The sequence below is a fragment of the Schistocerca cancellata genome, chromosome 8 (assembly GCF_023864275.1).
Source record: "Schistocerca cancellata isolate TAMUIC-IGC-003103 chromosome 8, iqSchCanc2.1, whole genome shotgun sequence".
In the NCBI taxonomy this organism is placed as follows: Eukaryota; Metazoa; Arthropoda; class Insecta; order Orthoptera; family Acrididae; genus Schistocerca; species Schistocerca cancellata.
In genome coordinates this window covers 447,033,942-447,178,120 of record NC_064633.1, presented here as the reverse complement: position 1 = coordinate 447,178,120, position 144,179 = coordinate 447,033,942, and positions in this window count along the sequence as shown.

Genomic DNA, 144,179 nt, shown 5'->3' with positions numbered 1-144,179 from the left:
TTGACAGGTACATCACTGACAGACTGGCAATACCGAGAAAATCGCTTGAGAAGTTTTACTAGAGTAGTGCACCTTACTAATTGCACTTTATATTGTTTTCATGGACCACTAAAGGAGTACAAAGTGTGAGCCCAAGGTTTTGGCTTCACCTCGTTAGTTGTACTTACTTATTTTTTTAGTATGGTCTTTACATTACATTCCAAGCATCCTCAGGCCATAAAAGACGCATTCACCTCTGCATTCAATAACTGAAATAACTAAACACTCTTGAAATATTCCATTTAAAATGTATCTTGTGATATAAAAAACACAGACACTAGGTTGACAGAGTACATGTTTGTCATATAACATGGTCTATCTAAAATGTAACATTTCAAGAATGATTATTTATTGCAGTTTTTGATCGAATGTGTGGCTACGTCTTTGATGACATCAGAATGGTCAGAATGTAACCAACATCGACAATCAAACAAAAAACTTAGTACAGCTGTGTACTGTGCTGCTCCGCAGAAAAATATACTGGCCGAATTCAAAAATTTTTAAAGTTTTTCCCTAGCCAACTGCGAGCTAACATCCCAAAGATGTTCGGGCTCACATGCGATTCCACTTCATCGAAATGTCTTGGCTCAAACTCGTCTAAGGGTTGAACCGCACGTGTCGCATTACACGCTCTAAATTAGACTCTTGTTACCCTTTGGTTAAATTGTCTGGCTGATGGCAAGTTTGCGAAGTTGTACGAAACATACAATGTTAATATAACGTATAACAACAGTAATAATAATATCGGGAGCTAAATTAACGACCCATAAATGATGTACGCCACACAGTTGCGATTTGGTTAGAATAATGTTTATTCAGAAAGCAAAATAATAGCGAAAGTGGTCATATTTAGAATTACTATTACACTCGAGAGCATATCCATTTGACACAGTTCTATCATTCACAATCTCATTGAGAATTACAAGACCAGTACTCCACCTCGTTAACTATGCGTAAAGTTCACACCAGCGCGTGGCTGATCACCGCTCAGAGGCTAAGTCCCACAATACCACACAACACGAAATTTCCTAAGTCGTTCCACTTCATAGCTACCTAAAGACCGACCGTCCGCTTTCGCGTCTCCACCAACACTGTTCCTCTGCCTGTCCCCGGCCGGGTTTCCCGTGCACCGAATATCCTCGCTCAACTGACTAGGGCAGTGTCTTTCCTGAAGCCGTCCATCTGATTGGCTACAGCTTATTCTACATTCTAGTTGTTTCAAAGAAAATGCCTCTTTTGCATGCTGCACATCGAAATTTTTATTTTTATTTATGCACCCAGACGCGTTACGCTTTTTTTTACAAGGCATCTTCAGTGGGTGTCCTGAAATATTACATGATTTATACATTATTACACATAGTTTATGGTTGCTCATCTAGGTTATAGATTTAAAAACAGTTCCTTAACGTTTTTTTTATGAAATGGAAAGGTACTTACAGGTAACTTCTAATTCCTTGCATCTAAGCAAGCTGCTTTTTCTCATCTGGCAACTAGGTGGACATCTTACAGTTCACTTTCAGTTCACTGTTTACGTTACACATCACTGTAATTGCCATCTTTTTAATACCACAGTGATGTGTAACGTTAAGGAACTGTTTTTAAATCTATAACCTAGAGGTGCAACCATAACCTATGTGTAATAATGGACAAATCATGTAATATTTCAGGACACCCACTGAAGATGCCTTGTAAAAAAGGCGAAACGCGTCTGGGTGCATAAATAAAAATAAAAATTTCGATGTGAATCATGCAAAAGAGGCAGTTTCTTTGAAACGAATGCAATTTATATACAGCTGCTGCGAAAATGGCCACTACAAGAAACGTGTTATGCTACTTTTTTCGTTTTAACATATTTAAATAATAAAAGCTTGACCACTTTCACATTCTAAATAAAGTAACAATAATATTCATTCCATAATAAAGGTTAAATTCTTTTACATAAACCAATACAATTTTCTTCTTGACTTCGAATGTCACGGCCAGTAGCCTTGCACCAATGTGCTTTCTGATAAATAAATAAAGAACAAAAGTAACCATTACGCACTAAACTTTACAACAAATATTATAATACCTAATGATTCAATAAGGTGCCATGCTGTCATCGTTCATTGTGCTTTGTGTGGAGGAAATGAGAATCTGATGCTTAACTGAAAATACTGATAATTTAAATTCACTATATATTTTAAACAAATAAAGTTACAGAGTTGATATTTGCAACATCTGTCATTTTAATGATGCGCTTTTCTATGAAATGTCGATCGTTAAGATCGACCAAAGCGTTCATATTTTAGCATTCAGATTTTGTTACAAAATTTGTTAATTTCACTTTAACAGTGAATGCTAAACTATTTGGATATGATCAATATTCAGTTACTATTGGGATCACGATAAAAATTTATGAAGAATGGTACATTAAAGTTACTGTGGCTTCATTCCCTGAATTACTACAGAATTAAATAGTTTTCATAAATGTTTCCCTTTATGGCCGATCTTAGGTCCGCCATATTTAGCACTGCTATGCCTCTTGGTCACAACCAGCTTCTACGGGGTTTCCCCATGACGTAGGTTCTCATCTGTCTCACTCGCACACTACAGCGCTTAGGCCTCATTCAGCACAATAGACGTCTGTGAATTTCCCCGTCTTGTGGCGAATCTGCGCTCTTTGTGGCACACGGTCCACGACGACAGTGTTCGTTTCACAATTCCTGAGGGCTGACTCTTTTGGCCATATACTTAAATAAGAGAGAAATGGTCGTTAACTTACAAAGCGCAGAAGCAAGCTAAGAAAGAGTCAAGTGCAGTGTTGCACTCGCAATGTCAGACAAGCAGGATAGCTGATACTGCAGATATCGCGTCACACAACTGAGGTCATTGCCACATATCGCTCGAGCAAAATGTCTTGGTCGCCATGTCAGCAATGTGACCTCACTGTGAAGGGAACATAACGTCATTTTGACAGCACTGGAAGCTGTCATAACAAATTGTAAATCTTACACAAGAACGCCTTTCAACGCACTGATGTGGGCGAAAGGCACAACCTGCATAGCTGAAAGCCACAGCTGAGATACTGAGGAGCAGTGAAGAACGCTGATGGCCAGAAAACCAGGCCGCATACCATCATCCTCGCCGTAGGAAATGTCATTGCCTCCAACTGATAGCTGCAAATACTTGGGCTCCCTAGCCCTTATCTACTCCGCCGGCCGGAGTGGCCAAGCGGTTCTAGGCGCTGCAGTCTGGAACCGCGCGACCGCTACGGTCGCAGGTTCGAATCCTGCCTCGGGCATGGATGTGTGTGATGTCCTTAGGTTAGTTAGGTTTAAGTAGTTCTAAGTTCTAGGGGACTGATGACCTCAGTAGTTAAGTCCCATAGTGCTCAGAGCCATTTGAACCATTTGAACCTTATCTACTCCAGTTCGAGGCAGGACCTGACTGCTTTGTTCGGCACTGCAGCCAGCCTGGTCTCTGTGACTTGGGCATTGTGAGCTGCTGACCTTTCCTCTGATGACGTGGAGTCTTGTACCACCAGCTTACTGGGGGCCAAGCGAATGGTGTTTGACACACTGTCAAACTGTTGCTATACTGAAGAGGCACTATAGCTGCTGGTGCTGCCCACCCCCAACCCTCCCCTCTCCCCCCGACTTGCATCCATGAGAGGCACTGGTGTCCATGGCCTACCTCTGGTGGAGAGGCCATGATGTAACTCTGCACCACCATCACCCTGAGAAGAGCTGCTTGAAGCTTACTCGGAAGCTGCTTAGATTTCCACGAGTGCTACCTAGTAATGCAGATATTCATACGTCCATGTAGATGTCTACAGAGACCTGGCAGTGAACAAAAGCAAAGGCATTGGATGAGGCGTCTGTTGTCATCGCAATAAGGTCAAACAAACCTGTCCAATCTTCCACGTGCTAGTCAGCCGCAAGCAGCTGTGACTCCTGCAATACTTGGATGTTTGGACAGTCTCATTTGAGGTGATCGACGGATGTAAACGAAGTTCTCCTTCCCCCTGACAACATCAAGGCCTCAGATAAGTCTGCGTGGCCAAGAGGGTCTCATAAAACTCCATTGGACTATTCTTCCTCGTCCAACATACAGCCCAGCCCTTGTACCTTCTGACAAGCCCAATGAAGGATGCACTCTGTAGGAAGCAATACATGGTGATGAGGAGGTTATTGATGCAGCAAGACGTTGGCCCCGGCGTCGAAAAGTAGAACAGATACCTCGTGGTCATACAATCCTTCCCAGTACTGTGGTGTAAGGCCGTCACACTAAACGGGGATTATGTTGAAAAACAGGGTTTTGTAATCAAAAGAGTGGGGGTAATATAGTGTATTGGAATCCTGCATAAAATCAGCCTGCTTTCAGAAAGAAATGTGTTGCATTACTTATTGAATGCTTCTTGTAAAACCGAACCTAAATCCAGAATTACAGCTGTCCGTTATTACTACACTCCTGGAAATTGAAATAAGAACACCGTGAATTCATTGTCCCAGGAAGGGGAAACTTTATTGACACATTCCTGGGGTCAGATACATCACACGATCACACTGACAGAACCACAGGCACATAGACACAGGCAACAGAGCATGCACAATGTCGGCACTAGTACAGTGTATATCCACCTTTCGCAGCAATGCAGGCTGCTATTCTCCCATGGAGACGATCGTAGAGATGCTGGATGTAGTCCTGTGGAACGGCTTGCCATGCCATTTCCACCTGGCGTTGGACCAGCGTTCGTGCTGGACGTGCAGACCGCGTGAGACGACGCTTCATCCAGTCCCAAACATGCTCAATGGGGGACAGATCCGGAGATCTTGCTGGCCAGGGTAGTTGACTTACACCTTCTAGAGCACGTTGGGTGGCACGGGATACATGCGGACGTGCATTGTCCTGTTGGAACAGCAAGTTCCCTTGCCGGTCTAGGAATGGTAGAACGATGGGTTCGATGACGGTTTGGATGTACCGTGCACTATTCAGTGTCCCCTCGACGATCACCAGTGGTGTACGGCCAGTGTAGGAGATCGCTCCCCACACCATGATGCCGGGTGTTGGCCCTGTGTGCCTCGGTCGTATGCAGTCCTGATTGTGGCGCTCACCTGCACGGCGCCAAACACGCATACGACCATCATTGGCACCAAGGCAGAAGCGACTCTCATCGCTGAAGACGACACGTCTCCATTCGTCCCTCCATTCACGCCTGTCGCGACACCACTGGAGGCGGGCTGCACGATGTTGGGGCGTGAGCGGAAGACGGCCTAACGGTGTGCGGGACCGTAGCCCAGCTTCATGGAGACGGTTGCGAATGGTCCTCGCCGATACCCCAGGAGCAACAGTGTCCCTAATTTGCTGGGAAGTGGCGGTGCGGTCCCCTACGGCACTGCGTAGGATCCTACGGTCTTGGCGTGCATCCGTGCGTCGCTGCGGTCCGGTCCCAGGTCGACGAGCACGTGCACCTTCCGCCGACCACTGGCGACAACATCGATGTACTGTGGAGACCTCACGCCCCACGTGTTGAGCAATTCGGCGGTACGTCCACCCGGCCTCCCGCATGCCCACTATACGCCCTCGCTCAAAGTCCGTCAACTGCACATACGGTTCACGTCCACGCTGTCGCGGCATGCTACCAGTGTTAAAGACTGCGATGGAGCTCCGTATGCCACGGCAAACTGGCTGACACTGACGGCGGCGGTGCACAAATGCTGCGCAGCTAGCGCCATTCGACGGCCAACACCGCGGTTCCTGGTGTGTCCGCTGTGCCGTGCGTGTGATCATTGCTTGTACAGCCCTCTCGCAGTGTCCGGAGCAAGTATGGTGGGTCTGACACACCGGTGTCAATGTGTTCTTTTTTTCCATTTCCAGGAGTGTATTTTATGCTTTTGAAATTTTGTAAAAACTATTTTTTCTTTTGTGGAAACCGATCAGTGGATCATGCTGTACACAAAATACGCAAGGCTGGCGTAGATTTATATAATCCAGCACAGTCTTGTAACATTGTTTAAACATTTAAGTTTGCTTTGCATAGTTGTGCAATCCTGTGTCCGAGCTGTGCGGACACACGTTAGGTGCTCCCTGCTTGACCTTGGCTCAGTGACAGATGCAGGTACAGCGCTTGCTTCTCCACACCCTGGACATTGTAAAAAGTGGGACACAGTTCTTAACAACGTGCGTGATCTCCCCAACGAATTTCACACGTGCTCGATGGGATTTAAGTCTGAGGGACGGGCAGGAAAGTCCGAATATCCTCTCGCTACTAGAGTTCCTCCTTCATCTGCTCTGTTTGATGCGGTCGCACACTGTCATCCATGAAAATAAAGGAAGAGCTGAATGCATCCCTGAAAAGACGCACACAGGGAGGGAGTACAGAGTCACAGTGACGTTGCAAGTGAGTAGGCTGTGTTGCGGCTCGCGTTGGTGCCGTTGGTAGACTGGCATCGTGTAACAGGGATAGTGGCGTCTCGTTTTCTTCTTGTGTTTACTGGCGCCCCTACGATTGCTAGCACTGTTTGTCCACAAGTGGTGCCAGCAACGGTTATCGATATCTAGTACTTTGGTACTATCTTGGGAAGGACGTCAAGTGTTTTCCAGGTCAGAGTGTGTCGCAGTTCAGTTGGGATGGAGCACCAGTGAGGTCCGGCAACACGAGGACATGCCAGGACCGCTGGGGGCACTCAGGCATTGCCGGATCGAGGGTCTGTCGTTGCGAGGGCGACAACATCGTTCTCCACCGGACCCAGGACGTTCGAGTTGAATAAACATTAACCCAGTAGTGAAACATCCACTATTTTGAGATCACACCGTTTGTTCACGCATTGCTGCTCGCAGGACCACTGAAACAAAGAGCAACGAGTGGAGTGTTTGGAGTTGGCGAAATTACTTAGTTGTCCTCCACTTCTTATTATTAATCATTGAATTCCTTGAGTTTATTGATGAAGTTGAACCAACGGTATTTTTCTGACTAGTGGCCGCTAACGCCCCAGTTACCTGACCTGGAGGTTAGCGTATTTTCGATGCAGTGTTCCTCACCTTGCCACTGCTGTCCGGTAAGGCATGTAGTTCGACAGCCTTCTTGACTGTGGTTCGGGTATTTTCTTTCTTTTGGACTACTTTCGTCGTAGTGGTTCCTTCTGCTTCTGGATGTTCTAAACACCCGATTCTGAAGACGCAGTGCTGTCTGCCGGTTCAACCTAGCCTGGGTTATTCCATCGCTGTATTGGTCATCAGACTTGGGTAGATTTTGCAAGTGTGTTGGTCTGCATTTAAACTGTCACTAGTTTGAGTTGCCATCCGGTTAAGCGAATACAACTCTTGGCTGCCTGTCTCATCGCTTACGAAGTTGAACGGCTTTCCCAGGTTTACTTCCTTTTTTTAAAAAAAATTAATTTTGAATTATTACTATTGGCGCCTTTAGCCGACAAATAATTTGAATTTCTTGTTAATAAGGCCTTCAGCTGTGAGTATAACTTTGCGAGGTGCTGGGGCTAGCAGTGTATTTAACACTAAATTCTTCTCGAATCTTCATATGGAAATGTTGCTCTAAGCCCCCCCTTTTCTAACTCCTACTTTTGCTGTTGCACATGGATTAAGAAGAAACGCGAACTGACTGTAATCGACCCCGCACGTGGAGTAGAAAAGAGTTTGGCACCTGCAATAATTTAATTTGTTAGACATTAATTAAATAAAGGAAAGTTTCAGTAACGTAGTGAGAAATGAAAGGGTTGCTCTACCGATTAACAGAATGAAAGTTCTGTCCAAAATAACAATTTGATTTATTATGACTAAACTCAAAATCATAAACAAAACATATGAAACATTTACAATACATCAAATTGGATCAAATTGGATACTCACATAAATGCTGTGAAGGTGAAGTTGTCCATAAACTAGATTGTGACATTTATGACGAAGTGGTATGTGGAGCCAATTCCTTGCAACTCAAATCTTAAGAGAAACACCCAGCCAACTCAACATTAATTGCTGCTACGGTAGTGATAACTCAGACAATGAACACCCAAGACAGAACAAAGTTAGAAAAGACGAACAGGCGCGCTCTGCTCAGCTCTGATTATCACAGTGCAACTTCCCTAGTCTGCTGGTGCTGCGGACATACATTACCAAGCTGTCTTCTTAACTGCAAGCACACGATCTGGCGTACCGGAAGCGATGGCTGGTTGCTTCGACGTCCCGTCGTGGTGATGATAATGTCGCGAGTATAGCCCGAAACAAATTGTCCTGGTCTGGTTGTTCCAGACTAAAGATGGCTCTGAGCACTATCCGACTTAACTTCTGAGGTCATCAGTCCCCTAGAACTTAGAACTAATTAAACCTAACTAACCTAAGGACATCACACACATCCATGTCCGAGGCAGGATTCGAACCTGCGACCGTAGCGGTCGCTCGGCTCCAGACTGTAGCGCCTAGAACCGCACGGCCACTCTGGCCGGCCCAGACTAAAGACTTCCTATCAATACAAATGCGCCTCTGAGGGAGACGAAGAAGGCTCGCCACACAATCACTGACGGTACAGTGATTGATTTTAACAAGCGAAGTCACACAGTAACTCCGATACAGTCAACTTTAGCCTAAACTGCCCAAGACAAACAAAATAAGAGTGTACTTCTTCTGTTTCAATGTACGAAGAAATATGTGACGACAAATCACATCGTCTTAAAATACCAGGCCGTAATTTCGTTCTTCCTGGCAGATTTAAAACTATCAGTCAGATGGCAAGTCGATTCAAACATTGCCTTCCGTGGGCAGTGCACTTTCGGACCGAATAATTCAGGCACAAGCAGCATGGATTTCTCAGTAAGCAAAAGCATTGTTCGCGAAAGGCGAGGTGGCGTACTGTAGACCCTGCCCCGCACACAGTTTTAATCTGCCAGCTATTTTCATCCTAAAATAGTTGGCAAATACAGCGGCTCAATCAGAAAGCTAATTTTGTTCATCGCTAGATATATAAAAAAAAAAACAGATTTCTTTTAAAACAATTCTACATCAATAATGAAGGAATACGGTCCAAGTAAGAGTGATATCCGCTTTCGCAATCCATTTCCTGCCGTATACTTTTAATGGAGCCATTTGGGCCATGACTTTCGCCTGACCTTAGCTCGCATTTCAGAAGCTTGAGAGGCACAGTTCATCATTAGATAAGATAGCAATAGAGATCAAGAGATCAGATCTTATGAAAAGAAATCAAGGTTCTGGTAATTATTTCCAATAGGAGCGTACAAAGCGCTCAGAAAGCCGATTGACGCCAGTCTTTACGATGCCATCTCCATTCTTAACTCTTCACCTTTTTTGAACAACTTCATGGTTACGTAGGCGCTTTATCTCAGTAATATGTGAGATTCGCATTCATTCCACGATGGGAAGATTGTCGATTTAGAGCATCTTGCTGTGAACATCTGATAAGAGAGAAAGTAATAGGACTGTCCGTTATCACTTGTGTAGTCCCCTTAGAGACCAAGAAACAGTAATCAAAAAAGTAACCAGAAACACACTACTCTGTCGCGAACGATAGAAGTAACTATTGTGCTTTCCAAAACGGTGACGAAACATTGGCTGTGTTATACAGCAGTAGGTAGTAGGAACGGGGACCGATTCCTATAAAACCCCCGCATCCATCCCTCTTCCTTCTATTCTTCAAATAATACTATTCCCATAGAGGAAATAGTTTAAAACGTCTGATTACTTTACAAATATGTTTACGTGTTAAGTATTTGACATAAAGCATTTAAAAACTTTATTGTTGATCTCGCAAGGCCCTAATTATGTTGGTTTTGTTAGTTTCGCATTATCACAATGTTCATTAAATGTCTGAAATTATACTTAGAGTTTGTTGGAAGTCACTAAGTACTGTGATTATCAAACAGTGGATGAGGATGTTGTTGTTGTTGTTGTGGTCTTCAGTCCTGAGACTGGTTTGATGCAGCTTTCCATGCTACTCTATCCTGTGCAAGCTTCTTCATCTCCCAGTACTTACTGCAACCTACATCCTTCTGAATCTGCTTAATGTATTCATCTCTTGGTCTCCCTCTATGATTTTTACCCTCCACGCTGCCCTCCAATGCTAAATTTGTCATCCCTTGATGCCTCAGAACATGTCCTACCAACCAGTCCCTTCTTCTTGTCAAGTTGTGCCACAAACTCCTCTTCACCCCAATTCTGTTCAATACCTCCTCATTAGTTACGTGATCTACCCATCTAATCTTCAGCATTCTTCTGTAGCACCACATTTCGAAAGCTTCTATTCTCTTCTTGTCCAAACTATTTGTCGTCCATGTTTCACTTCCATACATGGCTACACTCCATACAAATACTTTCAGAAACGACTTCCTGATACTTAAATCTATACTCGATGTTAACAAATTTCTCTTCTTCAGAAACGCTTTCCTTGCCATTGCCAGTCGACATTTTATATCCTCTCTACTTCGACCATCATCAGTTATTTTGCTCCCCAAATAACAAAACTCCTTTATTACTTTAAGTGTCTCATTTCCTAATCTAATTCCCTCAGAATCACTCGTCTTAATTCGACCACATTCCATTATCCTCGTTTTGCTTTTGTTGATGTTCATCTTATACCCTCCTTTCAAGACACTGTCCATTCCGTTCAAGCGCTCTTCCAAGTCCTTTGCTGTCTCTGATAGAATTACAATGTCATCGGCGAACCTCAAAGTTTTTATTTCTTCTCCATGGATTTTAATACCTACTCCGAATTTTTCTTTTGTTTCCTTTACTGTTTGCTGAATATACAGATTGAATAACATCGGGGAGAGGCTACAACCCTTTCTCACTCCCTTCCCAACCGCTGCTTCCCTTTCATGTCCCTCGACTCTTATAACTGCCATCTGGTTTCTGTACAAATTGTAAATAGCCTTTCGCTCCCTGTATTTTACCCCTGCCACCTTTAGAATTTGAAAGAGAGTATTCCAGTCAACATGACTGGATGAGGATATACCGTGTAATTTGCGCTCCATTTTAAGTAAAAGCTGGTTTCATGCGTCTCAGTGTGTATTACATTCTATCTCGTATGTACCGATAGTGTCTTCAAAATTTATTGCAAACAGAGTTAGATGTACACAAGTGATAAATTAAAACGTCATGCTTGATGCTGAAGTTTTGCTGCATGAGCAGCAAAAATTAGTAAGCTATAAAGTTTCCTTCCTTCGTTTTACATTTTTAAATTCGTTTAGAATGAAAGTTATTAGATTTAAAAGAGAGGAGACTACGGGGCGAAGCAAGTACCCCCGCAGCGCGAGTTAAATAGTAGCGTCTATTAGTTTATGACACAAGTCAACAAATTTAAACTTTTTTCTGTGTCTGTTTTTTAAATGAGAGAATTTACTTTATTTTGGGTTGTTGAATTCACTGATAAAATCAGTTTTTCTGTATCACGTCATATTTCCCAGATACACAGCAGAATCAAAAACATTACTGGTGAACGTTGACAGAATTAAAACAAACAATATGTTATGTGTCGACAGAAGTGCCGACACAGTGTTATTTAGAAGGGCCGAATAGGCACGCTATCAGCTCACCCAGAATATCGTGAAGTCTGAAACAGGATGGTCAATGAATGCTAATAAGAAAAGTACGTTGCTTTGGGAATACTTAACTTTAATCCATCCTTTTGGTATACATCGTTTATGGTGAATACAAGTAAGACTCTCTCCAGATATGGTTAACTGCGCCTTGCTAGGTCGTAGCTATGGACTTAGCTGAAGGCTATTCTAACTGTCTCTCGGCAAATGAGAGGAAGGCTTCGTACGTCTAGTCGCTAGCAATGTCGTCCGTACAACTGGGGCGAGTGCTAGTCCGCCTTTCTAGACCTGCCATGTGGTGGCGCTAGGTCTGCAAGTACTGACAGTGGCGACACGCGGGTCCGACATGTACTAATGGACCGCGGCCGATTTAAAGCTACCACCTAGCAAGTGTGGTGTCTGGCGGTGACACCACACAATAAATACATATTCAGGACTTTAAAATTCAGTAGTATTTAAAATGTACAGATGGACATGAAGCCAACGGAAGGCATAAATATGTTCACAACATACCCGTATTTTCAGCTGAACTCTTCTTTGGTAATCGAAAAACGTGACAACAATTCTCTTCTTTTGTTTTCCATTCTTTATCACACATGTCAAGTACTGAAGATTTGTAGGTCTTCTAGCATGGCTCTACAAAACAAATTATACATTCAAACAAAAGAACAATAAATATCGAAATACGGAAAATAAACAATAAAATCCCTGAAAACTTAAAAATCTCACGTGCCAGAACATTTTGGAAGGTAGATTCGGATTCTCCACACCGAGATACGTAGTAACTGATATATTTCATCCCAGATGCAAAATGGCTGTTGAGTAGTATTATTAACGAAAATGTGAAGAGGAACTAAACGAAGTTTAGCTTCCAATATTGATTCTACTAACACTTTAATAAAAGATGCCTGAGTATCACTGGCTAATACAAGAGTGAGGAAATATATAGCCTGTAGCCCGAAGGCAAATCGCGAGCTATCTGATTTAAAAAGAAGATTTACACCACGCAGCGGTCATGAGGAACAATGTCCCTCACATATATAAGTAAGGCTGATGACCTTGGTTAATCTGTATTCAAGTTTCATGGCGTTAACTAGTTCCTGAAATTATATCCCGAGAGAGTAGATTACTGTACATTTATTTTACCAAGAGATACACACATGACAATAACAACTAAACGTGATGAAAGTCTTCGTTCAAAAATAATAAGAAATACGTTAAGTACTGAACTGTCTCTGTTACAGTTATGCTTGCATGGTGGTCCGCAAGGTACTGGGAAACACAGTGTAAAAATGTCTTTGCTTCCAGAGATCGCTAGTGGCTCGAATATAAATGGTGCGACAGAAATACACTGAGCGCCAAAGACACTTGCATAGTCATGCGAATTTGAATACAGAGATATGTAAACAGCCAGAATACGGTGCTGCTGTCGGCAACGCCTACATAAGACTACTGTCTGATGCAGCTGTTAGATTGGTTACTGCTGCTACAGTGGCAAGTTATCAAGATTTAAGTGAGTTTGAACGTGGTAGTACAGTCGGCAAACGAAGGATGGGACACAGCACCTGCATATAGTATCTCCGAGGTAGCACTGAAGTGTGGGTTTTCCCGTACGACTATTTCACGAGTGACCGTGAATATCAAGAATTCGTCAAAACATCAAATCTCCGACATCGCTGTGGCCGGCGTCGATATGGGCTTTTGGAGACGGGAGCCCACTCGTGTACCCTTGATAACTGCACGACACAAAGCTTTATGCCTCGCCAAGGCCAGTCAACAATGACTTTGGACTGTTGATGACTGTAAACATGTTGCCTGGTCGGACGAGTCTCGTTTCAAATTGTATCGAGTGGATGGACGTATACGGGTATGGAGGCAAGCTCATGAATCCATGGACCCTGCATGTCAGCAGGGGACTCTTCAAGCTGGTGGAGTCTCTGTAATTGTGTAGGGCGTGTGCAGTGGGAGTGATATTGGACCCCTGATACGTCTAGATAAGACTCTGACAGGTGACACGTACGTAAGCATCCATTCAGGTCCATTGTACATTCCGACGGACTTGGGAAATTCCATCAGGAAAATGCGACACCCCACGTTTCCAGAAATGCTACAGAGTGGCTTCAGGAACACTCTTCTGAGTTTAAACACGTCCGCTGGTCACGAAACACCCCAAAAATGAACATTATTGAGCATATCTGGGATGCTTTGCAACGTGCTGCCAGAAAAGATCTCCACCCCTTCGTACTCTTACGGATTTATGGAGAGACCTTCGGGGTTCATTGTGACAATTTCCTCCATCACTACTTCAGACATTAGTCGAGTCCATGCCACGTCGTGTTGCAGCACTTCCGCGTGTTCCCGTCGATCCTACACCATGTTAGGCAGGTGTACCAGTTTCTTTGGCTCTTCAGTGTAATTTCGTTAGGCATGATGTTAAGAACAGGTTAGACATTCGACAGAATTAACACTTGCACCAACCGAGTCTACAAGAAAGTCGTGATAAGCCGCACTGTAAATAACTCTGAGTCCTGAATCGCTAAGGAATTGAAAGGAAAAATTAGGAAAGGTGACTACAGCTATGACACTACTCTAACTTATCGCAAGGTTCCTAAACTTTACACGACGCTAACCTCAATTAAATCCTAGCACTGCAACGAGAATACACATCCTGGCTGCCGCCTCAGAACTCGAACGAAGACCAGTTGCCCTCTATCGATCCCAGAGACAGGAAACCGCTGTTCTGCGTCACTCTCCGAATCAGGATCCACTGCCCTCCAGAAAAGAAAGTTTTCTGCGCTGCTGTCCAAAATCGAATGTTCTATGTACTTTTTCGTCTCTCTAACTCTGACGTCTCAACACCAATAATTCCGCCAAAACTACGCGTCAGCCAACCAGAGCTTGTGCTTATTGATATCACCTATCAGATGAGGGAAAATTTACCGCATGACTGCTCTCCTCTCGTCTTACGAGTTTCAGAAAGGTCCAGGACAAGCCTTAGCGGCCAATGATAGTTCTAATCTTGGCGTTGGCCTATGTGACATTAGAACATACCCGTTCCTACCCCTACCATTCTGCTTATTTTTCGAAAGTATCTTAACTCCTCCCATAGTTTTCGTAAACACCTTTAATGTCGGTGTGACTGACGGGGCATAACTTCCGACTTAATCGACGGGCTGTCAACTTTCGACTGGCACCAGTGTCACCTTGGGGGGTAAAGGGGCATTAGTTTCTGAAAGGTCGTTTCTGGACTGGAGCCACCGAATGTGCAACGGGTGTGTCTCCACCATTAATCAAAGAAGTGTCCAGTCCGGTGCATACCGGCGAGAACCTACCACGACGAAATCCTTCCGGGCCCGTAAAGTGACCGTTCTGGGCAGTGCCTCTTTTGAATGCCTTACGTGAAAGTGTTGCACTGTTAGAGCAAGCGAAAGAGGGTTACCTAGCCATAAAGGGTGAGTGAACGTGTATGGAAACTCTGTTGTCCGAACAGTACCTCAAACGAACGAAAAAATGCATTTCAGTAAGATCTGATTGCTTATTCCTCGACCAGTTAAGAAGAGTATCAAATTGTGTATCTTGATTTTGTCAAAATGCGCTAATTACGAACGTGGCTACAATTTTTTCTGCTCTGTTCACACTGAAATTGCTGGCGGAAACCACACTTACACACTACTGGCCATTAAAATTGCTACACCACGAAGATGACGTGCTACAGACGCGAAATTTAACCGACAGGAAGCAGATGCTGTGATATGCAAATGAGTAGTTTTTCAGAGCATTCACACAAAGTTGGCGCCGGTGGCGACACCTAGTACGTGCTGACATGAGGAAAGTTTCCAACCGACTTCTCATACACAAACAGCACTTGACCAGCGTTGCCTGGTGAAACGTTGTTGTCATGCCTCGTGTTAAGGACGAGAAATACGTACCATCACGTTTCCGATTTTGATAAAGTTCGGATTGTAGCCTATCGCGATTGCGGTTTATCGTATCGCGACATTGCTGCTCGCGTTGGTCGTGACCCAATGATTGTTAGCAGAATATGGATGGTTTAAATGGTTCAAATGGCTCTGAGCACTACGGGACTTAACATCTGAGGTCATCAGTCCCCTAGAACTTAGAACTACTTAAACCTAACTAACCTAAGGACATCACACACATCCATGCCCGAGGCAGGATTCGAACCTGCGACCGTAGCAGTCGCGCGGTTCCGGACTACAGCGCCTAGAACCGCATGGCCACCACGGCCGGCCATAATATGGAATCGGCGGGTTCAGGAGGGTAATACGGAACGCCGTGCTGGATCCCAACGGCCTCGTATCACTATCAGTCGAGATGACAGCCATCTTATTCGCATGGCTGTAACGGATCGTGCAGCCACGTCTCGACCCCTGAGTCAACAGATGGGGACGTGCAAGACAACAACCATCTGCACGAACAGTGTGACGACGTTTGCCGCAGCATGGACTATCAGCTCGGAGACCACGGCTGCCGTTACCCTTGACACTGCATCAGAGACAGGAGCGCCTGTGATGACGTACTCAACGACGATCCTGGGTGCGCGAATGGCAAAAAGTCATTTTTTTAGATGAATCCAGGTTCTGTTTACAGCATCATGATGGTCGCATCCGTGTTTGGCGACATCGCGGTGAACGCACATTGGAAGTGTGTTTTCGACATCGCCATACTGGCGTATTACCCGGCGTGATGGTAGGGGGTGCCATTGGTTGCACGTCTCGGTCACCTCTTGTTCGCATTGACGGTACTTTGAACAGTAGACGCTACATTTCAGATGTGTTACGACCCGTGGCTCTACCCTTCATTCGATCCCTGCGAAACCCTACATTTCAGCAGGATAATGCAGGACCGCATGTTGCAGGTCCGGTACGGGCCTTTCTGGATACAGAAAATGTCCTGGCCAGCACATTCTCCAGATATCTCACCTATTGCAAACGTCTGGTCAATGATGGCCGAGCAACTGGCTCGTCGCAATACGCCATCACTGCTCTTGACGAACTGTGGTATCGTGTTGAAGCTGCATTGGCAGCTGTACCTCTAAACGCCATCCAAGCTCTGTTTGACTCAATGCCCAGGCGTACCAAGGCTGTTATTACGGCCAGAGGTGGTTGTCCTGGGTACTGATTTCTCAGGATCTATGCACCAAAATTGCGAGAAAATGTAATCACATGTCAGTTCTAGTATAATATATTTGCCCAATGAATACCCGTTTATCATCTGCATTTCTTTTTGTTGTAGCAATTTTAATGGCCAGTTGTGTAAGATCATAAAGAGGGCTGCAGGCGCTTCATTTTCTTACAGAAGTGAACGGCCATAGTCCCCAAGACATCCAGTCAGAAGGATGGACATACAAAAACGTAACTCATTTTTAATTGCAGTAGACGGATGTATTGGTGAAAGTGCAAGTAGTGAGACACACATCAGCATCTTCCCATCTTCAATTCATTAATCTATCTCTTTATCGTCCGTTGTCAGATCACGTCATTAAAGAAATGAGGAGTGTGGCTCCATATAATAATTTAACAACATGTAAACGTAAAGAAAACTATGGCATGCACTATACCGAGTGGTTGGTTGTATTAGCAAACATTTAGCAAGTGGAAAAAGCCAATGAACAATTTAGAAAAGCAAAAAGATGTCAGAGGGATCTGACAGACCTCTCTCAAATAACTATATGAAATAATGATAATCAAAGTTTTGTTGCCGAATGAATCCGTTAAATACGCAACCAGCAGCTAGAATGGTAACCGGTTCAGCTGTTTTGTAGTATTTAGGGGACACTGCTATTATAGAATCATGGTAACGCAAGTATCTTTGATTCTTCTTGGCAGAGTAAAACTGTGTGCCGGACCAAGATTGGAACTCGGGACCTTTGCCTTTCGCGGGCAAGTGCTCTACCAACTGAGCTTCCCAAACACGACTCACGGCCTGTCCTCACAACTGTACTTCTGCCAGTACCTCGTCTCCTACCTTCCAAACTTTACAGAAGCTCACCTGCGAACCATTCAGAACTTGCACTTCTGAAGGAAAGGATATTGCTGAGACATGGCTTAACAACAGCCTCGATGATGTTTCCAGAATGAGATTTTCGGTCTGGCACACAGTTTTAATCTGCCAGGAAGTTTCATATCAGCGCACACTCCGCTGCAGAGTGAAAATCTCATTCCGCAAGTATCTTTATTTACCGCAGTACATGTTTTAAATTCCGACAGAAACATGAGTGAAGACATGAAAAGTAGCTGTAGCATTAATAATATCTCAGTTTTATATACTGAAGCAATCTGTGATTTTATTCTTCTTCTGTGTTCTAAAGATTAAGCTTGGGGCTGTTCCGTATTCGTGAATTACCTTTCCATTCCTTTTACTGGGCTTCCCACGTCTGGTTTACAATTCAGCGCCAACCTCGGAAACCTTGCGTTGTTCATCCTTTACTGGTGTTCGTGCCACTTATTGCTGCACAGTTTTAACCTATTTCCAGTTGCTTTCACTTTCAGATCTTAATGCGTAGTTTCGTTTCTCATACTGGGTAATTCAGAACCATTTAAGATATCATAATTCTGCTTTCACCGAAATGAATTGCAAAATAATAGTAGATATGTAGTCTCCTCTCGAAGTTAGACAAATATGACATCGGTATTAGCTTTGCTTTTTCGAACTGAACCAAACTCTCAAAGAGACGAATTCAATCGCTTTTTCACTCTCCGAAATCAGGTAAGTTGTTTCACAGAAATTACAGTATATAGAAATTATAGAAATTATGGTTTATCTGTTTCGAACAGCAAACCGATTACTGTCGTTCGTGGGACTTAGTTGTCCTAACAAAATAGGAAATGTGCCACCTCAGATACTGAGGAAATGGTGCTATACCCCCGCGGTACCGACGTAAAAGGGTGCAGAGTAAATGCAACACCTGATGTGTGAGGGTAGTTCACATGTATCGGCAGCTGCTTGTTAAGAAAATGGTTCAAATGGCTCTGAGCACTATGCGACTTAACTTCTGAGGTCATCAGTCGCCTAGAACTTAGAACTACTTAAACCTAACTAACCTAAGGACATCACACACATCCATGCCCGAGGCAGGATTCGAACCTGCGACCGTAGGAGTCGCGCGGTTCCGGACTGCGCGCCTAGAACCGCGAGACCACCGCTGCCGGCTACGGCAATTCAGCGAACATGCAAGGTGACACGTAAAAGTAATGAGAAACGTCCGATATTACTTGGTTTCCTACCCATTGTTTAATTCCCTTGATAATTGCCCCCTAGCCATTTTCTCGGTATGGGTTGTGGAAATGGGAAGGGGATGAGGCAAAAATGCCGGCCGGTGTGGCCGAGCGGTTACAGGCGCTTCAGTCCGGACCTGCGCTGCTGCTACGGTCCCAGGTTCGAATCCTGCCTCGGGCGTGTATGTGTGTGATGTCCTTAGGTTAGTTATGTTTAAGTAGTTCTAAGTCTAGGGAACTGATGACCTCAGATGTTAAGTCCCATAGCGCTCAGAGCCATTTGAACCATTTGAGGCAAAAATAGTCAAAAACGATGGATTTGAAGGTGAAAGTCGAATCCAAAATATTCGAAGTTGCTAGGTTGAATGGTAACAGTCCTGATGCAACTGATCCACATGAGTGGATCTGGAGGGTTTGTGAGGGAGGTGAGATGTAAAGCGTACGTACGTGTACAATGTGTGAAGGAATTATAGCCAAACACGGTTCACATTTACCTACTGTATACAAAAACTAGAGATACAACATTCCTAGTGCAGCTGAATGTGAATGAGAGAGTGAGCAAGAAGGTGTTAACTTAGGAAACAATCGAGAATGACTGATTTAATGTCATATCTACAGCCCTTAGGTATCATTGGCATGTTGGTGACAGTCCTCATGACATTTCAGACTTATTGTCGAGGTTGGGGTAGGAATAGGTTTACATAAAAGAAAGTAACACTGCAGTGCAGAGCAATCAGCGAATAAGTAAATAAAAACAGAAAAGTGAAATTTTTATGTTCATCCTTTATATAGTAGTGTAGGACTAAACTCTGAGAAAAATGAAGTTATGCAGATTAAGAGGCACATCCTTCTACTATTTAGGCATTAATACTGAAATCAAAATAGGAAGCAACCAATTTAAAATTTGCAGAAAAGGTACATACATAAACTCTAATACACACACCAGTTTCCTCAGTGCACTAACATGCTGCTATTCGACTTACGATCGAACGTTTTGCTGCCAGTTCCAGTGTCCACAACTAATTCTGAACAAGAAAAGCACGCAGTCAAAAAAATGTTTGTAATCAGTGCTTACCTGGCCATTCTCCAAACTAAAACACTAATATATCGTCAGAGCGCCTAATGATTCCCAGAAAAACGTGTGTATTAGAATTGTGGGGACATGAGGTCTACTTGGCCGTTAGTACGGAATATCCGGACTCCGGTGTCGAGCAGTGAACGTTACTCGCCAGGCATACAGGGGTGACTCAGCGACGTCTGTCTATGGGTTTTATGCAAACCGCAACACCTTCAAAAACGATGTGCGGATTTTCAGATTCTCTTGCTCCCTGCACACAAACTATCTCCAGAAAAAAATTATCAGGACTATTTTGCAGGAAATTTAATGTGGTTGAATTTTGTATTGGGGTATGTTTTTGCTGGAGGCCACAGTTTTAGAGTTATTCAAGAAGAACGCTTTTGAAGGTCACTTTTGTACGTTTTTCTGGAATAATTCGAAAACTACAGCCTCTAGGAAAACGTATCCTGGTACGAAATTTAACTACATTAAATTTCCTAGAAAAGATCGTGCTCATTTTTTCTGTAGGACTAGCGGTTTGCACTCAGTGAGTGAGAGAATATGAAAATCTGGCACGTGGTATTTGAAGGCGTTACACGTTGAGGATATTCAACCCAGCTGTCAATCATGTGATTATTGCCACAACATGTTTCGGGACAACATTATCCCATTTTCAAGTGCTAAAAACAAGGAAACCAAATAAAATAATCCTCCCTAAACCAAGAGGTATGCAAGGATTACAGAAGTCCTGAGTTATAACCACCCTTTAAAAAATTGTGCCATTAGATCTCATCACAACTTTAAAAACAAGTGTCAACTCACAACCAGAAAACATGAAACATCACAAGACGGTGCATCCGCCATTCCCGAAGTACAGTTGCAAACTGAAAGCCGCTGGCATCACCTACCAACGATAATACTTACTTCAAGCCCAATGCTCAGCACCATCAATACTACACTGAAGAGCCAAAGAAACTGGTGCGACCGCCTAATAACTCGTAGGGCCCGAGCGAGCACACAGAAGTGCCACAACACGACTGATGTCCGAAGTAGTCGTGGAGGGAATCGACAGGACGCTTACGAACGTGTTCAAATGGCTCTGAGCACTATGGGACTTGACATCTGAGGTCATCAGTCCCCTAGAACTTAGAACTACTTGAACCTAACTAACATAAGGACATCACACACATCCATGCCCGAGGCAGGATTCGAACCTGCGACCGCAGTAGTCGCGCGATTCCGGACTGAAGCGCCTAGAACCGCTCGGCAACTGCGGCCGGCCTACGTACGTGTCACCGGTCAGAGTCGTATCTGGACGTATCAGGAGTCCCATATCACTTCAACTGCACATGCCCCACATCATTACAGAGCCTCCACCAGCTTGAACAGTCCCCTGCTGACACGCAGGGTCCATGGATTCATAAGGTTGCCTCAATACCCGTAGACGTCCATCCGCTCAATATAATTTGAAACAAGGCTCGTCATACCAGAAAGATGGCTCCACTCATCAACATTCCAATACCTGTGTTGACGGGCCCAGGCGAGGCGTAAAGCTTTGTGTCGTGCTGTCATCAAGGATACACGACTGGGCCTTCGGCCCCGAAAGCCCATATATATGATGTTTCGTTGAATGGTTCCACAGTTTACAGTTGTTGATTGCCCCGCATTGAAATCTGCCGCAATTTCCGCCAGGGTTGCACTTCTGTCACGTTGAACGATTCTCTTCAGTTTTCGTTGGTCCATTTCTTGCAGGATCTTTTTCCGACCGCAGCGGTGTCAGAGATTTGATGTTTTACCAGATTCCTGATAGACACGGTACACTCGTGAAACGGTCGTACGGGAAAATCCCCACTTCATCGCTATCTCAGAGATGCTGTGTTCCATCGCTCGTGCGCCGCCTATACCACCACGTTCAACTCACTTAAATCTTGATAACCTGCCGTTCTAGCAGCACAGTTTGATGAAATTGGGACCATACATAGAAATAACTGCTGCAGTATAGTACAGACGGTAACTGAAATAAATGCACAATAGAACGAACAGAAATGACACATTTATTCAAAGACAATAAAGACACTGAAGCCATCGCGATTTATGAAAGTCCCCAGGACGTTACAAAAGGCGCGACATTGTCCTTAGTAGGCTGTGTGATCTCCTCGGACTGCAATGTACTCTCTGCAAGATGATCCCACGCTTCCAACAAGGTTGATAAGATGTATGAAGATGGTATCTGTTCTTTCGGACATGTCCGAAAGAACAGATACCATCTTCATATAGTTAAGGCTAACCGGCCATTGACCTTCTTGTGTGCGGATGCACACGTATTGCCCGAACTCTTACGGGACCCGGTAAGATTGTCAGCTAGTAACTGAGTGTAGGGGCACTACGAATGGAGTGTTTGGACATTAAGCTGGGAATGTGGGTCTCACGGGGACCGTACAAGGGTAAGTCCTTGCAGTCGCACTATCCTCTGTGCCCTCCATGTAAGCAGGAGATCCCGGGTTCGAATCCCGGTCGGGGCACACATTCTCAACTGTCTCCGTTGATGTATATCAACGCTCGTAGGGTCTTGATTTAATTATCATTTCAGGCTGATAAGAAGTCACTCAACAGCGCGGTTGACGACTGCTGCAGGGACCTGTGTTTTCATCACAGCACCCACTCGTTGGTTTGCGGGGTATTGCGAAAATGCTCGCCACATACCGCATACCGAAGGCAGAAGCGAGATGTACATGCTTAGAAACGCCACAGAGCGACCAGCAGCTGAATACAAAGAAAGAGATAACTATGTAAACAAAGACTAAGAAGATACGGACAGAAAAATCTGTAGCCAAGACATGCGGTAGGGGCGCCCCACCTCCGAACTTGCGATATTTCAGAGTGGATCCTCACCTCGGAGACAGGCGCTACGGAGACATCTTGGGGGTCTTTCGCGGAATCCGGAAGCTCGCTGCTAATAAGCTTCTCCCGTCCCTGGAGAGCCTGCGTGATTAGCGGCCGCCCTCGCTCTACGTGAACGACCCGCAACTTAGACTAAGTGGTGGGGGGACCCGCGGGGGAGTGGGAGGAGGAGAGGGGGGTGGGGGGCGATTCGCTGAAGTGAATTAGACCGGAACCTCACTTAAACTTCCATTGCCGATAATTACCTCCTTTCCGAGAGAGGAAAAAGGATACGGGTTAGAGGAAAGCCTGCCGTAAACATAAAGAACCGTCACGGTACGAGGAAATGACGCAAAATTCTTAAATAACCGTGAAACAAAGTTGTGTTGGCCACTAAGGCAGATTACAAGCGGTTACAAGCTAACGAAGCATCTGAGACAAAATACTATTTGCTTTCCTGAGTTTCCACATCATTTCATGGCCTTACAGATCAATCAGAACGTTCTTGCTAAGATGTTTGAAAATCTGTTATGTAAAAGATTACAACATCATAGTCGGCTACGGGGGATGAGTTCTTACCAGTAGTGATTTAGAAGAGGCAAGTCAACTGAAGACGCTTTAAATAACGTGGTATCGCTAGTGACAGATACTCACTCTACGTACTTACTAGGGACGATGATCGATGTTAGTGACACTTTCAGTACCCACTGAAGCCGTCTTTCTTTGGTTGAAGTGTCCAGAGGTGCTGTACAACAGCCTGAGAGACTACTGCCGCTGGAGACAAGAATCTTTAAAATTGCCAGGAAAGGAAATAACGAAGACCGCTCAAGTTTTCATAATGGCGTCAGTTCAATGAAGAAGAGAGTCCAAGAACGCTGTATCCAGCTGAAACAACTCACTGATAATTAGATCCCATGTTGCTGTTGTGATCTTCAGTCTGAAGACTTGTTTGACTCAGCTCTCCATGCGACTCTCTCCTGCACAAAGCTCTTCATTTCGGAATACTTATTGCAACTCGCATCCATTTGAATCGGTTTACTGTGCTCATTGCTTGGCGTCCCTCCACAATTTTTACGCTCCTCACTTCCTCTAACACCTAACTGATTGTCCTTTGTTGTCTCAGAATGTGTCCTATCAGTCGATTCCCTCTCTGTCTACTTGTGCAGCAAATTACTCCTCTCCCCAATTCTATTCAGCACCTGCTCGAAGCATTCGAAATGTGGTGCTACAAAAGAATATTGAAAATTAGGTGGACTGATAAGATAACGAATGAGGAGTTTCTCCGCAGAATTGGTGACGAAAGGAATATATGGAAAACACTAACAAGAAGAAGGAAAAGGATGATAGGACATCGGTTAAGATGGTACTAGAGGGAGCTGTAGAGCGTGAAACCTATAGCGGGAGACAGAAACTGGAATACTTCCAACAAATAATTGAGGACGTAGGTTGCAAATGTTGCTCTGAGATGAAAAGGATGGCACAGGAGAGGAATTCATGGCGGGCAGCAACAAACTAGTCAAAAAGAAACTCAAAAAGAATCTCTTGTTGTGCGAATTGCTTATAGTCCACGTTTCACATCCATACCAGGCTGTACTCCAGACGAATACACCAATATTCGACGTTAACAAATTTCTCTTCTTCAGAAACGCTTTTTTTTACCATCACCAGTCACTTTTTATATCCTCTCTACATCGTCCATCATCAGTTATTTTGTTGTCCAGATGGTAAAACTCATCCACTACTGTTATTGTCTCGTTTCCTAATCTAACTCCCTGAGCAACGTTTGATTTAATTCGACTACATTCTACTATTGTTATTTTGCTTTTTTAATGTTCATCTTATATCCTGGAAAGCTGTTCGCGTCCGTAGCAGAATGCTACATGCAAATGAACAGCAACAACGAACCGCCAAACTGTGTAAGGATCTCCTAGCGAACACACCGCGACGGCAAATAAAAAAAAAATCTGCCTTTCAAATTATGCTCTGTTCAGAGCAGTAAATGTGAAAGGCATGAGCCGTAGTACAAGTAAATAACTTGGCAAACTTCTAGTAATTCTCAAAATTGACAGTGTCGCAATCCAGGAGACCCACACAGCAGACACCAGCAAATCCAGCCCAGAGGCAAAATACCTGGGTACAAACAAGCCTCTTCAGTTAACCACTCACAGTATGGATCGCTACATATACTAGAGCTCTCAGCCCAAGAAATTTTCCTTTTGGCTGTGAAAGTGGAAGAAGTAACTATTGTCAATACATGCAAGTCTCCACTCACCAAGTGGCCTACAGACATGCTCCTTTCTTTCCCACACCCTTGTATTTATACTTTAAGCTTCAACTCCCATCACTTCCTTTGGAGCTACAACGAAAGCGATGAAGACAGAGAAAGATTAGTAGATTGGGTGCAAGGCAAGACCTTGAACTGCCCTACGACACAAAACAAATGTCCACATTCCATTCTGCGAGATGGAATAGGGGATGCAATCCAGATCTTACTTTCATATCCACCACATTCAACAGAACCGACGCTCATACGGAAGTCATTCACGGTTTTCCTAAACCACAGTATAAACAGTGGTTATCACCATCATAGGTACAACTGTTCCTATAACCCACACATTTCCTATCCCCTCGTGGAGTTGTATGAAAGTCAAATGACAACAATTTGAAACACAGCTAGAAGATAACATCTGGTATATAGAACCCAAAGTGAAAAACAGTTCAAGGTTCGTCGCACTAGTTACTAGTAAAAAAACGAAAATGAGAAAGAAACTGTGGGAAAGAAACTGTGATGTTAGAAAATCCAGATCGAAAGAAACACTTGAGAATATAAATTTTACACATAGCAGCCGAACAGTTTGCAGCTTACTGAGAACATTAGATTCGAGATGTACTACCGCGACAAAGCACTCCCAAATCGGATGCCATATCCAAACGAATAATACAATTCTCAATGCCGACGATCGATAAGAAGCGCAAAAGTCACGTCAGTTACCAACGCAAGGAAATAATTACGAAGCAGCAAAACATTATGGGTACCAAATTTGCACCCTATCGAAACCAAAGAACCGGACAATGTCCTGTCTCTTCGAACTGTCGATCAGAATGTCTGAAATTATAAAAATTTCATTTTTATTAATTCTCAAAAAATATGGTTTGGATTAGAATGTACTTCTCGTGTATTATTTTTGGATGCTGTTTTCAATGAATTCAAATAGAACATGTTAACTGCTGTTGCAGTGTACGCGGTAGTATTATGAGTAGTTTTCAGCTAATGGTGCACAATGTGTGGTCGCCGTTAAAACAGTCAAATCGTTCTTCAAGCCAATAATAGAATTTAAAACTTGATCAGAAGTTGGAGGCCGCTATAGGTCAGACCATGAGCTGACAATGATATTATTCCACATTCACTCAAAATGCTTGAAGGAAAAAAAAAGACGATGAGTAATCAATAAGTTTCTAATTACAAAATTAAATTTTTAGAAAACGTAGCAATTCTCACAAGAAACAACTGCGTCAATATTTTTCAATTTCTTTCCTTTTTTTAACAGAATAATATCACAGTTCACTCGACACAAAAATGGCTGTGTTATCTCCATTAAATTACGTCTTGTATACACAGAGGACAAATAAGAACAGTCGCAATGTAACTGCATCCTTTTAGCATGAAGCTGATGAAACAGTGGAAAGAAACAACGACCTTGTTAAGCGCGGCGGCGCGCAACATCTTAACCACTGCTAAAACATTTTCTATGACTGGTCCACGGTAAAATACGATTAATTATTAGGTACTGTAGAACCAGACACGGGGAATTACTGTCAAAGGATACTACACCTGCAACAGGTGAAATGTCGCAAAGGGGCTTTTACGGACAACATATTTCCAGAGTTCATAAGGAATACCGGCCCCAAAACTCTCCAGTGGCTCATTAATTTGTACAACACCGTAACAACGACACAAAAACTTCCATATCTGCTTTAAAGAAATGCAAAATTATAGCTATTGCCAAACGAGGGAAGGATGCTGCACTTCCTGAAAGAAACAGACGAATCGCTTTCCTGAGGGTAAGCTACAAGGTCCGGATGGACCTATCTACACGACACCTCCCTGACGTTGAAAGCGTATGCGCATCGAAAAAAACAGCTTTATGCCAGGAAGACATTGCTGCGATCAAGTACTATCCCTGAAAACTTGCATTGAAATTGACTTCAAGAATAAGTTCAAGACGGCGCCGCTTTCACTGACCTAACGTGTGCGTACGACACAGTCTGGAAAGAGGGTCTGTTGGTAAAACTCTACAACCTAGTCCCCTACAAAGCACATCTCCAGCTTATGACTGAAAAACTCAGCGACAGAAGCTGTTAAGTAATTTTAAATGAAAGGAAAAGCAAATTCCGAAACCTGCAGAATGGCCTTCTTCAGGGCCTCGTTTTGGCCCCATTTTTGTTCAATATTTACATGTCCTATTTCCCGAAATGTCATATTTGGAGATAAGATAGCCGTAACAGCACAAAGCACGAATTGTTGTGCATATTCAGTCCAGCTCTGATGTCATCATTTCTCTTTTTATCCGTCAGTGTATATCCAGCCATGTATCTAAGAAATCATTTCACATGCATCTATTCTATTTTCATCTCTCTTCTTAAGGGTCCAGTTTACGCACCCATAGAGCAGCGCTGGTGTAGCGGTAGCCTTATAGAACTTGGTAGAGTATTTCTGCCGACTTTCTTTCCCAGTGTTCTGCTCAGAGTTCCACAGACATAGTTAAAGAGGTTTAACTTACTTTGTATTTCATTGTTTACCCTGTATGTAATGTTGTCAGCTAAATATTTAAATTGCGACAAAATTGGCAGTTGATGTTTGAAGCGCTGATACATTATCTGCGTATCCAGTTACGCTGGCAACTGATGTGATATATATAGCGATCGTATCAACCCGTATCGCATCAACAACAGGCTGAAGATGGCGCACTGAAGCGTGGAAACTGGTTGCAACAAAATAAAACAAAATCATAAGGACGGCAGTAGGTGTTTTATTTTTGTCACAATTGTAAACGGCCGTCGTCCCAAAGACCTCCTGCCAAAAGTATGGACACACATAAACTAAATACTTAGATGTATTGACTTTCTCTACGACCTGCCTGTCAGTTTCAATCTCAACTCCAATGGGATGGAGTCCTAAAAATGCTATTGAATTTGTCTTTGTGATGGAGACGTTCAGGTTGTATTCTCTGGCTGTTTTACTTAAATTAAAGACGGTGCATGGGGGCTTAATTAAAATAATGATATAAGAATGCAATGCAAATACTTTTTAATTTTCTGTCGCTGTATGTCCGATTACGCTGTTTCGTAAACGGCTGGCCCTGACTAGTATTAGTACGCAATCTGACTGCATAGAACAACCACAAAGAATGAAATGAAAATTTCAGTTAATACAATTAGTTAATTAAGTCCCCAGCAACTATAAAACCTACGAAACCAACAAAGCACAAGTGTAGCTGTTCTGTATGTGGTAGTATGACTCAACGCACATCTGGCACGGTTCTTCTTCAACAAGACAAGAATTTTTAAATACCAATTATACTGACGTGATAAAAGAAAATTAGAAATACTATAATTGTGCAAGAAAACCAAAATTACACTGTAATACAAGAACACAAGCCAGATGCTTTGTTGACTGAACCTGTAATGATGCATTATTTAGGTCACTGAAATAATGAGAGAGAAAAATAAAAGTAGTTTGTTACCTTAATTTATATTGACGAAATGCACTCTGATCATTACAATGTCTCCATTAGAATAAAATCTGCTATCTCTCCCATCAAATAGCTGCATAAAACATGGAACAAACACTCACTACTACCCCATCTCACTCCAACTTCAGCAACAAGCAGTGTCCACCACAACTTCTCGGCAAGAACTGCCTGTCGCTGCGTCTCAATAATCACTGCCAGTGGAGGCGGCGGAACAATACTCTCTGGCGCGATTTCTGGCGCTGTGGCTCAGTGTAGCCACCTTTCAACGGCTTCCTGTAAGTCACTTTAATTCAGACTAACAGTTACTTGATCGTCAGCAAAAAACCGTGTACTAATGACAGGTTATCAAGATTTAAGTGAGTTTGAACATGGTGTTATAGTCAAGCGATGGGACACAGCACCTCCGGCGTAGCGATGAAGTGGGGATTTTCCCGTACGAGCATTTCACGAGTGTACCGTGAATATCAGGTAGACGGTAAAACATCAGATCTCCGACATCGCTGCGGCTGGTAAAAGATCCTGCAAAGAACGGGACGAACGTCGACTGAAGTGAATAGTTCAGCGTGACAGAAGTGCAACCCTTCCGCAAATTGGTGCAGATTTCAATGCTGAGCTATCAACAAGTGTACGCGTACGAACCATTCAACGGAACATCATCGATAAGGGCTTTCGGAGCCGAAAGCCCACTCGTGTGCCCTTGATGACTGCACGACACAAAGCCTTACGCCTCGCCTGGGCTCGTCAACATCGACATGGTTCTGTTGATGTCTGGAAACGTGTTGCCTAGTCGGCCGAGTCTCGTTTCAAATTGTATCGAGCGGATGGACATGTACGGGTATGGAGACAACCTCTTGAATCCATGGACCCTGCATGTCAGCTGGGGACTGTTCAAGCTAGTGGAAGCTCTGTAGTAGTGTGAGGCGCGTGCAGCTGGAGCGATATGAGACCCCTGATACTTCTAGACACGACTCTGACTGGTGACACATACGTAAGCACCCTGTCTGAACACCTGCATCCATTCATGTCAATGGTGCATTCCTGGCTTGAGTAATTCCAGCAGTGCGACACCACACACTTCCAGAATTGCTACAGAGTGGGCTCCAGGGACATTCTTCCCAGTTTAAACACTTGCAATGACCACCAAATCCCCAGCTATGAACATTATTGAGCAAATCTTGGATGCCTTGCAACTCGCTGCTCAGAAGAGATCTGCAACCCCTCGTACTGTTACGGATTTATGGAGAGTTCTGCAGGATTCAATTCCTTCCAGCACTGCTTCAGACATTAGTTGACTCCATGCCACGTCGTGTTGCGGCATTTCTGAGAGCTGGCGGGGGCTCTACACGATATTAGGCAGGTGTACCAATTTCTCTGGCTCTTCAGTGTACTGTACAGCTCTTCTAATATCAGATAGAATTCCTCCATTTCGTAAAATTTCCCACAGTTTGTTTCGATTTACTTTTCCAAACGCCTTTTCGTAGTCAATAAAGTGAGATACACTCCGAGCATGATCTGCCGTTTCGAAACCCATGTTGGTCATCGGGTAATATATTTTCAGCGATTGGCGAGAGTCGTTTTGTTAAAATTCTATCACAGAATTTATAACATTAACTCAGAAGTCTAGTACCTCTGTAGTTGTGACATTTCGTGTCTGTTTCCTTTCTTTTAAATTGCGCATATCTGGGCTATATTCCATTCTTCAGATATGTAACCACTTTGCCAGCACGTATTCATTAATAGAGTATTCTTATTTTTGCGATACTTGGTGGCTATTTTATCAGTTCTATATTGATTTTGTCACACCCTGGAGTGTGCCTGTTCTTGCTGGACGTTACTGCATTCCGTAGTTTTTCAGCGTTATAGCTCTACGTTGCTATCTGGTTCAGACGGAGGCGTCTGCGCATTTCACATCCGCCCAGAGTGAATAAACGAATATTTTAGAAAATTGGGACTTACGCCAAATACGGATGAAACAGAAGTTTCAGCCTTTCATCTACGAAACAGACAGGCCCACGTCCAACTGAGAATATACCCGACGCGTATGTAGGCGAGTTACTCGGCCGCCTGGAACTGGTGCGAGGTGAGGCGCATTTGTTTGTGAGTCGGAGCGCTGGAAGACAGCCGCAGGTTCGGGAGAGCGGCGCGCCCGCGCCAGCAGAGGCGGGGACAACGGCTGGACAGGATTTGGGGAAATCCCGTGCGGGGAATTTGGACGACGGTCGATCGCCCATGAGGGCCGGCTGTGCTCCAGCAATGGCAGAGTGCCAGACACAAAGAAATATAGCTTCTTAAAGCTCTTAGAAATTAGACAATAAATCAGTAAATCAGTTAAATAACAGAGCAAATCTCAAAACACCTGTGATCTCAAAATACACTCCTGGAAATTGAAATAAGAACATCGTGAATTCATTGTCCCAGGAAGGGGAAACTTTATTGACACATTCCTGGGGTCAGATACATCACATGATCACACTGACAGAACCACAGGCACATAGACACAGGCAACAGAGCATGCACAATGTCGGCACTAGTACAGTGTATATCCACCTTTCGCAGCAATGCAGGCTGCTATTCTACCATGGAGACGATCGTAGAGATGCTGGATGTAGTCCTGTGGAACGGCTTGCCATGCCATTTCCACCTGGCGCCTCAGTTGGACCAGCGTTCGTGCTGGACGTGCAGACCGCGTGAGACGACGCTTCATCCAGTCCCAAACATGCTCAATGGGGGACAGATCCGGAGATCTTGCTGGCCAGGGTAGTTGACTTACACCTTCTAGAGCACGTTGGGTGGCACGGGATACATGCGGACGTGCATTGTCCTGTTGGAACAGCAAGTTCCCTTGCCGGTCTAGGAATGGTAGAACGATGGGTTCGATGACGGTTTGGATGTACCGTGCACTATTCAGTGTCCCCTCGGCGATCACCAGTGGTGTACGGCCATTGTAGGAGATCGCTCCCCACACCATGATGCCGGGTGTTGGCCCTGTGTGCCTCGGTCGTATGCAGTCCTGATTGTGGCGCTCACCTGCACGGCGCCAAACACGCATACGACCATCATTGGCACCAAGGCAGAAGCGACTCTCATCGCTGAAGACGACACGTCTCCATTCGTCCCTCCATTCACGCCTGTCGCGACACCACTGGAGGCGGGCTGCACGATGTTGGGGCGTGAGCGGAAGACGGCCTAACGGTGTGCGGGACCGTAGCCCAGCTTCATGGAGACGGTTGCGAATGGTCCTCGCCGATACCCCAGGAGCAACAGTGTCCCTAATTTGCTGGGAAGTGGCGGTGCGGTCCCCTACGGTACTGCGTAGGATCCTACGGTCTTGGCGTGCATCCGTGCGTCGCTGCGGTCCGGTCCCAGGTCGACGGGCACGTGCACCTTCCGCCGACCACTGGCGACAACATCGATGTACTGTGGAGATCTCACGCCCCACGTGTTGAGCAATTCGGCGGTACGTCCACCCGGCCTCCCGCATGCCCACTATACGCCCTCGCTCAAAGTCCGTCAACTGCACATGCGGTTCACGTCCACGCTGTCGCGGCATGCTACCAGTGTTAAAGACTGCGATGGAGCTCCGTATGCCACGGCAAACTGGCTGACACTGACGGCGGCGGTGCACAAATGCTGCGCAGCTAGCGCCATTCGACGGCCAACACCGCGGTTCCTGGTGTGTCCGCTGTGCCGTGCGTGTGATCATTGCTTGTACAGCCCTCTCGCAGTGTCCGGAGCAAGTATGGTGGGTCTGACACACCGGTGTCAATGTGTTCTTTTTTCCATTTCCAGGAGTGTAGTAAGGTGCATCCAGTAACACAATATCTTCCCCCGTCGGAGGTTCCAGTCATCCCCCGGGCATGGGTGTGTGTTGTCCTTAGCGTACGTTAGTGTAAGTTACATTAAGTAGTGTGTAAGCCTAGGGACCGATGACCCCAGCAGTTTGGTCCCATAGGAACTTACCACAAAAATCGTGTGAACGATGTTTTTTCGAGAGTCTGATGGTATATCGCCACACATTTTACACGCCAACGAGAGTAGTCGTTTTGTTGCCAATTTCCATAGTGATTTTCGGAGTATAAAAATTCAGACCGAACGAAACACACATGTCACAGTAAACGGTGTCAAAACGGTCTCATCGATGTACAGTGTAACCCTCTCTGGTGGCAACGCAATTTTGTATTCTCGCACGCAAATGATCATAAACGTGCTGAAAGGCATCCTGGTGTACATTGTGCCTAGCATTTTGTGCCTTTTATCGCAGTTAGGTTCTGGCTGCTGCAAGACCTTGATAAAGAGTAAGTTGCCGCTTCAATATGTGTCATACGTGCTCAGTTGGCGAGGGATCTGTTGATCTTGCTGGAAAGGGTAGTCGTTGTACACCACGAAGAGCACGTTGCGTCGTAACAGCCATACGTGGACGTGCATTGTCCTGCTGAAAAAGCACATAACATTCCTGTCGAAGAAAGAGCAGTAGCACTGGGTTAACAACCTGTGAAATTTAGGGGGTACTGGTTACTTTAGCCTGCAGAAACGAGATGTGACGGCGAGTTGTAACTGAATGACCACTACACCACACAGCCTGGAATGGCACCTGCGCATCGACGAATATACTCAGGAATAGGCAGCTCACCACATCTACGCCACACACGTGTACATCCATTACTCGCACACAGGCAGAACCTACTCCCATCACTGAACTGAATACAAGAAAGCGTAATTCCACTGTCCAGTCAACTCTTTCACGACATCAAAGTAGCCAAGTCCGTCCCTGGTACTGAGTGGTCAGCGCGATGGCATGTCATACCTAACGGCCAGGGTTCGATTCCCGGCTGGGTCGGAGATTTTCTCCGCTCAGGGACTGGGTGTTGTGTTGTCCTTATCATCACCATTTCATCCCCATCGACACGCAAGTCGCCGAAGTGGCGTCAACTAGAAAGGCTTGGACCAGGCGAACGGTCTACCCGACGGGAGGCCCTAGCCACACGGCATTTACATTTTAAAGTAGCCATGCGTGGTGTTAGTGTGGTGTCAGTGGTAGCCTGACCAGAGACACACGTGATGTCAATCCTGCTGCAAGTAGACGGTTCCTAATGGTCTCTACTGAGCGAGGTGGCTCAGTGGTTACACACTGGACTCGCATTCGGGAGGACGACGGTTCAATCCCGCGTCCGGCCATCCTGATTTAGGTTTTCCGTGATTTCCCTAAATCGCTCCAGGCAAATGCCGGGATGGTTCCTTTGAAAGGGCACGGCCGACTTCCTTCCCCATCCTTCCCTAATCCGATGAGACCGATGACCTCGCTGTCTGATCTCCTTCCCCAAACAACCCAACCCAACCCTAATGGTCTCTGATGACACGGCAGGTGTAACGTGTGTCCGGATTTCCCCGCTGAATGGAACCGAGCGAGGTGGCGAAATGACTAGCACATTGGACTCGAATCCGGGAGGACGACGGTTAGAATCCACGTCCGACCATTCTGAATTAATTTTTGCGTCATTTCCATAAATCACTTCAAACAAATGGTGGGATGATTCCTTTGAAAGGGCACGACCGATTTACTTCTGCATCCTTCCCAAATGAAAGCTTGCGCTCCGTCTCTAATGACCTCATTGCCGACTGGATGTTAAACACTAATCTCCTTCCTCATCCTCCTCCTCCTGCTACTCCTTGATGTTCGGTCGTCCACCGCTGTTCGGACAATGCATCGATCTTGACGTGTGTCTGTACTACTTGGATGCCCAGAACTTGAGCTACAAGTGCGGGAATGTTTCATAGACCCTGTTGAAGGCAGCCACACACCACCATTACACTGTGCCCAACATGTGAGTGATCCGTCAAGCTTCCAGAAGGCCCACAATGCGACCCCGATCAAAATGCTGAATCTGTACCGTCAAAAGGAGCACATACACGTCAATGGGGTAACGCTGTACTGTAGAAGGAATGTTGCAAACACTGTTAACCTCTAAAGTCAGCACAATTACTGCCAGCAGAGACAAAAAAGAAGGTGCACAGACTGGCTTCCCGAGCGGCGATGACCATGACAACTGAATCACTAACATTGTAACCCGCCACTATGGACTAATTATATACTCTGGTGCCACTCAACACAGTGCTTTTTCAGGCACTTCTGTCCTACGACCCTACTTCAAGAAGGGAATTAAGGCCAGAAACAAATATCCCGTAAATACATAGACATAAATGCATGTTTACGCAATTGCAGAATACTCTTTGGAACCAGTTACATCAAATATCTGGAAATATGCCTTTCAGCACCTGTATGATCATTTGCGTGCGAGAATATAAATTTGCTTTCCCACCAGAGAGATGTACACTGTACATCGATGAGACCAAACTGCTGAGGTCATCGGTCCCTAGCATTACACAGTAGTTAATCTAACTTAAACTAACTTACGCTAAGGACAACATGTCGTTGGTCCCATAGGAACTTACCACAAAAATTGTGTGAACGATGTTTTTGATAAAGTCTGGTGGTACATCGCCAGTCTCATACATTTTACACACCAACGAGAGTAGTCGTTTTGTTGCCACTTTCCACAGGGATTTTCGGAGTATAACAAATTCAGACCGAACGAAACACACATGTTACAGTAAACGGTGTCAGAACAGTCTCTAGAGATTTGAGATCTTACGATCATATACAATTAACTGCGGGCAAGGCAGATGCCAGATCAAGATTCATTACAAGAATCCTCAGGAAATGTAGTTCCGCAAGAAAGGAAGTTGTTTACAAAACACTCATTAAACAAATACACTACTGGCCATTAAAATTGCTACACCAAGAAGAAATGCAGATGATAAACGAGTATTCATTGGACAAATATATTATACTAGAACTGACATGTGATTACATTTCCACGCAATTTGGGTGCATAGATCCTGAGAAATCAGTACCCAGAAAAACCATCTCTGGCCGTAATAACGGCCTTGATACGCCTGGGCATTGAGTCAAACAGAGCTTGGATGGAGTGTACAGGTACAGCTGCCCATGCAGCTTCAACACGATACCACAGTTCATCAAGAGTAGTGACTGGCGTATTGTGACGAGCCAGTTGCTCGGCCACCATCGACCAGACGTTTTCAATTGGTGAGAGATCTGGAGAATGTGCTGCCCAGGGCAGCAGTCCAACATTTTCTGTATCCAGAAAGGCCCGTACAGGACCTGCATCATGTGGTCGTGTATTATCATGCTGAAATGTAGGGTTTCGCAGGGATCGAATGAAGGGTAGAGCCACGGGTCGTAACACATCTGAAATGTAACGTCCACTGTTCAAAGTGCCGTCAATGCGAACAACAGGTGACCGAGACGTGTAACCAATGGCACCCCATACCATCACTCCGGGTGGTACGCCTTATGGCGATGACGAATACACACTTCCAATATGCGTTCACCGTCTCCAAACACGGATGCGACCATCATGATGCTGTAAACAGAACCCGGATTCATCCGAAAAAATGACGTTTTGCCATTCGTGCACCGAGGTTCGTCGTTGAGCACGCCATCGCAGGCGCTCCTGTCTGTGATACAGCGTCAAGGGTAACCGCATCTACGGTCTCCGAGCTGATAGTCCATTCCACTGCAAACTTCGTCGAACTGTTCGTGCAGGTGGTTGTTGTCTTGCATACGTCCCCATCTGTTGACTCAGGGATCGAGACGTGGCTGCACGATCCGTTACAGACATGCGGATAAGATGCCTGTCATCTCGACTGCTAGTGATACGAGACCGTTGGGATCCGGCACGGCGTTCCGTATTACCCTCCTGAACCCACCGATTCCATATTCTGCTAACAGTCGTTGGATCTCGACCAACGCGAGCAGCAATGTCGCTACACGATAAACCGCAATCGCGATAGGCTACAATCCGACCTTTATCAAAGTCGGAAACGTGATGGTACGCATTTCTCCTCCTTACACGAGGCATCACAACAACATTTCACCAGGCAACGCCGGTCAACTACTGTTAGTGTGTGAGAAATCAGTTGGAAACTTTCCCCATGTCAGCACGTTGTAGGTGTCGCCACCGGCACCAACCTTGTGTGAATGCTCTGAAAAGCTAATCATTTGCATATCACAGCATCTTCTCCATATCGATTAAATTTCGCGTCTGTAACACATCATCTTCGTAATGTAGCAATTTTCATGGCCAGCAGTGTACTAGAATACTGATCGTCTGTGTGTGATCCACACCAGATAGAGGAAACAGAGAAGATCCAAACAAGAGCAGCTTATTTCGTTACATCTTCATTTAGTGATCATGGAAGCGTCACAGGGATGATCAACCAACTACAGTGGCAATCGCTGCAAGAGAGGCATTCTGCATAACGGTGTAGTTGGGAGCTCCAACGTTAGGCGCGTAATGGGGCCTTAGGAAAATGTCTGCCAAGGAGGGTAAGGATGACAGTGTGCACACCGTGTGCATACCGAGACGAGTCACTTCGGATGTGGAAAGGGTGCTTCCGGATGCCGTGAAGAGTACAGGGTGCAGCCAACTGCAGGTGGTGGCCCGTGTCGGTACCAATGACGTGTGTCGCTTTGGATCGGAGGAGATTTTGTCTCGTTTCGGGCGGCTAGCGGAAACGGTAAAGACTGCCAGTCTTGCATTTGAGATTAAGGCGGAGCTCACCATCTGCAGCATCGTCGACAGAACCGACTGCGGTCCTTTGGTGCAGAGCCGAGTGGAGGGTCTGAATCAGACGCTCAGGCGGTTCTGTGACCGTGTAGGTTGCAGATTCCTCGACTTGCGCCATCGGGTGGTGGGTGTCCGGGTTCCGCTTAATAGGTCAGGAGGCCACTACACACAGGAAGCGGCTACACGGGTAGCGGGGGCTGTGTGGAAGGGACTGGGCGGTTTTTTAGGTTAGAGAGTCTCAGAAAACCACAGGAAGGACGCCCTTCTAAAAGGGGACGAGTAAAACACAGCAAGGTAGTTGCAGAAACGATCGGTATTGTGGTTGTAAATTGTCGTAGCTGTGTTGGGAAAGAACCAGAGCTCCGAGCCGTAATAGAAAGCACTGAAGCTCAAATAGTTATAGGTACGGAAAGCTGGCTAAAGCCAGAAATAAGTTCAGTTGAAATTTTTTTCAAACGACTTAACAGCGTTCAGAAAGGATAGATCAAATACAGAAGTAGTTTACCTTGTGGTGAAATAGAATTAGATAGTTCCTGCGAAATAATATAGGTAGAGCTTATACTTGACAATCGGACTAAACTATTAACTGGATCATTTTACCAAATCCCCCCCCCCCCATGACTCAGAAGATATACTTGCTGAACAGTTAAAAAAAACTTGAGTCTCATTTCAAATAGGTACCCCACTCGTACAATTATAGTCGGTGGTGACTTCAATGTACCCTAGATAAGCTGGTAAAATTTTACGTTTAAAGCCGGCGGCAGGCATAAAACGTCTTCCAAAATTGTGCTGAATGCTCTCTCTGAAAGTTATTTTGAACAATTAGTTCATAAGCTCACTCGAAGCGTAAATGGTTGCGAAAGCATCCCTGACCTCTTAGCAACAAATAATCCTGGACAAATAGTATCATGACGAATACAGGAATTATCGACCACAAGGCAGTTGCTGCTAGGCTGAATACCGTGACACCCACAGCCATCAAAAAGAAACGCAAAGTACATCTATTTAAAAAAGCTGATAAAAATTCTCTTAATGTCTTTTTAAGAGACAGTCTCCACTCCTTCGATCTGATTCCATAAGAGTAGAAATGACGGAAACTGAGTGATATATACCACAGAACTTAATAAGTGGTGGTACTGATACCCCACAGTACACAAAACGGATCGGATCACTGTTGCAGAAGCAACGAAAGAAGAATGCCAAATTTAAAAGAACGCAAAATGCTCAAGATTGGCAAAGTTTGGCAGAAGTTCGAAAGACGGAGCGTACTTCAATGCTTGTAATACTTTCCGCAACGAAACTCTGTCTCGGAATCTGACAGAAAACCCAAAGAGATTCTGGTCATGCATAAATCACACCAGTGGCAAGACCCATTCAATACCTCCACTGCGCGACAACAACGGTGAAGTCACTGATGACAGTGCCACTAAAGCACAGTTATGAAACACTGTTTTCCGAAACTACTTCACCAAAGAAGACTGAGTAAATATTCCTGAATTCCAATCAAGAACAACTGCCAAGATGAGAAACATAAAAGTAGGTATCCTCGATGTAGCAAAACAGCTTAAATCACTTAATAAAGACAAAGCCTCCGGTCCAGATTGTACACGAGTCAGGTTTCTTTCAGACTATCGTGATACAATAGCTCCATATTTAGCAGTTATATACAACCGCTCGCTCACAGAAAGTTCCGTACCTAAAGACTGCAAAATTGCTCAGGTCACACCAATATTCAAAAAGGGAAATAGGAGTAATCCGCTGAATTACAGGCCCATATCACATTTGCAGTAGGGTTTTGGAACATATACTGTGTTCGAACATTATGAAGTACCTCGAAGAAAACGATTTATAGACAGATACTCAGCACGGATTCAGAAAATATCGACCTTGTGAAAGACAACTAGCTCTTTACACTCATCAAGTAATGAGTGCTACCGACAGGGGATGTCAAATTGATTCCAAATTTTTAGATTTCCAGAAGGCTTTCGACATCGTTCCTCACAAGCGTCTTCTAACTAAACTGCGTGCCTATGGAATATCGCTTCAGTTGTGCGACTGGATTCGTGATTTCCTGTCAGAAACGTCACAGTTCGTAGTAATAGACGGAAAGCCATCGAATAAAACAGAAGTAATATCCGTTGTTCCCCAAGGAAGTGTTATAGGCCCTCTATTGTTCCTGATCTATATTAACGACATAGGAGACAATTTAAGTAGCCCTCTTTGATTATTTGCAGATGATGCTGTCATTTTCCGTCTTGTTATCTCATCAGATGACCAAAACGAAATGTAAAATGATTAAGATACGATGTCTGTGTGGTGCGGAAAGTGGCAATTGACACTGAATGAAGAAAAGTGTGAAGATATTTACATGAGTACTAAAAGAAATCCGCTAAATTTCGATTACTCGATAAGTCACACAAATCTGAAGGCTGTAAATTCAACTAAATATTTAGGGACTACAATTACAAATAACCTAAATTGTAACGATCACATAGATAATGTGGGTAGAGCAAACTAAAGACTGCGATTCATTGGCAGAACACTTAGTAGGCGCAACAGGTCTACTAAAGAGACTGTTTACACCACGCTTGTCCGCTCTATTCTGGAGTATTGCTGTGCGCTATGGGATCCGCATGAGGTGGGACTGACGGATGAAATCGAAAATATTCAAAGAAGGGCGGCTCGTTTTGTATCATCGCGAAATAGGGGAGATAGTGCCACAGACGTGATAAGTGAACTAAGTGGCAATCACTAAAACACAGGCGTTTCTCGTTGCGACGGGATCTTCTCATGAAATTTCAATCAGCAGTTTTCTCCTCCGATAGCGAAAACATACTGTTGGCACCGACCTACATAGGGAGAAATGATCATCACGATAAAGTAAGAGAAATCAGGTCCCGCACAGAAACTTTAAATGCTCGTTTTTCCCGAGCGCCATTCGAGAGTGGAACGGTAGAGAGAGAGCTTGAAGGTGGTTCATTGAATCCTCTGCCAGGCACTTAATTGTGAATAGCAGAGTAATCACTTAGATGTAGATGTGGTTTATTGTTGAAGAGTCAACAAATTTATTGCTTTATTGCTTCCTCCTGCGCATGTCTTGCGAAATAACCACGAATATAAAATTAGAGAGATTGGAGACCACGCGGAGGCTTACCGACAATAGTTCTTTCAGCGAACCATGCGTGACTCAAACAGGGAAAGTGCGGAAGTGGCAGTGGTACGCAAAGTACACTTCGTCCTGCGGCTCAAGCCATACAGGGTGTCTGAAACCTTTCTAGTGAAACAGAGACAAGTGATAGTGGGTCCACAAATCCTTATATTGAAATAGGTAACCAATGGAAGGAAACGTATATTTATTGTGTTATGGACGTACAAAGTGTACACTGCATAAGAACAATGCAGTTCATAGCAATTGTTCAAAGTGACGACCCCCAATCTTAATGCATGGAGCCGGCCGCGGTGGTCTAGCGGTTCTGGCGCTGCAGTCCGGAACCGCGGGACTGCTACGGTCGCAGGTTCGAATCCTGCCTCGGGCATGGGTGTGTGTGATGTCCTTAGGTTAGTTAGGTTTAAGTAGTTCTAAGTTCTAGGGGACTTATGACCTAAGATGTTGAGTCCCATAGTGCTCAGAGCCATTTGAACCATTTTTCTTAATGATAACGGGTCATGAAGTTCTGTCGCATCCTCTCACAGATTCCTGGTGTCTGTTGTAGCAGGAGATCCTACCAAGCAGACCTTACTCCTTACCTACGGGGGTTTCACAGACCAACGTCTTGACGTAACCTCACAGATCAGAAAAAAGGTCAGAGCTGTGAGATCATGCCGTGGCCATGGGACGGGACTTCCCCTTCCAAACAAGTGTGAGGACACGTATTATTCAGGTGCTCTCGGATATTAACAGCGAGGTGTGCTGGTGTAACGTCGTGTTGAAACCACATCCTTTCGTGGACAACAAGGGATACAGCATCCGAGAACTGTGGTAGCACATCTCTCATGAACATCAGGTAACGTGAACCAGTCAGTGGGGAAGGTAGAAAATAAGGTCATTCTAGGTGGCCTTGGACAATACCCGCCCATCCGTCGAGAGAGAATCGTTGCTGGTGGCCACCGAAGTGGGTGGAGTGGGAATTGTCCTAACTCCAGATATGGTTGTTGTGGCTGTTGAAAACGGTTGAACGGGACCTTATCCATGAACAATACAAACTGTACGAAGTTCGGCGCTTCAGCACTGGGATGGATAATCGATTGACAGAAGTGAATCCGGGGCTCAAAATCTCTCAGTCCCAGTGCCTGCACACATTCTGTGTTCCACCAGCACTCTCCACATTGTACCCTTCGGAGTCTGGGTTTCACGATCCGCAGGTGCTTGCTGCTGGGTGGTCGCCCAAACGATTCAACACCATCTCCTCAACGTCTTGTGTTCGGCAACCTTGTCCAGCTCTCTGCGGCATGAATGACCTTGTCTCTCGTAAGCTAGTATCCACGGGGATAAAATTCTTCCCATTAGGGTGACACCTATCGGGAAAGCGCTCTCTGTACATTTGTGGTGCGCGTTATGCATTGTACGTAGTAACACATCTCACATCTCACCCTGGACACATCACAAGCAGTCTGATGCAATGCACAAATGACAGCCAAGGACAGCGATATGCGTGCGGCACAGGTTAATGCGCCGGTGTGGCTCATGTAATTGTCACATGATACAAGTCGCGTAAGTTGTGTGCAGTATGTCTGCTTGGTGGTCAGGGATGTACACTGTTTACACCTGCTGCCTGTTCCAGTGATATTTGCGAGAGAGAGGCAGAACTTCATGCGCCGTTGCAATACATGCACTCAGACTGGGAATCGTCGCTTTGGACAGTTACTATGCAGTACGTTGTAGATATATGGTGAACGATGTGTATGTTCATAACAGAATAAATATTCATAACCGACCACTGGTTCCATATGAAACGTCCCCTTTGAACAATTATACATGACTGTGCTTAAACTGACACACAATATTTTTTTTAGCGCAACGCAATCTGACTTTCAGAAATCCCTACAAACGAATGGCCCTGACTAACATCAACCTGTACCTTTCACAAATCACTAACCTCACAAAAATCTTCGTTACTCAAGCTACTGAAATACAGCGAGCGCCACTACTGGCAGCTAAATAAAAGATTCAAACTACAGAAGGCACTAACTACTCATAGGCATAGTTAGCAATTGAAAGATGTTAATAGAGAACAAACAATGTATTTACCTTAATAGTGTTGAAAAATCATAATATACATAGCAGTTCATAATATCCAGTATTACAAATTTCAAAACTCCGCCATCTCTCTCCCCACATCCACCACTGCTGGCGGCTCACCTCCAACTGCGCAACGCTACGCGCTGTTCACATCCAGCTGCCCAACACTACAATGGCAGACAACAATGCAAACTAACCACAGACTGCACACAGCACAGCCAGTGATTTTCATACAGAGCGCTTATTCTTTACCAATAAGAAAACATAAACAGCCTACTTACACATATTTTAGTATAGTCGGCTGTGGAAAAAATGGTTCAAATGGCTGTGAGCACTATGGGACTTAACATCTGAGGTCATCAGTCCCCTAGAACTTTGAACTACTTAAAAATAACTAACCTACGGACATCACACACATCCATGCCCGAGGCAGGATTCGAACTTGCGACCGAAGCACCAGAGCGGTTGCGGAATGAAGCGCCTAGAACCGCTCGGCCACCCCGACCGGCCTGGTTGTGGAACCCCTATCAACAGTTCCAGTGTGACACGAAGGGTTTGAGACACCCTGCAGGTGTAGATGTATAGAGTACAGATGTATACTGAACAGGCAAAGAAACTGATACACCTGCCCAATATCATGTAGGGCCCCTGCGAGTGCGCAGAAGTACCGCAACATGACGTGGCACGGACTCGACTAATGTCTAAAGTAGTGCTGGAGCGAACTGACACCATGAATCCTGCAGGCTGCCCATAAATCTGTAAGAGTACGAGGGGGTGCAGATCTCTTTCCAACAGCTCGTTGCAAGGCACACCAGATATGCTCAATAAAGTAGATGTCTGCGGAGTTTGGTGGCCAGCGGAAGAAAGGTGTTCCTGGAGCCACTCTGTAGAAATTCTGGACGTGTTGGGTGTCGCATTGGCCTGCTGGAATTCCCCAAATCCATCGGAATGCACAATGGACATGAATGGGTGCAGATGATCAGACAGGATGCTTACCTACGTGTCACCTGTCAAAGTCATATCCAATCGTATCAGGGGTCCCATATCACTCCAACTTCACGCGCCCCACATTATGAGAGAGCCTCCACCAGCTTGAACGGTCCCCTGCTGACATGCAGAGCCCATGGATTCATGCGGTTGTCTCCGTACCCGTACACGTCCGTCTGCTCGATACAATTTGAAACGAGACTCGTCCAACAAGGCAACATCTTTCCAATTATCAACAGTCCAATGTTGGTGTTCACGGGCCGAGGCGAGGCGTAAATCTTTGTGCCGTGCAGTCATAAAGGATATACGAGTCGACTGTCGGCTCCGAAAGCTCATATCGATAACATTTCGTTGAATGGTTCGCACGCTGACACTTGTTGATTGCCAAGCACTGAAATCTGCAGCACTTTGCGGAAGGGTTGCACTTCTGTCACGTTGAACGATTCTCTTCAGTCGTCATTGGTCCTGTTCTTGAGGATCTTTCTCCGGCTGTAGCGACGTCGGAGATTTTATGTTTTGCCAGTTTCCTGACATTCACGGTACACTCTTGAAATGGTCGTACGGGAAAATTCCCCCCTTTACCGCTACCTCGGAGAAACTGTGTCCCATCACTCGTGCGCCGAATATAATGCCACGTTCAGACTCACTTAAATGTTGATAACCTGCCACTGTAGCAACAGTAATCGGTCTAACAACTGCGCCAGGCACTTGTCTCATACAGGCACTGCCGACCGCAGCGCCGTATTCTGCCTGTTTACATATCCCTGTATTTAAATACGCATGGGTACACCAGTTTCTTTGGCGTTGCATAACCGACAGGAAGAAGAGGCTGTAATATGCAAATGATTAGCTTTTCAGAGCATTCACACAAAGTTGGCGCCGATGGCGACACCTAGTACGTGCTGACATGAGCAAAGTTTCCAATCGATTTCTCATACGCAAACAGCAGTTGACTGGCGCTGCCTGGTGAAACGTTGTTGTGGTGGCTGGTGTAAAGAGGAGAAATGCGTACCATCACGTTTCCGACTTTGATAAAGGTCGGATTGTAGCCTATCGCGATTGCAGTTTATCGTATCGCGACATTGCTGCTCGAGTTGGTCGAGATCCAATGACTGTTAGCAGAATATGGAATCGGTGGGTTCAGGAGGGTAATACGGAACGCCGTGCTGGATCCCAACAGCCCCGTATCACTAGCAGTCGAGATGACAGGCATCTTATCAGCATGGCTGTAACGGATCGTGCAGCCACGTCTCGATCCCTGAGTCAACAGATGCACGGCAACAACCATCTGCACGAACAGTTGGACGACGTTTGCAGCAGCATGGACTATCAGCTCGAAGACCGTGGTTGCGGTTACCGTTGGCGCTGCATCACAGACAGGAGCGCCTGCGATGGTGTACTCAACGACGAACCTGGGTACACGAATGGCAAAACATCATTTGTTCGGATGAATCCGGGTTCTGTTTACAGCATCATGATGGTCGCATCCGTGTTTGGCGACATCGCGGTGAACGCACATTGGGAGCGTGTATTCGTCGTCGCCATACTGGCGTATCACCCGGCGTGATGGTATGGGGTGCCATTGGTTACACGTCTCGGTCATCGCTTGTTCGCATTGAGGGCACTTTGAACAGTGGACGTTACATTTCAGATGTGTTACGACCCGTGGCTCTACCCTTCATTCGTTCCCTGCTCGCTTCCCACGCCCGGGTTCCCGGCGGGGTCAGGGATTTTCTCTGCCTCGTGATGACCGTAGATGTAAAGTCCCATAGTGCTCAGAGCCATTTGAACCATTTTTTTCGTTCCCTGCGAAACGCTACATTTCAGCAGAATAATGCACGATCGCATGTAGCAAGTTGTGTACGGATCTTTTTGGACACAGACAATGTTCGACTGCTGCCCTGGCCAGCACATTCTCCAGATCTCTCACCAATTGAAAACGTCTGGTCAATAGTGGCCGAGCAACTGGCTCGTCACAATACGCCATTCACTATTCTTGATGAACTGCGGTATCGTGTTGAAGCTGCATGGACAGCTGTACCTGCACACGCCATCCAAGCTGTGTTTGACTCAATGCCCAGGCGTATCAAGGCCGTTATTACGGCCAGAGGTGGTTGTTCTGGGTACTGATTTCTCAGGATCTATGCACCCAAATTGCGTGAAAATGTAATCACATGTCAGTTCTAGTACAATATATTTGTCCGATGAATACCCGTTTATCATCTGTATTTCTTCTTGGTGTAGCAATTTTAATGCAATTTTAATCGAGAATAAGATGTACAGAGTAATTGTAACAATTGGCAGGACCACCTGTCAAAGGCGTTACAGCGCAGTGACGGAACGAGAGGTGCGGCGAGGGCCCTTCAACGTGGAGATAACCTCGTGTGGCGGCGAACGTGACTGCTGCGGCGGTGTTTGCGGTGAGGGGCACGTCTCGCTTGGCCCGCGGAGCGTGCGCGCGGCCCTCCGTCGGCGGTGCGCGGCGGCACGTGCAGCGGCGGGGCAGACGGCGGGCGGTGCATCGCCGCGGCGCCTCCCGCTGCCGCTGCCGCTGCCGCTGCCAGATCGATGACCTCCGTCCGCGCGAGGTCGCTGCCTCGCCGCGGCGCCGCCGTCCTCAGACACTGTCTGTGTGCCTGCCCTCCTCCCCGCGCCGCGGGCGACTCCTTCTCAGCGCCCGACTGCGTGTCTCACGTATAACGTTATAACCCCAGACCTTCATATTAGACATATTAACACACTTTCAAGCAATCGGCACGTATATGTCGGATGCGTTACCAACATGTTGCAATTGGCCGCGGGTCAAGACAAGATTTTCGACATCTACATTTATACTCCACAAGCCACCCAACGGTGTATGGCGGAGGGCAGTTTACGTGCCACTGTCATTACCTCCCTTTCCTGTTCCAGTCGCGAATGGTTCGCGGGATGAACGACTGCCGGAAAGCCTCCGTGCGCGCTCGAATCTCTCTAATTTTACATTCGTGATCCCCTCTGGAGGTATAAGTAAGGGGAAGCAATATATTCGATACCTCATCCAGAAACGCACCCTCTCGAAACATGGCCAGCAAGCTACACCGCGATGCAGAGCGCCTCTCTCGCACAGTCTGCCACTTGAGTTTGCTAAACATGTCCGTAACGCTATCACGCTTACCAAATAACCCTGTGACGAAACGCGCCGCTCTTTTTTGGATCTTCTGTATCTCCTCCGTCAACCCGACCTGGTACGGATCCCACACTGATGAGCAATACTCGAGTATAGGTCGAACGAGTGTTTTGTAAGCCACCTCCTTTGTTGATGGACTACATTTTCTAAGGACTCTCCCACAAATCGTTCCGTACGCATACTCCCAGATATTTTACAGAAGTAAGAGCTTATACCGGGGTTCTATTGATGGTGGAAAGGTAGCTTCAAGTACTTCGGGTAGCCCTTGGGCTAGGGACCATTCATACATTCGTATACCCAACAGAAGGGTCGCCTTACTCAATTACCCTAGAGTACAGTGTCACAGTTTGAATACTACGCCTTCCTCAATCTTAGGGAAATGGAAAAAATCTGTTGGTTCTTTTTCATTAACTGTGGTTTACAGTGAGTCTTATACTGAGGTGACAAATGTCAAGGAATCCCTCCCAATATCGTCTCAGACCCCCTTCTGCCCGGCGTAGTGCAGCAACTCGACGTGGTGTGGACTCGACAACTCGTTGGAGGTCCCCTGCAGAAATAATGAGCCATGCTATCTCTATAGCCGACCATAATCGCAAATGTGCTACCGGTGCAGGTTTTTGTGCACGAACTGACCTCTCGATTGCATCCCATAAATGTTCAAAAAATTGCTCTAATCACTATGGGACTTAACTTCTGAAGTCATCAGTCCCCTAGAACTTAGAACTAATTAAACCTAACTAACCTAAGGACATCACACACATCCATGCCCGAGGCAGGATTCGAACCTGCAACCGAAGCGGTCGCGCGGTTCCAGACTGAAGCGCCTAGAACCGCTGGGCCACACCGACCGGCCATAAATGTTCGATGGGATTCATGTCGAGCGATCTGAATGGCCAAATCATTCGCTCGAACTGTCCAGAATGTTCTTCAAACCAGTGGCGAACAATTGTATCTCGGTGACATGGCGCATTGTCATCCATAAAAATTCCATCTTTGTTTGGAAACATGAAGTCCATGAATGGATCCATATGTCCTCTAACAAGGGAAGCTCCCCATCGCATCCCCCTCAGATTTAGTTATAAGTTGGCACAGTGGATAGGTCTTGAAAAACTGAACACAGATCTATCGAGAAAACAGGAAGAAGTTGTGTAGAACTATGAAAAAAATAAGCAAAATATACAAACTGAGTATCCACGTGCAAGATAGGCAACATCATGGAGAACGTGAGCCTAAAAGCTCCGTGGTCCCGTGGTCAGCGTGAGCACCTGCTGCATGAGAGGTCCTTGGTTCAAGTTTTCCCTCGAGTGATAATTTTAATTTCTTTATTTTCGCAAAGTTATGATCCGTCCGTTCGTTCATTGACGTCTCTGTTCACTGTAGTAAGTTTAGTGTCTGTGTTTTGCGAGCGCACCGCAAAACAGTGCGATTAGTAGACGAAAGGACGTGCCTCTCCAATGGGAAACGAAAACATTTGATCGCAACGTCATAGGTCAGCCGATTCCTCCACAGGAAAACACCTCTGATATATTCTATACGACACTGGTGACAGTAAATAATTGTCTGAAAATAAAAAATTAAATTCTTCACTCAAGGGCAGACTTGAACCCAGGACCTCTCGCTCCACACCTGCTCACGCAAACCACGGGACCACGGCGTTCCTGATCTCGCACTCTCCTTGCTGTTGCCTATCTTCCACATGGAATACTCAGATTCTTTATTTTGCTTATTTTTTTCATAGTTCCAAACGACTTCTTCCTGTTTTCTCGATAGATCTGTGTTCAGTTTTTCAAGGCCTATCCACTGTGCCAACTTATAACTAAATCTGAGGGGGGTGCGATGGGGAGGTTCCCTTGTAAGTAGCCGAATATAACTATTACTAATCAATGATCGATACATTTGGATCAGAGAACCCGGTCCATTCCACGTAAACACAGCCCAGACCGCTATAGAGCCACACCAGCTTGCACAGTGCCTTGTTGACAACTTGGGTCCATGGATTCGTGGGGACTGCGGCACACCGAACCCTATCTTCAGCTCTTAGCAACTGAAACCGGGACTCATCTCACATGGCCACTGTTTTTTGGTCGTCTAGGGAGATACGGGAAGATTTCAATTAGATTACATCATGGTCAGACAGAGATTCCGAAATCAGATACTGGATTATAAGGCGTACCCAGGAGCAGATATAGACTCAGATCACAATATAGTAGTGATGAAGAGTAGGCTGAAGTTCAAGACATTAGTCAGGAAGAATCAATACGCAAAGAAGTGGGATATGGAAGTACTAAGGAATGACGAAATACGTTTGAAGTTCTCTAACGCTATAGATACAGCAATAAGGAATAGCGCAGTAGGCAGTACAGTTGAAGAGGAATGGACATCTCTAAAAAGGGTCATCACAGAAGTTGGGAAGGAAAACATAGGTACAAAGAAGGTAGCTGAGAAGAAACCATGGGTAACAGAAGAAATACTTCAGTTGATTGATGAAAGGAGGAAGTACAAACATGTTCCGGGAAAATCAGGAATACAGAAATACAAGTCGCTAAGGAATGAAATAAATAGGAAGTGCAGAGAAGCTAAGACGAAATGGCTGCGGGAAAAATGTGAAGACATCGAAAAAGATATGATTGTCGGAAGGACAAACTCAGCGTACAGGAAAGTCAAAACAACCTTTGGTGACATTAAAAGCAACGGTGGTAACATTAAGAGTGCAACGGGAATTCCACTGTTAAATGCAGAGGAGAGAGCAGATAGGTGGAAAGTATACATTGAAAGCCTCTATGAGGGTGAAGATTTGTCTGATGTGATAGAAGAAGAAACAGGAGTCGATTTAGAAGAGATAGGGGATCCAGTATTAGAATCGGAATTTGAAAGAGCTTTGGAGGACTTACGGTAAAATAAGGCAGAAGGGATAGATAACATTCCATCAGAATTTCTAAAATCATTGGAGGAAGTGGCAACAAAACGACTATTCATGTTGGTGTGTAGAATATATGAGTCTGGCGATATACCATCTGACTTTCGGAAAAGCATCATCCACACAATTCCGAAGACGGCAAGAGCTGACAAGTGCGAGAATTATCGCACAATCAGCTTAACAGCTCATGCATCGAAGCTGCTTACAAGAATAATATACAGAAGAACGGGAAAGAAAATTGAGAATGCGCTAGGTGACGATCAGTTTGGCTTTAGGAAAAGTAAAGGGACGAGAGAGGCAATTCTGACGTTACGGCTAATAATGGAAGCAAGGCCAAAGAAAAATCAAGACACTTTCATAGGATTTGTCGACCTGGAAAAAGCGTTCGACAATATAAAATGGTGCAAGCTGTTCGAGATTCTGAAAAAACTAGGGGTAAGCTATAGGGAGAGACGGGTCACATACAATATGTACAACAACCAAGAGGGAATAATAAGAGTGGACGATCAAGAACGAAGTGCTCGTATTAAGAAGGGTGTAAGACAAGGCTGTAGCCTTTCGCCCCTACTCTTCAATCTGTACATCGAGGAAGCATTGATGGAAATAAAAGAAAGGTTCAGGAGTGGAATTAAAATACAAGGTGAAAGGATATCAATGATACGATTCGCTGATGACATTGCTATCCTGAGTGAAAGTGAAGAAGAATTAAATGATCTGCTGAACGGAATGAACAGTCTATTGAGTACACAGTATGGTTTGAGAGTAAATCGGAGAAAGACGAAGGTAATGAGAAGTAGTAGAAATGAGAACAGCGAGAAACTTAACATCAGGATTGATGGTCACGAAGTCAATGAAGTTAAGGAATTCTGCTACCTAGGCAGTAAAATAACCAATGACGGACGGAGCAAGGACATCAAAAGCAGACTCGCTATGGCAAAAAAGGCATTTCTGGCCAAGAGAAGTCTACTAATATCAAATACCGGCCTTAATTTGAGGAAGAAATTTCTGAGGATGCACGTCTGGAGTACAGCATTGTATGGTAGTGAAACATGGACTGTGGGAAAACCGGAACAGAAGAGAATCGAAGCATTTGAGATGTGGTGCTATAGACGAATGTTGAAAATTACGTGGACTGGTAAGGTAAGGAATGAGGAGGTTCTACGCAGAATCGGAAAGGAAAGGAATATGTGGAAAACACTGATAAGGAGAAGGGACAGGATGATAGGACATCTGCTAAGACATGAGGGAATGACTTCCATGGTACTAGAGGGAGCTGTAGAGGGCAAAAACTGTAGAGGAAGACAGAGATTGGAATACGTCAAGCAAATAATTGAGGACGTAGGTTGCAAGTGCTACTCTGAGATGAAGAGGTTAGCACAGGAAAGGAATTCGTGGCGGGCCGTATCAAACCAGTCAGTAGACTGATGACCAAAAAAAAAAAAAGGGGTCCAACTGATATGATCACGAGCAGAGGAGAGGCGCTGCAGGTGACGTGCTATTAGAATAGGCACTCGCGTTGATCTTCTGCTGCCATAGCCCATTAACGCTTCATTTCGCCGCACTCTCATAACTGATACACTCGTCCTACGCCCTACACTGATTTCTGTGGTTGTCTCACGCAGAGTTGCTTGTCTGTTAGCACTGACAACTCTACGCGAACGCCGCTGCTCTCGGTTGTTCAGTGAAGGCCGTCGGCCATTGCGTTGGCAGTGGTGAGAGGTAATGCCTGTAACTTGGTATTCTCGGCACAGTACTGACAATGCGGAATATGGAATTCCCTAGCAATTCCCGAAACGCAATGTCCCATGCGTATGGCTTCAACAACCCTTCCGCGTTCAAAGTTTGTTAGTCCCTTCGTGCGGCCATAATCACGTACGGTACCTTTTCACATGAATCAACTGAATGCAAATGACAGCCCCACCAATGCTATGGCCTTTTATACCTTCAGTACGCAATACTACCGCCATCTATATATGTGCATAAGCCATCCCATGACTTCCGCCAACAGTGTAAGGGCTTATGGAAGCGGGTACTCAGAAAACCCAAAAAGATGGTTTTTGAATACTAAAACCGAGATGCGGATTCCAGAACACAGTAAATGGCTGTAATTTTTATGCTATGTTCCTAAGATCCCGACCTCGAACAGCGTTCAACATTTTCTTAGTATCTTTATCTTTATCTTTCCACTGGCTGTGCTGTGTGCAGTCTGTGGCTATTTTGCATTGTTTTCTGCCGTTGTAGAGGGGCAGCTGGATGTGAACAGCGCGTAGCGTTGCGCAGTTGGAGGTGAGCCGCCAGCAGTGGTGGATGTGGGGAGAGAGATGGCGGAGTTTTGAAATTTGTCATGAACTGCTATATATATTATGACTATTAAGGTAAATACATTGTTTGTTCTCTATTAAAATCTTTCATTTGCTAACTATCCCTATCAGTAGTTAGTGACTTCCGTAGTTTGAATCATTTATTTAGCTGGCAGTAGTGGCGCTCGCTGTATTGCAGTAGTTCCAGTAACGAAGATTGTTGTGAGGTAAGTGATTTGTGAAAGGTATAGGTTAATGTTAGTCAGGACCATTCTTTTGTAGGGATTTTTGAAAGTGAGATTGCGTTGCGCTAAAAAAATATTGTGTGTCAGTTTAAGCACAGTCATGTATAAATGTTCAAAAGGGGACGTTTCAAAAGGTGGTCTTGGACAACGCCCGTCCATACGTTGACAGAGAATCGTTTCTGGTGGCCACCGACGTGGGTGGAATGGGAACTGTCCTAATTCCAGATATGGTTGTTGTGGCTGTTGAAAATGGTTGAACGGGACCTTCTCCATAAACAATACAAACTGTACGAAGACGGTACCTCAGCGCTGGGATGGGTAATCGATTGACAGAAGTGAATGCTGGGCTCAAAGTTTCTCAGTCCCACACGTAAAATACGCACGAATTATCCGATGTGAGGGGAAGATGTAGTTATAAGGTGAGGTAGCAGGGAAAGTGTTTCCGTTGTTATCAGAAGATTTCTGGAAACGACATACTGCAGTACCGAAGAAAACAAAAAAAATTTTGTGAACGTAAAACCCGATCTGAGATGTAGAATTAGTTTTGCATTGTTTCGGTTTCACATAAGTAAACTATCAAAATTTCACTGACCCTTAAAATTCTTTTCGCATGAGAGCCCTGTTGTGGCAGGGAAAAGAAGGGAACCAGCGGAAAATTGCTACTCTCAGAGCACAAAAAGGCTAATCTGTTCCTGTTTATTAAAAGACTGACTGAAAAATGGGGTACCAGCTGCCTCATACTGCCTTCCTCAGCACCTTTAAAAATATTTCCAAAAAATTTGGTATCTGAATATATTTGCGCTATTTTATGCCGAGAGAGAAAGGGACATTGGGAGTGGAAAAGAGAGGGAAAATCAATAAATACAGTAGCTGTGGTATAGAAAGAGCTAAGGAGACGATGGCAGTGTGAGAGGAAGAGAGGGGGACAGTGGCAGTGGAGGATAGTTAACAGTGACTGAAGAGTGCTAGAAAAAGAGTGTAGGAGACAGTGCCATTAAGTGGAATAAAGACACGGAGCAAGTGGAAGTGGTTGAGCTCCAGAGCTAATGAGAGGCAGAGTCTATGACGAGACAACGAGGAAGAGAGAAATAGTGACAGTGAGAAGAGACAGCATCAGTGGGAAGGAATGAATGAGACAGTAGCAGCAGTAAGAGAGATCAAGAGGGAGGCTGTGATAGTGACAGGAGACAAAACACAAAGAGATGAAGACAACGAGTTCGGCTGAATGAGTGACAATAGGTTAGTCGGAATCGACGAGTGTGAACGACTTACAGTGATGCACATTAATAGGTGAGCTGCATGTTAAGAGGAGCGCGAGTATATTCACATGCCAAAATGTTTGGGAAAATTTTTAAAGGTGCTGAGGAACATAGAACGACGCAGATAGTACTCTATTTTTCAGTTAGAGTCTTTTAATAAACAGGAGCGTATTTGCTTTTTTTGTTTTTTGGAGCAATCAATGCTCATGTTTTCTAAAGACAAGGGGCTCGCCGGTAGCAAAATCAACTCTGCAGCATTTATCATCGTGCACTTTTGTAATTAATTTTCTCATTCAAGGCAAAGGCAAAGTGCTAGCTGTTAGTAAATGTAGCTATGAGTAACTTTTTCCGTGTGCAAAAGAACTATGTTAATTATAGTTGTTTAAAAGACGGGGTTGTGGGGGCAATATGTAAGTGTTTTAACCTCTTGTATTTTAAGTGTGTTCTCAATGTTGAACCTGATCGGTATTTCTCTGTTTTTGAAAGTGTATTTTCTTCTTGTTTTGCACCCGTTCTGTGGGGCAATATCCTATTTGTACAATGACACTTACAAGGGAAACTCCCCATTGTACACCCCTCAGATTTAGTGGTTAGTCGTAAGATGGTCCAGAGGATAGCCCGTCGAAAACTGAACACAGGTCAAGCATGTAAACAGAAAGAAGGTGTACTGGACTGTGAATAAAAAATCAAAATAGAAAGTGAACGGTACAAGAACAAGAACTGCATTAAAGATCACCTTGAAGCAGCGACGTCGTCGTGAGTCAATAGTAACAGCGCCGGACTGCCACGCGGGGGAGCCGTGTTCAAAACTCCCCCGTTCCATTTTTTATTTCACAGCATCATGAACTGTCCGCCCGGTCATTGAAGTGTTTGTTGTCTTTCTGTAATCTTCTTCGCAGTTCTCAAACTATGCATTGATTATAGAAAATGAGTCATGTGGTAAGGATACGTTAGTGTCGCATGTAAGTGTGATGAATAGTGAGAGCAGGCGAGATACCATACAGACGTTTCACAGAAATGAAAACAACAAATAAACGGGTGTGAACTATGTTACAACAAAGGAATTCAAGAGCCGTGTGCGGCTCGTGTTTATGCCGTTTCTTGCTTGACAGCTTGTCTTTAAGGAACTGTCGCCTCGCTTCTTATTCGATTTACTGGCGTCACTAAGTTGCTGCCTCGCCTGCCCGTCAGTGGCAGTAGCAGCGCGTATCGATAAGAGCACTGTCGTATTATCTTTGAAGCGACCTCTAGTACGAGGTGCATTCAAGTTCTAAGGCCTCCGATTTTTTTTTCTCCGGACTGGAAAGAGATAGAAACATGCGCATTGTTTTAAAATGAGGCCGCGTTCATTGTCAATACGTCCCAGAGATGGCTGCACCGTACGGTAGATGGCATTTTACCGCCAGCGGCGAGAATGAGAACTGTTTTAAATACTTAAAATTTCGACGTGCAATCATTCGTTTTCTGAATTTGCGTGGTGTGAAACCAATTGAAATTCATCGACAGTTGAAGAAGACATGTGGTGATGGAGTTATGGATGTGTCGAAAGTGCGTTCATGGGTGCGATAGTTTAATGAAGGCAGAACATCGTGTGACAACAAACCGAAACAACCTCGGGCTCGCACAAGCCAGTCTGACGACATGATACAGAAACTGGAGAGAAGTGTTTTGGGGGATCGCCGAATGACTGTTGAACAGATCGCCTCCAGAGTTGGCATTTCTGTGGGTTCTGTGCACACAATCCTGCATGACGACCTGAAAATACGAAAAGTGTCATCCAGGTGGGTGCCACGAATGCTGACGGACGACCACACGGCTGCCCATGTGGCATGTTGCCGAGCAATGTTGACGCGCAACGACAGCACGAATGGGACTTTCTTTTCGTCGGTTGTGACAATGGATGAGACGTGGATGCCATTTTTCAATCCAGAAACAAAGCGCCAGTCAGCTCAATGAAAGCACACAGATTCACCGCCACCAAAAAAATTTCGGGTAGCCGCCAGTGCTGAAAAAATGATGGTGCCCATGTTCTGGGACAGCGAGGGCGTAATCCTTACCCATTGCGTTCCAAAGGGCACTACGGTAACAGGTGCATCCTACGAAAATGTTTTGAAGAACAAATTCCTTCCTGCACTGCAACAAAAACGTCCGGGAAGGGCTGCGAGTGTGCTGTTTCACCAAGACAACGCACCCGCACATCGAGCTAATGTTACGCAACAGTTTCTTCGTGAAAACAACTTTGAAGTGATTCCTCATGCTCCCTACTCACCTGACCTGGCTCCTAGTGACTTTTGGCTTTTTACAACAATGAAAGACACTCTCCATGGCCGCACATTCACCAGCCGTGCTGCTATTGCCTCAGCGATTTTCCAGTGGTCAAAACAGACTCCTAAAGAAGCCTTCGCCGCTGCCATAGAATCATTGCGTCAGCGTTGTGAAAAATGTGTACGTCTGCAGGGCGATTACGTCGAGAAGTAACGCCATTTTCTACGATTTCGGGTGAGTAGTTAATTAGAAAAAAAATCGGAGGCCTTAGAACTTGAATGCACCTCGTATTTCCGGCTCGTCGTGTGTCGGGAGTTGAGCTGTGACGCAGCGCTAGTGAGGGCCGGTCAACCAGTACCCGCCGACCGCTGGCGACACACGTGCACTGTCCGACGGAAGGAGACTCCAACGGGAACGACCGTTGATTGGTCGTTCGGTTGGTCGTCTCATCGGTCTTTTGACCGTTTCTGGACCTCATCAGTTGGTCATCTTGCCGGACGTGGGTTGGTTTCTTCCTTGTGCAGAGATGTCGGGTGACCAATCGACAAGTATTCCCTCTGCATGGTTAGGTCCGAGCCGTGTCTCCGAGTTCCGAATGGATATCAGCGGATTTGGTATGGAGCTGCAGTGAGGTCCGGACAGCCATGACTCGCCCGACCTTTGCCGACACACATGACTTGAGTGGGGACGACCTTGTTTGGTCGTCCGGTCGGTCGCCTCATCGGACGACGTGTATTTCGTCGCCGCCGCGTATGTGTTCTGTGTATTTCTTGACCTGAGATTCGCTCTTGTTGTTCCACAGTGATTGCTTTTAGGGTTGTTCGAGTTCCTGTGGAAGTGTTTTCATGGAACTGTGTCTAGCTTCTGTGATTTCGACTGAGCAGTTAATTTTAATGGTGTCTGCGTACTGGAATAGACAGTCGGTTGATATTGTCCGGCTCGGCGTGTAGTTCGACAGGCCTTGGCGTTTGTTTATATTTTTCAGGGCTTGTTGTGCCTTGGCTATATTTAGACGCCGATATTTGAAGACGTAGTGCTGCTGGTATCTTCGTCCTTGCTGATTTTTCCGTTCTCGTGCTGTTGGTCGGTCCTTCAGCCGTCCCTGGGTCGGGTTGCCATCCGATTATTTAACCTTACTCTTGGCTGCCTGTGTCGCCTAACCTTACGTTAGAGTTAACTCCTCAGGCCGACCCTTGGAACAGTTCTGAGCACCACTGATCTGTTGGTTTCAGACTGTGATTTTCTTTTCGTCTGAAGTACTGTGCGAGGCCTTCAGCCGTCTATTAGTTTAGTTTGTTTTAATATAGTGTGCCTAGGAATCTGCTTTCTCGGATAGCTAAACAACAATTCAAACAAATCTTATTAAATGAGTTTATTATAATGCTTAAATTGACAATAATAAACTTGAGTTTCTACAAAAATGAGTCGCAAGCAAATGGCGGCAAGCAAATAATCAATGTCCTTCGATATACAGTGTGAGTCACCTAACATTACCGCTGGATATATTTCGTAAACCACATTAAATACTGACGAATCGATTCCATAGACCGAACGTGAGGAGAGGGGCTAGTCTAATTGGTTAATGCAAGCCATAAAAAAATGCACGGAAGTATGTTTTTTAACACAAACCTACGTTTTTTTAAATGGAACCCCGTTAGTTTTGTTAGCACATCTGAACATATAAGCAAATACGTAATCAGTGCCTTTTGTTTCAATGTAAAATCTTAATTACATCCGGAGATATTGTAACCTGAAGTTGACGCTTGAGTACCACTCCTCCGCTGTTCGATCGTGTGTATCGGAGAGCACCGAATTACGTAGGGATCCAAAGGGAACGGTGATGGACCTTAGGTACAGAAGAGACTGGAACAGCACATTACGTCCACATGCTAACACCTTTTTATTGGTCTTTTTCACTGACGCACATGTACATTACCATGAGGGGTGAGGTACACGTACATACGTGGTTTCCGTTTTCAATTACGGAGTGGAATAGAGTGTGTCCCGACATGTCAGGCCAATAGATGTTCAATGTGGTGGCCATCATTTGCTGCACACAATTGCAATCTCTGACGTAATGAATGTCGTACACGCCGCAGTACATCTGGTGTAATGTCGCCGCAGGCTGCCACAATACGTTGTTTCATATCCTCTGGGGTTGTAGGCACATCACGGTACACATTCTCCTTTAACGTACCCCACAGAAACAAGTCCAGAGGTGTAAGATCAGGAGAACGGGCTGGCCAATTTATGCGTCCTCCACGTCCTATGAAACGCCCGTCCAACATCCTGTCAAGGGTCAGCCTAGTGTTAATTGCGGAATGTGCAGGTGCACCATCATGCTGATACCACATACGTCGACGCGTTTCCAGTGGGACATTTTCGAGCGACGTTGGGAGATCATTCTTTAGAAACACGATGTATGTTGCAGTGCTCTCCGATACACACGATCGAACAGCGGAGGAGTGGTACTCAAGCGTCAACTTTAGGTTACAATATCTCCGGATGTAATTAACGTTTTACAATGCAACAAACGGCACTGATTACGTATTTGTTTATATGTTCAGATGTGCTAACAAAACTAACGTGGTTCCATTTAAAAAAACGTAGGTTTCTGTTAAAAACATACTTCCGTGCATTTTTGTATGCTTTCTATTAAACAATTACACTAGCCCCTCTCCTCACGTTCGGTCTGTGGAATCGGTTCGTCAGTATTTGAAGTGACTTACGAAATATATCCAGCGGTAGCGTTAGGTGACTCACGCTGTATACAATATGCATGCAAGCAATTCACACAAATTCATAAGTCACTGCTACAGAGTTTACACCACAGCTCGTCTTCTAGTGCGGCTCTTATCGTGCGGCCGAGATTAACTGGAGCGGCGCTTATTTTCTCTTCGTATAGGTGCCGCTCCTGTCGCGGTGTCGCCCTGGTCAGCGTTCTATTGTCGTCTCACTGCCTTCTCTGCTGCATCGTTCCGGCCGACGTGACGGCGCTTGATGTCACACCGGAACACTATCATATAACACACGTGCTGTCTCTGATGCCCTGTATGACACACCAGACGTGTTTTCCGGTGGAGGATTCCGTTCACTTTTCTCCTTGTCATCAAATGTTTGCGGTTCCCATTCGAAAGTCACTTCCTTACGGCTACTACTAGTGTAGTTGTGCAAAACCAACTGCCACTATAGGTCTCTACCTTACACCTCGCTGTTGTAAACGGACGTTCAACCACGACACATATTCAAATTTGAATAAAGCGAACAGAGGAAAGAAATTTGCACGATCGAGGTTTGAACGCATGGCTCGCCCTCATGGCAGTCTAACACCGTAACCACTTAACCATGACGCCATTCGTTTTCTTAGTTTCTCTATATTGCAGGTCTTGTTCTTAGACCGTTCACTGTTTCTATTTTGCTTTTTTTACATTTCAGTGCACCTTCTTTCTGTTTGCATGCTTCATCTGTGTTCAGTTTTTGACAGGCTGTCCATTGGTCCCTCTTACCACTAAATGTGGGAGGAGACGGGGGGGGGGGGGGGTTGCGATGGAGATTTCCCTTGTTAGTGGAGGCGTAAGCACCTGAGTCTCAGTACTGTACGTCGGTTGCTGGGCCGGCATGTATTTGACTTCATTGTATTTTTTAATTGTTTAATAGATTCCCCTTCATTGCTCATGAGATGGTGATATAACAGGGGGACCCATTGCACACGTAATTCGTACAAGGGACCCTCGGGCGACACAGAGTCAAAAGTTTGTGAAACATCGAGGGAGCTGGTGGAGAAATACTCCCGGCGGACCACGGCTTGCACAGCATCTTCTGCTAGGTGTAGGAGCTGATGAGTAGGGCGCACCCACGACGGAAACGGAAGCTTATTAGCCGATAACGTTTCGGAAATCGCACTTCCTTGCGAAGGTTCGGAATTGCAATAATCTCAGCGTGCTTGCAGACTTCGGGAATTCTCCTGAGCTGAATAGATAACTGAAGGTTACTTCCGGATGGTCCGTTGCTGCAAGTGATGTTAGTAAGTCCGGGCCTCCTATTTTTTGACATCAGCAGTATGTATAACCTCTGTAGACGTAAAGGATCTGACGGAAAGCGTGAGCAACAGCTTGCTGCTGTTTGCTAATGATCCTGTGGTACACGGGAACGAGTTGTCATTGAGTGGCTGTGGGAGAACACAAAATCACTTAGACAAAATGTTTGGTGGGTGTCATAAATGGCAGCTTGCTCTAAACGTAGAAAGGTGCATGTTATTGCGGATGAATAGTGAAAAAAACCATCCTGTAGCGTTCGAATACAGCATTAGTAGGGTACAGCTTGACACAGTCACTTCAATTAAATATCCGGGCATAATGCTGCAAAGCAATATGAAATGACACGAGCACCTAAGGATTGCAATAGGGTAGGTGAATTGTCGATTTCGGTTTACTGGAGGAAATACAGGAAAAAGTCTTATATCTGTAAAGGAAACCACACATAGAATACGACTGCGATCCATTCTTGGTTACCGCTCGTGTGTTTGGGATCCCCAGCAGGCCGGATTAAGGGAAGAGATCGAAGCAATTCAGAGGCGAGGTGTTAGATTTGTTACTGGTAGGACAGATCGAGATGCGAGTGTTACAGAAGTGGTTTGTGAGCTCAAAAGGAAATCCGTGGAGGTAATATGACGTTCTTTTAGCAAGTACTATTGAGAAGATTATGATAACCGGCATTTGAAGCCGACTGCAGAACGATTCTACTGCCGCCAACGTACATTTCGCGTAAGGAACACGAAGATAAGAGAAGACAAGGTATAGAAAGCCGTTTTTCGCTCGCTCTACTAGCGAGTGGAAGATGAAAGGAAATGCCCCATATGGTGGCTTGTGAAGTGTGTACGTAGATACAGACGTGACCAGTATTTGACTTCTTGCGGTGTTACTGGTCGTATGATGTCACCTTCCATTTGTTCACCTAGGAAGACTCGCGTCGCTTTCCATGCCGACCCACCTTCAGATGACAAGTTCGCAAGTTTGTCTGTCCATGACCGGATTCTGCGTTCATTCACGATAGCTTTTATGTCGCTCTCCATCCTGTTGAGCTATCACGTGGTATCCGGATTGCAATTGAGTTGCCATTCCCTGAAGACATAGATAATACTCACGCGGGTGCGACGAAATTAATCGCGGCCGGTAGCAGCAATTACGCATCAGCGTTGATGCGCTGATGAGGGGAGGTCCTGACATGTGGTCACCGATTTCGATCAAGTTTTGTAAAGAGGTTATATACTGAAAATAAAGAGAAACGTGTTTTGACTTTTTGCTGGACACTAGTTTTTGAAAAAATCGAAGTCAAAGTTGATTACGGAAAATCATCTTTTCGTCCATCGAAAGATCGTCTAAAAACAAACATTTTTTTATTAATCTTACATGACGCCCTGAGTTAATAATGTTCGTGTTATTAATTTTTGTTTATGTGTGCATACTGCAGCTTGGGAACGAGTTATTCTGCATATCTAGCAGAGCTAGGTGCACGGTCGAGAGGGAAAAAAAGGCAGCAAGGCGTTAAACTACCACACTGCTGGTCCATGTTTCATTCTTGGTGATGGCTTTTTTTCATTCGACATTTTTTTGGTGCATCTGATGATATTCTGATAATGGAAATACCTTTCTTTCCTTTTTAGAAAGTAAAACATAAGAAGATGAGTTTAATAAAGAAATACGTACACACTGAGTTGGCAAAAGTCATGAGGTGCCTCCTAACATTGTGTCGCACCTCCTTTTGCCAGGCATAGAAATTTCGCCGCACCGCCTTGTTCTAACGCGTACGTTCATGGTACATCCTACATTGATTTCAGCGGTTATTTTACGCAGTGTTGCTTGTCTGTTAGAACTGACAACTCTATGCAAACGCCGCTGCTCTCGGTCGTTACGTGAAGGCCATCGGCCACTGCGCAAACTCTTGACGCTCTGGATCGCGGAAGATTGAATTCCCTAACTATTTCCAAAATGGAATGTCGCATGCGTCTACCTCCAACTTCCATTCCGCGATCAAAATCTGTTAATTTCGGTCGTGCGCCAGTAATCACGCCGGAAGCCTTTTCACATGAATCACCTGAGATTAAATGACAGCTCCACCAATCCGCTGCTCTTTCATACCTTGTATGTACACGTCATCTGTATATCGTTACCCAAGACTTTTCTCACCTCAATATGTATGATGTATTTACAGTTATTTTCATCGCGATTGCACAAAAGTTCACCTAAAGCATATTATAGCCTAGGCCTAACTGATCGTCCATTAGTGAGCGTTTTCCAATCACTGTGGTTACAATTTACGATAGATAGAGGCAACAAAACAATTTTTTCCCGCACGATGTGCTAGCCACGAAAAAAATCTCACCGCGTTGATATCTCTTCCGGTACATTTTTCGTGGAAAACATATCTGATTCACGCTGATAGGAACAGATACATCAGATATCAATTTCGATGCGTACCAAAGACAGGTGTGGACAACTGCCTATTGATCAATGCATGAATTTTGATAGCATCCGCCCTGTCTTGTAATTCTCCGCTCTGCTGTGATGTCGCATGATTCTGAAGTCGAGCAATGAAATTCTTTACCTGTCGAAAGACGTGTACGGCGCATGGTTGACTAAGAAAAGTACATTTCGGTGGTATCACTTTCACGGATCAGGTCAGATGAGCATCATTTACCAAAGTCATATCGTAGCGCGTCATATATCATGATGAAAGTTATTCTAAATACATTGTATATATTGCGATTCTTGAGTTTCTCCCGGCGTATTTGATAATCAAAATATCCATGGGTGTACTGCCGGTCTACAGTGTCCAACGGGCACAATATTTCGGCGATCATACATGTCGCCATCATCAGGTGAACTGACGGACTGAGCTCCTGTGAACGTGTCGGCACGGAGATCCGTACGCTATAGCTGCTCAGAGGGAACTGGGTTCGGTCGCGGCGGCGGCCGATTTAAATACCCTCCGCCCGCGGCACGCTCCCTCCGCTGTCCGCGCCCCGCGCCACGGTCGCGCGGTGGAACAGATTGCGACGGCGTCTAAGATGACGTCGGAGTGATGGCTCTGTCCGCCGTGATCGTCACAACTATACGTTTGCTCGATTTACTCTTGATTAACCCAATCGCTGGTTCCCAGGCCACAGTCACGGTTTATGAGGTCGTCATTGGTGCGAATTTCGATGGCCTCTCTAACAACGCTGTCCCAGTATCTCGACGTCTGTACCAGAATCCTCGTGCGTTCATACTCCATAGCGTGATTTTCCGACAAACAATGTTCAGCGACCGTCGACTAGCTCGGATACATCAGTCGAGTGTGCCTCTGGTGTTCACGGCATCGATCCTCGACGGTACGCATCGTCTGACCAATATACAACTTGCCACATTGACACGGAATCTGGTACACGCCGGCCTTCCTCAAACCGAGGTCATCTTTGGCGCTCCCCACCAGTGCACGAGTTTTATTCGGAGGACAAAACACAGTTCCGACCCGGTGTTTCTTCAAAGTGCGGGCTATTTTCCCCGAGAGTGGACCTGTATATGGAATAAACGCAGTGCCTACCTCCTCCCTCGTGATTTCATCCATCTCCACAGGTTGTGCTGTAGTGGTTGGGCGGAGAACACGTTGAATCTGCCACTCTGAGTACCCATTTTTTCGAAATACAGTTTTCAGATGTTCCAATTCCTGGGGTAGACTCTCTGCGTCAGAGATAGTGCGCGCCCTATGTACTAGAGTTTTAAGTACCCCATTCGTTTGCGAAGGGTGGTGGCAGCTGTCTGCGTGCTAATACAGATGAGTGTGCGTTGTCTTCCGATACACCCCATGACCTAGGGTGCCGTCAGCCCTTCTCTTGACCAAGACGTAAAGGAAAGCTAATTTACCCTCCGTTTAAGTCTCCATAGTGAATTTGATGTTGGGGTGTATGGAGTTTAAATGTGTAAGGAAGTCAAGGAGTTCGTCCATACCATGTGGCCAAATGACGAACGAGCCGTTCACGTAACGGAAAAAGCAAGTATGTTTCCATTCGGATGACGACAGGGCTTCCTCCACGAAGTTCTCCATGTACAAATTCGCTACCACCGGTGAGAGTGGGCTACCCATGGCGACTCCCTCCGTTTGTTCGTAGTGTTCCATTAAAAAGAAAATACGTGGAAGTCAAGACATGCCTAAAAAGTTCAGTGGTCTTCTCGTCAAACTTCTGACTAATCAATTCTAGTGACTCTCGCAGGGGTACCCTCGTAAACAAGGAAACGACGTCAAAACTCACCATGATATCTGACTCATCCAACCTGAAGCTATCAAGGCGTTAAACAAAACCTACGGAATTACGGATGTGATGAGGGCATTTACCCACATAAGGACTTAATATTCCCGTCAGGTATTTGGCCAACAAATATGTAGGTGCCCTGATGTTGCTGGCAATGGGGCGTAATGGTACCCTCTCTTTGTGAACCTTCGTGAGTCCATATAGTCTAGGCGGTACCGGACCTTGGGGGTAACAATTTCTTAGCGTCACCCTCCGATAAATCTGCGTCCTTGAGAAGCGACCTCGTCTTATTCTCCACCTTCTTTGTAGGGTCAACGCTGATCTTCCTGTAGGAATCGTCATTAGCAGGCTCTGCATCTTATCAGTGCAGTCCTTATGGGAGACAACAACTGTGGCATTGCCTTTGTCAGACGGTAAGACAACAATTTCAGAGCGCTCCCTCAGATCACGAATGGCCGCCCTCTCTTTACTGGTGATATTTGACTTCATCGGCTTGGATATTTTGATTAACATTGTATATATTGTTTACATTATTTAGTATATTTGATTAGTCATACGTCCAGATGATTTACTTCGAAAAAGAAAGGATAGAAAGGTATTCCCATTATCAGAATAATACAGAGAAATCGAAAAACTTCGAATGAAAAAAATCCACGACCAAGAATCAGACACGGACGAGCAGCTTGGTAGCCTGATGCCTTTGCTACTCGACCGCCGACCTCGCTCTGCTAGACGGGCAGACTGACGGGTAACCAGGGTAAAGCATGAAAATACAAAAATGTTAATAACTCGAATATTATTAACTTTGGACGTTATACTGTGTTAATAAAAATGTGTGGTTTTAGACAATCTTTCGGTGTATGGCATTGAAAAGACGGTTTTCCGTCACCAAATCTGACCACGATTTTTTTAAAAAACTAGGGATTGTCTGGCAAAAACCCGATGCCATTTTCTCTTTTTTTGCAGTACAGAACGTCCTCGCAAAATTTCATCACAGTTTGGAGCCCACACATCAGACCCTCCCCTTGTCAGTTTGTAAGTAGGCTGTTTATGTTTTCTTATTGGCAACGTTACGTAGCGCTCTGTATGAAAATCACTGGCTGTGCTGTGTGCAGTCTGTGGCTAGTTTGCATTGTTGTCTGCCATTGTAGTGCTGGGCAGCTGGATGTGAACAGCGCGTAGCGTTGCGCAGTTGGAGGTGAGCCGCCAGCAGTGGTCGATGTGGGGAGAGAGATGGCGGAGTTTTGAAATTTGTAATACTGGATATCATGAACTGCTATATACATTATGGCTTTTGGACACTATTGAGGTAAATACATTGTTTATTCTCTATCAAAATCTTTCATTTGCTAACTATGCCCATCAGTAGTTAGTGCCTTCAGTAGTTTGACTCTTTTATTTAGCTGGCAGTAGTGGCGCTCGCTGTGTTGCAGTAGTTCGAGTAACGAAGATTTTTGGTGAGATAAGTGATTTGTGAAAGGTATAGGTTAATGTTAGTCAGGGCCATTCTTTGTAGGGATTTCTGAAAGTCAGATTGCGTTGCGCTAAAAATATTGTGTGTCAGTTTAAACACAATATTTTTAGCGCAACGCAATCTGACTTTCAGAAATCCCCACAAAGAATGGCCCTGACTAACATTAACCTATACCTTTCACAAATCACTTATCTCACCAAAAATCTTCGTTACTCGAACTACTGCAATACAGCGAACGCCACTACTGCCAGCTAAATAACAGATTCAAACTACTGAAGGCACTAACTACTGATGGGCATAGTTAGCAAATGAAAGATTTTGATAGAGAACAAACAATGTATTTACCTCAATAGTGTCCAAAAGTCATAATGTATATAGCAGTTCATGATATCCAGTATTACAAATTTCAAAACTCCGCCATCTCTCTCCCCACATCCACCACTGCTGGCGGCTCACCTCCAACTGCGCAACGCTACGCGCTGTTCACATCCAGCTGCCCAACACTACAATGGCAGACAACAATGCAAACTACCCACAGACTGCACACAGCACAGCCAGTGATTTTCATACAGAGCGCTACGTAACGTTGCCAATAAGGAAACATAAACAGCCTACTTACAAGTTGGACGTAAGCGGCCCCCTGCCGGAAACCGAAGAGAGGCTTTCAGCGCGTGCGCAGTGAACAATAACTGTTCCGCCGGACACTGCTGTGGTTAAAAGCCGAATTACCGAATTAATCTTGCACTGCGCTGCGTCGGCTCAGAAATCTGAGATTCTTGTTTCTCCCGTTTTAATTCAATGGCAGCCAGTGCCGGATTCCACGCAGTGCTTAGCTGAAATCCCACATCTCTGTTGATAAGACTGTCTGCCGTACGGATATGTATGGCTCGCCTGGAATCCAGCGCTGCCAGCCATTAAATTAAAATGGTAGAAACAAGCATCGAGCCGACGCAGCGGTTGCAGAGAGTTAATTTGGTGTCCGGCAGAGGAGTCACCGCTCAGTGTGCACGCGCCAAAGGGCTCCCGGAAAGGGCCCTACCAACATTGCTTTGGCACAGCTGAGCACCACTCTCGTGGTGCGTAATTCTCGCTCCTGGGCGCGATAAATTTCGATGCCGCCGTACCTGTACCATCACTCGCTTCCTGCAACGGCCAACACAACCAAAACCACCACCTCAAGAAGTATAATAGTTCGTCACCATCATCTACATCAAGGATTGGGCCTTTTCTTCCGTCCCGTCTCCGTCAAAATTGGTCAAGCCATCTCTTCATTGGTCTTCCTAAAGATCTTTTGCCTCTTGGTTTATATTGTTTTATAGCTTCACTGCTTATTGCATCTGGCATACAGCCTTTATCTCCTTTCCATCTTAACCGATATTGCTCTATCACGAAAGTTACGTCTTACATATTCAGTTCACCTCGGATGTCGTTATTTCTCTTTTATCTATTAAAGTATATCCAGCCACGCGTCTTAGGAAATTCAATTCAAGTGCATTCTCTTTTTATCTCTCTTCTTAAGAGTCCAGTATTGGTATAGACGTAACTTAAAAAAATGCTTGTCAGTTTCATTCTTAACTCGCTGGTGTCCTAAAAATGCCATTGATTTTGTCTTTGTCATCGAGATGTTCAGAGTTTATTCTCTGGCTATTTTCTTTAAATTAAAGACAGTCTCTTATAAGGCGTTTTCATTCTGACTAACAGTTACTTGGTCGTCAGCAAACATTCGAATCGTTAATTTTAAAATGTCTTATTGTCTGTAACCATGTTCTGGTCACGTCGTCTATATACATATTAAAAGGAGTCGGTGAGAGGGAACATCCTTGCTTAACACCTTGGTTTACTCCAGCCATACTATGCCTGCTGCTTGCTATTTTTATTTCCATTTTGTAATTCGTACATGAACCCTGCACAGCTCTTACGAGATGGAATCCCTCTGTTTCTTAAAATTTCCCATAGTTTGCTTCGATTTACTTCATCGAACGCCTTTTCGTAGTCAATGAAGGGAAAAAAGTAGATAAATTGAATTCGTGATTTCTTTTTATTGGTTGTGTCATTGAGAAGGTACAGTGCGAGCACGATCTGCCTTTTCGAAAACCACATTGGACATCAGATAATAGCCGACCGAAATGGCCGACCGGTTCTAGTCGCTTCAGTCTGGAACTGCGTGACCGCTACGGTCGCAGGTTCGAATCCTGCCTTGGGCATGGATGTGTGTGATGTCCTTAGGTTAGTTAGGTTTAAGTAGTTCTAAGTTCTAGGGGACTAATGACCTCAGAAGTTAAGTTCCATAGTGATCAGAGCCATTTGAACCATTTGAACATCAGATAATACACTTTCGTTTTCTGAAAATTCGACACTTGTTTCGATGAAGTATTGTGGGACTTGCACAATATTATCCAGGAGCAAAATCGAGAAGTGCATTTGAAGCAGATCCGCCGGCAAAGCCTAAAAAGTCGCAATGATATGTTTAAGTGAACGGGACACTTCGATACAGTTTGGTCTTGAGAGGACGAAGTGGCTTACCAAATAGAAAATGTTGGGTACTACTTGAAAAAGGTGCACTGTATTTTCTCTCGCAAGGAACAAAGTAATCGTGCTGGTTAATGTCTGCCTGCTTAGGTGAGTGGATACGTGTTTGCCTACCATGCAGCGGGCCCGGTTCGATTCCCGGCCGGGTTGGAGACTTTCACCGGTCATGTACTGGGTGTTGTGATGCCCTCTACCTCCTTCAACAACAACGACGAGCGAGTCGACCAATGTAGATGTAGATGTAGACCTGAAATAAGACTCGCATCCGGCGGCCGAACTTCCGCGGAAGGGGCCTCCCGGCTGTCAATGCCGCACGATCATTTCATGCTGGTCAATGATCTCCTGGTAGCTTCCCGGGAAAAAGAGTTGGTTCAAATGGCTCTGAGCACTATGGGACTTAACTGCTACGGTCATCAGTCCCCTAGAACTTAGAACTACTTAAACCTAACTAACTTAAGGACAGCACGCAACACCCAGCCATCACGAGGCAGAGAAAATCCCTGACCCCGCCGGGAATCGAACCCGGGAACCCGGGCGTGGGAAGCGAGAACGCTACCGCACGACCACGAGATGCGGGCTGGAAAAAGAGTCACTATGTGTAAACTTAATGAAGAAAGCAATTTCCGCGTGCTGCATCACTGCCAAGTAACATAGCTCTGTGCATGACGTGTTCCCACCTGTAGCCAGGTGAGGGTTTGTCAAGAATCACTGCTCAGAATGAATCTGCTCTCGTCAGAGGACAGCACGCAACCCCATTCCTCGTTGATCCAGTCCCAGGACCCTCGCAAGCGGCGTCTCCGATGTGCGGCTGTCAAGGAAACACAACGCACTGGAAAAAAATTGGAAATTTGTGGTAAGATGTTATGGGACAAAACTGCTGAGGTCATCGGTCCTTACGCTTACACACTACTTAATCTACCTTAAACTAACTTACACTATGACAACACACACACACCCTTGCCCGAGGGAGGACTCGGGACTCCGACGGAGGAAGCCGCCCGGACAGTAACAAGGTGCCTCAGACCGCATGGCTACCCCGCGCGGCCACAGCGCACTGGTTGTCGGGGAAAGTGACCACCCCATGCAGTCGCCACTGTATAGCGTGAGCTTGCGAGCGATGCAGTCCTGTTAAATGTGGTTGCAATTGCATCCGCTGTTTGACGTGGGTCCTTTCCTGCCTGCTTCATAACGTAGCGGTCATCTGCTGCTGTAGCTGAGCGTACCTGACAACCACTTCTCCTTCGAGCAGCAGTGCCATTGGTTCGGAACGTTCCCGAAGAACGTGAACGATACAGTCTCCTGAGCTACTACTGTCACACTTCATAATTCCTGCAGTTAACTGCTGATTCTTCCCTGTGTGAAGTCATTCAAACGTTGTCTCCACGTCATGTTGTAGCGAAGAACAGTACCACAGCGCATCGTAACCTTCGCTGATTGACAGACAGTGTCTTTACCTGTTCCTTCAACTGCCTCGTGTTGCAGGACCAGCCCCATTTGATGCTAGAGTCACTTTAACCTCACGCCATATGACGTCCGACGTTCTGTGCACAACTGGGAGACCTCTGGCACTGTGCTCCCGTAGTTTTATCTATTTCCACCAAGTAGTTAGTATGTTACGTTACTTTATATATCTCGTCCTTATGTTTCGCAGAGCTTTGTGTGGTAAATTAAATGAGACTCATATAAAAGTCTCTACGAACACTATAATGGAACCAGCTGAGTACCTGGCGTTGCCTGGGTATGTACACTACTGGCCATTAAAATTGCTACACCAAGAAGAAATGCAGATCATAAATGGGTATACATTGGACAAATATAGTATACTAGAACTGACATGCGATTACATTTTCACGCAATTTGGGTGCATAGATCCTGAGAAATCAGTACCCAGAACAACCACCTTTGCACGTAATAACGGCCTTGATACGCCTGGCCATTGAGTCAAACAGAACTTGGCTGGCGTATACAAGTACAGCTGCCCATGCAGCTTCAACACGATACCACAGTTCATCAAGAATAGTGACTGGCGTTTTGTGACGAGCCAGTTGCTCGGCCACCATTGACCAGACGTTTTCAGCTGGTGAGAGATCTGGAGAATGTGCTGGTCAGGGCAGCAGTCGAACATTTTCTGTATCCAGAAAGGACCTGCAACATGCCATCGAGAAGTATCCTGCTGAAATGTAGGGTTTCGCAGAGATCGAACAAGAGGTGACCGAGACGTGTAACCAATGGCACCCCATACCATCACGCCGGGTGATACGCCAGTATGGCGATGACGAATACACGCTTCCAATGTGCGTTCACCGCGAAGTCGCCAAACACAGATGTGACCACCATGATGCTGTAAACAGAACCTGGATTCATCCGAAAAAATGACGTTTTGCCATTCATGCACCCAGTTTCCTCGTTGAGTACACCATCGCAGGCGCTCCTGTCTGTGATGCAGCATCAAGTGTAACCGCAGCCATGGACTCCGAGCTGATAGTCCATGCTGCTGTAAACGTCGTCGAACTGTTCGTGCAGATGGTTGTTGTCTTGCAAACGCCCCCATCTGTTGACTCAGGGATCGCGACGTGGCTGCACGATCCGTTACAGCCATGCGGATAAGATGCCTGTCATCTAGACTGCTAGTCATATGAGGCCGTTGCGATCCAGCACGGCGTTCCATATTACCCTTCTGAACCCACCGATTCCATATTCTGCTAACAGTCATTGGATCTCGACCAACGCGAGCAGCAATGTCACGATACATAAATTGCAATCGCGATAGGCTACAATCCGACCTTTATCAAAGTCGGAAACTTGATCGTACGCATTTCTCCTCCTTACACGAGGCACCACAACAACGATTCACCAGGCAACGCCGGTCAACTGCTGTTTGTGTACGAGAAATCGGTTGGAAACTTTCCTCCTGTCAGCACGTTGTAGGTGTCGTCACCGGCTCCAACTTTGTGTGAATGCTCTGAAAAGCTAATCATTTGCATATCACAGCATTTTGTTTCTGTCGGTTAAATTTCGCGTCTGTAGCACGTCATCTTCGTGGTGTAGCACTTTTAATGGCCAGTAGTGTATTTACTCCGATCTTCTGTTAGTCTGATTCCCCCTTCCGCAACTCTGTATCCACTTCCTCCTTTCCTTCCTCTCTGTTCATCTCCTCCACCACCTCTCTCTGGCCGGGCTCCTTCCCCCCCTTAACTCAGTCCATCTCTTCCTACCCATCTGTTCGTCTGCCCCTCCCCCCTCTCTCTGTCCATCCGATCCTTCCCCTCTGTCCTTCTCCTCCTTCCCGTCTGTGCATATCCTCCCCCTCTACTTCTCATCTCCTCCTCTCCCTTCTCTTTGACCAACTCCTCCTCTTCCCTCTATCTCTGTCATCACCTCCTCTTTACTTTCTCTGTCCATTTCCTCCTCCTCCTCCTCGTCTCACTGTCCAGCTCTTCCTCCCCCTCTCTGCCCATCTCTTCCTTCATCTTGTCTCTGCCCATCTCCTCATTCTTTCTCTGTCCACCTGCTCCTCTCCCCTCTCTCTGTCCAGTTTCCCCTCCCCTCTCTCTGTCTGTCTCCTTCTCACCCTGTCTATCTCCTCTGTCCCCTTCTCTGAACACTTTCCCATGCCCCTTCTCTCTTTACATTATTACCCTCACCGCAGTAAGAGACTGGTCATTCTTACCCCATAATATTTCTTTCCACATCGTTACTAATACGTGTATAAACTTTTGTTGACTTTGTCACAGGGATTAAGGATGAGCTTTTCACTTGTGGCTCTGGCCGAGTATGCACATGTCAAATATATTTCGCATATATTTAAGATACTTCACACGTATTTGTACACATATCACACCTGTATCTCTAGTGAAAATCGCCCTGCAGTTTCATTTTCGTATGACTCAACGTTTCTAACATCGCATCTACTGAGCTATGTGTCATACTGTGATATAATTTTGCAGGTATATCCACTGGTATATGCGACTAACGTCTTGTTTGTTGCGAATAGAGTTACTAGTAAAGAAGTAATGAATTAAAATGTGCTGCATGATGCCGCAGTTTTCCACGGATCTCGGTATTTGACGTCGTATCTCCTGAAGTATGTGTCATTAGCACTCCGTATTCAGGCCACAAGTGGTCCATCGGGACCATCCGACCGCCGTGCCATCCTCAGCTGAGGATGCCGATAGGAGGGGCGTGTGTTCAGCACACCTCTCTCCCAGTCGTTATGCTGGTTTTCTGGGACCGGAGGCGCTACTATTCGGTCGAGTAGCTCCTCAATTGGAATCACGAGGCTGAGTGCACCCCGAAAAATGGCAACAGCGCATGGCGGCCCGGATGGTCGCCCATCCAAGTGCCGGCCACACCCCACTGCGCTTAACTTCGGTGATCTAACTGGAACCGGTGTATCCACTGCGGCAAGACCGTTGCCTGAACTATGTGTCATACAGTGATACATTTTTGTGGGTACATTCAGCTACATATGTGTATGCTTGTACGAGGTCCATGTAATCAATTGGTATGGCTCACACGTCAGTGCTATCGTGGTGCTCACCTAGTACTGCACTAGTACTGTGCTAATACTGTGCTCGTCTGCGAGTCCCGATCTGGTACTACGCGTATACTGTCCGCCGAGGCTGGCAAGAGCGGGACTTATATTCTCTCCCTCCTGTCGTGGTGCGGTCTAAGTCCGCGGGCTATTGGCTGACGTCGTGTTACCACCTTTTCTGATCTTGCGTTCTTCGTCTTCGTTCCGGCGTTTGTGGTGACGCCAGAACATTCCTCTCGCCCCCCCCCCCTCCCCGCCCCCGAAGTGCACTGATGGACTGTCGTCGTGTAGGGCGTGCGACCACGATGGGGGAGGCAGGAGTGTGGGCGCATCGCCGGGCAGGAAGCTGTGGCTGCAGGAGGCCTGAGCGGTCTGAGGCGCTGCAGTCATGGACTGTGCGGCTGGTCCCGGCGGAGGCTCGAGTCCTCCCTCTGGCATTGGCGTGTGTGTGTTTGTCCTTATGTCCTTAGGATAATTTAGGTTCAGTAGTGTGTCAGCGTAGGGACTACTGATGACCTTAGCAGTTAAGTCCCATTTCACACACACACATTTTTATTTATTTATTTATTTATTTATTTATTTATTTTTTTTTTTTTTTTTTTTTTTTTTTTTTTTTTTTTTTTTTAGCTGAGAGCGTCAGGCTTCCAATCGTACCCCGCAATCTGGCCTTCGCTCTGGAGGAAATGTCGGCCGGAAAACGACCAGAAGGGCATGTGTCCACCTCCTGAGGCCACAACAAGATGTACGAGGGGCATTCAAGTTCTAAGGCCTCCGATTTTTTTTCTCCGGACTGGAAAGAGCTAGAAACATGCGCATTGTTTTAAAATGAGGCTGCGTTCATTGTCAATACGTCCCAGAGATGGCAGCACCGTACGGCAGATGGAATTTTACCGCCAGTGGCGAGAATGAGAACTGTTTTAATACTTAAAATGGCGACGTTTTCCTTACTTGAACAGTGTGCAATCATTCGTTTTCTGAATTTGCGTGGTGTGAAACCAAATGAAATTCATCGACAGTTGAAGGAGACATGTGGTGATGGAGTTATGGATGTGTCGAAAGTGCGTTCGTGGGTGCGACAGTTTAATGAAGGCAGAACATTGTGTGCCGGCCGGTGTGGCCACGCGGTTAAAGGCGCTTCAGACTGGAACCGCGCGACCGCTACGGTCGCAGGTTCGAATCCTGCCTCGGGCATGGATGTGTGTGATGTCCTTACGTTGGTTAGGTTTAAGCAGTTCTAAGTCTAGGGGACTGATGACCTAAGATGTTAAGTCCCATAGTGCTCAGAGCCATTTGAACCATTTGCAGAACATTGTGTGACAACAAACCGAAACAACCTCGGGCTCGCACAAGCCGGTCTGGCGACATGATCGAGAAAGTGGAGAGAATTGTTTTGGGGGATCACCGAATGACTGTTGATCAGATCGCTCCCAGAGTTGGCATTTCTGTGGGTTCTGTGCACACAATCCTTCATGACGACCTGAAAATTCGAAAAGTGTCATCCAGGTGGGTGCCACGAATGCTGACGGACGACCACATGGCTGCCCGTGTGGCATGTTGCCAAGCAATGTTGACGCGCAACGACAGCATGAATGGGACTTTCTTTTCGTCGGTTGTGACAATGGATGAGACGTGGATGCCATTTTTCAATCCAGAAACAAAGCGCCAGTCAGCTCAAAGGAAGCACACAGATTCACCGCCACCAAAAAAATTTCGGGTAACCGCCAGTGCTGAAAAAATGATGGTGTCCATGTTCTGGGACAGCGAGGGCGTAATCCTTACCCATTGCGTTCCAAAGGGTACTACGGTAACAGGCGCATCCTAAGAAAATGTTTTGAAGAACAAATTCCTTCCTGCACTGCAACAAAATCGTCCGGAAAGGGCTGCGCGTGTGCTGTTTCACCAAGACAACGCACCCGCACATCGAGCTAACTTTTCGCAACAGTTTCTTCGTGTTAACAAATTTGAAGTGATTCCTCATGCTCCCTACTCACCTGACCTGGCTCCTGGTGACTTTTGGCTTGTTCCAACAATGAAAGACACTCTCCGTGGCCGCACATTCACCAGCCGTGCTGCTATTGCCTCAGCGATTTTCCAGTGGTCAAAAGTGACTCCTAAAGAAGCCTTCGCCGCTGCCATGGAATCATGTCATCAGCATTGTGAAAAATGTGTACGTCTGCAGGGCGATTACGTCGAGAAGTAACGCCAGTTTCATCGATTTCGGGTGAGTAGTTAATTAGAAAAAAAATCGAAGGCCTTAGAACTTGAATGCACCTCGTAGAAGGCGTCGCTTGCTGCGGCAAGGGCGGGTACAACTCCATCGGTAGCACGAGAGGAGACGGAGGAGGCGAAGGCTCCGTCTCCATAGGGTCATCCCGCAGTGTCGTGATAACACTTTCTGGTGGCGGCTGCTGTGGCCGCGCTGTCCTCTGGACCCCTGAATCTGCGGGAAGAGACACTGCAAGATAATCGTGCACATGACAGAGGCGAAGTTTATTTTGATGGCGGCGCTGCACTCCATCTGGACCTGAAAGAAGATACGGACGATCTCGCATCGCGCCCACCGTCTGCTGCCGGTAAAAACTCTGAAAAATACAATAGCATGCGGCGCGAAGCGATGCTTGCGGCCTTCCTACGGCGCTGGATACTGAGGAGGGTGGAGCAGGTGGAGCAGTGTGCGAGGGCGGCAGCCGTGAAGCAATTCTGCCGGCGATGGTACATCTCGTGGGTGTGAACGATATGAGGCGAGAAACAGTTGCAATGTTTGATCCTTGGTGTGTTCGGAGCGAACTTTGGCCATGCTGCTTGAAGGTTCTGACGAAACGTTCCGCTTCGCGTTTGATTGTTGAAGCAAAGCTCCACTAGTATGATGTTGTACACCATTGTGTTGACAGAATGTTTCAAATTCGTTCGACGTGAACTGAGGTCCGTTGTCTGACACTATTACTTCAGGTAATCCTTCTAGGCAAAAATAAATCGATGAGAGCACCTGAATTGTGCTACGTGACGTTTCGAGTTCATTGGCACAGCAAAAGGGAACGTGCTATACGAGTCAACCACAATCAACCAATGAGTGTTCCAGAAAGATCCCGCAAAGTCTATGTGCACACGTTGCCATGGCGATTGCGACTTAGGCCAAGCAGACACGCGCACGACGCACTCCGCTGCTCGACTCGCTGCGGCCCGCACCGTTTACACCGTCGCTCGCTCGCCACTAGCCCATCGCCATGTCCGGACGCGGAAATGGAGGCAAACTTGCTGCTGTGGCAAAGCTTCTGCTCACGCTGGCAGGAGACGGCCGCGGCAGCAACAGGAAGAAGAAGCGCAGCCGACCGCAGCACAAGAGGTAGTGCCACCGCTGCAAGAAGATGGGACACGTCGCCAGGACGTGCAGGGACGCCGTCGCGTGTCTGAAATGTGCAAAGGCACATGATACACGCGACTGCGACAAGCCACCACACGTTGCGCCAACGTGCGTTAACTGTGGCGGAGCGCACGCCGCAAATGCACGCAGCTGCGCATACCTGAAGCAGCGGACACCAACAACCGCCAATAAAGCGGTACATGAAGAAGAGGCAGCCGTCCCGTCACCCCCGCCCAAGGGGGAAGACGGGGCGGCTGCAATCGCGTCCAGCGCCGCTACCGACGACGCCGTTGCCGCCCTCAAAGCCGCGATGGCGGCAGAGAGAGCGGCCATGCAGAAGGAGATCGTCGGTCTCCACCGGCAGCTGCAAGAGTTGCGGGAAGAAATCCGGACGACGCAGAAGAAGACACTCGCCCCCGTTGCCACCCCCACGGTGGCACGACAAGTTGGGGTGGATGTGTCCACGCAAACGGATGTGTCCACGCAGACGGATGTGTCCGCGCAAACGGACGTCGCCCCGGAACCTGTAGCAATACAGGAGACCGGGGAGACGCCCACGGACGTGGTACAGTCCGTCTCGCCGCCGCCGCCGGAAGTGGTGAAGCAGCACCTGCAGGACATACAAGCAGTCGTCACTCCTGTCTCTGCGGAAACGCAGACGACACAGGAAGTGCCGATGGAGGCCGAGGGAGAAGAAGAAGACGAGCCGTTCGAGTGCCTCCCCCTCTCCAACAAGAACTGTGTGAGGGAGGTGCTCACCAAGATCGCAGATTCCCTGCAAGACGGTAGCTACCCCCATCATGATCATCCGTACCCTTTCACGGTAGATAACATCCCTCCCCTTCCTCACTAACCTTACGATTTCCACTGGGGGGTGCGAACCCTTAAACCAGAAGCTGCGCGGGAGGGCAATCGTCAGCCGTGGAGATCTGGAGCTCATAAACAAGCACCCGATCTTCATGGACGAGGACTGGAAATACGTGACTGAGGAAGCAGTCAAGTATATCCGGACACAGACGCCGCCAGTGGACTGGTCCCGCCTGAAGAGAATAGAATTCGGGCAGCCAGGAAGCAGTAATAATAAGAAGAAGAAGAACAAGAAGCCGCCGGAATCAGCCGGCAGATAAGCTGCTCCATCCAGAGAAACCAGAGGACAGACCAACACGCGAAGAAAAACCATTCCAAACCGAGAGGACTTCAGGAGGAACAGCTCAAACAGCTTAAACTCCGCTACCTCGGTCCAAGGCAGGCCCGTCATTATAGTGGGTGAGTGAGTGAGTGAGTGAGGGCAAGCAGAGAATTTTTGTGGCGGAGCGGAGTGATTTTCCGCACTTGCGTGAAGCTTTGACGTCATCTATTCTATTTGGGTGTCCAAACCCTGCCAAGTACAGTGTCGACGCGCTGTTTCTTACGAACAGTCCCCCAGTGTCCTTCGTGAAGTAACTCAACAGTTCTTTCTGCAAAGCTTTAGGGATCAACACAGGTGACCGTCCACTGTCATTTTGAACAAGAATCACACCTTTCTGTGCAGCGAGGCAATACCAACATGCAATGTATTGGCGCACTACAGAGTTCTTTATGCTATGCAAGGAACGAGGAAAGATGTGCGAATGTATGTTAGCAAAATGTTCAAATCCGAATCAGCTTCCGTGGCCTGTGCAATTTTCTTATAGTTCAGAGGAAAAGACTGAAGTAATTCGGAATCCTGAGCATCGATGTGACAACAAGATGCAGCAGAAGCGTCAAAATCAGCGTCCGCATTATCATGTTGAGCTGTTGGACGATACACAATCTCGTAATGGTACTGAGACAACAACTAAGCCCATCTTTGCAGTTTTTGGGCAGTTCGGACGGGAATCGTTTTCGTCGGATGAAACAAAGGCTGCGAAAGCTTGTCATCCGTTACTAACTAGAATTTTCAACCATACAAATAGTGGTGAAATTTAGTGACACCAACACAATAGCCAAAACCTCTTTCTCAATTTGTGAACAGTTACATTGAGCTTTGGACAACACTTTTGATACGAAAGCAATAGGCCTGTCTGTATCAACAATTCTATGCGAAAGCACAGCACCAATTTCATAAGAGGGAGCGTCAACTTGCAATACCACTGGTTTGTCAGGATCAAAGTGAACTAAGCAACGATCACTGAGTAATGAATCACTAAGTTTTTGAAAAGCTACTTGGCACTCATCTGTCCAAAAAAAAGGGGACATTCTTGCTACGCAAGCGATGCAATGGAGCTGCGATTTGTGCAGCATTCGGAATGAACCGAATATAATAGTTCATTTTCCCTAAAACTGACTGCAGTTCTGTGATATTGCGAGGAACTGGCAAATCCCGTATGGCTAACAAATGTGACTGAAGAGGATGTACACCTTGACTGTCTATGACATGACCAAGGTACTGCAACTCAGGTTTAAAAAAATCACACTAGTCCAGTCTACACTTCAGTCCTGCATCAGATAACACACGAAACAAAGTAAGTAATTTGCAATATGTTCTTCAGATGTACGACCTGCTACGACAATATCTTCCAAATAGTTTGAACAGTTTGGCACTTGTGCAGTCAGCTGTTTCAAATACCGTTGGAAAATGGTGGGTGCGGTAGCACTGCCAAAAGGCAAACGCAAATATTTCAACAAGCCCAAGTGAGTATTTACTACGCACACTTTATGAGATTCTTCAGCAAGCGGGTAAGATATGCATCGCGCAAATCAATTTTTGAAAAGTAGCATCCAGCGCCTAATTTGACCATGAGACCCTCTGGGCATGGCAATGGATAAGTACCAATTACAGTTTGTGGGTTGACTGTAGACTTAAAGTCAACACAGACGCGAATGCGACCTGAAGGTTTGGGGAGCAAAACCAGTCAACTTGCCCACTGACTGGTTGATATGGGCGCAATAACTCCGTTATCTTGCAATTCTTTCAGTTCAGCATCAACTTTGTCCAGTAATGCAATGGAAACAGTTCTGGCCCAGCAAAATTTCGGTTGAGCATTGTCTTTCAGAATAATATGTGCAACAAAATAGTTAGCTTTGCCTAAACCTTCAGAAAAGAGTACAGGGCATTCTTTTAGCAAGCTAGTTACACTGTCTTTTGCATTGAATGCAGCACTGACCACACATTGTCCTGAATGTTAAAGCCAAACAAATCAAAACAATCAAGACCAAATAAGTTTACACACTCACGTGATTTGAGCACTGTAAAAGTCACTGTTGGTGTATGCAAGTGATACACAGCAGGCAAAGTACATGTTCCGAGAATGGGAATGTCCTGCCCATTACAAGCCGTCAGTTGCATGCTAGTTTTAGACAAGCGTGGGGAACCTAACAGTTCATATGTGTGATGACTGAGCAATGAGACAGAGGCACCCCTGTCCAACTGAAATTTCACAGATTTTCCACAAAGAAGTAAATGAACAAAACGTTCGTTTGACTTGCGTATCACTGAAGAAACTGCACGCTTGCTAGGTTTGCTAATGCCTGTTGCACACCTGGAATATACAGTATTAATGACGTGGGCCTTGGGACTAGTTTTTTGGGAGTGGGCCGAATTCTTATGTTTGTTCCGTTGCAAACATACGGATTGCACATGTCCTTTCCTACCACAAGCGTAACACTGAGCTTGTCGGGCTGGAGCAGTCTTGGTGTTTGTGCTGTGAATAACACCTAGGGCAAGACTTAATTCTGCTCGCCTGTGTAGCGAACGGCTTATGCAGCAGGGAAGATTGTTTACTTGGCGTGGCGAGCTGCTGCCGCTGCCGAATGGACCTATCACAACTACGGGACTCAATCTGACAAATAGCTGGCTGCTCAAATCTATGAACCGACAAGGCACCGGAATCGTACTGATCTAGTATTTGCACTACCTGCTGAAATGGTGGATCGAACTGTTTCAAAATCTGTTCTCTTAGTTTGACATCAGGTACATTGAACACAATCGCATCACTCAACATAAAATCTGAAGATAAAGCACCGCAAGCACATCTGAATTTGCATTTCCTTGTCATACCCCGTAAATCTGTTACCCATTCACGCTAAGATTGTTCTGGCCCATGGCTTTATTAAATTTCTTCTCAGTGACTTCAAATAAAAATGGTTAAAATGGCTCTGAGCACTATGGGACTTAACATCTGAGGTCATCAGTCCCCTAGAACTTAGAACTACTTAAACCTAACTAACCTAAGGACATCACACACACCCATGCCCGAGGCAGGATTTGAACCTGAGACCGTAGCGGTCGCTCGGTTCCAGACTGTAGCGCCTAGAACCGTTCGGCCACTTCGGCCGGCTGACTTCAAATAATTTAAAGAATTCCACATAATGCAACGTTGCAATATACACATAATACGTCCATCTTACGTTATCTCATAAACAGTGGAAAAAATCATTCACGGCTCGAAATGTGCCGCGATTGCGTGAATCGGAACAACAAAACATGTGAAAACACAAAATCCCCGCTTCTTTTTGAACTCGCCTCGCATTCTGCTTTCGTAATGGAACAGAATAATAAGTGATTTCATTTATTTTCAAAATAGTATCATTTAAATTACGCAAAACGATTTCCTTCACAACGCAAATAAATTTCCACGTCAGCGTGCTGTGACGGATAATATTCAGCCTGCAGCCGTAACCTATTCTAGAGTCCTCTGTTCGATCGATATGGCTACATGCGTCGTTTTGCGAGGGACAGCTGTGACAGATTCTCTCATCGCCGCATACAAGCTGTTTATTTGCAACAAACAGTTACCCGAGCCTCTCCCGGTATAGCTTTTGACTGACAGCAATCAATGAGATTGGCAGCCTTTTTCAGCTGGATTTGATGTATTCTGCGTTTGACCGGATTTTTTATAAGCTTATAACGCATGTGTGCTTACGTGAACTGTTGCACGAAATCTGTAACATGCACCATTAGCCAAGAACTCAACTCATCCATGCTTGTTACCTGGACCACTCTTCATTTACTAAAAGACGTTCGAATTAAATACCGTTTTCAGATGTTACGAAAAGGAGTTCTGCAATACCACATCACCTGGAAACGAGTCCCGGTGTTCTGATACATTTGTATGCACAAATTGCGAAGCAGAAGAGAAGTGCGAAGTTGAGGAACGCCTACATTTCCCGAATTTGATGACAATTCAAATGGGCGCTGTAAACATACTTTGGGGTGATACTGATAACTCCACCATAGGGATTCTAGCCGTAAAACTGATGATGGACAGTAATATGTTAACATAGTAAGATAACGTGTGGCATATGTCAGTCTCTTTGCACATTTACATATCAGACTGTCGCTGTGTCCTTCCTATCTCGTGCGTGTCCCTCGTCATGATGATTATCATAGTGTTGAATTTTGATCTCGTTGTAGCAGGGTAGTTATCAGCCAGGCATTAATAAAGTCTAATGGGACTGATGTAAGCATATTAAAAATGGTTAATTATTGGAAAAATTAATGGGGAGTTGCAATATTTATGTACCGACACACGGAGGCCAACTTGGACAGTGGATGCACACATGCTATAGATGCCTTTCAGTTTATTTATTTTATTTATTTATTTATTGTTCCGTGGGACCACATTAAGGAGAAGTCTCCATGGCCATGGAACGAGTCAATACATGAAATTATAACACGATAGTGGAAACAGATAAAGTGAAATATAAGAAACATATTCAGGCTACAACTCGTAAGTTTAAATAAAGAAAATCAACAATGTAACACTGGAATTTGCTTAATTTTTCAGCTCTTCCAGGAGCTGTTCGACAGAATAGAAGGAGTGAGCCATGAGGAAACTCTTCAGTTTAGACCTAAAAGTGTTTGGGCTACTGCTAAGATTTTTGAGTTCTTGTGGTAGCCTATTGAAAATGGATGCAGCATAATACTGCACTCCTTTCTGCACAAGAATCAAGGAAGTGCATTCCACATGCAGATTTGATTTCTGCCTAGTATTAACTGAGTGAAAGCTGCTAACTCTTCGGAATAAGCTAATATTGCTAACAACAAACGACATTAAAGAAAATATGTACTGTGAGGGCAATGTCATAATTCCCAGACTATTGAATAGGGGTCGACAAGAGGTTCTCGAACTTACACCACACATAGCTCGAACAGTCCGTTTTTGAGCCAAAAATACCCTTTTTGAATCAGAAGAATTACCCCAAAAAATAATACCACATGACATAAGCGTATGAAAATATGCGAAGTAGACTACTTTTCGTGTTGAACTGTCACTTATTTCATATACTGTTCTAATGGTAAATAAAGCAGCATTTAGTTTCTGAACAACATCCTGAACATGGGCTTTCCACAACAGCTTACTATCTATCCGAACGCCTAGGAACTTGAACTGATCCGTTTCGCTTATAATATGCCCATTCTGTCTGATCAAAATATCGGTTCTTGTCGAATTGTGAGTTAGAACTGTAAAAACTGAGTTTTACTGTGATTTAGCATCAAATTATTTTCCACAAGCCATGAACTTATTTCATGAACTACATTATTTGATACTGTTTCAATATTACACACTAGATCCTTCACTACTAAGCTGGTATATTTTTGAATCATCTGTAATACTAGAAGGCATATCATTTATATAAATAAGAAACAGCAGTGGCCACGCCACCGACCCTTGGGGAACGCCCCACTTAACAGTGCCCCATTGGGACTGAACATCACTACCACTCTCAATATTGCGGAGAATTACCTTCTGCTTTCTGTTCTTAAAGTAAGAGGCGAACCAATTGTAAGCTACTCCCCTTACTCCATAATGGTCCAACTTCTGCAGTAATATTTTGTGATCAACACAGTCAAAAGCCTTCGTTAAATCAAAGTAAACACCTCACGTTCGCAACCTTTTATTTAATCCATCCAAAACCTCACAGAGAAAAGAGAATACAGCATTTTCAGTTGTTAAGCCATTTCTAAAACCAAACTGTACATTTGACAGCAAATTATGTGAATTTAAATGCTTCAGTAACCTTGTATATACAACCCTCTCGATAACTTTAGCAAACACCGAAGGCATAGAAATAGGTCTATAATTGTCAACATTGTCCCTGTCTCCCTTTTTATAAAGTGGCTTCACTTCAGAGTACTTTAATCGGTCAGGAAATCGACCACTCCTAAAGGAAAAGTTACAGATATGGCTAAGTACTTTGCTAACATACATAGAACAATACTTCAGTATTCTGCTGGATACCCCGTCATATCCATGAGAGTTCTTGGTCTTTAGTGATTTAATTATTAACTCAATCTCCCTCTTGTCAGTATCATGGAGGAGTATTTCAGGTAACAGTCTCGGAACACTTTTTTCTACAAGCGCTATATGATTCCCCGTTGGGACTAGGTTTCTATTTAGTTCACCTGCTATATTCAGAAAGTGATTATTAAATACTGTACACATATGCGACTTATCAGTAACACGGACATTCCCACTACGCACTGATTCAATATCCTCGACCTGTCTCTGCAGACCAGCCACTTCCTTTACGACTGACCATATGGTTTTAATTTTATCCTGAGACTTAGCTATTCTATCTGCATACCACATACTTTTTGCATTCCTAATAACTTTTTTAAGCACCTTACAATACTGTTTGTAATGTGCTGCTGCATTTAGATTGCGACTGTTTCTAACGTTTTGATATAATTGCCACTTTGTTCTACAAGATATTCTTATCCCTTTAGTCAGCCACCCAGGCTGCCTGTTTGTGCTAGTACCCTGTTTTGAACGTTCTAACGGAAAGCAACTTTCAAAGAACACAAGAAAAGTCTTGAGGAAAGCATTATATTTATCGTCTATTGTATCAGCACTATAAACATCTTGCCACTCTTGTTCCCTGATAAGGTTTACAAAGGTATCTACAGCAACTGGATCAGCTTTCCTAAAAAGTTGATAACTATATTTAACATGTGTTGCAGCACAAAAATCTTTTAGAGTTAAAATTTGTGCGTCATGATCTGAAAGGCCATTCACCTTTTTGCTAACAGAATGCCCTTCTAGTAATGAGGAATGAACAAAAATGTTGTCTATGGTTATTCTACTGTTTCCTTGCACTCTCGTTGGAAAGAATACGGTTTGCATTAGATTATATGAATTAAGGAGGTCTACCAGCATCCTTTTCCTTGCACATTCACTTATACAATTAATATTGAAGTCACCACATATAACTAACTTTTTGTATTTCCTATAAAGTGAACCAAGAACTTCCTCTAGCTTTAGCAAAAACGTTGTGAAATCGGAGTCGGGGGATGTATAAATAACAACAGTCAGAAGTTTAGCTCCACTAAATTTAACCACACCTGCACAACATTCAAACAGCTTTCCAGTGCAGTACTTTGAAACATCAATTGACTCAAATGGGATACCGTTTTTCACATACATGGCTACTCCCCCACACCGCAAAGAGCTCCTAGAAAATATGCCATCCAACCTGTATCCTGGTAAAGGAAGCCTCTGAATTATCTCCTTATTTCAGAATTGTTCAGATATACCAATAATTTCAGAGTCAACATCTATAAGCAGTTCACTAACTTTATCTCTAATACCTTGTATATTTTGATGAAATATACTAATTCCCTCATTAATCGGATACCTAAGCTTTGTCGAAAGTGGTTTCTTTGTTAGAGAGACTTTCCTTAAGCAGGAATACCTGTCAGTTGACTTCAATCTAAAAAAGGTACAGCTCTAACACCCACAACTACCGGAATTTTCCCATGAGTGATCCCACCACCCCCGCCTATGCTGTCACCTATAAGCTTTGCCAACCTCCCCTTTCCATACCTGTTGAGGTGCAGGCCATGTCTAGTGAAACCCCTCCTGCTGATAGACTCCACCGACACCAGTGAAATGTGACTCATGCCTTCTGTCATCAGCGCACCCCGAAGTCTCATGTTATTACGCCTGACGGCTGTATTAAGATGAGGCCGATCGTTTCTGAATTCACATCCGTGATGTGCTGATTTAGAATCCTGAGGCACCTGTCCTGGTTTACGTTGATTGAAGTCTCTTCCTCATTCCTGTTACATGATTATCATTGAAAATTCTTTCCTTCTTCTTTTTAAGATCTCAGTTAGTGCACAGCCTCATCTTGGTACTCTATCCTATGGATACCAAATCTGAACATCGAAATGTATGAATTTTGTTTTTGAACGTTTACCGCACCATTGATTTAAAGAAAGGTGAATGAAAACTCAATAAAAAGGAAGCTGAGGCCAGCCAGTACTAAGACAGGAAAACACAATACATCTAGTATCTACCAGCTCATACTTTAGTCTGCAACTTAACTGATATCGGGCAGACAGTCAGAAATTTCAACGTAAGGTACATTGAACACAGAAAGGCAATTAAGGGTAAAGGTAGTTATTCGAAATTTACAGTACATCACATGAATATGATACACAGGGTAACAGACATAAACTAAGACCTAAAAGTTTTTAAATGCAGCGACAGTCCTCCACAGAACTGTATAACAGAAGAAGATTACATATAAAAATAAGCGTAGTAGAGGGAAAATAAATAATAAAAGATTACACAGCTCTCTGCAACGAAGCTCTGTTCTCTGGTCTCAGAGATCTATCAGAAGCTCCAAGCACATAATGAAGGCACGTTCGCGCGAGCACACACACACACACACACACACACACACACACACACACAGAGAGAGAGAGAGAGAGAGAGAGAGAGAGAGAGAGAGAGAGAGAGAGAGAAGGAGAGACAGATAGACAGACAGACAGACAGACACGCTCTCACACCGCGCTCCCTCCCACCCCCTCTCCCCTACCTATCATGCTGACAATACGAAGTTTGAAAGTGATGCCCAGAACACAGAATGGATAATGGATCAGATGAATATCTCGTAAAAAGTGATCTCGTAAAAAGTGATACAATGCGTGTTATAGAGTACAGTTTGCATGGCGGCATGACACCGTGGAAACAACGAAAAGTGAGTACAAGCAAACAACATACACTGGCACTTCCTCCTTCGCAGGTAACAGGTCCTCAGAACATTCTGGAACGCTATACATTAACCAAGCATACGGTAGTTAAAGCATAACTGACAAATCAGTTTTGACGACAAAATCTAACTTACTTACAGAAAGGACATCAAACATTAACGAATCGATGTTACAAGGAAAATGGTCCCTTGACATACGTAATGATTTCACTTTTCTAAGACTCAGTAGGAACGCTGGTATATGTAAGTATTGAGGGGCCAGCCTCTGTGGCCGAGCGGTTCTAGGCGCTTCAGTCCGGAACAGCGCGCCTGCTACGGCTGCAGGTTCGAATCCTGCCTCGGGCATGGATGTGTGTGACGTCCTTAGGTTAGTTAGGTTTAAGTAGTTCTAAGTCTAGGGGACTGATGACCTCAGATGTTAAGTCCCATAGTGCTTAGAGCCATTTGAACCATTTGAACTATTGAGGGAGTGAACATGGAAACCAGGAAAAATTCGCAAATAGAGAATAACACGGGTTTTCATACACGCAATAAAACGCCCGTAGAGGTTCTAGGAACTTCAGGAATTTATCCCAATACATTGAAACCGTACAGACCAAAGATAAAGGGGATGAATTACTCTGAAATAGAATTCGGTATGAGAGCTTTGCCACAAAATTTAATAAATTAAATAATATTTAAACTGGGTTACCGAGACACGACTAGGGATTCGTTTTTCGTAGAATACTTTGGTCTATTCATTGGTGCCGCCTCCAGCCACGAAATAATTACGGGACTTTCATTCAACGCTTCAGTCGCATGACACGAAGGTGAGAACAGTGGCTATTATCCAACTTTATGTACCCAACACAGGTATGACGCAAAATAAGCAGTCTTGCATATGCGGATGACTTAGTTGTGATGGCAGATTCGACTGAAAGTTTGCAAAGTAATATTTCAGAGCTAGATCAGAAATGTAAGGACTATGGTATGAAGATTAGCATCTCCAAAACGAAAGTAATGTCAGTGGGAAAGAAATATAAACGGATTGACTGCCAAATAGGAGGAACAAAGTTAGAACAGGTGGACGGTTTCAAGTACTTAGGATGCATATTCTCACAAGATGGCAACATAGTGAAAGAACTGGAAGCGAGGTGTAGCAAAGCTAATGCAGTGAGCGCTCAGCTACGATCTACTCTCTTCTGCAAGAAGGAAGTCAGTACCAAGACTAAGTTATCTGTGCACCGTTCAATCTTTCGACCAACTTTGTTGTATGGGAGCTAAAAGCTGGGTGGATTCAGGTTACCTTATCAACAAGTTGAGGTTACGGATATGAAAGTAGCTAGGATGATTGCAGGTACTAGTAGATGAGAACAATGGCAGGAGGGTGTCCACAATGAGGAAATCAAAGAAAAACTGGGAATGAACTCTATAGATGTAGCAGTCAGGGCGAACAGGCTTAGATGGTGGGGTCATGTTACACGCATGGGAGAAGCAAGTTTACCCAAGAGACTCATGGATTCAGCAGTAGAGGGTAGGAGGAGTCGGAGCAGACCGAGGAGAAGGTACCTGGATTCGGTTAAGAATGATTTTGAAGTAATAGGTTTAACATCAGAAGAGTCACCAATGTTAGCACTGAATAGGGGATCATGGAGGAACTGTATAAGGGGGGCTATGCTCCAGACTGAACGCTGAAAGGCATAATCAGTCTTAAATGATGATGATGATGATGAGGTATGACGCGAGTTGAGAGACCCTAATTCTTAGAGGAACAGAAAGAGATTCAAGTTAACAGGCACAAGAACTGAGGGCACATTGATGTGTCCACCAAGAACAAAAGATAATGTAAAGTTTGTTCATTTCACAGTAAATTCATCGGAGCTACTCCTCGAATAAAATCACAAGTCTGTCCAAACACGTAACTGAAATAGTTGAACGATTCCCTTAAAAAAAAAAAAATCTCTCAAGTCCGACTAAAACAAATGAAATCCTGTCAAATCTTGTTCCGGAGAACAAGGACATTCTCAGATCTCGGCGGCGAATTCGACAGTGACTAAAAAAAGCGCTGGCTAACGGCCGTTTCCGCGATGGTCCGTTTTATTTTCAGCAAGGTGGGGGTTGATCTCTAGCCAGTTGTGTGGACGAAAAGGGCGGGAAAGCTCAGAATCGAAAGGGAACTATTTTGCCAGACATCTTGGAGGAACTCTAAAAAGTTGGAAACTCTGCACGATAGGAGATATCTCTGTCCCACCACCAGCACATTTGAAAACTCCTTCACTCTCACACATTCACACTTACAGATACGAGTACTATTTAGGGAACAGTTGAGGGTGAAAACAGCTTACTGGTTACCAAAATGAATAAAACATGTTCGCTACATACGCATATCCTTTCCAAAGAATGTTTGAAGTAGCACAGAAAACTCCTATGTAATCCATAATCGTAATAACAAGGAAATATGAGTGCCGGAAAATGAAAGAGGCCTAAAGTAGACCCCTTTCACCAGAGCAGCATTTGTTACATCTATGCATTTAACAAGCAGACAAGAGTTGCGGGAGAGAATACAGAAGAAAATTACGAATGCTGTAAAAGCTCCAAAGGGATAGTGAAAATGGAAGGGGAATATTTCACGGCTTTTGACCAAAATACAGGAGTCAGGGCAGTAGATGGAATATCACCGCTCTTGTTCAACATAATAATTCAGGAAGCATTGGCTGCAGAAACCGAAGCTGAAAAGGGAATTACATAAGAATAAAAATGAATGATATGTGATTCTGAGTAGACAAGACGGATTGCGTCGGTGATCCAGAGTGATCAAAACACGTACCAGCAGTGGTCGATGAGGGGAGAGAAATGGCAGAATTTTGAGAGTGGACGATCTGGACGTGTGTCCATCAGAAAGAGTAAATTTGTAATATTGGATATCATGAACTGATATATATATGATGACTTTGGAACATTATTAAGGTAAATACACTGTTTGTTCAAAATCTTTCATTTGCTGACTATGTCTATCAGTAGTTAGTGCCTTCAGTAGTTGGAATCTTTTATTTAGCTGGCAGTATTGGCGCTCGCTGTATTGCAGTAGTTCGAGTAACGAAGATTTTTCGGAGGTAAGTGATTCATGAAAGGAGTAGGTTATTGTCAGTGAAGGCCATTCTTTTGTGGGGATTATTGAAAGTCAGATTGCGTTGAGATAATATTGTTGTGTGTCAGTTTAGTGTTGATCAGAATAAGTAAAGAGAGAAATGTCTGAGTACATCTACATCCATACTCCGCAAGCCACCTGACGGTGTGTGGCGGAGGGTACCTTGAGTACCTCTATCGGTTCTCCCTTCTATTCCAGTCTCGTATTGTTCGTGGAAAGAAGGATTGTCGGTATGCCTCTGTGTGGGCTCTAATCTCTTTGATTTTATCCTCATGGTCTCTTCGCGAGATATACGTAGGAGGGAGCAATATACTGCTTGACTCTTCGGTGAAGGTATGTTCTCGAAACTTTGACAAAAGCCCGTACCGAGCTACTGAGCGTCTCTCCTGTAGAGTCTTCCACTGGATTTTATCTATCATCTCCGTAACGCTTTCGCGATTACTAAATGATCCTGTAACGAAGCGCGCTGCTCTCCGTTGGATCTTTCTATATCTTCTATCAATCCTATCTGGTACGGATCCCACATTGCTGAACAGTATTCAAGCAGTGGGCGAACAAGCGTACTGTAACCTACTTCCTTTGATTTCGGATTGTACGTTCAGTTCTGCTCAGCTGTTTGAAAATCAAATAACGTAAGAGGTTTATCAGCACAGTAATGCATAAATTTTTCTTAGGGGACGTTTCACAATAAGTGAGAATCATCTTAAAAATGAATGTACTGGCCTTTTCAGATCTTCCTCTTCTGCTTCTCCTTTCTCCTTTTCGCGTTTTTTTTTTCCTAAGTGGTTGGCGTTGTTACGTGAGGTTTGCAGTGTTTGTGGCAGCTGGTGGTCGGATACCCATCCTGACTCTAGCAATCCATCCCTCTTCCCACTCCCCACGGGACGGAAGTCGCGTACCCCTTCTGCCTGCGTCTAGAATAGGTTCTAGATCGTTTCCCAGCTGTATGCGTAGCGTGTATCTGAGGCAGGACATGAGTACCAGCCTAGTTATTCGCCTAGCGGGATCTGGGAAACTGCCTAAACGCCATATCCAAGCTGGGCGGCATCGCCTTCAGTCCGCGAGGCGGGTTCTATCCGAGGCAGGATCGCTTCCCTGAATGCCGGAAGCGGCGCGTTAACGCTCTCGGCTATCCGAGCGAGCACTTGCCTTTGCAGATGACGTAGCATCAGTCGCCGAAAATCTAGATGACTTCAGAATACTGGCAAGAAAGTTGTTTAAAAGGGCAAATGTTGTTGGATTAGAACAGCGTCTCTCAACCTTTCAGTATTCGCGACCCAATTTTCAGTCATTCATTTTCATCGTGCCCTTCCCCTTTCCTCATTGGATAAGGTCAGTATTTCCCACCCTTTCAGTATTCACGACCCGACTTTCAGTCACTCATTTTCAACGCCTCCCCTCCCCCCCCTTTCCCACTTCTAACGCTGAAGCTACAAAGTTACAAACTTTACAAATATCAAGAATACGTAATTTTATTGCTATATCGCAACAACGATCCGCTCCATTAACAAAACCAGAATCGATGACCCTGTATGGGTCTCTGTCTTACAGGTAGCGCGAAAATACTCCCGAAGATCTTTCAACTGCCGAAGAAAAAGTTTGCATAGGGTTTAGGCCAAGTGGTGAAATAGAAAGACAATTTAGTAATAAATCTCTCTTTGAATTTTGAGCACGGTAGATTAATGAGTTTTCTGCACTGAAAACAAGAATATTTTGTTTCCTATTTCCGTTTTCAACAGCTTACCGTTGCGAAACCGGATTTTCTGAGTTGGCTGCTTTGAAGACAAATTATAAATCTCAGCTAAACATAGAAGTCAGAGTGTCTATTTATAATATTAAACCCTCCTTTGAATATTTTTGCTCTCCACGCTAGGCCCAAGAGAGAGGATAATAATTACAAAACTTTTTTAATTTAGTATTGAAAAGTTGGTTATTCAAAAAATGGCTCTGAGCACTACGGGACTTAACATCTGAGGTCATCAGTCCCCTAGAACTTAGAACTACTCAAACCTAACTAACCTAAGGACATCACACACATCCATGCCCGAGGCAGGATTCGAACCTGCGACCGTAGCGGTCGCGCGGTTCCCGACTGTAGTGCCTAGAACCGCTCGGCCACTTCGGCCGGCCGTTGGTTGTTAAATGCATTGTTCAGCACTGACGTAACCCTATTTATAAGCACAGTATATCTGTGTAAATGTGAATTTTAATTTTTGATTATGTGAGAATGTATTTTGCTTTCCTTTTCGTTCAGCGAATTGATCAATTTTTGATTTCATATTTTTGTTTTCTTTTCGATAAGCTCAGGCTCCCCCATTTAGTGTTATCACGCCCTGCAGGTTGAGAATCCTTGGGTTAGGAATAAGTAACAAGAAAACAAAATTCGTGAGGGTAGAAAGAAATTAGAATAAAAAAGGTGCGAAACCCTGTAGTTTGATAGCACGTGTCTAAGGAAGTAGATGACTTTAAGCATTTTGGGGGGGGGGGGGAGGGGGTGGTATTAAATAACAGGAATGGTGAAAATCAGTGAATAGAAGCGATAATCAAAGCGGCAACCAGAGCATCACATTCTCTCAATAAATTACTGTTAATCCAAGTTTTTTCCAAGCAGAACCAAAATTTGGAAGTTTAAAACTATAATCAGATGAGTATTACATTATGGAACAAAAATACGGAGAATAGTAAAGGGATAGGTTTTTGTAAATTAAATCCTACGCAAAATATCTGGACAGATTTGTAAGGGAGGAGAAAAGGCAAGAAGAAAGAACAGGGAGTCAGGCGTTGTTCCGGAAGACTTGCCAGGGAGTTGGTCCGGCCACGTCTACAAAAGAGTGGAGGGATTAAGACTGTGAGAAGCGTCAGAGACGAAACCCGAAAAACGAAGACCTTTAGGCAGGCCTCAAAACGACAGTCTGAGAGCAGGTGGCCAAGCAGCTTCAAATACTTGGAGTAAGGGAAGAAGCTGTCAAGGCACAATGATTGTGTAGCTACATGACCAACCCAAAAACCGACTGCAGTTTGTGGGATCGGGAGAGAAAGTACCCAAGTGTTTAGTGCAACTGTGACAAAGATGACCAAAATCAGTGCCCGTCCCATTTTCAGGGTTCTCAATCGGTGGAACTCATTATAGGATCACTTTGTTGTCGATCTGTCGGCCTGTTTGTCTGTCTGTCCGACTGTTAACAACACTTCTTATCAGGAAAGAGTCGACATATCAAGTTGAAATTTATAACAAGAGCTAAGGTCTACCTTCCCTTGGCGTTGTAGTCAATGTAAGCTTCTAAGTCATCGCAATGAAAAGATAGGGCCACATATGTCACATATGTAGATACTCACAAACTTGCTCAGCAAAACCTATAAGGTACATCCTTTCACCCTAGAATCATGAAATTTGGCAAGAAGCACGCTTTCACAGGAGAAATACCTGAAAATTATAAATTTGTAAATACATCACACCAAAATAATATTTTTTTTTGTCCCATGTATCCGACTGTCTGTCTGTCCGTCTGTTAATATCCATTTTTCGTAGGAGCAGCTAGATACACCAATCTCAAATTTATATCACATACTAAACTCTATAGTCCCTTGATGGTGTAAAAAATTTAAGCTTCTAAGTCAATGCAGTCAAAAGGTACGGCCAATAATGCCATATAAATGACCGTATATCATATTTTGATGCTGGAAAACTCAATCATTAATGTCTACAAGGTACTTCCCATTGACCCAGAGTCATGAAATTTGCCAAGAAGAAAGCTTTCACAGTGAAAATAAAGGATAAAATACGACAATCGTCAACTTGTGTAATTTTATAAGACCAAAAGAAATGATTTTTTTGTCATTTTATATTCGAGTTCACATTTAAAATTAAAATATTCTCTAAGGTCTTGGAATTCCCGGGACCAATATCTTAATGGCGATAACATGCAAAAATCGTTGGGATTCTCGATTTCCGGGACCGATGAGCTGTCTACATACATAATTAAGTTTGTACGAAATCCTCGGACGCGAATCCTACTCGCAACTGGCCAGTTTTTCCCCTTAAAGTGAACAGGTGGCCTCTTTGTCGTGTATCTGTGTGTGACGTCACGTCGCAGCTTTGGGTCTCACGTCTCCGTTTTGATGTGGACAAACTGCCGCTCCTCTGCCGGAAAACATTCGACGCGCGCTGCGCCACACAAATTGCACATTTATTCTGCGCGCTGCATCCCATTACGGCAAAAAACAACAGAGATTTAACGATGCAAAAAGGAAGAATTGCGAGCGAACTCATTTCTGCCGGCTTTAATGTGGACGATTTCATTACAAATTTAATAATATTAATTGGGCGCGTTGCGATGCGCTGGTGCGTGAGCTTCTATGTGCGTTCTCCCCCCTCTGCAGTGTCTCGTTTATAAACACGCGATGCAACATCTGCGCTTGAAAACTAACCAACCATTTTCGTTATCAGAGTACTAAGTTCGCAGTGAAATGAGGTCGTGGTAAAGTTGTGGTGATAGCGTGCGTCTCTTCAGACGCTAATCCTTCGACAGTTCCAACGAAAAACTCCGATATAACGTCCGCTTACGTGGCTGGGGTAGCTACAGCATGGCAGTACTAGACTCGGAGGCATAGTTTCCAACTCCGCTGTTGGAGGAAGGTTTGATCACTCTGATACACCGAAGCAAGTAAAGGCGGCCAGTCTGTGACACAAAATACCCCATTTTTGAATTCTGCATCCCTGTTGCGTTGTGTATTTATTTATTTAGCATATGGTGAAGTATTTCAGCTGAGAAGCTGATTCACTCAGAGTTTTGCCGCTCCAGCATCACATTGTACTGTGCCTTATTACCTTTTTTTTAATAATAAATAATTATCTTTGTTAGTATTTGCAATGTATTACACAGAAAACTAGAATTTTTTCTTTGCTTAGTGGTGTGAGCAGTAACTTGACGGGCCGAGCGGTTCTAGGCGCTCCAGTCTGGAACCGCGTGACCGCTACGGTCGCAGGTTCGAATCCTGCCTCGGGCATGGATGTGTGTGATGTCCTTAGGTTAGTTAGGTTCAAGTAGTTCTAAGTTCTAAGAGACTGGTGACCTCAGAACTTAAGTCTCACAGTTCTCAGAGCCATTTGAACCATTTGAACCATTAACTCTCTGCCTCGTGATGACTGGGTGTTGTGTGCTATCCTTAGGTTAGTTAGGTTTAAGTAGTTCTAAGTTCTGGGGGACTGATGACCATAGATGTTAAGTCCCATAGTGCTCAGAACCATTTGAACCATTAACTTGACGTCGGAGGAGAGATTTTCAGGCGCAGTTATACTGAAGAAATGAAATGATCGTACGGCATTATTGGCAGGGAGAGCCCATCTGGGGTTGTTGGGCCGCCCAGTGCAAGTCTCTTTTATCTGACGCCACTTCGGCGGTTTGCAAGGCGACGATGATGAGACGACGACGAGGACAACACAAAACCCAGGCCCGGAGCAGATAAGATCTGGATCCAGCCAGGAATAGAACGAGGCGAAGCTGCATGGTAATCAGATGCACTGTCCACTCAGCTGCGGCAATGTTTAGTAGTATTTTAAACAACACACTTAGGTGGGCTTTACTGGAGAGAGTAGGATACGTTTTCAGTCATCCCAGTAGTCACACTACTCATGAATATGTCCAAAATCTAGTCATGACACTGGTGAAAATCGTTTCTGTGACGAGAGAAATTAAGGATTTGTAGTCTGTTATTAAAGCTTTGCGTCAGTCCTGATTCAGCCACGCTTGCTTACATATGTACACTGAATATATAAATTTTCGCTACGTGGCAGAAGCATGTACATTCATTAACGCAGTAAGTGTATTTGAAATATTGAGGAGATCATAACATGTCTGCCTGATGAATTTTTTGCAAATACTTGGTTGAAGATACACTATGTGATCAAAAGTATCCGGACACCTGGCTGAAAATGACTTACAAGTTCGTGGCCCCCTCCATCGGTAATGCTGGAATTCAATATAGTATTGGCCCACCCTTAGTCCTGATGACAGCTTTCGCCGGCCGGAGTGGCCGAGCGGTTCTAGGCGCTTTAGTCTGGAGCCGCGCGACCGCTACGGTCGCAGGTTCGAATCCTGCCTCGGGCATGGATGTGTGTGATGTCCTTAGGTTAGTTAGGTTTAAGTAGTTCTACGTTCTAGGGGACTGATGACCTCAGAAGTTAAGACCCATAGTGCTCAGAGCCATCTGAACCATTTGATGACAGCTTTCACTTTCGCGGGCATACGTTCAATCAGCTGCTGGAAGGTTTCTTGGGGAATACCAGCCCATTCTTCACGGATTGCAGCACTGAGGAGAAGTATCGATGTCGGTCGATGAGGCCCGGCACGAAGTCGGCGTTCCAAAACGTCCCAAAGGTGCTCTATAGGATTCAGATCAGGACTTTTTGCAGGTCGGTCCATTATAGGAATGTTATTGTCGTGTAATCGCTCCGCCACAGGCCGTGCATTATGAGCAGGTGCTCAATCTTGTTGAAAGATGCAATCGCCATCGCCCAATTGCTCTTCAACAGTGGGAAGCAATAAGATGCTTAAAACATCATTTTAGGCCTGTGCTGCGATAGTGCCTCGCAAAACACGACCACACCATAACACCACCGCCTCAGAATTTTACTGCTGGCGCTACACACACTAGCAGGTCACGTTCACCGGGCTTCGCCTTACCCACATCCTGCCATCGGATCGCCACATTGTGTACCGTGATTCGTCACTCCACACAACGTTTTTCCACTGTTCAATCTTCCAGTGTTTACGCTCCGTACCCCACGCTAGTCGTCGTTTGGCATATACCGGCGTGATGTGTGGCTTATGAGCACCCGCTCGGCCATGAAATCCAAGTTTTCTCATCTCCCGCGTAACTGTCATAGTACTTGCAGTGGATCCTGGTGCAGTTTGGAATTCCTGTGTGATAGTCTTGGCAGATGACTGAGATCAACAGACGAGATCGACCTGTACGCTTTTTTGCTGTACGTGTCCCTTCACGTTTCCACTTCACTATCACATCGGAAACAGTGGATCCAGGGATATTTAGAAGTGTGGAAATCTCGCGTAGAGACATATGACACAAGTGACACCCAACCACCTGACCACGTTCGAAGTCAGTGAGTTCCACGGAGCGCCTCATTCTTCTCTGACACAATATCTAATGATTACTGAGGTCGCTGATATGGAGTACCTGGCAGTAAGTGCCAGCACAATGCACCGAATATGAAAAACGTATGTTTTTGGGGTGTCCGGATATTTTTGACCACATAGTGGATTTGGAATACAGATTTACGGAAAGATCATTCAACGAAGTGATTTTACTGTGTTAAAACTAAAAAAAAATTACGATTCTCGCGAGAAACAATTCGTTCCTTTTTGGTTTTGAATTACTATGACTTGTCAATTTTAACCGTGAATACCTACATACAGGGGGTGTCTCCTAAGAATCGTCAGTCGCATTTTCTGTGGTGGGCAACGGCCTTGCCGCAGTGGACACACCGGTTCCCGTCAGATCACCGAAGTTAAGCGCCTTTGGGCGTGGCCGGCGCTTGGATTTGTGACCGTCCGGGCTGCCATGCGCTGTTGCCATTTTTCGAGGTGCACTCAGCCTCATGATACCAACTGAGGAGCTACTCGACCGAATAGTAGCAGCTCCGGTCGAAGAAAACCGTCATAACGACTGGGAGAGCAGTATGCTGACCACACGCCCCTCCTATCCGCATCCTCACCTGAGGAAGACACGGCGGTCGGATGGTCCCGATGGGCCACTTGTTGTGGCCTGAAGCGTGATAGACGGCAAAAAATATCTTTATAATTTCTTCTGCGTTCCTGTTTGTACTTGTGTTATACAAAAAGTAATGCACGAAGTTGGATGCTGTTTTGACACTTATATTGTTGCGGGTCTAATGTAAAATCTGGTACATATTTCTTCTTTATAAACAGCCTAGAAGCAGAGTTATATCAGTTTTACTATGAGACCGTGGACGGAGGAAAGAGTCCATTCTCTTCTATGTAAGTTTCTACTAAATAGTCACAAAAGCCTCCAATTTTTCCGATGCAGGTGTTTCTGCGATGAAATCGTCAACAAAACAGTCGCCAACCATGTCAGGAGCCAGCATGGGCAAACCAAATATGTACTACAGAAATCCTCCAATTTCATTTTTAGCGTAGTAGTCATGTGCAAGCCCCAATGTTTGTATTTTTCGCCACCACCTCTGTGTTAAATGAAATTTGTGCTATTTTCTCTGGTGTTGCGGCAAATATTTGCAGTCCCGTTTTGCGCTGTGTAGCTGGAGACAGCGCAGACAATTAGTGCTCATCACATCTTTTCATGTGACGACCATAGTCGACGGAAAACATCGGTTTGTTTCCCGTTACTAAAAAAATGATCTTTAATGCAGAAATTTACCAGCGCATTTGATAAATCGATCACAGAACAGTGCAGTGCGATATCTGTTTTATCGATATGTATTAAGAGGGACAGTAAAACATGAAGAGTAACCAGTACTCCATCAGCACTGCCCTGGCCCGCACTGACTGCCACTCCCAAGCATACCGCGTTACTGAGTCGCTGCTGGATTGCTGTTTACTATCCCTTTTATTCTCCGTGTTATACTGTCCCTGCTAATACATAACGATAAGACGAATATCGGAGTGGATTAATTTGGCAGCGCTCTATCTAACCGGCACGCCCGAATTCGTAATGGGAAAGAAAGCGACGCTTTGGGTGGACACTGGCCGTCGCGTGAAAGACGCGATGAGCAGTATTTTTTTGGGCTGACTCCAGCTACACAATGCAAAAACGAAATTGCAAATATCTGCCGAAACACCACAGAAAATGCGCCTGAAAACTCTGAGGAGAGACACCCGTTATACTGAAAGCACAGGAACCAGGTAGTACCTACCTGTGAAAAGTGATTAGATTTCTCATTCAGAGAGTGGTTAGAGTGATACCAACTTCGTACGTTATAGTCGTTTGAAGTTAATGGTAAATAATTGATTAGCGAGTCAAAGACTGTTGCTTTCGCCAAAGCAGCAGCAGTTCATTGTCTTTGGTACCAGAAACAACGAGATCCAACGGGGGTAAACTATGTAACAATTTTAATACATCAGTCACACTTCAGGACTATGAAAAGAAATCATTCGGTGTACTAACTGTAACCTGGTAGTCAAGGGAAGGCAGAATTCGGTTACGATTGTGGACGGGGCCGTAATCAGTTACTGTTAGTTGCCTTTTACAGTTGCACACAATTTATTTTAAACCAGTAACTCCAGACTCAACAATAAATAAAAGTACCACACGTTATTAATGAAGGAATAAACAACTGTGTAAATAATAGTGTTTCCAGTGAGTTACAATTTAACAAATCACCATTAAATACAGATACAGCAGATAATGCTTTAAAAGCAAGCCACTGTGATCTGGGCAGAAGGCCTTACACGCCAGGAATGGCAATAAATTAAGAATTGTTTAAAACTCACTGGAACTTACAAATTACAGGTATTGAAATATTAAAGGCAAGTCGCCACAAACACATCAGAAGGCATCACACGCCAGGAATGGCAGTAAATAACGTTTTAAACGCTTACTGCGTAAATACAAATACCAAATTAGAATTCTAAAGCAAATAATCACAATCACGGCTGAAGGCCTTACACGCCAAGAATGGCGATAATATAAAAAAGTAGAAATCTGCTGTAAAACAGCAAATACAATAGCAAAGGTTAATTAAAAAGTAAGCAACTGATCATCAAACGGATTAAATAAGATGATGGTAAGGTTTGTAACAGAACCCTTAACATCCACTGAACACTACATTGATAGATTTATTCCAGAAGGCGACCAGAACTATTAACTAGACATACATAACCTTTAATGTAGGTATTACAATGTATTGAAATAAATAATGTAATAATAAAACACAAGGACTAGTACATAAGTTCCTTAAGGGGTACTGAGGCAGATTACATCCGCAGAATGCGTGGACTGAAGGAGCGTTACACTGAACTACTGGCCATCAGACTCCCTTTTAGAACACACATGTCTTACAAGAACCAACAGACGGTGCTCCAGGAATCGACCTCTGAGAAGGTCTGGCAACAAACACTTTCGTGAGCGATGAGATAGGCAGCCAAGAGTTGCATTCATATCACAAGATGGTAACTCAGACCAGTGGCAGTCTAACGAATGACTTATGATAGATAATCTTGCTGAAGCTAGCTGACGTCCAATAAACCAAATGCAGCGATGGAACAATACACCAAAGCCGGAACCGGCGGTCTGCACTATGTCCCCAGAATACTGTGTCACAGCGCCCGGAACGAGAAAGGAACCACTACCACCAGGGTAGAAGAATCACCAGTTGGCCTACAGTCAAGAAAGCTGTCAAAACTACACGACTTACCGGACAGCAGCTTTAGATTACAATATCTCCGGATGTAATTAACATTTTACAATGCAACAAACGGCACTGATTACGTATTTGTTTATATGTTCAGATGTGCTAACAAAACTAACGTGGTTCCACTTAAAAAAACGTAGGTTTGTGTTAAAAAACATGTTTCCCTGCATTTTTGTATGGTTTGTATTAAACAATTACACTAGCCCCTCTCCTCACGTTCGGTCTGTGGAATCGGTTCGTCAGTATTTGATGTGGATTACGAAATATATCCAGCGGTAACGTTAGGTGACTCACCCTGTATACACAGAATCATTTTTATAAATGTTTGGATACGAATCAGAAAAACGTACATGACAAATTTACATGTGATTTGCAGCTGAATGCGAGAGGGAACCTTCCTGTTGCTGATAAGGCGAGGACACCATTCGTTTGTTATATTGTATATTTTTCCGAGTTTCAAACACGAGTGAACGCCGCGCGGGGTAGCCGCGTGGTCTAAAGCGTCTTGTCACGGTCCGCACGGCTCCCCCCATCGGATGTTCGAGTCCTCCCTCGGGCATTGGTGTGTGTGTGTGTGTGTGTGTGTGTATGTGTGTGTGTGTGTGTGTGTGTGTGTGGTACTTAGTGTAAGTTAGTTTATGTTAAATAGTGTGTAAGCTTAGGAACCGATGACCTCAGCAGTTTGGTCCCATCAGACCTTACCACAAATTTCCAAATTTTTTTCTACGAGTGACTAATTTTCAGTTATCTGTGTGGTTACTAGTTTAATTTTTCTTAATTTCTTGAGCGTTTGTGTGTTTTCTAGGCACAGTATAGCTTTCTAATAAATGTTTAGTGTAGAGTTTTGCCATCTTAGGTATGAATGGGAACTGTGATCACTGTGTTGAGATGCGAGCTGAGTTGTCGAACCACCGCTCACAGCTGCAGTCGGTGTTGGCTTCGCTCACTCAGCTTGAGGCTGTTGCCAGTGGACAGCACTGTGGGGGACCAGGCGTGGGGATCCCTGTGGCCTCCAGCACTTCCTACGTGTCTCCCGATTGGTCCGCTGCTGAGGCCGCCCCGGGAATTGCCCGCACCGAGAATGACTCCTAACCGCTGGTCGAATGGGAGGTCTTCAAAGGTCTGGTGCAGGCACTGGAAGAGTTTCCGGGCGCCCGATCGGAAGGTCTCCAAAATCAAATGGCTCTAAGCACTATGGGACTTAACATCTGAGGTCATCAATCCCTTAGACTTAGAACTACTTAAACCTAACTAACCTAAGGACATCACACACATCCATGCCCAAGGCAGGATTCGAACCTGCGACCATAGCAGCAGGACGGTTCCAGACTGAAGCGCCTAGAACTGCTCGACCACAAGAGCCGGCCGGAAGGTCTCCCCGGTTCGTCTAACGGACAGGTTTCGGTAGGAGTCTCTGGCTGGCGAGGTCTATGAGCTGGATGGAGTTGGTCGCTCTGTTGCAGAGGAGCGATGCAATGTTCCTTCTGACATATACAGGGTGGTCCATTGATCGTGACCAGGCCCAATATCTCACGAAATAAGCGTCAAACGAAAAATACTACAAAGAACCAAACTCGTCTATCTTGAAGGGGGAAACCAGATGGCGCTATGGTTGGCCCGCTAGATGGCGCTGCCATAGGTCAAACGGATATCAACTGCGTTTTTTTAAATAGGAACCCCCATTTTTGTTACATATTCGTGTAGTACGTTCAGAAATGTGAATGTTTTAGTTGGACCACATTTTTCGCTTTGTGCTAGATGGCGCTATAATAGTCACAAACATATGGCTCAGAATTTTAGACGAACAGTTGGCAACAGGTAGGTTTGTTAAATTAAAATACAGAACGTAGGTACGTTTGAACATTTTATTTCGGTTTTTCCAATGTAATACATGTATCTTTGTGGACTTATCATTTCTGAGAACGCATGCTGATACAGAGTCATTACCTGTAAATACCACATTAATGCAATAAGTGCTCAAAATGATGTCCGTCAACCTCAGTGCATTTGGCAATACGTGTAACGACATTCCTTTCAACAGCGAGTAGCTCGCCTTCCGTAATGTTCGCACATGCATTGACAATGCGCAGACGCATGTTGTCAGGCGTTGTCGGTGGATCAAGATAGCAAGTATCCTTCAACTTCCCCACAGAAGAAATCCGGGGACGTCAGATCCGGTAAACGTGCGGGCCATGGTATCGTGCTTCAACGACCAATCCACCTGTCATGAAATATTCTATTCAATACCGCTTCAACGGCACGCGAGCTATGTGCTGGACATCCATCATGTTGGAAGTATAGCGCCATTCTGTCATGCAGTGAAACATCTTGTAGTAACATCGGTAGAACATTACGTAGGAAATCAGCATACATTGCACCATTTATATTGCCATCGATAAAATGAGGGCCAATTATCCTTCCTCCCATAATGTCGCACCATACATTAACGGGCCAAGGTTGTTGATGTTACTCTTGTCGCAGCCATGGTGAATTTTTCGTTGCCCAATAGTGCATATTATGCCGGTTTACGTTACCGCTGTTGGCGAATGACGCTTCGTCGCTAAATAGAACGCGTGCTAAAAATCTGTCATCTTCCAGTAATTTCTCTTGTGTCCAGTGGCAGAACTGTACACGACGTTCAAAGTCGTCGCCATGCAATTCCTGGTGAATAAAAATATGGTACGGGTGCAATCGATGTTGATGTAGCATTCTCAACACCGACGTTTTTGGGATTCCCGATGCTCACGCAGTTTGTCTGCTACTGATGTGCGGATTAGCCGCGGCAGCAGCTAAAACACTTACTTGGGCATCATCATTTGTTGCAGGTTGTGGTTGACGTTTCACATGTGGCTGAACACTTCCTGTTTCCTTAAATAACGTAACTATCGGGCGGACGGTCCGGACACTTGGATGATGTCGTCCAGGATACCGAGCAGCATACATAGTACACGGCCGTTGGGCATTTTGATCACCATAGCCATACATCAACACGATATCGACCTTTTCCGCAATTGGTAAACGGTCCATTTTAACACGGTTAATGTATCACGAAGCAAATACCGTCCGCACTGGCGGAATGTTACGTGATACCACGTACTTATATGTTTGTGACTATTACAGCGACATCTATCACGAAGCGAAAAAAGTGATCCAACTAAAACATTCATATTTCTTTACGTACTACAGGAATATGTAATAAAAATGGGGGTTCCTATTTTTAAAAAAACGCAGTTGATATTCTTTTGATCCATGGCAGCGCCATCTAGCGGGCCAACCATAGTGGCCATCTGGTTACCCCTTCAAGCTAGACAAGTTTCATTCTTTGTTGTACTTTGCGTTTGACGCTTATTTCGTGAGATATTTGGCCCGGTCACGATCAGTGGACTACCCTGTATACACGTATTTTATAACAGCTGTCTTGCATGTCCGAAGCAACATTGCATTGTTCTTCTTAACAACACAACCACAGCAGTATCGTATTTACCACCGATAACAGGCACCGACTTTCGTTTAAATTGTTCTCCTCTGTGCGGGAATTCCACAATGCGTCTACGAATACAGCTTATAAAGCAAGAAGGACGACATATGGAACTTTGGCTCCGGCCATGATTTGTGCACGGAGAGCAGAAGGAGTTGTCGTGACCTGGTTCGAGTCCCAATCCGTCACAAATTTTCATTATCTTCATTACCTTAGACAGCTGATGATTGTTCCTATTCGCAACTGCGAATTCGCAACTGCGAATACATTTCATGTAAATTAATAATTGGCTCATTTTACACCCGACTCAGATGATACAGTTGCCAAACAATTCAAAAAAAACTTGAGTCTCATTTCTAATAGGTACTCAACTGACACAGTTATAATAGTTAGGGGTAGCTTCAATGCACTCTCTATATGTTGGCGAAAATACATTTTTGAATTCTGCCAAAGGCAAAAAAACTTGGTCCAGAATCGTACTGAAAGCTTCTCAAAAAATTATTTTTAACACTTAGTTCAGTGCAAATGGTTGTGAAAACATACTTCACCGCTTACCAACAAATAATCCTGAGTAAATAGGAAGCATCTTGTCGGACACAAGCATCAGTGGCGACAATGTTCTTGTAGCGAGACTGAATATCGTAACATCCAAACCCATCAAAAATAGACGCAAAATATATTCACTTCAAAAGAGACACTCTTCACTCCTCCCAATCTATGCAAGCGTAGACCAGATGTAGTTTAAATTCACGACGTCAACTGAGAGACGTACGCCAAACAAAATAATAAGAGATGGTACTGATCCACCATGACATCGAAAACAGAGCACAACATTGTTGCAGAAGCAACGAATAAAGCGTGGCAAATTTAAAAGAAAGCAAAATTCCCAAGATTGATGGAGTTTTACAGAAGTTCGAAATTTAGCTTGCGAGATGCTTCTAATAGTTTCCACAACGAAACTCTCTCGATATCTGGCAAAAAATCCAAAGATATTCTTGTCGTATGTGAAGTACGCCAGTTCCAAGAAGCAGTCAATACCTTCACTGAGCTATAACAATGGTAGACAGTGCCACTGAAGCGAAGTTACGCAACACGATTTTCCGAAAGCTATTGTCCAAAGAAAACGAAATAAATATTTCAGAATTCCAATCAAGGACAACTGTCAACATGAGTAAGTTAGACGTAGATATCCTCGGTATAGTGAAGCGGCTTAAATCACTTAATAAAAGCAAGGCATCTGGTCCAGATAGTATTCCAGTCAGATTCCTTTCAGAGTAAGCCGATAAAATAGCTCTATACTTAGTAGGGCTGTTGATAAAATATCAATATATCGATATATCTTTCCAAAATATATCGATTTGTACCAACATTACTACGACCTCATATCGATATATTGTTACTAGAGTGGCACTACCGAGTGTCAATATTTTTATTTTATGTATTTGAAGTTGTTCTTCAGAAATTGAAGTAGAACATAGTTTTACTTTCACTGTCTGGAGGAGTATATCTACTTTTTGAGCTATCATCACGTCCAATCTTTCTCTCTTACTGTGTGACGCAGGTATATGCAGCACTAAAGAAGAAGTCAGATTGCACTAGGGGTTGGCGGTGTGAGGGGGATAACAAGATTTTCGATGTGAAACAATAGCACTATGCTACTGAATGTAGAATTCATAATCAATAAAATGAACCACGGACCTTACCGTAGGTGGGGAGGCTTGCATCCTCAGCAATATACAGATAGCCGTACCGTGTGTGCAACCGCAACGGAGGGGTATCTGTTGAGAGGCCAGACAAACGTGTGGTTCCTGAAGAGGGACAGCAGCCTTTTCAGTAGTTGCAGGGGCAACAGTCTGTATGATTGACTGATCAGGCCTTGTAACATTAACCAAAACGGCCTTGCTGTACTGGTACTGCGAACGGCTGAAAGCAAGGGGAAACTACAGCCGTAATTTTTCCCGAGGGCATGCAGCTCTACTGTATGGTTAAATGATGATGGCGTCCTCTTGGGTAAAATATTCCGGAGGTAAAATAGTCCCCCATTCGGGTCTCCGGGCGGAGACTACTCAAGAGGATGTCGTTATCAGGAGAAAGAAAACTAGCGTTCTATGGATCGGAGGTTGGAATGTCAGATCCCTTAATCGGGCAGGTAGGTTAGAAACTTTAAAAAGGGAAATGGATAGGTTAAAGCTAGATATAGTGAGTATTAGTGAAGTTCGTTGGCATGAGGAACAAGGCTTCTGGTCAGGTGAATACATGGTTATAAATACAAAATTAAACAGGGGTAATGCAGGGGTAGATTTAATAATGAATGAAACAATAGGAGCGCGGGGAAGCACTACGAATAGCACAGTGCACGCATTATTGTAGCAAAGATAGACACTGAGCCCACACCTACCCCAGTAGTTAAAGTTTACATGCCAACTAGCTCCGCATATCAGGATGAGATTGACGAGATGTATGATGAGGTAAAAGAAATTATTCAGACAGTGAAGGGAGACGAAAATTTAATAGTCATGTGAGACTGGAATTCGAGAGTAGGAAAAGGGAGAGAAGGAAACGTAGTAAGTGAATATGAAATGGGGGTAAGGAATGAAAGAGGACGCTGCCTGGTAGAATTTAGCACAGACCATAACTTAATCATAGCTAACACTTGGTTTAAGAATAATGAAAGAAGGTTCTGTGCGTGAAAGAGGCCTGGAGACCCTGGAAGGTTTCAGATAGATTATATAATGGTAAGACAGAGATTTAGGGAATAAAATAGAAATGAGCGATTGGCGCCATTTAGGAACCAGGTTTTAAATTGTAAGACATTACCAGGGGCAGATGTGGACTCTGACCACAATCTATTGGTTATGAACTGTAGATTAAAACCGAATAAACTGCAAAAAGGTGGGAATTTAAGTAGATGGGACTTGGATAAACTGAAAGAACCAGAGGTTGTAGAGAGTTTCAGAGAGAGCAATTGGGAACGATTGACTGAACGAGGGAAAGAAATACAGTAGAAGAAGAATAGGTAGTTTTGAGAAATGCTAATAGTGAAGGCAGCACGGGATCAAATTGGTAAAAAGACGAGGGCTCGTAGAAGTCATTGGGAAACAGAAGAGATATTGAATTTAAATGATGAAAGGAGAAAACATAAAAATGCAGTAAATGAAGCGGACAAAAAGGAATACAAACGCCTCAAAAATGAGATCGAGAGGAAGAGCAAAATGGCTAAGCAGGCATGGCTAGAGAACAAATGTAAGGATGTAGAGGCGCATATCACTAATGGTAAGATAGATACTGCCTACAGGAAAATTAAAGAGACCTTTGGAGAGAAGAGAACCACTTGTATGAATATCAAGAGGCCAGTAGAAAAACCAGTTCTAAGCAAAGAAGGGAAGGCAGAAAGGTGGAAGGAGAATATAGAGGGTCTATACAAGGGCAATGTACTTGAGGGCAATATTATGGAAATGGAAGAGGACGTAGATGAAGATGAAACGGGAGATATGATACTGCGTGAAGAGTTCGACAGAGCACTGAAAGACCTAAGTCGGAACAAGGCTCCGGGAATAGACAACATTCCATTAGAACTACTGATAGCCTTGGGAGTACCAGCCCTGGAAAAACTCTACCATCTGGTGAGCAAGATGTATGAGACAGGCGAAATTCCCTCAGACTTCAAGAAGAATGTAATAATTCCAATCACGTAGGAAGCAAGTGTTGACAGGTGTGAAAATGAAATCAACGATTCACGTGGGCTTGACGAGCATAACAGATGAAACTTCTTTATTTAAATGAGTGTGTCTGCTGAATGACTGAGAAGATGAAACTTCTTCGTCATTTGATTCTGAGACAGCTGAGTAAAACTGAACGTACTGAGCCTTCTTTAGCCAGCCGCTGTGGCCGAGAAGTTCTAGGCGCTTCAGTCCGGAACCGCGCTGCTGCTACGGTAGCAAGTTCGAATCCTGCCTCGGGCATGGTTGTGTGAGATGTCCATAGGTTAGTTAGATTGAAGTAGTTCCAAGTCTAGGGGACTGATGACCTCAGATGTTAAGTCCCGTAGTGCTTCGATCCATTTTTTGAGCCTACTTACTCTTTACTTTTTCTTATCATAGCAACACTGACCCACAATATTCTAGCGCAACTCAATCTGACTGCTCAAAAAAATTACAACCTGACTTCAAATAATTGATTCAGAATAATGGGCCTGACTAAAAAGAAATCTTAACAATAACCTATACATTTAATTAAGGACTTAGCTCACAAAAATCTTCATTACTCTAACTACTGCAATACAGCGAGCGTCAATACTGCCAGCTAAATAAAAGATTCCAACTACTGAAGTCACTAACTACTAATAGGCATGTGGTTAGCAAAGGAAAGATTTTGTTGCAAACCAAATAATGTATTTTTTACCTTAATAATGTGACATCCAGTTCAAACACGAATATAAATCGTCATTGACATCCAGTACAAAGATATATAATCATGAATAATTTTCAATCTCCAAGTCGAATACTTCCCGATCGTTAGCCTACGCTAACGCTTCATGCCTCTACCCTCCATCAGTGCTAACTTCTCACATTTAACATCCATCACTGCTGGCCCAATAGTACTTCCATCACTGCTGGCGAATGACTTCCAACGAGTCTGACCAGCCACAGAGTCACTTGCAAAGAAAGCGCTGTCAGAAATCCAATGCAAAGCGCTACACAGTGCTGCCAACACAGAAGCAACCCACTTACACAGATCTATCTTACATTATCTCGGATGTAAAACAAATTCACACGTATTTCCTGTTCTAACATTCTCGGACTTAAACGTTTAACTGTCTTTACATTAGTCATAACAGGAAGTGCACTTTCACACGAATATGTTGTAGAAAACTGTAGCAAAAACATGAGTGCTCTTTTGCTAAGATGAATAGAAAACCACAAGCTGCATACGTCTGATTCTTGGCTCTTACAGTGTGGTTCCTCTTCTTCAACAAGTTGCACTTCATATTGGAAAACGCGAAAGGATTCCATACTCAATAATATAGGTTTCATCTAGAGTTGTGAAATATCCAAACTCTCTTTCGACTGCACTAAATCAGTGGTTGTATTTTGTTGCTGACTGTGCACTCGGATGTCAATGGAAACTTTTCAAAACCACTATCTTTTGTTCTTCTCAACGAGGCCCGAATTTATCGCTTAAGGTTGCAATTTTGCCTGTGGTGGTAAGAAGGCTCACAGTGGTCTTGTTGAGTATATCAAATAAATTAGAAAGGAAAGATAGCTTTGTGCTCCAGAGCTCCTCTTTTAACGCCTCCACAAACTCGGTTTTGTTTTCTTGCTCAAATAACTGCCCATTGCAGTCTTAAAGTTGTTCATACACACAACTAAGTATTCTCCCTCTGGATAGCCAACGGACTTTTGTATGAAGCAGAAGCTTACAATGCTGTGTTCCTAGCTGGTCTCGAATTTGAACTAAAGACTTGTCTTGAAAGGCCTGCTCTGAATGCAGTTTAACATTTTAACAGCCTTGTCCAAATCTGTTACAAATCCTTTCCAATGCTTGTTGACACGAGCGCTTCTCGATCTAGAAAGCAGTGAATAGTAATTCAGTTTTCGTTTCGTTGTTTCGCCAGTGTGATGAATCCTTCTAGGGGACCTTTCATTAAAGGGACGCCTCCTGTGCAAATGCTGACACAGTTCTTCCGCAACAAATTTACAGCCCCTCCATGTATCCACTTATTCCCTCAAAAATGTCTTTGACTTTGGTAACTAAGGAATTTCCCTGTAACAAAGATTCTGATCAACCATGTTCCCTTCATCAATGAAATGAGAAGAGTTAGGACATTATCATCGGTAGATTCATTCAGTTGAAATGCAAACATTAAATTTGCCTCAAGAACTTACGGTTTAAGAGAATTTCAGTGTTTTCGGACATTTCAACAGTATTTAACGCTAGGTGATTTTTTAAACATTACTTTATTACTCACGGACAAACATTATTTTCAGCATGGCACAACAAGATGGAGTTACGGCTTCCTCTACAAGAACTATGGGGGACCGTGATTTACGTTTTCAAGAGTGTGCGCTTTTTGGGTTTATTATTTGACTCAAATTGACATGGCTCCCACACCTGAAATAACTACGAACAAAGGGCTTCCGGTTGTTGAACATTTTGAAATGCCTTGGTGGAAAAACATGGGGAGCTGACAGGTCTCGGCTCCTGCAGTTTTATAGGGCACTTGTTCGATCACGCCTAGACTATGGCAGCGTGGTCTTTGGATCGGCCCGTCCTTCCTACCTCCGGATGTAAGATGCTGTCCACCATGGGGGCATTCGGATATCGACTGGAGCCTTTCGGACCATCCCGGTTCAGAATCTGTGTACTGAGGCTGGTGAACAACCCCTCTGGATTCGGCGACGTATCCTTTTGGCTCGACAGGCGCTGAAAATCTCAGCGTCACCTCAGTCATTGGCATTTAGTTCAGTGATCCAACCTACCTTCTAACGACTGTTCAGGAATCGGCCCCAAGGGACCCAACCATTTGGTGTACGTGCTACAGACTGTCTCAGGGATCTGGATCTCTTGGGCATGAAAACACAGACCAAGGGATGGAACGCACTGCCGCCTTGGTGTCATCAGAGGGCCAAAGTGATTTTAAGCTTGTCACAGTACACGAAAAGTTGTACTCCAGATGTGGTTTTTACAACTTTGTTTTCGTCTATTTTAAATATGTACCATAGTTTTATCGTTATTTATACAGATGAATCCCAGCAGGAGCACGCTCTCGGCTGTTCTGTGTTTCTCCCTGATAGGGTTTTTGAAGTGTGTCCTCTAGAACAATTTACAAATTATGATGCGGAGTTATATGGCATTCTGAAGGCACTGGTGAGGGTTCACAGACATCACCGTAAGAGTTTTCTTTTCTGTTCCGACTCTCTTAGTGCACTGCAAGCGCTTCACCAAATGTATCCGGTAGACCCGCTGATTCAGCTCATCCATGACGCCTTACAGCGGCTCCAACGCTGAGGCAAGGAGGTGATCTTTTGCTCGGTACCTGGCCACGTTGGGATAATACAGGGTAACGACATGGCTGACAAAGCTGCCAAGGAAGCATGTTGGGATGGTGCTGTCCTCCAGTGTCCCATCCTGTTATATGCCATTATCTCATTTTCTGACAGATGCATCGTGCGTTAGTGGGAGACTGAATGGTTGCAGGTATCAGACTACAAACTACGATACCTCAAATCGACCACAAAAGGCTTGGCGGACTCCGTGTCAGCCTCTCCGCTGGAAGGAGGTTTCGCTTACCAGACTGCGCATCGGGCATAGCCCTTTCACACATGGCTTCCTCTTCTGGGAGGATCCATCATTCTGTGAAGTTTGTGGCGTGCCGCTTTCAGTTCAGCATATTGTGGCTACGTGTGTAAGGGCAGCCCTCGGTCTCGCTGGAGATCTGCCCACCATCCTCGCAGATACCGATACCAGGGTTACAAGAGCGGTGAAAATTTGTGAACGGTCAGGCCTCCTCCCTAAACTGGTAGGTAAGGGCGGCAGACTTTTCGTACGTTTTAATCTGCTCCGCAAGTGGAGACAGCCTTCCTCCCCACCCACGAGATTTCATGTTGACTTTTCATCAGGCCGCTGATGACCATGATGTCGAGCGCCACCTCAACCCAAATCATCATCTGCAAGAACTTGAGGTAACGCATTTTCTACAATAATCTCAGTTACAAGACAACTGGCTTCTTGAGCTCCATCACACGTCTTAAATTTCTTAGTAAATAAAGATCTCAGATCTCTGCTGATACTTCAACCTTCGAATTTCTTTGAAATATCAAAACTATATCTTTCCAATTTTTTTTTAAATACGGCACATCATTTTATTCGGTACGATGCTTCCACTGAAAAGTTTTTCTCCACATAACACTCCTTATGGTATAGGATATCCTTCATCTCCACATGACGTGAACACAATTTTTAAACATTCTGCATTATGTAGCCACACTTTTATGTTCTTGATTCTGCATGAGGCGCGGAACAAACGTAGGTCTGAGAATAGTTATTTCATTGTTGTTATGTATCTACTGAAGTTTCAGATACATTGTTTGTTGTTGGTCTGCATGTAGTACTTCATTAACTGCCAAAGGTCTCGTTCCGACAATATATTTATCGGTGGAAGAAATGCTATTCGGAACTGCGAATGCGATTAGAGTGCAACTGCACAGTTTGTTATCGAGTGATAAATGAACGAACGCTGTCGTCCCCGCACGGGGAGAGATTTACTGTAGTGACCTGTCTATACGTGCATGCATATCTGTATTTTACGGTGTGCTCTGCACTGTTCTTCAGACAGGACGCGGACATAGATGACATATGGAAGTTTGGGTCGAAACGGGAGGGGTGCTCGAATAGCCGTGGGGGGGGGGGGGAGGGGGGGTGACGTTAAGGCGCAAAATAGGTTCAAATGGCTCTGAGCACTATGGGACTTAACGTCTGAGGCCATCAGTTCCCTATAACTTAGAACTACTTAAACCTAACTAACCTAAAGACATCACACACGTCCATGCCCGAGGCAGGATTCGAACCTGCGACCGTAGCGGCCGCGCGGTTCCAGACTGAAGCGCCTAGAACCGCTCGGCCACAACGGCCGGCCGCAGAATAGGAAAACAGGGTTCGTCCTGGTCCGCGCAGATTTTCATTTGTCACTAAGACATTGTGCAACTGCAGTTTGACCGGCCAGGGTGACCGAGCGGTTCTAGGTGTTACAGTCTGCAACCGCGCGACCGCTACGGTCGCAGGTTCGAATCCTGCCTCGGGCATGGACGTGTGTGATGTCTTTAGGTTAGTTAGGCTTAAGTAGTTCTAAGTTCTAGGGGACTGATGACCTTAAAAGTTAAGTCCCATAGTGCACAGAGACATTTTTTGAACTGCAGTTTAACCGTATTCGCTACTCTGAATACATTACTTCCGCTTCATATGCCTGTCGTTTGTAGCAGGGACATTGCATTGCACATCGAAAAATAGACATTGCAAATAGCAATAAATTTATCTACACTCATGCACATAAATCAAGGATAATTGCAGAATGTGGTGCCACACAGCGTGGCACTACACAAAATTTGCGCTAATCGCATAGGCAAGTAGGTACCACACACGACACAGATCTGTAAGTCCACGGTATTGGTGATAAGTTGAGAAAACCGTCCCGAAACACATGTGCTACAAAACGCCACTGTTTCCTACGCATGTACCCCAACATCAGTACGGGATATGATCACCATGCACACGCACACAGGCCACGCAACGGGTTGGCATACTCTGGATCAGGTGGTCGAGCAGCTGCTGGAGTGTAGCCTCCCATTCTCGCACCAGTGGCTGTCGGAGCTCGTGAAGTGTCGTAGGGGTTTGAAGACGTGCTGCGATACGTCGACCGAGAGCATCCCAGACGTGCTCGATGGGGTTTAGGTCTGGAAAACAGGCAGGCCATTCGATTCGCCTGAGATGTTCTCTTTCAAGGTACTCCAGCACGACGTAAGCTCGATGGGGCCGTGCGTTGTCATCCTCCCCTGAAAATGTGGATATACTGCTGCAAAATGACGTCCCGATACACCTGACATGTTACAGTTCCTCTGTCAAAGACATCCAGGGGTTTATGTGCACCAATCAAAATCTCACCCCACACCATCAAACCACGACCTCCATACAGGTCCCTTTCAAGGACATTAGGGTTTTATATCTGGTTCCTGGTTCACGCCAGATGAAAACCCGGCGAGATCACTGTTTAGAATATAGCTGGACTCGTCCGTGAACATAACCTGGGACCACTGTTCCAATGACCATGTACTGTGTTCTTGACACCAGGCTTTACGGGCTTTATTAGGGGTCAGTGGAATGTACCTTGCAGGCCTCCAGGAAAATAAACCATGTCTGTTCAGTCGTCTGTAGACTGTGTGTCTGGAGACAACTGTTCCAGTGGCTGCGGTAAGGTCCCGAGCAAGGCTGCCTGCAGTACTCCGTGGCCGTCTGCGGGAACTGATGGTGTGATATCGGTCTTCTTGTGGTGTTGTACACTGTGGACGTCCCGTACTGTAGCGCCTGGACACGCTTCCTGCCTGCTGCAATCGTTGCCATAATCTTGGGACCACACTTTGTGGCACACGGAGGGCCCGTGCTACGACCTTCTGTGTTTGACCAGCCTCCAGTCGCCCTAGTATTCCACCCCTCATAACGTCATCAATATGTGTTCTTTGAGCCATTTTCAACATACAGTCACCATTAGCGCGTCTGAAAATGTCTGCACACTTACTCGCTGCACCGTACTCTGACATGCACCAACACACCTCTGCGTACGTGGACTGCTGCCAGAACCCCATGGTCATACCCCGAGGTGATTTAAACCCGCATACCGCCCACCAGAGCATTGTTTCACCATGTATCAGCATTACCCATAATTTATGAGCATGAGTGTATTTCAGATGACTTCTGTACATTATATCACTTTGAAAGAAGTGAAATAATGACATATTGCACGAACGAACGAAAGAAACAGACTGAAGGAATAGTGTAATCTCTTTCACTATCGCTGCTCGAAGAGCTAATTAGGACAAGGACCGATAGAGAGCAGCAGAAGAGAGATATCTAGTGACCTGAAAATTACATGCACGGAATTGTGGAGCTCAAAACACCGATAACTGTACGAAGAGAAACATGCTTTGTATTGCTTTTCCAGACAATTTTTTAAAATTTGTGTTACATTCTGAATTTAATATTGTCGCAGCACCCTTGATGCTACTACTCGACACACCGTAGTGTCGGGACAGCCAGTGTGGACGGCTCTGGGCTGGAGTGTCGTCTACATTGTATCGATACAGCTGTGACATTTCTGCTGCCTTCTCCGAACGGCGGGTTTTTTGAATGGATGTGGTCGGGGAATGCAGAAGACGGCGAGTTTCGTCGTGTTCAAAATATCGTGAAAGATGTTGGAAACTAATAATCATTTTTTCCGCTATTGACTCGATTGTAATACGCCGGGTTCGAGCACCAGGCCCTCCACCTCTTCTGAAATTCCCTGCCCTTGACAGAGAGGCGATCTGCCACTTGGTTCTTCAACATTCGGGTTTGTTTCATCTCAATGGAAGCGTGTGCGCTATCTTACCACTCTGTCATTTGGTGGTCCGTTGTTGAAGTACACTTTCTTCAGCTCAGCATAGGCCGTTGCGGCGCTGTTTCCCATCATCCGTAGAATACGAATTACCAGATGATACTCCACTTCAACGAAACACTGTCTCATTTTCTCTGTTTCTCTGGTGGTATGAGACAGGCGAAATACCCTCAGACTTCAAGAAGAATATAATAATTCCAATCCCAAAGAAAGCAGGTGTTGACAGATGTGAAAATTACCGAACTGTCGGTTTAATAAGTCACAGCTGCAAAATACTAACGCGAATTCTTTACAGAAGAATGGAAAAACTGATAAAATCCGACCTCGGGGAAGATCAGTTTGGATTCCGTAGAAATGTTGGAACACGTGAGGCAATACTGACCTTACGACTTATCTTAGAAGAAAGATTCAGGATAGGCAAACCTACGTTTCTAGCATTTGTAGACTTAGAGAAAGCTTTTCACAATGTTGATTGGAATACACTCTTTCAAATTCTGAAGGTGGCAGGGGTAAAATACAGGGAGCGAAAGGCTATTTACAGTTTGTACAGAAACCAGATGGCAGTTATAAGAGTCGAGGGGCATGAAAGGGAAGCAGTGGTTAGGAAAGGAGTAAGACAGGGTTGTAGCCTCTCCCCGATGTTATTCAATCTGTATATTGAGCAAGCAGTAAAGGAAACAAAAGAAAAATTCGGAGTAGGTATTAAAATTCATGGAGAAGAAGTAAAAACTTTGAGGTTCGCCGATGACATTGTAATTCTGTCAGAGACAGCAAAGGACTTGGAAGAGCAGTTGAACGGAATGGACAGTGTCTTGAAAGGAGGATATAAGATGAACATCAACAAAAGCAAAACGAGGATAATGGAATGTAGTCAAATTAAGTCGGGTGATGCTGAGGGAATTAGATTAGGAAATGAGACACTTAAAGTAGTAAATGAGTTTTGCTATTTAGGGAGTAAAATAACCGATGATGGTCGAAGTAGAGAGGATATAAAATGTAGACTGGCAATGGCAAGGAAAGCATTTCTCAAGAAGAGGAATTTGTTAACATCGAGCATAGATTTAGGTGTCAGGAAGTCGTTTCTGAAAGTATTTGTATGGAGTGTAGCCATGTATGGAAGTGAAACATGGACGATAACTAGTTTGGACAAGAAGAGAATAGAAGCTTTCGAAATGTGGTGCTACAGAAGAATGCTGAAGATAAGGTGGGTAGATCACGTAACTAATGAGGAGGTATTGAATAGGATTGGGGAGAAGAGAAGTTTGTGGCACAACTTGACCAGAAGAAGGGATCGGTTGGTAGGACATGTTTTGAGGCATCAAGGGATCACAAATTTAGCATTGGAGGGTAGTGTGGAGGGTAAAAATCGTAGAGGGAGACCAAGAGATGAATACACTAAGCAGATTCAGAAGGATGTAGGTTGCAGTAGATACTGGGAGATGAAGAAGCTTGCACAGGATAGAGTAGCATGGAGAGCTGCATCAAACCAGTCTCAGGACTGAAGACCACAACAACAACAACTGGTGGTATTCTTTGTTGCGGAGATTTCAGAGGGTACCAGGACTGCAGAGATTACAAAACTTTTTTTGAGGGGGGAGGGTGGCTATTATTCTGAATTTTGACTGTTATTCTGAATTTTGACTGCCTCCGGTATGTAACAAAGCTGTCCTCGATACAACAAAGCTGTTCTCGACGACACACCATGTAGCAATGGGTAGGATTCTCGGCCAAAACCGTACTGCAATTTAACCTCTTGACGCAACAGTAAGGCAGGGCGCATATTAGGATGCAGGCAACGAAGGACAGGGCACCGTTGCGCGGCACAGGTTTTTGTGACTCACGGGTGTAAATTCAACGGTTCAAACTGAGGCGCAAGCCAGGTTAGAGCAGGGTAGGGCCTGCTTGCATCATCGCCATGCAGAGGCCGCGGCTCACAAGGGAATGTCCATTAAGACATGTCGAAACCTAACATGACATTTTTTTTACACAGGAAGAAGACAACGAAAGAAATGCACTGCCAAAATTTTAGCTACTAAGAAGCATTGCAAGTATTTTGTAAAAAATGTTAAAAGTAACACATTTTTGCTGTATGAAGAACAGGTTATTACAGCGGTTTGTACATCCCTGCCCGCCTAGCGGGCGACTCGGCGAATCACTCACGCGGCGCCGCGTAGCGGAATTATCCGGAGTCCACTGACAGGGACATGAAAGGGAAGCAGTGCAGTGATTGTTCGCCTGCCTGGGTTACTCCCCTTCAAGTGGACTCTCCCAACATTCCACTGTTTCGTTTATCTCAGCCAGCGTCAGTAGTATCGTTGGTGTGTGTCGTTACGTGTTGACATGAACGCTTAAGATTAGTTCCTTTGTTCGTTTGTTTCGTTTTTGTCACTGTTCAAAAGCTAACCATTTAAGGACGTGTGTGTTTTAGTCGAACAAGTGTTCAAAGCTGGCGGCAAATACACAGTTTCAGTTCGTCAAACACCTACTTCAGTTTTCCCGGAGACAACACTCCCATATCGCGATACTGTACGAGACTTGATTAATAAATTTCGAAGTACGGGTTCAGTGACAGATGCATCAAGAAGTGGTCGTCCTAGTGTTTGTCTCAGGATAAACTACTCGATATTTCCGATAAAATGTCCATGGGTCCGAACAAGTTAGAAAGAATACTCGCCCAGGAAATCGACGTTAGTGTCGGAACGGCCCACACACCTGTAAGGAAAAAAATTAGAATTTTTCCCATACAAAGTGACAGTCGTGCAAGAACTGAAAAATACTGATCATGGCAAGAGACTGCATTATTATCAATGGTTCAAACATTTTGTTCAACAAAATGGAAGGGACATTCTTAATGAAACGTTTTTACTGGTGAGGCATGGTTTCATTTATCCAGGTACATGAACTCGCAAAATTCTCGTATGTGGAGTATTGCAAATCCATTGTGTACTCATGAGGAACCACTTCATTTGTGAAAATAGGAGTTTGGATTACTATTCTAGACGTCGGATTGTGGGTCCCATATTTTTCAACGAAACAATAAACGCACAACGATACTGCAGTGATATTCTGTACCAAGTCATAGGAGAACTTGTGTTAAGTGAAATACTGAACGGTTATTTTCAACAAGCTGTCCCTGCTTGCTGATGTTTTTGGTGATCGCATAATTTCACAGGGACTTTGGCCTCCATGATCGCCTGACCTAACACCACCTGACTTTTTCTTCTGGGGTGCAGCGAAAGCAACTGTCTATAAAAACCGTCCAAAATTCATCGATGAATTGAAAACTGCAATATCCACGTTCACTGATTCTGTTACTTTACACGGAATTGCATCTCCATCTCTCCTTAGCACTGGTTCATAATTTTTCTTGTATATCACTTGCCATTTTCCCCTGGCTTCTCAGTACTATTCAGTGGAAATTTATAAACAGAACACTAAAAACCGACATCCAACATCATCTCAAGAGGTGACACTGCTAGCGTTTCCACTATGCGTGTAAGGTCTAATGGTCATATTCTTTTTCGTTTGGAAACATGATTAGACCAATTGAATTGTGTATTCAAAAACATTTTTTCAACATATAATGTGAAAATTTGTAAGTAAAAATGAATATTCAATAAATTAATAAGTTTTATTTCACTGACTTTCATTTCGGTATATTCACTGCGCCTACGGGACGCGCGGCTAACAGTCATACGACACTGCGGAGAGACTTTTTGAACACCCGTACTAGAGGGAACGGAAGAGAAGACGAGGTAGCAAACATTACCTGTTGTTGTTGTTGTGGTCTTCAGTCCTGAGGCTGGTTTGATGCAGCTCTCCATGCTACTCTATCCTGTGCAAGCTTCTTCATCTCCCAGTACCTACTGGAGACTACATTCTTTCTGGATCTGCTTAGTGTATTCATCTCTTGGTCTCCCTCTACGATTTTTACCCTCCACGCTGCCCTCCAATATTAAATTGGTGATCCCTCGACGTCTCAGAACATGTCCTACCAACCGATCCCTTCTTCTGGTCAAGTTGTGCCACAAGCTCCTCTTCTCCCCAATTCTATTCAATACCTCCTCATTAGTTATGTGATCTACCCATCTAATCTTCAGCATTCTTCTGTAAAAGCACATTTCGAAAGCTTCTATTCTTTTCTTGTCCAAACTATTTATCGTCCACGTTTCACTTCCATACATGGCTACACTCCATACAAATACTTTCAGAAAAGACTTCCTGACATTTAAATCTATACTCGATGTTAACAAATTTTTCTTCTTCAGAAACGCTTTCCTTGCCATTGCCAGTCTACATTTTATATCCTCTCTACTTCGACTATCATCAGTTATTTTGCTCCCCAAATAGCAAAAACTCCTCTACTACTTTAAGTGCCTCATTTCCTAATCTAATTCCCTCAGCATCACCCGATTTAATTCGACTACATTCCATTATCCTCGTTTTGCTTTTGTTGATGTTCATCTTATACCCTCCTTTCAAGACACTATCCATTCCGTTCAACTGCTCTTCCAAGTCTTTTGCTGTCTCTGACAGAATTACAATGTCATCGGCGAACCTCAAAGTTTTTATTTCTTCTCCATGGATTTTAATACCTACTCCGAACTTTTCCTTTGTTTCCTTTATTGCTTGCTCAATATACAGATTGAATAACATCGGGGAGAGGCTACAACCCTGTCTCACTCCCTTCCCAACTACTGTTTCCCTTTCATACCCCTCGACTCGTATGACTGCCATCTGCTTTCTGTACAAATTGTAAATAGCCTTTCGCTCCCTGTATTTTATCCCTGCCACCTTCAGAATTTGAAAGAGTGTATTCCAGTTAACATTGTCAAAAGCTTTCCCTAAGTCTACAAATGCTAGAAACGTAGGTTTGCCTTTCCTGAATCTTTCTTCTAAGATAAGTCGTAGGGTCAGTATTGCCTCACGTGTTCCAACATTTCTACGGAATCCAAACTGATCTTCCCCGAGGTCGGCTTTTATCAGTTTTTCCATTCGTCTGTAAAGAATTCGCGTTAGTATTTTGCAGCTGTGACTTATTAAACTGACAGTTCGGTAATTTTCACATCTGTCAACACCTGCTTTCTTTGGGATTGGAATTATTATATTCTTCTCGAAGTCTGAGGGTATTTCGCCTGTCTGATACATCTTGCTCACCAGATGGTAGAGTTTTGTCAGGACTGGCTCTCCCAAGGACGTCAGTAGTTCTAATGGAATGTTGTCTACTCGTGGGGCCTTGTTTCGACTCAGGTCTTTCAGTGCTCTGTCGAAGTCTTCACGCGGTATCATAACTGCCATTTCATCTTCATCTATATCCTCGTCCATTTCCATAATATTGTCCTTAAGTACATTGCCCTTGTATAGACTGTCTATATACTCCTTCCACCTTTCTGCTTTCCCTTCTTTGCTTAGAACTGGGTTTCCATCTGAGCTCTTGATATTCATACAAGTGGTTCTCTTTTCTCCAAAGGTCTCTTTAATTTTCTATAGGCAGTATCTATCTTACCCCTTATGAGATAAGCCTCTACATCCTTACATTTGTCCTCTAGCCATGCCTGCTTAGCCATTTTGCACTTCCTGTCGATCTCATTTCTGAGACGTTTGTATTCCTTTTTGCCTGTTTCATTTACTGCGTTTTTATATTTTCGCCTTTCATCAATTAAATTCAATATTTCTTCTGTTACCCAAGGGTTTCTACTAGTCCTCGTCTTTTTACCTATTTGATCCTCTGCTGCCTTTACTATTGCATCCCTCAAAGCTACCAATTCTTCTTCTACTGTATTTTTCCCCCCATTCCTGTCAATTGTTCCCTTATTCTCTCCCTGAATCTCTGTACAACCTCTGGTTCTTTCAGTTTATCCAGATCCCATCTCCTTAAATTCCCACCGTTTTGCAGTTTCTTCAGTTTTAATCTACAGTTCATAACCAATAGATTGTGGTCGGAGTCCACATCTGCCCCTGAAAATGTCTTACAATTTAAAACCTGGTTCCTAAATGTCTCCAATCGCTCATTTCCATTTTTTTCCCTAAATCTCTGTCTTACCATTATATAATATATCTGATACCTTTTAGTATCTCCAGGGTTCTTCCATGTATAGAACCTTCTTTCATGATTCTTGAACCAAGTGTTAGCTTTGATTAAGTTATGTTCTGCGCAAAATTCTACCAGGCGGCTTCCTCTTTCATTTCTTAGCCCCAATCCATATTCACCTACTATGTTTCCTTCTCTCACTTTTCCTACTCCCGAATTCCAGTCACCCATGACTATTACATTTTCGTCTCCCTTCACTACCTGAATAATTTCTTTTATCTCATCATACATTTCATCAATTTCTTCGTCATCTGCGGAGCTAGTTGGCATATAAACTTTTACTACTGTAGTAGGCGTGGGCTTCGTGTCTATCTTGGCCACAATAATGCGTTCACAATGCTGTTTGTAGTAGCTTACCCGTACTCCTATTTTTTTATTCATTATTAAACCTACTCCTGCATTACCCCTATTTGATTTTGTATTTATAACCCTGTATTCACCTGACCAGAAGTCTTGTTCCTCTTGCCACCGAACTTCACTAACTCCCACCATATCTAACTTTAACCGATCCATTTCCCTTTTTAAATTTTCTAACCTACCTGCCCGATTAAGGGATCTGACATTCCACGCTCCGATCCGCAGAACGCCAGTTTTCTTTCTCCTGATAATGACGTCCTCTTGAATAGTCCCCGCCCAGAGATCCGAATGGGGGACTATTTTACCTCCGGAATATTTTACCCAAGAGGACGCCATCATCATTTAATCATACAGTAAAGCTGCATGCCCTCGGGAAAAATTACGGCTGTAGTTTCCCTTGCTTTCAACCGTTCGCAGTACCAGAACAGCAAGGCCATTTTTGTTAGTGTTGCAAGGCCAGTGCAGTGAATCATCCAGACTGTTGCCCCTGCAACTACTGAAAAGGCTGCTGCCCCTCTTCAGGAACCACACGTTTGTCTGGCCTCTCAACAGATACCCCTCCGTTGTGGTTGCACCTACGGTACGGCCATCTGTATCGCTGAGGCACGCAAGGCTCCTCACCAACGGCAAGGTCCATGGTTCATGGGGGGAGGCAAAGATTACCTATGAACAAAAAATGGTTCAACGGGCTCTGAGCACTATGGGACTTAACAGCTGAGGTCGTCAGTCCCCTAGAACTTAGAACTACTTAAATCTAACTAACTTAAGGACATCACACACATCCATGCCCAAGGCAGGATTCGAACCTGCGACCGTAGCGGTCGCGCGGTTCCAGACTGAAGCGCCTAGAACCGCTCGGCCACTCCGGCCGGCCTATGAACACTTATTATTACTTTTTAGTTTTTCGAGCTAATATTCGGCATATTACATACTTATTTTGTTAGAGCCGCAATGCGAAACTTTGCTATTCAGTGAGGATTATTTTCCATGGCGAGCGCACTGTTGTTGACGGAGTATGTAAAATGGCGCAGGGAAGGAAGAATTTATGAGTCTCAGTTTGTACGGAAGCGTGACATGCGTGGAGATCGTGCATTTAACACGGAATTGCATCTCCATCTCACCTTAGCACTGGTTCATAATTTTTCTTGTATATCAGTTGACATTTTTCCCTGGCTTCTCATTACCACTGACGGTAAATTTATAAGCAGAACGCTAATAACCAACATCCAAGATCATCTCAAGAGATGACATAGCTAGTGTATCCACTACGCATGTTAGGTCTAATGGTCATATTATTTTTCGTTGTTTTTTATATATATAAAAAAATAGTCTAGTGGCAAAGCAAGCGCTTCGTGGTGCAGAGACCGCGGGATCAAATCCTGTTCAGACCACAACTTTTTCACTATGATTTTTAGCCGAGCATTCACTTCTCACAGATGTTGCAGTAGCCACTAAAGACATGTGGTGTGGATTCCACGTTAAACTGCAGGCGGAATCCTTTTCCTATTAGGTAACTGAGGAAGGTTGGGGACACGTAAGTATCTGCAGTGGCGTAAAGTTGAAAGAGCTGCAAGAGGCCGACCGGGTACACCAGACAGAATGCTCTTAGATTATCTGCTCCAGTGAAAACATGGCTTAATCTATACAAACATTTCTTTGAATAACTTGATATCGACTGTTCAATTCTTGCACATGTAATTCTGATAAAAGTGGCTAACAGAGAAAATACAATCATGTCAGGGTCTGATGTCACAGACGACTTCTATCAAGAGGACTTGTAATACGTTGAAATGAAATGTGACTTGCAGTACTACATTCTATAACAATTCCTGTAGGCCATTCCTTATAATAATGTTTGAATGTTGTACATTTGACTATCAGTGAAACAGTTCTTCGTTTATCCCCTGTCACAAAAATGCGATGTGTCTACTGAATGACACAAACAAACATTTTTCTAGCACCAGGCACACCGGACAAAGGAAAAATTTATGCAGTCAGGCACTTCGCAGTAATCACTGGTTTTTTTTTAGACAGAACTGGGATGGAGCTAGAAACGGTCCCGGCCGTTGTTCTGCATATTGCGCAGCATACCAGGCATACTTGATTAAAATCGTAAAGCGTGGCGAATGAAACTGGCAATGCACAATCACTGGAGCTCAACAATACTCTCACGCTGATAACCTGAAATGAGAGCGAGGTATCGGAAATTATGTTATCCGATAATTTCCTGAAAAATGCTTTCCATTGTCGAAAAACTTCTTTATCGAGAGGTTGAATCGCACTAGTAGTTCCAGGCGGAATCCACATTATATCTACAGATTTTTCGTCGTTCTCCAGAAAAACAGATGCGTCGTTATGTCCCGACCATGAATCCAACAAAAGCAATGAATTAGTCTCCGCAGCTGGTAGGAATACGTTTCGAACGAAATGTTGAAAATTATTCTTTCCCATTTTTCCAGATTTTGATACGTCGATTACACGATTTTTGCAACTAAACAGTCCATTATTTATTTTTGGTTCTAATTTGCCTTGCGGTTCTTGAAGACAGATATACAGGTGCGGAAACAGTAAATCACGCATACTTATCACTGGCATTATCGTGTATGAATGTGTCTTTGCATTTATTCATTGGGCAACCGACTCCGTTCAAATGGTTCAAATGGCTCTGAGCACTATGGGACCTTAGGTCATCAATCCCCTAGAACTTAGAACTACTTAAACCTAACTAACCTAAGGACATCACACACATCCATGCCCGAGGCAGGATTCGAACCTTTGACCGTAGCGGTCGCGCGGTTCCAGACTGAAGCACCTGGAACCGGCCAACCGACTCCGTCTTTACTTCACGCCGAAATGATAAAGTGCGGTGTGCACGCAGTTCTTTTTTCACGAAACCTGACTGATCAGCCTTATAAACAGCAGATGCGGGGATAACAGAAAGTTTCGTCTTTACGTCAGCCATGAATTTCTCTATAGCACTATCACTGGCAGGTGCTGTACACGTTTACGTGATGTAAATTTTGTAGTTTTGCGACTTCGTATTCTGTACGATTTCTTGAATCTGTGTAGCCAGGCCGACGAAGCCTGGAAATTAGTAATGTTCATGTCAGATGTAATTCGGACGGCACAGTTTCGTAGATTTCCATCGGTAACGGTGCCTCTCACGCTCAGTTCTAAATGTTTCGATCAGTTTTCCATTCAGATGGTTTTGGGTTTCCATTTGGCGCATATTTCTTACTTCATGTAATTCATTCTTCCATTTGTACAGTTCACGCTTCGATTTTACGAAACGAAAATGCCTTTGCACACTGCGTAACTTCAAGCGTTTTTTTCCTCCTTCGTTTAACCAATATTTCACTGCCTTTTCTTTGTCGCTGAAAGCTGTTGCAGTACGTGTTTCTTTTTTTTCTTCTTTTTAGGTATTCTTCTTCAGAACTTTTACTGTCACAACTGACGTCGTCAGAACCAAAATTCATGGAATCGTCTCAGTTACTTCCCATTTCTTCAGCCGGCCGCGGTGGTCTAGCGGTTCTAGGCGCGCAGTCCGGAACCGCGCGGCTGCTGCGGTCGCAGGTTCGAATCCTGCCTCGGGCATGGATGTGTGTGATGTCCTTAGGTTAGTTAGGTTTAAGTAGTTTTAAGTTCTAGGGGACTGATGACCACAGATGTTAAGTCCCATAGAGCTCATAGCTATTTGAACACATTTCTTCCAACATATCCACAATTTCAAACGAAATGTCGATATCATTCGAATGAATGTCAAGGAAATCAATTAACAAATGACACAGACGTACGTTCCCAGGAGAAGTAGGTGATTTCGGCTGGAAACCACGTTCTTCATATTTCATCATTGCTAAATTGAGAACGTTAATTGGATTCCACATTACTATGAAACTGGAAAGAAACGGTACTATTAGCAGGCAAAGCACAATAAATATTAATTCAGCCTTATCTGTATTATCAATACTTACCAATACTGCAAAAAACAACCAATAATTTGTAATAGATGTTACTTGAGTGGCTAATTCTGTGTACTGTAAAGTCAGAGAAACTATCAACGAACTGTAATGTGAAATGTCCTTTCCAGATGCCGATCGGGTTGTGCAGTGTTTCCTGTTTACAAATGTACTACCGACTTCGGCTGTATGTGTACGTGCCTAGATGGGGGCGCCACACTTGCTCACACGGGTGGTGTCAGACGCCCACGACAATATAGATGCCACAAATACTCATAACTACGAGGAAATTACACTTTAAACTGAGGATCCAGCAGTATTGGACATTTCCTCATTAATCAAGCACCGATATTGTAAAGAACTGTCGAAGAACAGGAAGAAACTTGATGTTTCCAAATTTATACATTCCATTTTGCAGCATCAACAAATGACAAAGGAAAAACCAATTGGCCGTAAAATGATTGTAGACTCAAAATCTGCGAGTGACCCACGCTACCATTCCTTCTTGTTTGTGTACCAAGCAACTAAGAACATGCCAACTACAAGACAACATTTCATCCGATTTTAAATGACTTGGCAAATGACTACTAACAATAATTTCCCCAACTAATACTCCGAATCTTCCTTGCGTCTTTACTCAGAAAGAAATTTCAGTGACACTTACCTCAAGAACTCAGCGAGCTTTTCTCAAGTTTCGTTTGCTTTTTGGGCATTACACCTCTTCGCAAAAGAAAGACTCCCGCACAAGCTCGTGAACCTCGTGGTATTGTCTGTGATCCAAACGGAAGTAGATCGTGAAATGTTTGTTAGAAAACTCTGGATGTCAAAGCGAGTTCGCCATGATCATTTCTCTTGTTCCTGCATCGTCTTTTCCATCTGATTTGTTCCGTTTTGAAGTGTTATATAATAACGTTAGTATGTTCTTTTCCTCATCAGAATCCAAAGCTAAACAATGATTCGTGATTCAGCAATATCTCAACAAGGAAAGTTCCCGTACTGCACCAATAAGGAAAGACTGCATGACAATGGCTAAAATGCCTCCCAATTAGGGCCCACACTCAGTCGTGAAGTGTGTCGTTCGCTGTCGTGCCTGCCCTGCGTCAGCTGCCTGTCAATGTGCGCCTGCTCTTTAGTGTGAACGCTTATTGGGGGCAGCTCAGCCATTGTCACGCAGTCTTCCCTTATTGGCGCAGTGCGCAGTCCTCCATTGTGAACGTAGGACTGAATCCGTGAATCCTAGTTCAGAATCAATTCTGATGAGGAAGAGGGTGTTATGGCGCAAAGTCAAGCGCTGGCACGCCAGCCGGGAACGAGAGAGCAGAGACAGCTGTGAAGAAGACGCCAGCTAATTGCCCCGGCCCAGTTCTACAGAAGCTTCACGACTGGCGACCTGAATAGAAGAGTCAACCGTATTACTTCACTTGTATTAGAAATTGTATATACTGAAGAGATTTCTTATTTCCATGTCGCCCTTTGCTTGCGACACTTCAGTGTTATTGTCAAAGTTAAGTATTGTCATTTACCTTATTGTAATAAAAACTCGTTAATACTATTTGTCTGAATGTTGTCTAGCGATCCGAGAAAGCAGGTTACCCAGACACCCCACATTTGACGACTACGCAGGATTCAAGAAAGGGCATGCTGACATATTATGTTATGTTATATTTACCGGGGACCTAGAAACGATGGACAGGCTCCGTCACCGCCGCTGTCACAGTGGTCCACAACCCCACGACGACTACCGCAGTCCACTTCACCCCTCCGCCGCTCCACACCGAACCCAGGGTTATTGTGCGGTTTGGCCCCCGGTGGACCCCTTAGGGAATGTCTCACACCAGACGAGTGTAACCCCTATGTTTGCCTGGTAGAGTAATGGTGGTGCACGCGTACATGGAGAACTTGTTTGCGCAGCAATCGCTGACATAGTGCAGCTGAGGCGGAATAAGGGGAACCAGCCCGCATTCGCCGAAGCAGTCCACTTCACCCCTCCGCCGCTCCACACCGAACCCAGGGTTATTGTGCGGTTTGGCCCCCGGTGGACCCCTTAGGGAATGTCTCACACCAGACGAGTGTAACCCCTATGTTTGCCTGGTAGAGTAATGGCGGTGCACGCATACATGGAGAAACGTTTGCGCAGCAATCGCTGACATAGTGCAGCTGAGGCGGAATAAGGGGAACCAGCCCGCATTCGCCGATGCAGCCCACTTCACCCCTCCGCCGCTCCACACCGAACCCAGAGTTATTGTGCGGTTTGGCCCCCGGTGGACCCCTTAGGGAATGTCTCACACCAGACGAGTGTAACCCCTATGTTTGCCTGGTAGAGTAATGGCGGTGCACGCATACATGGAGAAACGTTTGCGCAGCAATCGCTGACATAGTGCAGCTGAGGCGGAATAAGGGGAACCAGCCCGCATTCGCCGAAGCAGTCCACTTCACCCCTCCGCCGCTCCACACCGAACCCAGGGTTATTGTGCGGTTTGGCCCCCGGTGGACCCCTTAGGGAATGTCTCACACCAGACGAGTGTAACCCCTATGTTTGCCTGGTAGAGTAATGGTGGTGCACGCGTACATGGAGAACTTGTTTGCGCAGCAATGGCTGACATAGTGCAGCTGAGGTGGAATAAGGGGAACCAGCCCGCATTCGCCGAAGCAGTCCACTTCACCCCTCCGCCGCTCCACACCGAACCCAGGGTTATTGTGCGGTTTGGCCCCCGGTGGACCCCTTAGGGAATGTCTCACACCAGACGAGTGTAACCCCTATGTTTGCCTGGTAGAGTAATGGCGGTGCACGCATACATGGAGAAACGTTTGCGCAGCAATCGCTGACATAGTGCAGCTGAGGCGGAATAAGGGGAACCAGCCCGCATTCGCCGATGCAGTCCACTTCACCCCTCCGCCGCTCCACACCGAACCCAGAGTTATTGTGTGGTTTGGCCCCCGTTGGACCCCTTAGGGAATGTCTCACACCAGACGAGTGTAACCCTTATGTTTGCCTGGTAGAGTAATGGCGGTGCACGCATACATGGAGAAACGTTTGCGCAGCAATCGCTGACATAGTGCAGCTGAGGCGGAATAAGGGGAACCAGCCCGCATTCGCCGAAGCAGTCCACTTCACCCCTCCGCCGATCCACACCGAACCCAGGGTTATTGTGCGGTTTGGCCCCCGGTGGACCCCTTAGGGAATGTCTCACACCAGACGAGTGTAACCCCTATGTTTGCCTGGTAGAGTAATGGTGGTGCACGCGTACATGGAGAACTTGTTTGCGCAGCAATGGCTGACATAGTGCAGCTGAGGTGGAATAAGGGGAATCAGCCCGCATTCGCCGAAGCAGTCCACTTCACCCCTCCGCCGCTCCACACCGAACCCAGGGTTATTGTGCGGTTTGGCCCCCGGTGGACCCCTTAGGGAATGTCTCACACCAGACGAGTGTAACCCCTATGTTTGCCTGGTAGAGTAATGGTGGTGCACGCGTACATGGAGAACTTGTTTGCGCAGCAATGGCTGACATAGTGCAGCTGAGGTGGAATAAGGGGAACCAGCCCGCATTCGCCGAAGCAGTCCACTTCACCCCTCCGCCGCTCCACACCGAACCCAGGGTTATTGTGCGGTTTGGCCCCCGGTGGACCCCTTAGGGAATGTCTCACACCAGACGAGTGTAACCCCTATGTTTGCCTGGTAGAGTAATGGCGGTGCACGCATACATGGAGAAACGTTTGCGCAGCAATCGCTGACATAGTGCAGCTGAGGCGGAATAAGGGGAACCAGCCCGCATTCGCCGATGCAGTCCACTTCACCCCTCCGCCGCTCCACACCGAACCCAGAGTTATTGTGTGGTTTGGCCCCCGGTGGACCCCTTAGGGAATGTCTCACACCAGACGAGTGTAACCCTTATGTTTGCCTGGTAGAGTAATGGCGGTGCACGCATACATGGAGAAACGTTTGCGCAGCAATCGCTGACATAGTGCAGCTGAGGCGGAATAAGGGGAACCAGCCCGCATTCGCCGAAGCAGTCCACTTCACCCCTCCGCCGATCCACACCGAACCCAGGGTTATTGTGCGGTTTGGCCCCCGGTGGACCCCTTAGGGAATGTCTCACACCAGACGAGTGTAACCCCTATGTTTGCCTGGTAGAGTAATGGTGGTGCACGCGTACATGGAGAACTTGTTTGCGCAGCAATGGCTGACATAGTGCAGCTGAGGTGGAATAAGGGGAATCAGCCCGCATTCGCCGAAGCAGTCCACTTCACCCCTCCGCCGCTCCACACCGAACCCAGGGTTATTGTGCGGTTTGGCCCCCGGTGGACCCCTTAGGAATGTCTCACACCAGACGAGTGTAACCCCTATGTTTGCCTGGTAGAGTAATGGCGGTGCACGCATACATGGAGAAACGTTTGCGCAGCAATCGCTGACATAGTGCAGCTGAGGCGGAATAAGGGGAACCAGCCCGCATTCGCCGAAGCAGTCCACTTCACCCCTCCGCCGCTCCACACCGAACCCAGGGTTATTGTGCGGTTTGGCCCCCGGTGGACCCCTTAGGGAATGTCTCACACCAGACGAGTGTAACCCCTATGTTTGCCTGGTAGAGTAATGGTGGTGCACGCGTACATGGAGAACTTGTTTGCGCAGCAATGGCTGACATAGTGCAGCTGAGGTGGAATAAGGGGAACCAGCCCGCATTCGCCGAAGCAGTCCACTTCACCCCTCCGCCGCTCCACACCGAACCCAGGGTTATTGTGCGGTTTGGCCCCCGGTGGACCCCTTAGGGAATGTCTCACACCAGACGAGTGTAACCCCTATGTTTGCCTGGCAGAGCAATGGTGGTGCACGCGTACATGGAGAACTTGTTTGCGCAGCAATGGCTGACATAGTGTAGCTGAGGTGGAATAAGGGGAACCAGCCCGCATTCGCCGAAGCAGTCCACTTCACCCCTCCGCCGCTCCACACCGAACCCAGGGTTATTGTGCGGTTTGGCCCCCGGTGGACCCCTTAGGGAATGTCTCACACCAGACGAGTGTAACCCCTATGTTTGCCTGGTAGAGTAATGGTGGTGCACGCGTACATGGAGAACTTGTTTGCGCAGCAATGGCTGACATAGTGCAGCTGAGGTGGAATAAGGGGAACCAGCCCGCATTCGCCGAAGCAGTCCACTTCACCCCTCCGCCGCGCCACACCGAACCCAGGGTTATTGTGCGGTTTGGCCCCCGGTGGACCCCTTAGGGAATGTCTCACACCAGACGAGTGTAACCCCTATGTTTGCCTGGTAGAGCAATGGTGGTGCACGCGTACATGGAGAACTTGTTTGCGCAGCAATGGCTGACATAGTGCAGCTGAGGTGGAATAAGGGGAACCAGCCCGCATTCGCCGAAGCAGTCCACTTCACCCCTCCGCCGCTCCACACCGAACCCAGGGTTATTGTGCGGTTTGGCCCCCGGTGGACCCCTTAGGGAATGTCTCACACCAGACAAGTGTAACCCCTATGTTTGCCTGGTAGAGTATTGGTGGTGCACGCGTACATGGAGAACTTGTTTGCGCAGCAATGGCTGACATAGTGCAGCTGAGGTGGAATAAGGGGAACCAGCCCGCATTCGCCGAAGCAGTCCAATTCACCCCTCCGCCGCTCCACACCGAACCCAGGGTTATTGTGCGGTTTGGCCCCCGGTGGACCCCTTAGGGAATGTCTCACACCAGACGAGTGTAACCCCTATGTTTGCCTGGTAGAGCAATGGTGGTGCACGCGTACATGGAGAACTTGTTTGCGCAGCAATGGCTGACATAGTGCAGCTGAGGTGGAATAAGGGGAACCAGCCCGCATTCGCCGAAGCAGTCCACTTCACCCCTCCGCCGCTCCACACCGAACCCAGGGTTATTGTGCGGTTTGGCCCCCGGTGGACCCCTTAGGGAATGTCTCACACCAGACGAGTGTAACCCCTATGTTTGCCTGGTAGAGCAATGGTGGTGCACGCGTACATGGAGAACTTGTTTGCGCAGCAATGGCTGACATAGTGCAGCTGAGGTGGAATAAGGGGAACCAGCCCGCATTCGCCGAAGCAGTCCACTTCACCCCTCCGCCGCTCCACACCGAACCCAGGGTTATTGTGCGGTTTGGCCCCCGGTGGACCCCTTAGGGAATGTCTCACACCAGACGAGTGTAACCCCTATGTTTGCCTTGTAGAGTAATGGTGGTGCACGCGTACATGGAGAACTTGTTTGCGCAGCAATGGCTGACATATTGCAGCTGAGGTGGAATAAGGGGAACCAGCCCGCATTCGCCGAAGCAGTCCACTTCACCCCTCCGCCGCTCCACACCGAACCCAGGGTTATTGTGCGGTTTGGCCCCCGGTGGACCCCTTAGGGAATGTCTCACACCAGACGAGTGTAACCCCTATGTTTGCCTGGTAGAGTAATGGTGGTGCACGCGTACATGGAGAACTTGTTTGCGCAGCAATGGCTGACATAGTGCAGCTGAGGTGGAATAAGGGGAACCAGCCCGCATTCGCCGAAGCAGTCCACTTCACCCCTCCGCCGCTCCACACCGAACCCAGGGTTATTGTGCGGTTTGGCCCCCGGTGGACCCCTTAGGGAATGTCTCACACCAGACGAGTGTAACCCCTATGTTTGCCTGGTAGAGTAATGGTGGTGCACGCGTACATGGAGAACTTGTTTGCGCAGCAATGGCTGACATAGTGCAGCTGAGGTGGAATAAGGGGAACCAGCCCGCATTCGCCGAAGCAGTCCACTTCACCCCTCCGCCGCTCCACACCGAACCCAGGGTTATTGTGCGGTTTGGCCCCCGGTGGACCCCTCAGGGAATGTCTCACACCAGACGAGTGTAACCCCTACGTTTGCCTGGTAGAGCAATGGTGGTGCACGCGTACATGGAGAACTTGTTTGCGCAGCAATGGCTGACATAGTGCAGCTGAAGCGGAATAAGGGGAACCAGCCCGCATTCGCCGAAGCAGATAGAAAACCGCCTAAAAACCACCCACAGACTGGCCGGCTCACCGGACCTCGACACAAATCCGCCGGACGGATTCGTGCCGGGAACCAGCGTTCGTTCCTGCCCGGAATGCTGACTTTATTATATAACACTTTAAAACGGAACGATTCAGAATGAAAAAAGGGTTACATGAATAAGAGAAATGCTCATGGTGAATTAAGTTTAACATAACCTTCATGAACTACTTCCCTTTAGACCAGAGTCAATTCCACGAGGTTCACGAGCTTATGCGGAAATCTATATTTTCTGAAGGGCGTAATCCCCAAAAAGCAATTGGAACTGAAGAAAAACTCGCTGTGCTCTTGAGCCAAGTTTCACTGAAATTTCTTGCGAAGCAAAGACACAACAAGATATGGAATATTAATTAGGGAAATTGTTGTTAGTAGTCGTGAGTCGAGTGTAAGATCCAGCAGCTGTTCAAAATTGCTCTGAGCACTATGGGACTTCACTTCTGAGGTCTCAGTCCCCTAGAACTTAGAACTACTTAAACCTAACTAACCTAAGGACATCACACACATCCATGCGCGAGGCAGGATTCGAACCTGCGACCGTAGCGGTCGCGCCGTTCTAGACTGTAGCGCCTAGAACCGCTCGGCCACCGCGCCCGGCCCAGCAGCTGTACCTGAAGGCGCTTCCACTGGGTTCTGAAGAAGTGTCAAAGACGTACAGCACCTCTGGCTTCTGATGAAGACGATGGGTATGAAGTATTTGTTGCGTCGTGACCTCGAGGAAGGAGTTCTTGAGCTGAGGGATTGCGAATTTCTGTGAGAGATGGCCAAGTTTGCCTAATCACTTCAAATATTTTACCTCCGATGAAATACTGACTTGTAGGTGGCTATTTTTAGTTCCTTGGCACTTGGACGTGAAGAAACGTGGAGAGGCTTAGCGGTAGAATTTGAGTCTACAATTCTTTTACGTTGAGTTGCTCTTTCCTTTGCCCATTGTTGACTCTTGAAAATGTAATGTTGTATTAATTTGGAAAAATCAAGTTTCTTCCTTTTCTTTGACTGTTCTTTACAACATTGGTGCTTGATTAATGAGGAAATCATTGTATGTTCAATGGGTGTTTCCTTTGTCCTTTGTCGACGCTGGTGAATGTATTGCAAATATTGATAGTTCTGAAGAAGTTACATGTCAGACTGGACCCTCAGTTTTGCGGCGCAGGGGGAAGCGGGCCCTGTGTCGCCGTGCCCACACCGCACCTCAGTTTGAGCTGCTGTGTTCATAGCCGTGGGAAAAAGCGACCACTTAAAACTGATGCCGGTATTTTAGTTCCGAATAACCGGTATCTTTCAGAATTTGTTTGCCCTCGGTTATAAAAGATGTTTTTTGTTTGTTACTAATCATTGGGTAAAAAACAGAAATATCAATTAACCAGACTAGCAGTACTAAAATTTTTGGTTTTTACATAAATAATTTTTTTTAAAAACGAGTAATTTTTATTCGTAAAATTTGCATTGCTTTGAAATATTCCGCTACTATAGAGAAAGGGAAAGGCAGTCAGTACTATTTTAATAACAAATGTTCAAATCTGTCTGAAATCTTATGAGATTTAACTGCTAAGGTCATCAGTCCCTAAGCTTACACACTACTTAACCTAAATTATCCTAAGGGCAAACACACACACCTATGCGCGGCTATTTTAGTAAGAGTGCTGACAGAAACAAGCAACGAACACATGGCATAAGAATTGTACAGCGTCGCTGAGACATCAATGTACCCTTTACAACGTAGCATAAGCCGGCCGGTGTGGCCGAGCGGTTCTAGGCGCTTCAATCTGAAACCGCGCGATCGCTACGGTCGCAGGTTCGAATCCTGCCTCGGGCATGGATGTGTGTAATGTCCTTAGATTAGTTAGGTTTAAGTAGTTCTAAGTTCTAGGGGACTGATGACCTCAGAAGTTAAGTCTCATAGTGCTCAGAACCATTTTTGAACCACGTGGCATAGCCTGTTAAACGGTATATATGCACATACAGTGTGCAAGACCTGCTCCGTTTGGTCTATATCTTATTTTCTCATTGACGTCGTCAGACATTAGTTAGGTTATAAAATGTCGCTATTCCTACTCAGCAACAATTTTACGAAGTGCGGTATCAGTGAAATACATTGCGCCATTTGTGTTGAAAAGATTAAAAGCGCGAGGAGCCACAACAGAGTTGCGACGTGATATAAGGAGAAAACTTATGTCTTAAAAATTCATTCACATTTAAATAAAAATCGAAAGTAGCTAATCTGCTGCCCGTGTTTACACAATATGCCTTTATTTGATTGTAGCCCTTGAAAACGAACAAATTCATACAAAAAAATACAGTTCTTCTTCCCCAGTTTTCACCCTTTACCACTGACCATTCGTAATGCCCAAATAGTGGTATGATCCTCGATGACACGAATTTTGAGTAGAGTTTCAAAAAATTAGTCAGTAAGAGAATACTGGCAGTTTTTCCTTCTATTGACCACATATCACTTTTCCAGAAAAAAAAATGGTTCAAATGGCTCTGAGCACTATGGGACTTAACATTTACGGTCATCATTCCCCTAGAACTTAGAACTACTTAAATCTAACTAAACTAAGGACATCACACAACACCCAGTCATCACGAGGTAGAGAAAATCCCTGACCCCGCCGGGAATCGAACCCGGGCGCGGGAAGCGAGAACGCTACCGCACGACCACGAGCTGTGGACGCTATTTTCGAGAAAAGCAGACGACATTGGACGGAGAAAGTTTTCTTTTATTTGTTTATTTAGTTCATTGCTTCTATTCTATATAAGAGGGTTGCAACTTCAATAGTGGCAACTATGTATTTACAGATCCTACAAAATAGATACGTGTTTCAAAGTTTTACTGACCTTCAAAGTAGTCACCAGCACTGTGTATAATCCGTTGCCAGCGATGTGGAAGTCGTAGGATACTCTTAGCAGCGCCGGTTGTGTTGACAGTTCGAGCGGCGCGGTCTATTGCCCGCCGAATTTGTAGCAGTTCTGAAGCGAATGCCGTGAAATATTTCCTTCAGTTTAGAAATCGAGCTGAAGGGCTTAAGTCGGGAAGTGCAGTAGGTGGTATAGCACTTAGCAGCCTCATCAGTCAAACAAATCAGTAACAGCTTGCACTGTGCGTGCTTGAGCATTGTCCTGCAAAATGATGGTCAGGTCCTGCAGAAAGTGTCATCACTTCTGTCTCTAAGCTGGTCGTAGGTTGTGTTCCAAACACGAACAGCATAGAGACAGAAGTTGCCACTATTAAAGTTCCAACCCTCGTATGTTGAAACTTACGGAGTCAATCCATCTTTGTTCCATTTCTGCGTTTATTACAGGAAATAACAGAAATAAAAGACTGAAATTCGGATATTTCAAAAACCGATTATTTTGGGCGGTCTTAAGAGTCATCTTAAAAGGGCGTCGAAAACAAACGATATAACCGTAAACTGGTTGTTTCGGCGATAACCACCATCCCTACCAGTAAGTCACAAAAACTTCGCTGCGCTGTCCTTCCCTAACCATCGATAGCTGTGTCCCATTGTGCGCCTGGCCTAAGTCCGAGAACACTACACTAAATCACATCGGTGCGAGACCGCGCATGCGTAAGTTATTTAACAAATTTTCTTTTTCAAATACAGTTCCTTCCAGAAGTCATCCACAGTATCCGCGTCTCCATATCTAAGTTCCACGGTGTTAACACCTGTGTACCACCTCGCATTTGTAATCATGTACATTAAAAAATTCTTTATCTTGGGTAATTCACTTTTTATCAGTCTTCGTCATAAATAATACCTTTCAGGCAGTTAAGCAAATGTAAAATCTTATGAGAGAGGTAACCAGTCCCTCATACCATAATTTTGCCTCCCAGAGAGCAATAGGCGAATCACACCATCATTGTTAACATCCCTATCGAAAGCGCGAGCTGCTGAGAGCAACGAACCTTTATCTGTGCGCTGCGTCAAGGACTGTAATTGATAAGCGTTACTACGACAGCCTTAACATTGGGTCGATTGCCACGGACGAGATCGTGTATTCACGCACGACACCCGACAGTGATAGTCGCGTTAATGATGTTCTAGAGCAGAGTTTCCCAAACTGCGTTCCGCCAAACACTGGCGTTCCGCAGGAACTGAATGAGTGCTCCACGAAAAACTATTAATAACATTGCATTTTTTCGACATTTTGACGATACTAATTAATGTTTTAATTTTTTGTATGATTTCTGTGTTATTAGCTATGAGTTAACATTAAACTAATCACTAAATAAAACAATTTTTCTCATTTTTTAAAATATTGTTAACGTTAAAAGTATAAAAGGTTTTCAATGAGAGTACCAGGATTTTGCCCGCATCTCGTGGTCGTGCGGTAGCGTTCTCGCTTCCCACGCCCGGGTTCCCGGGTTCGATTCCCGGCGGGGTCAGGGATTTTCTCTGCCTCGTGATGGCTGGGTGTTGTGTGCTGTCCTTAGGTTAGTTAGGTTTAAGTAGTTCTAAGTTCTAGGGGACTTATGACCACAGCAGTTGAGTCCCATAGTGCTCAGAGCCATTTGAACCAAGTACCAGGATTCTCATAGTGTTCTGTCAAGGGAAAGTTTAGGAATCCTGCTCTAGAGTGCAGTTACGGACGACTGTGCCACAATATCGGTAAGAGGATGTAGTTAATCTCTCTCGAAACATTGCTTTGACAGGTCAAGACGTTTCCTAAAAATGTCACTCGCCAGACAACGTGACCAATGACCTGGTGGATGACATCGGAAGTTCACTGAGGCTTTTTGCAGATGATGCTGTGGTGTATCGAGAGGTTGTAACAATGGAAAATTGTACTGAAATGCAGGAGGATCTGCAGCGAATTGACGCATGGTGCAGGGAATGGGAACTGAATCTCAATGTAAACAAGTGTAATGTGCTGCGAATACACAGAAAGATAGATCCTTTATCATTTAGCTACAAAATAGCAGGTCAGCAACTGGAAGCAGTTAATACCATAAATTATCTGGGAGTACGCATTAGGAGTGATTTAAAATGGAATGATCATATAATGTTGATTGTCGGTAAAGCAGATGCCAGACTGAGATTCATTGGAAGAATCCTAAAGAAATGCAATCCGAAAACAAAGGAAGTAGGTTACAGTACGCTTGTTCGCCCACTGCTTGAATACTGCTCAGCAGTGTGGGATCCGTACCAGATACGGTTGATACAAGACATAGAGAAGATCCAACGGAGAGCAGCGCGCTTCGTTACAGGATCATTTAGTAATCGCGAAAGCGTTACGGAGATGATAGATAAACTCCAGTGGAAGACTCTGCAGGAGAGACGCTCAGTAGCTCGGTACGGGCTTCTGTCAAAGTTTCGAGAACATACCTTCACCGAAGAGTCAAGCAGTATATTGCTCCCTCCTACGTATATCTCGCGAAGAGACCATGAGGATAAAATCAGAGAGATTAGAGCCCACACAGAGGCATACCGACAATCCTTCTTTCCACGAACAATACGAGACTGGAATAGAAGGGAGAACCGATAGAGGTACTGAAGGTACCCTCCGCCACACACCGTCAGGTGGCTTGCGGAGTATGGATGTAGATGTAGAATTCACTATCATGCTAGTCAAACCAGTGTAGCACCATTCTGGCCTTGTGAAACCGACAGTTATCCTGCTGAGCCGGCCGGTGTGGCCGTGCGGTTCTAAGCGCGTCAGTTTGGAACCGCGTGACCGCTACGGTCGCAGGTTCGAATCCTGCCTCGGGCATGGATGTGTGTGCTGTCCTTAGGTTAGTTAGGTTTCAGTAGTTCTAAGTTCTATGGGACTGATGACCTCAGCAGTTAAGTCCCATAGTGCTCAGAGCCATTTGAACCATTTGAAGTTATCCTGCTGGAAGCTGCCGTTGCCCTCGGTGAATATAATCAAAGATAACGGGTTGTAGGTTGTCCACGAAGATGCTCTCGAAGCCAACAGTTGTCATGATGCCTTCGATTACTACCACACATCTCATTGAATGCCAGGCGAATGTCAGCCTTAGCATAACACCGCTTCCACAGACCTGAGTCCGTGACACAGTGCTTGCGTCGAGCAGCCGTTGACCCGAATGACACCACATCAGAACACGACAATCGACTTCATATAACAAGAAAAGTGATTCATTCGACCGGGCGACAGGTTTCAGTTAATCAATACCCAATCTCGAAGGTCCCGTACCCACTGCTTTGGTAATTGACAATTTCGTTGTGTCAACAAGAGAATACTTACGGACCGTCTGCTGCGAAGCCCCGTATTCAACAGTGTGCTCTGAACGGTGTCCTCCGAAACAATTCTGCCTCCACCAGCACTGTACATCTGCCACAGATCGCTGCCTGTCCTGGATTACACGCTGGAGGATCCTCCGATCTCCATGTGCTTGTAACCTTCTAAAATATCTAACGACACATATCAAAAAAACTTTTGCATCATCTCGGTTCCGAGAGTTCTATTTACAAATATGTGCATTTTTGTATGCGCTCCTCTGTGCTAGTGAAGAGTGTACATTTCCATAAGAAATTCTCATTCTTTCGTAAATACTATCTAAAGAATGCCACCATAGGAGCCTACAAGTTAAGTTTCATTAAGTTCTATCTTTCTATTCCCTGTACAGATTACATTTACGTTCCTTACTGGAAGAACTTCTTCAATTCTTGGCATGGGTAAAGACCCTTAATTTTATGAGTTTCACGATACACTAGTAAGTACGCTCCGGCATAGGGTGCATTGGCTATTTCAAATGGACGTAAATCCAAAAATCCAACAGCTGCACTTTATTTAATGGGTTAAAATTAAATGAAGTAATCGTACCTTTGTCGTGCCCCAAAACATGACAAGTCTATTACTTATAGAATGGGATATAATGTAGGGTCAAATTATTTATCAGAATGACATTCAGGAACACTTGAATCTCGGATTAAACTGGGTCTTTCATAAAATACTGTTCCGAACCTGAGTAACACACACTTCAAATCATTACACTACGTGTCAGTTAAGTAAGTAGACTCTGTTGCTTTCCGGATTATCTGCTCCTCAATATCGTTCACAGAAACCAGTTCAGATAGTTGCCTATCTATATTATCGGTTCCAGTACTAGTCATGTGAATCTTTGCCACCTTTCGATATTTGCCATGGGTTTCCGTACTCTTTTGAAATTCTACCTCTACCTTTACACCGTCCACATTCAAGTAGCACATGTGTCCCTTTTACGGAGAAAGTCTTTCCCCAATATACAGTCCGCTACTAAAAAAATCCACTACTAAAACGTGTATAGTACCACTACAATTCTTAGTGTAAGCGGTACCCGTACCTGCCAGCTGACACTTCAAGATCTGGAGTCTGTCGCTCCCAGAATCTTGCAATGGAAATGAGCCTTTGGCGTCATTGGCCGGGAGGCCCCTTGTGGGGCAGGTCCGGCCGCCTTGGAGCAAGTCTTATTACATTCGACACCACATTGGGCGACCTGCGCGCCGGATGGGGTTGAAATGATGATGAAGACAACACAACACCCAGTCCCTGAGTGCCGGGAATCGAACCCGGGCCCGTAGGATGGCAATCTGTCACGTCGGGGCGGACTAGAATCTTGCAATTATCAATAGGAAAGGTCGGTACATGTAGCCTTTCACAAATTCTCTGGTGTAAGTTTGTGGGTAGAACATTCAAAGCAGAACCTGTGTCTGGCACTAGTCTAGTTACTACTTCACCTAGATACGTAGTAATTGCTGATGGGCGGCAAGATGTTGTGTCGATTATCATATTTTGCGTGAGAAAACGTAATGTTCCTGATTAATTACTTTATAAAGTTCAGCCATTGTATGAAGATTGTGAAAGCAGTGCACAAGTAGGAGATGGGAGATCAAAATGCTTTAAGACGAAGATAAGTGTTGAGACAGGTATATTGGGAGTTTATTTGCTTTTTTGCAATTTGTACATACTTTGGATGCCTCAAATGCTAATTCTTTATTATTCGCGCGCAGTCTTTGGTCAGTGCAGCTCTGTCGCTGGAAGATTTGTTTGTTTTGTCATCGCTGTTTGGCAGCGAGGAGCGCAGGAGTTCTGTCATTTGGGTAGTAGTGAGGCAGACGCCGAGTGGAGAAGTAGTGGTAATGTAGACGTCAAGTTAAGTACACCTGCGTTTAAGTAAAATGATTTTTGTTTGAATATTGTGAAACAGAGGAGAAGGATTTGATTAGAGATTTCGAATGAAAAGAGTATAAATAGGAGAGAAGGTAGCATTTTTATTTATTGGCACTGCAGTCGCGAGTAGTTAGTCATTGTTAGGCTGGCTCTGAGCACTATGCGACTTAACTTCTCAGGTCATCAGTCGCCTAGAACTTAGAACTAATTAAACCTAACTAACCTAAGGACATCACACACATCCATGCCCGAGGCAGGATTCGAACCTGCGACCGTAGTGGTCGCCCGGCCCCAGACTGCAGCGCCCAGAACCGCACGGCCACTCCGGCCGGCAGTCATTGTTAAATGAGACATCCATCTCAGGGACGTTCAGATTTATCTTTAAAAGACTGAGTAATTGTCGGTATAAGGTACTGTTTATGTTTATTAACGATTTGTCTAAGGTTTGTGAGAGTAAGTGTTTGGTATCAATGTTGCCCTTTATCAGTGATAATGAGTGTTGTAACATGAATTGCATATAGGTAATAATACATCGCATAGTTCAAAAACATTTTGTTAAAGGAATATTTCACCTAAGAGCATTATTCACATCCTCGATCCAAGTCATTTTTATTTATGGAGTGTCTCACTCAACGATGGGTATAAAATCGTTCACTTATTTTCTGGAACATTGCACTAAGCTCTCAGCAACCGTAGTTAGCAATTTGCAGCTAGCGCACAGAAAGCAGCAAGCACTTCGTTTCCAAGCAATTGCGTTACGAGGTAAGATATTTTCATTTGAGAATCACTTTGCTACGAAAATTATCAACGCACAGGGACCATTTCATGAACAGCACTATTAGGCAGATCACTGACGGACAGAGACCGCTTTGTTTGATTAAGGAGATTAATAGTTAAGTTCAGGATTTAATCAGTTGCACATTTCGTTAGGAAGATTATGAAACATGGCCAAATTCATGTTGTATTCTCGCGGGCAGATATATTTGGTTTTTTAGTTGCAAAATGCACAGTTACCCAAAGATAAACGATAGCAAAGTTACCCAACCAATGAAGTCAGTACGAACTCAAAATAGAACGAAAAGAAATAATAAAGAAAACTTTCAGTGTTCAGCAAAGTAGTTCGCTTTACTCGTTTCTCTTCACTTTACTGTACTTACTGACACAATCATGAAAGAAATCAAAGAAGCAGGAAATGAAAATCTCAGTGCTTCTGCTGATGAGGTTTGGGGAGAGACGGAAATGGAGGTTCAGAGATGGCTGCATTCCTGGAATAAAAAACTTAAAGAATTCAAGTTGATTGTGAATAATAGCGGGATAGTTGCAATGAAAATGAGTTGGACATCCAAACTTTGTAACATCTTCCTGGAAGGAGACAAGTTTGAATGTGTTAAAAGTTTCAGGTATCTGGGTGGTGTCATATCAAGTGATTGAAGTGCTAAACTAGAAGTTTTAAACAGAGTAGCAAGAGGGTATAACGAAACCTAATGTGAGAAAAGGAGTCCCTGTAAGAGCTAAACAGAGTACATACGAAACCTATCTCCTACCAATAATGACGTATAGTCTGGAAATCTGTGTCATAAAGAAGAGAGGATGAAATCAAATGCATGCATGTGAAATGCAGTACTTAGGTCAGCTATACAAAAAGTAAGCAGAGACAAGAGGCACGAACGAATAAAGTATATAAGGAGAGATCAGCGGGTGACCTCTAGCATGGAGGAAAGAGTGAGTGCTGCGAGACTGGAGTGGTTAGCTCATGTGAAGCGAATGCACCCGACTCGAATTCCACATTAGTATTTAGAGATGGAGGTACCAAGAAAACACCCTACTGGGCGGCCTAAGAAGAGACGGGTACGTTAGATTTAATGAGGATCTCAAGAGGTAATGATTAACGCAGTGAAGTCGAGAAAAGTTAAACCAAGAAAGAAATCAACGGAGGCACGTCTTTCACAAAGTTCCTACCTGGAAGATGGCGATTTTGCACCACTCTAATGAAGTTCAACCCTGTTGTCATGACCATCCTCGTATCTTATCAGCCCCATCCGTCGACCGTCATTTCAGTGCTTAATATTATCGAGTTAATTTCTCGGAATGAATGTGGATGGACGACTTCTATCATCTTGAACTTCTCTTATTTTAACTGGATTATGCCAGTTGAGGTTACCTTGGCTGCCTCATGGCGGTTGCTGGCACTGCTTGTGGTACCTGTTATTCATATAACCCGGATTCCGCTGGTTGTCATGCCTTCTTTGCTTCCTATTATTAAAGCTGCTATTCTGGTTCTTCATAATTCTCATTTCCATTGTGCCAGTCACCCAGAACATTGTTTTATCAGTAGCTGTGACCGTGATTTGCAGTGTTTTTTCTATTCTCATTTACGCTGAAACGTCGATTGTTCGACACAAATTTTGGGTCTTCTTGTATAATATCGAAAGAATTCAATAGCGATAAGAATTCTTCTAAATTCGTCTCAGACAATGTAATTCAAATGGTTCAAATGGCTCTAAGCACGATGGGACTTAACATCTGAGGTCATCAGTCCATAGACTTAGAAACTACTTAAACCTAACTAACCTAAGGACATGACACACATCCATGCCCGAGGCAGGATTCGAACCTGCGACCGTAGCAGGCGCGCGGTTCCAGACTGAAGCGCCTAGAACCGCTAGACCACCACGACCGGCACAATGTAATTAATGATTTCGTATATGTACTGGTAACTTCGCCTTCAGTATTCTAAGTATGTTTCTATGAGATAAGGAACTATCCCAGTACTTCGTTTTATTGACATACTTTTCAAAATATTAGCACAAGCTGTCTTGCGACATTTGAGGTTGTTTGAGGTTGAGTATTCCTTTACGAAGCCGTTCTTACGCCCCATCTGGCCAGTGCTTCGGCAGAAATGCTTTCTCGGTCTCATCATACATTCAGCGACTTCTGTGACCCACATTGCTATGGCACCCTGCACATGGTCACTCGCGAAGCTTTTTCTTTGTCTTTCCAAGCACGATTTCAGTATGCCTACGCGAAATTCGCCAGTGAACCCAATTGAGTGAATAGGTATTTTTTCTGGCAAAAATATCTAAAATTGCCTGTCTCGAATTACATTTTCTTCCAGCAACATCACAGCATGTAGCGGTTTTGCCCTTTATTACACATAGTAACAAGCTACGATGTACTTGCCTGCTCAGTTGGTATTCGTTGCAGTCTATATAACATTGGTTCAGGAACAGAATTACTTTCCGAACCGTGTACTTCGGACTGATCACTCCGTACGATGTTTTTTATTTCTTTTATTTCTTTCTTTACATCTTTCAGGTGTTTGTTCATGGCATTTTTTTCATCCATGAAGATCCTGTTCTAGTTTTTCCGTTGGGCTCCATAACTCATTGTCTACGGGGCTGTCAGTCTATATTCCTCTTTAACTTCGCTTGCAATCTATTCCATGGCCATTTGTACCCCTGCAATTAACAGTTGTACAATTTGAGTATCCTTTTCGGCTGTCCAGGCCATATGCTATTGTGCAAAATGTTCGCTCTGTATTTCAAACTGCTCGTTCAGAACTTGCCCTTGTTCCTTCACGAACATATCCATCCTATCCGAAAGCAGTTGAACGTTTTGGCTGAGTGCAGATTCAGTTACAATTATTTAATGTCATTAACCACTCCGGTTAAAATCTGTACTGCCTCCAGAATTCTTCCATTCACTCTCTTTAGTACAGACATCTCGTCAGTTAATTCTTTCACCAGTTCAGTTTGTCCTTCAGGAAGAGCGGTGAGCTCAGATGCAAGATTGCGCTGCTTATGCACGATCTCCGAAATCTAAGATATTTTCGTAGCCGTTCAATCCTGCTCTTTCGAATTTTCTGAAATTCCCTTTGCCACAGACTTTGGTTTTTCGCTACATCGTCCTGTTTTTTTGCTATTTCGATCACTGCCAATATCTTTAATAATTAGGTCATAGGATCTTCCGGTCATACTTCCTGCGTACAAGTTTCTGCTACTTCGTTCTAACGCGACATCGCTAGCATGTTCATGTTCCATGTTTAATCGTCTGGCGACCTTTCCCATAACCTGGACTTAGTGAAAAATATTAGAATGCAACTAAGTGTGATATCAAGATATTGAATGTGACAGTCCTTGCTATTATGGCAGTACAAGCGACGGCACAGTCGGTTAACGTGCAAAAACAATCTGACCTCGGTATTACCTATCGTTGCACTACTGGCTGGTTCCACATGCATGTGACATTCAGTTATGAATTATCACACGGAATTACTTGATGTCCTACTTGAACACTAGTAGCTGCACTTTGAGCTACTCTAAGCCCTCTGAACCCGACGCAAGAAGGTTAACGAAAAATAAATCAAAATTTCAACTTGCTTTTTGCAGCTCCACTGACTACCGTTTCTCCCTCTCTCGCTGTTGCACAGTATTTTGTATTACTTGTCTTTTCTATTGTGTTTCTGCTCTGGAGAACATGAAACATAAGTTCTTATTGTTGTCGTCTTCAGTCCTGAGACTGGTTTGATGGAGCTCTTCATGCTACTCTATCCTGTGCAAGCTTCTTCACCTCCCAGCACCTATTGCAACCTATATCCTTCTGAATCTGCTTAGTGTATTCATCTACGATATTTATCCTCCACGCTGCCCTCCAATACTAAATTGGTGATCCCTTGATGCCTCAGAACATGTCCTACCAACCGATCCCTTCTTCTAATCAATTTGTACCACGAACTCCTCTAATCCCCAGTTCTGTTCAATACCTCCTCATTAGTTATGTGATCCACCCATTTAATCTTCAGCATTCTTCTGTAGCAC